This window comes from Dipteris shenzhenensis, chromosome 22 (genome assembly GCF_047967505.1).
Source record: "Dipteris shenzhenensis isolate YYH24624 ecotype China chromosome 22, Dip_SZ_1.0, whole genome shotgun sequence".
In the NCBI taxonomy this organism is placed as follows: Eukaryota; Viridiplantae; Streptophyta; class Polypodiopsida; order Gleicheniales; family Dipteridaceae; genus Dipteris; species Dipteris shenzhenensis.
Window position 1 is genome coordinate 30,559,513 of NC_141617.1, and position 144,179 is coordinate 30,703,691.

Consider the following 144,179-nt stretch of genomic DNA (forward strand, 5'->3'; position numbering starts at 1 on the left):
ATCACAACGATTGATGGAGTCTCTTGCCTCCATGGGAGTTCAAGGGTTTAGAAGGGGATTTTAAGGTTCGAAAAGGGCACGGTTGAGAGAGCTATCTAGGAGTTCTAGGGTTAAGAGAGGGTTGCATGGTTTAGGAGGAGTCCAGGGTTGAGGAGTGGAGAGCTAGTCTCCTTTGTAGATTCGAGGGGTAAGGGTTGAGGAGGAGGGACAAGGGAGGAGGGAGGAGGAGGAGGAGGAAGGAAGGAGGAGGAAGGAGGAGGGAGGAAGGAGGAGGAGGAGGGAGGAGAAGGGAGGAGGAGGGAGCAAGGAGGAGGGAGGAGGAAGGAGGAGGGAGCAAGGAGGGAGGAGGAAGGAGGAGGAGGAGGGAGGAAGGAGGAGGAGAAAGGAGGAGGGAGTACAAGGGTAGGGAGCGCAAGGGTAAGAGCATGCTAGAACAGGATAGTGTAAGATAGCATGGACACAATGGAGAGATAAATCACATGAACACAATAGTGAGCTTGAACATTGAACCCCAAAGAGTGCCAGCTTCATTCCATTGAGAGATATTTATACATGTTGGTCTCTACACAATTCATAGGTTCCTTCGTGGTGGGACCTCTTTTGTAGAAGACCTTTTGGACTAGATTCCCTCCACTTTTGGGGGGGACCTTTTGTGTCTCTACACAAAGTGGGGGGACCTTAAAAAGTGTATGCTTTTAGTCTTTCTCTCTTTAGATTGTCTTTCTTTCTCTATATCTTGACTTTGCAAGTATGATTGAATCTTTTCTAGAGAGAATTTTGGCTATCCTCATCCTTTAAGATTCATCAAACCATCTTTCAGGCTCAAGATATTACAAGTGAAGCTTTGCCACTACTCTACTCATTGTAGTTCAACCATCGAATGATGAATATGTGAATGTGAAGCTTTGGGTTGCAAAAGTGGTGGACGTGAGCATGCATGAATAGGGGAGAGCTACAACAATTATAGTCGTATAGTATGAGCCCAAGGGTAGGAAGGAGAACCAGGATAACAATACACAGTTTACTTATTGTATGAAAAAGAAATGGGTCCCAAACCAAGAAGTAGTTTCAAAGCTTTCCACAGAGACAATCATAGTGTGTTGGAAATCAAGGACAAAGAAAACAAAGAAGCACATGGGGTATGATGTAGAAGAAAAAATAAGAATACTGCATCCAATTATGTCGCACATAAATGAGTTTTTAACGATGTTCACCAAGGAGGAAGTAGGAGATAGTGCAAATGAAGAATACCCATGATAACACCATTAAAGCATTAATAAAGACTGGATATGATGGTGGTCAAACGGGAGTGAATGAAGATGGCACCCAAGCGACAAGTGATGACAAATTGGACCTTCAAATGAGCAAATGTCAAGATCATCCATTTGCACTTAAATCATTGTAAAGGAAGAATTAAATCATTGAAAAGCCCGTAACAAACTCCTTTGTACAAAGACTCATCCAAAGCAATATTTCTTGTAGTTTATATGATAATGTAAAATTGCAAGCATAGCTTTTGCTATTTTTGGAGTACAAAAGAGTAGTCCATGTCCCTTCTCTATTTCAACACATTAATTTTTTGAATATTATGAGTGTTATTGTTTTCTACATTGAACTTTGAGTGCATTTTCATGGATTAAATTAAATTAATAATTCTTAATTTTTAAGTGCTTTTTCATGGATTTAAATTAATAACTCAACAAATATTTTTAATATGAATAAGATTCCTAAAAAAAGAAATACAAAACTAGGATTTAAAAAATAGTTTTTGCAATATTAGTGCGATATTATAGAGAGATATTATGAAATTTATTATGTGGAAATGATAGTGCCAAACAGTAAACTTTTGATTTTTGAATGATATTTTCATAAAGTAAACTTTCCATTTGGGAAGGATTTTAGGTGCTGGAAAATATTGAAAAAATAATTTTATCAAAGCGGTAGGTAACCAAATAATCAATTTTTTTAATCCATAGATGTATAATGTCACAAAAATAGGTAATTTATTCCATTCAATAAAATTTATACAAGAGGTGGGATCCTCAACAATATGAGTGAGCCACCATGGGAGGAGGTCTATAATTCCATGACGTCCCAACTGGTGTAATATGAAAAAACAAAGACCAATCCTACATCAACAAAACTAAAATCAATCTCTCTCTGCTAGCTGTAGAGGACCCAATCCATCTCTCCCACTGGCCCCAAATGGTGGGAATAAGGTCTACCCAAATAGAAGCCAATACTTCACCAATAGTGGCCAAATTACCACCCAAGAAGTGTGCATATCTAAAACACCAAATCCACCATAATGTAGAGCTAGACACTACCTCCCAAGTTGAGCCTACCTATGAAGAAAGCAAGGTATCTTGCACTAAAATAGGAGTAAAATAGGAACCAAAAACATATCTTAGTGGACCATTATGCTTAGGTATGAAATGCACTACATAAACAAAGTATGATCACTTACCTTTGACTCATATAAATCAAAAGCACCATTCCCTCTTCCCCAAATAGCTACCACCCATGTTATCAGGAAGTACTATGAGGTTCAATGGCATTCCACAAGCAATGCCTGCTAGACTCCTCTGCAAGTTAGCATCTCATACATAGTGCAGACATGCTCATATGCTACATCCAAGACCCTACTAGAATACCTCCGTGAGACTGGTATGCAAAAGAAAGTTATTGAAACTTTCTTAGCTCTGATGGTCTCCCCATAATTAGACCAAAACCTTGACAAGAGTTGTCCAGTAATCTCCTATGCCTGCCAATGCCTGCTGCATAGTTGTGGGCAAGTGGTGAATGCCTCTCTATTGAATCTTATATCTGATCCTCATAGAATACTAAAAGGATGACACAAAAGGATCTTAGATAGTGGAAGTTGGCCAAGACCCCATTCCCTAGGATGCCAGTCTAGCTCAATAAGAGGTCATTGATGGAAGATCGATAGCCTCCACCTGGGCTCCTCTGCTATGTCAAATGAGAGGTGTATAATGACCACAAACTTTGTCTAGGCATGCCATAGGTTTTATCTTCTGCCAATATAAGTGTTGATCAATCAGTTGTATAGGTTTTAGTCAATATGAGGTATTTGCAAAGAAATATAAGAAAGGCACTAATTTGCCTCTCACACCCAAACATATGCCAAGGTCACTAAAGCAATTAGACCAATTCAATATAGGATGAGGATAGTGAGAGTCTATCTCCACAACTGAGGGATGGCTCTCATCACTCGAAGTCTAGAGCCATCCACTTGAGGAAAGGTCCACATCTATGCATAATATTCTCTTCTATGATCTCTTGCCCTGCCTTGATCCAGTCACCAATGCTAGTCAACCCTTAGAACTGCCAATGTGTCAATCTGGATCTTGTCTCATTGCCAAGAGTGATCCCATAATAGTATACTAGTCAGCTATGGAAAGGTGACTATTTGTCTTTCTCCTTAGAGAGGTGGGCTAATGCTAATCTACTAGAAAGATCTGATCGACACTTGGCTCCCACTACCCAAATACCCATGATGTGCACTATAAAATACCTTGGAAAAAAAAGTCTTTTATGGCTATTCCCTTAGAGTCAAGCATCTTATGAGAAGCTTGACTAGAAGTGCTTTGCTCTATAGCATTGAGGTTGAGGTTTCCTACTCCTCTCTCTATTGTGGAAAGAGTGATAGTATCCCAAGAAATAGCTCAGGTACCATCCCCACTACTCTATAAGAAATTTGTGAGGAGCCTCCTCACCTATCTAATACTGTCATCAATCCCCATTGTGACCTCACACGTAGCAGCATCTCCACCAAAAATGAAAGTTGATTAATTTATCCATATGTTGCACATGCTTTCTGAACAGGATGCAAGTAAGGATGAAGGAGGGAGAGACACACACAAAGCCTGTACATCCATTGCACACTAAAAATGTACACCAGATCTCCACACCCTGTACAACGTGATTGCTCCCCAAACACTTCCCACACTCCTCTTCACACCAATTCTTAAAACCACTCTACCCCCCTTTGGGAATGCAACCCTACACAATACATTTAATTACATATCTCGAGCTCTAGTGACCAAATCAAGGTGAGACGGGTCCCACCTGAATGCTCTTGTAACAATCTACCTCCCTCTAGAACCCATAGCAAAGGTGGGTTAACACAATCCTCACATGGTGTCACTAAAACCCGTAAAGCACCCCCAACTAGAAACAAAATAACTTTTTATATCATAGAATCCTAACTTCTAGTGGAGCAGTGCTTGCCTAAATTCTATACATTAGTAGATTGGATTAGTCCAAGAGTACTTGCAATGTTTTTGAAGGCTTTCCTTGTTTGTGCAAGACATATATGAAAAAGGGAAGTTAGTATGTTTCATCCAAGGATTGCATCCTTCCCTAGCGTCAAATGTGATGGCACATAATCCTCATACTATTGAGCGAGCTACCAAACTCGCAGAGGTATTTGAGCTCAAGTATGCTAACAAATACAAGAATGACATAGGCGGCACACACAGGTTTGCGTATGAGGCTGAGAAGAGGCAAAAAATTCTCAACTAATAGGATAGGAAATTTGCAGCAGCATCATTCCCACAATTTCCCACAATATGAGGTAGCAAAATACGATATGCCAAGCCATATAGGCACCCAGATGCAAAGCCAAGGCACAAACCAAGTCTTGCAACAAAAAATCAGAAATATAATAGCATACAAGGGCCATCATAGAAAGCAGAAAGAGGGGCAACTTATGCTCCAAGTGTGGTGGAAAATGGACTCTCGAGCATAGGAACTTGTGCAAGATACGCAACAATGGCATGGCCAAACTCAGCATGATCATTGAGCTAATGATGATGAAGAGTGTATGGATACGTTTGTGTCCCTAGATGTGTCTCACGATGATATAGAGGGATCACATGAGTCAAACGATGCTCCAGATGCTAGAGTCGCAAAGGGTGTTGATTTTCCTTTTGATCCTTGAGGTGTTAGCTTGAAATGCATGTCCATCTCAGTGGGGGTATGTGAGGCCATATGCCTAAAATCTCCTTTGTGAAGCATCATGATGCTATGTCATTCCATGCAGGGAATAATGGGGATGGAAATCCTCCCGTGGATGAGGAGGAGTTCTATTGGGATGCTCGTCTAGCACTATATACTATTTCACTTGATGCATTGATGGGTGCTATGAGTGTTGAGACAATCAAAAGAGGGGTGAGATCAATGGTAGGAGTGTTCACCTGCTTGTGGACGATGTGAGTACACATAGCTTCATCAACACAAGACTTTGCAGAAATTGGGTTGGTTGCAACACATATAAACCATGGGCTGGCAAGTGGAGATTCCCTGGAAAGCATATGCTTAGCAAACTATGTTACCCGGATATGAGGCTCTGGCTCTCTCATGATTATGATTTTGTAGGTGATCTCTTTGCATTGGACATGGGTCCAATTGATGTTGTCCTGGGCTGCGATTGGATGAAATCCCTGGGGAGTTCAACATGAACTTGAATGCCTTGACACTCTGCATTGCACACAAGGGTAGATCAATGGTGTCACATGTAGTCAATGGTATCGCATGACAGCCCAAAAAATGCAAATCATTTCAACAAGGCAATTGGCGTGAGAGCTCAAGAAGGAGAATGCCATCTATGCATTGAATGTATCAGTAGCTCATAAGGGAAGCATTCCCCAAATAGAGGATTTGGATATCTAGCATGTTTTTCTCTGAATTTGTGGATGTATTTGTTGATATGCCATCTCAGTTGCCTCCCAAGAGGGAAGTGGATCATGCCATTGTTCTGAAGCCAGGGAGTAAGCCCATAAGCAAAGCCCCTTACTATCTTTCCAAACTACAATGGGAGGAAGTGGCAGTCTTGAGAAGAACATCTCTCATAGCACTTCTCCCTTTGCCTCCCCAATTTTCCTGGTGAAAAAGGAAGATGGCTCTTACTGTATGTGCATTGATTACAAGGATCTTAACAAGGCTACTATAAAAAACAAGTTTCCAACCCTCAAGATTGACAATCATAGGATGAACTTAAGGGTGCCCAGCTCTTCATCACGAAGGAAATTAGAGTGAAAGAGGGAGATGAGCACAAGATAGCCTTCCATATAGAACAGGGCTTGTATGAGTTTAACGTGATGCCATGCGGATTGACTAATGCACCAGCCACCTTACAAGAACTCATAAATATTACAGTCACTTCTCGGTAGATCTATGCTAGTTTTCTTTGATGGCATCCTCATTTATAGCAAGAACAAATAGGAGCACATTGAACATGTCAAACAGGTGCTCGAAATTTTGAGGCTACATTAGCTTTATGCAAAACCCATCAAATGTACTTTTATGGAAGAAGAGGTTGAATGTTTGGGGCACATTGTCAACAAACATCGTAACCATGTAGATCTGCAAAGGTGAAATGTGTAAGGGAATGGCTGAGCCACAAAATCCTACCTACTCAGTTTTACTTATAGTTAGTTGTTGGAGATTAGTTTGTATAATTGTTAGTAGAAGTTCTAGTAGTGGTAAGAAGCACTAGTTAGTAGCAGCAGTAGCAGTAGTAGAAGTAGTACTAGTAGTAGTGATAGTAATAGAAGTACTAGTTAATAGTGTTGGTAGTAGTAGTAGTCCTAGTAGTTAGTAGAGATAGTAGTAGTTATTAGATAGGAATTTCAATGGCCAATGTTGTTTGCCTACCCAAGTTTTAAGAAAGACCATATCAAATTTCCTTCTCTACCAACTACATTCCTAGGAGCTAGTTTAGAAACAACTAACACTTAATTGTAGCAAGTAACTCATCGTCATAAAGAAAATACTCCCATTTGTTTTCTTTGTGGAGATTCAGTATTTTAAAACTCATTGCAAAGGGATTTTGAGGGGAATAAAATTGAGTAGAGGGGGCTCTCAAAAGGCTATGATATCACACTCTTTTGGGAGCCCCTTTTGCTCAAATATATTTGGCATTGATTTGGTCCACTTTGCTCATGGTCATTTTCATATAATTTCTTCAATGTAAGGCCAAAATAAAGGTTGTAGTAGGCTCCTAGGAGACCGTGATATCATGGCATCTTGGGAAGCTACTATGGTGCTTACAAAGAGGAATGATTTTGTCATATTAGCTTGATGACATTAGCTTGGATCCTGCTGGTGGGGATGACATCATTTCTAGGTGTGGGTATATCAATTATGCTAAGTGTGAAATCCCTTGTGCAAAATCATTATATATGCTAGAGTTAGGAGTTTAAGAAGTGATGTTTTGGCACTTAAGAGTGCATTCCAATATGAGGGACACCTCTCAAAAAAGGGTGCATTCGTAGTTTCTATCTACACTAGCAAAGGAGAGCAGACCAAGGTTACTACAAAATTAGGCAGTCTTGGTCACCCATGTGGAGGGAGGTTGATCAACAAGATTTGGCACTCAAGCCAGATTTGCTATATCTTTTTGATAGGATGTTCTATGTGTGGGAGGGAAATCATAGAACCACGGCTGAGATGTTGGTGATTAAAGAGTCATATAGAGAGACTAGAGCATGACATATTCAGGTCATGTGCACTTTAATTGTCCCATAGAGGACTTGTGAGATTGACCTTCTTGCAAAGCTTCAATGGATGAAATTGTAAGACTTTTTCACTTTTCCCATTGTTACTTATATTTTCTTTCATTTTGTTTATTCATATTAATATGAAATTCTATGTTTGTAGATTGGATGAGCATGTTGTGATCAAGCCAAGCTTTAGGGATGCTCATAAATGGTAACAACATTTGTGAGTTTGATGCTTAAGCATTCATGAGCTCCATGTCTTCCCAAGAGCGTCAAGTGATAAACAATGCAATAACTCAGGAGGTCAGGTTGGTGCCCTTTGAGTAGAGAATATTTAGTTCACCTTATATTCCAGGTGATAGCAATGTCATTAACTTTTCTTATTTGGTGGTATTTACTCATAAATTGTGCCTCTTTGCATGCTGGTAGTCTTAAATTGTATCTCTTTGTATTTGAAATTAACACAGATGTGAAGAGAGCCACTGAGGATTAAAGCCATGGCTCCCATGGAGGAGAGAATAGTTGTGGAGAAGAGGGAGATTTATCATTCATTCATTCAATCTACTAATCTCTATTTATGTTTTGCTATCATTGATTTGTGCTTATAAACAAAATAATATATTTTTTTGGTATGGCTTAAATATCTCACATATTTGATAAATGAAGGCAAGGTAGATGATCGGTGGTGGAAAGAGGCCTCCACTCTTACTACATCTATGTATGATGTGCCCATGCATTGCTGCTTATAGTGGGAGCTGAAAAATCGCCCTTGGTGGTTAGACTTTTCAAGTGAAATGTACAAGCACGAGCTTGATCTTTACATGCAATATTCTACCACCAAAAAGACCAAAGAACAAGCAAAGGGTCAGGACAGTTTAGGAAGGTCAAGATCAAGGAACAAGGAGATGAAAGACTATAAAGAAGGTTGTTTTTGTTATGTGTTGCAAGCATGCTACATGAAGTGAAATATGACAAATGAAGTATAGTCATATGGTGTTTAACCTTTCGCTCTGTTGATAGTTGTGGATGTGGAGCGAACATCATCACCACCATTTGAGATTCTCCTATTAATGTTCATGATAGAGGTGATGGTATTTTAACTACATTTATATACAACAAATTTGGATTGGATGTGATATGGACGAGGAGTTTGATAGAATAAATAATTTGTGCGTGTTTATTGGTATATATTTTTTTAAGTAGGTAAAAAGATGGTGAAAGTTATCACTCCATTTTTCTTCTATTCACCTCAATCACCAGATCATGCTTTGGGTCATGGAGGTTCTCTCATCTACCAGCTCACCACTTCAAGGTGCTAGGGTGCTCTAGAGTGCTTGTGTAAACTTATATCTATGATTTTGAGTCTGCTATGTGTCGTGAGAGGTCTAGTCCTAGAGATGGGTTGTGGAACAAGTCCTGTCATGAGATCATGCCAAGCTAGTGGTATATCTTGATATTGATATGGCCTTTGTCATCCCTAGGAATAGATGAATGAGGTTCCTTATGATTGTAGTAAAAGAGAATGGTAGAGTTACAATTGTTATTTTCTTGATCATTCTATTCCGCGTTTCTCGATTTGAACTTATTCCTCTTTGAAGTTTGTCACTTGTAGTGTTTTTCCTTCATATGCTAAAGAACATCTAGAGCAATGTGAAAGGACAAAGAAAAGTCAATAATGCTTTGAAGACTCCTGGAAGTAATCCAAGTGTACGCAGGTCCATGCGTGCAAAGTATCCAATTGACAGGCTGAGTTATGATGGGTATATAGCCCATCATTATGCTTACATGGTCAAAGTTATACAAGAACTAGAGACCACATGCTCTGACGATGCAGTTGGGTAGAAATAGTGGGATGCAGCCACATGGATGAGGAGATGGCATCACTGGATGCAAACCACACTTGGGATTTGATGCCTTTGCCTCAAGATAAGAGGGCTATTAACCTTGATGCACACAAAATATTTTAGTGAATGGAAATGAACAATAGTCATGCTATGTGATTTTATTGAATTTTCTAACACCATAAAAAAATGCACAATATCTCATTCTTATAGGCATTTCTACAATCAGTTTTGGTTGTATCCACCTATCAATGCAATCCACTTCATGTATAAAATATATTGGATAAAATCATGTCCACCCCTCAACACAATCCACTTCATCCATACAATCCCTTCAACCATAAATGTTATGATCTTGACCTCTGACCATTTTTAGTAAAAATTAATTGGAATGCACAAATCTAGTACACATGTCCTTTAACCATTTTTAGTCAAAATTAGTTGAAACTATAGGTTTACACAAAGTTCCTCACAAGCATTACACACTTGTTCGATGTTTTGACTTACTCTGCAAACAAGGAGTTTGGTTGTCCAAGATTTTGTCTACCTCGCTTTTGGGTATGTTTTGCAGCGTGGCATCCACATCGTCTGACACCCTTTTTGTGTGTGTGTGTGTGCACGCCGTACACCTGTATATGTGGTCAATCCAACACTATTATTGTCTGCCCTTCCAATTAAGCATGACTACTCAAAATTAGAAGCAAGAGCCCTTAATGTGTCATTTTGTTGCTTGAAAGTTTGAATAAATCTTTGCAACCGCTTGGCGTAGCAATCTATATATGATAGGAGAGGGATGACTTTATTGTGGATATGAACCAAGAAATAGTAGACATGCTACAAAAATTGTCATGATGCATGCATCTACTCCACTTGCATATAGAGTAAGCGCGCTACAAAGCTTTACATGAAACAAAACCTTTTTGCCACTTGAGTTATCATCACACAATGCAAAAGCGACCCTTTACAAAAGGAAATGTTGTCAAAACCTTGGAGTTTAAATAGATGAGCATTGACCTTAAGCTGAGGCCTATGCAAACAAGGTGGCACAACCATTAATTAAATCCCCATATAAAAGAAATGTAAAATAGCAAAAAATGACGTTAAAATAATATCTTCTAGTAACTCGTAAAAGGTTACAAGAGGAGATGAAAGAGAAAGTGAGTGAAGGTAAAATACATTTGGGGAAAGGAAGATGAGTGAGGTGAAAGAGGAGGGAGGCCTAAGGGGAACAAAAGTTGAAGCCCGTAGTCATCTTCAAATAACCTTTCATGCTACAAGTAATGCTAAATACTAAGTAAATCTTAAACATAATTAAGGTAGCGTGAGGCACTTTACATAGCGTCAACTTGATTCAAATATTCATGAAAAACCTTCAGTAGCAAAAAGTTAGCATGAACCCATTTATGTCTATTATGTCCTGTTCAAAGTAGTTGCAAATCGAAGCAACCAAGCTACTGCAGTAAGAGCCATGTAGGTGGACTATATTGGAAACACAAAGTTCGATTTACAATTCAAAATGTTCACATGGAGACTTTGGTTGCAAGCTATAAAAAAAGGTTTTTCTTTGTTTTGAACCCCTCCCTTGTCAAGTACTCAAGCATTCATAGGTAGCAAATTCCTTCGCGCATGTGTGAACTTCTGCGACTGACAACTCAAATTTTCCGGCTTTGCAAATGCTCATAAAACTACTTGTAGTACTCAGGTTCATCTCTCTGAGATCCTTTGTAGTTTTTGGGTAGATATTGTTCATACCTTGATGGCTACATGGACAAAAATTCAAGGGAAGTTGAGAACTACACCTAAAAAAGGACGACTTTTCTTCATGAGTGGAGAAATAACCCTTTTATGTGTGGGGCATTTTCAGCCAGCTCCTTGGATTTCCCATGCTATGCATGGTGTGTTATACCTTGAGTAATTTTGGAAAAAAAAAAAACTTGCTTGTAGCTGGGAAAGGGATTCCAAAATTTTCTTGCCCTGTGGCTTTTCAAACCCAGGTCTAACCGCAGGTCTTAAGCAGTGTTTGTGAACTGTCCTTTCTGCACAGAAATAAGTACTTGCTCCTAGCAGTTTTATGTCGTCAAGGTCGTGTGTCAACGTCAGCGCAGATTAAAATCTGCGCCGTATTTAATCTGCGCCGTCGGATCAACGCCCTCTAAAATTGAGAATCTCCAGTTTCAAAATCGGGCGTCCCTCTGAAAAAACTGTCACGTCCGCCCTTGACGACCGGGAAAGGCCAGCACGTGCTGGCCTTCCCGGGCTGGATTTTGGCTCCCGGCCGGCGGCCAGTCGCCGGGATCCGACCGGGTTTCTCCCCACAGCCCACGAGGACCGTAACAAATAGATAGTGCCTGACACATTTGGCTGTCTCCGAGTCTTTTTAGGGTTCTAGCAAGCAATGTCGCTCATCAGCAGTCATGGAGGAGCTACTCATCGGACTGCTGGCAGCAATCGGCTCCCTTTTATTCTTTGGTTCTTACGGTATACATGCCTTACTTCCCGACGACTTTAAGATGCACGTTGTTGCATCGAGTCTGTAGAAGCTCGATTGTGATGATAAAGTTCATGGAATGTCTAATATAAAAGACCCGTCGTAATGCAGCATGGTCTTTCTTGGGCTAGTTCCTGAAGCGCTGGTATTTATGCCATTCGGCCTTTGAACAGGATGCCTTTTGCACACTGTAGAATCGTGGTATGAGGAAAATGTTTTCTTCGTTTACAAAAACAGAAGTGCAATCTCTTTGCCAAAAAAAAAAAACCACTCTCTCTCTCTCTCTCTCTCTGTGCACTCGCTATTCTATCCTCTTCTTTTAGTCTTTTTCCTTCTTCTTTTACCTTCCATCATTCTTCTTATACATTGACAAGGTTTTCTTGCAAGAAAGCTGTGTTATCCTGTTCTTTTAGTCTCGTTCATTCTTCTCCTATCTTCCATCATTCCATTCCTTATTCTCTTATTCTCTTACATGGCCAAGGTTTTCTTGCAACTGAGCTTGGTCACCTTGTTTTTAGTTAAAACAAACTTTTGTTACACACGTGTGCAAATGTAAAGCCATGTAGGGAGCAATGCTTATTAATTTTTCTAGAAATTAAATTTTGTGCATGACACATCACATGTCTATTATAACTAATGCACAAATGGAGTATATAGTCCCTGCTATGCATGATGTCATAGTAGCTAGTCCCTGCTATGCATGATGGAGTTCATGGTTTTCAACCTTGTGAGTGACTATCATGAGATTGAAACTGCACTACGTTGTGTTTTTAAAGGATGAGTTTGGGAATGTTCCTGGATTCATCTAGGTATATGCTTCCGCCGTATTAGCGGACATGCAAATTTCACCTTGTGAAGTTTTCGTCCAAGTTGCAGCCTGCTGGTATTGTGATAATTCTTTCTATCTTAAATGGTGCGTTGCCCTATCAGCTAGATTTAAATTTAGATGCTGGTTGGGGAGAGACTAAAATGAAAACGTTTAGACTTCACAAGCAGTTGTAGCTTGATTGAAGAGATTTTGGACTACCTTTTGATTAGCCTTCTCCTTTAGTGCTAGCCTTCGTCATGGTTGAGTCTGCCCTTCACCTCCGGAGTGTCGACAGAAACTCAGTACGAAGACTTTGTACGAATGGATGCTCAAGTATGTGTGGGTGTGTGGATTTGTATGTGTGAGAGCATATTTTTATACTATGGTCTACACCCATTGTTGGGCGTTGATGATGTCAGTGGGGATGTCATAGTAGCTAGTCCCTGCTATGCATGATGGAGTTTATGGTTTTCAACCTTGTGAGTGACTATCATGAGATTGAAACTGCACTATGTTGTGTTTTTAAAGGATGAGTTTTGTGAAGTTTTCGTCCAAGTTGCGGCCTGCTGGTATTGTGATAATTCTTTCTATCTTAAATGGTGCGTTGCCCTATCAACTAGATTTAGATTTAGATGCTGGTTGGGGAGAGACTAAAATGAAAACGTTTAGACTTCACAAGCAGTTGTAGCTTGATTGAAGAGATTTTGGACTACCTTTTGATTAGCCTTCTCCTTTAGTGCTAGCCTTCGTCATGGCTGAGTCTGCCCTTCACCTCTGGAGTGCCGACAGAAACTCAGTACGAAGACTTTGTATAAATGGATGCTCAAGTATGTGTGGGTGTGTGGATTTGTATGTGTGAGAGCATATTTTTATACTATGGTCTACACCCACTGTTGGGCGCTGATGACGTCAGTGGGGATGTCATAGTAGCTAGTTCTTGCTATGCATGATAGAGTTTATGGTTTTCAACCTTGCGAGTGACTATCATGAGATTGAAACTGCACTATGTTGTGTTTTTAAAGGATGAGTTTGGGAATGTTCCTGGATTCATCTAGGTATATAAATGCACAGATAAGACATATATGCACCTGGAATAGTAGCAGAAATAAAGATATGAACAGAGGCAAAGGGGAGAGGAAAGGGAAGAACTGGAGGCTCGATGCTGAGGACGAGGAAAGAAATGGAACAGGTGTAGGGTACATGGAATAAGGAGGAGAAAGAAAGAAGCTGCTTAGGGGGTGAGCAGGAACACACAAGCAACAGGACAGAGCAGGAGGGCTAGCCGTCGTGAATGTTAATGGAGCTTGGTGTGGAAGCATTTGGAAATTGATGGTTGCTTGGTTTTTTCCGAATATTGATGCTAAACAAAGGGGTCGATGGAGTGCTGGTCTTAATGCTCAGAATTTGCACTCAGCACATGCAATCACGTGAGAATAACTTACTTCAATCTGAGAATCACATGCTAGCCCTGCGTGCTACGTCCTCTTGACGCGTGAGTACCTGTGAGGAGGAAGATCCTTTAGGGAACAAGGAAGGCATGCATGAATAAGTTTCACCAATGTAACCAGAGAAAACTTTAGGTGATGCAAGTGCATAATATTTGAGAACTAGAATACGTACTTTGCGTAAGGTAGATCTTTGCATTAGCCATACTTTTAAGTGAGAGTCAACATTCATTACATCGACCTAAAGGCTAAAGAATTTTGTCAGAAGAACTGCAAAATTTTTGCAAGACTAACACAAAGATACCAAGTGTACCTGTTTGGGTTACTGGGAGCATATTATTAGAATGAAACAGTCAACCTGCCTGCCAATTTTATTTTTAGGAGGTAGCCTCTTTGACATCCACCTGCATATGCACCTTTCCATGCAGGAGGGACACCTTCTCCTTGATTTTAGCCAACGCTAAATTCTTAATGCAGCCTCTATGACTTAATTCTGTATATCAGGGCGGCAAAACTGAATAAAATCCCTCAGAAGAAGGGCGAAAGGGCTGCCAAAAGAGGGGCAGAAACAGCCTGACAGAGAGCACTCATGGAAAGCTGAAAGGAGCTGAGAGAATGTTGGAAAAGATGGCTGAATACTGCAGACAACTGCTGGACACCCTGGGGAGGAACCACCGCCAAGAGCCAGGAAGAAAGAGGCTGGAAAGGGTGTTGAACTGAGGCAGAGGTTTGCAGGAAGCAGGGCGACCAGGGGCTGAGATGAACTGGACAGCAGTAGGCAGGGTGCAGGAGGCTGGAGCAAGGAGCAGAGGCCAGAAAGGAGGGCACCCAGGCAGAAGGCAGCAGAGGGCAGGCTGGAGGCAGGAGGACTAGAGGCAGAGAAGGCAATTGCAGGAGTGAGAAGGACAGCGGGAGAGGGACCCCGCGAGCTCTCCTCAGAAGATATGGCTATCACACTTTTGTCTCACGTGGTCCCGGACAGCCGCTGTTACTCCCGACTTCTACTCCTCTTTCATCACATCTGGCCCCTCAACACCATTACCTGGGAGGAGCTCGTACCTATGGTCTTGGATCAGGAAGAGTGGTTTCTGAAGCCCTCTACTGGCGGGTCCAAGGCTATGCTTGTCCGGAAGAATAAGGATAGGAACAAGGGACCCTCGTCTCCTGAGTCGAGGCCTAAAGGGGAACGGGACATACCTAAGGGTAACTGTAATCATTGTGGCACTCCTGGTCACTCTTAGAGAAACTGCTTGTGAAGGATATAGCCTTGCATTCTATTAATGTGTTCCTGCATGGATGACGAGGTAGCAGGAATTAAAAGATGGAGCTGGATCTCCAGAGAAACATGCTTCATGGTGGTGACTCAGAGATACATAGAGTCCAAGAACTCCCAGATGGCGCGAGTTGACGATAAATGTTTGATGTGGTTAAGAACCGGAGGGAGACTATTCAGAAATATAAAGGAATGTACCTGGGCCTCAATATGATTTGTGCGAGCATGGAAGACAAGATTCTTTGCAACTACCAAAGCACTCTGATTGCCTATGAAAATAGAGGTAGCAGACAGCTGTCCCATACCCAAATCAGCAAATAATCGTCTGAGCCCAACGCATTCCCCAATAGTTGGGAAAGCTGCCCTGTCACAACTGGAAGTGGCCACTGACGGTTGCTTCTTACCTAACCAGGATAGGCATGACTAGTCTGAATCACAGAAAGCATGAAGCTGATCCAATGCTTGCTCCCTGGGCTATGCATAAATCTACTCAACAAAGAAACCTCAAACTGAATATCCAGCCTCGTATTCACAAATAGATCAAACAGCACACAGCCTGCTGGTACAATGTCTGATCAAAAGCATCACCGAAGTCCTCAAGGCTAAGTTTCATTCCAGGCTCCACAGGAGTAGCAATCGGCTTGCAGTCCTGGAAAGAAAACCTCTGAAGCAATTTCTGTGTATATTTCATTGCATCAGAACAATACCATAATCCCGCTGAATGAACTCTATGCCCAAATAAAAGTTCTAAGGGCCCAAATCACTCATCTCAAAAGAGGTATGTAAATCAGCTTTAAAAGGCAGCAATATCCTGCTCTTTGGGGCCAGTGAGTAGCATGCCACCAACGTATAACACGGTTAGCAATAGCATGTGGGATGTGTTCTTGGAAAATGCAAGATTGTTCATCTTTGAGACATATTGCAAGATCCGCCAGTGTATTGACATTGGGTAAGCTCAGATACCTTTTTGTGCTCTGTCAAGCACTCTTGGATGGTTGAAGCTGTATGGAGAATGTCTTATCTGAGATAAATCTATTAGTGTCTTATTTTACTTGTGTGTGGCTGTGTGAGAGAGAGAGAGAAAGGAAGAAAAGAAAGAAAGAAAGAAAGATATATTAACGTCTGCAGGAGGCCTCACGGCCCTATGGGACAAAGTACGGAAACAAGTAACTCATGCAGACCACTGTGGGCCGGGGCAAAGGGCTCACTAAGGCCCTTGCTGAGTACTAAAATGCTATACTAGTACAAAATCATCAAATGCATCGGTACGTTAAAATCATCAAATGCATCGGTACGTTAAAATCGTTGGAGGAGCTCCCTAGCTGCTGCTGCCCGCCATTGCCATCGCCCAGCCCTTGTTCCCTAGCGCCTGGCCGCTCAGGCCCCCCTTGGCAGCCCCGCTCCCTAGTAGACTGGTCGCGCAGACCCCCCAGGCAGCCCCGCTCCCTACCTGCCTGGCCGCGCAGGCTCCCTGGCAGCCCCGCTCCCAATCAGTCTGGCCGTGCAGGCCCCCTGGCAGCCTCTCGCTCTCTAGCTGCCAGGCCGCGCAGGCCCCTTGGCAGCGCACAGGCCACAGGTAGCCTTGCACCCTGTTGCCTTGGCTGCGTAGACCTCTTGGCCCTGCGCCCTGCTGCCTCGGTCGCGCTCCATCTTCAGCCTGCTGTCCTGGCCCTCTCCCTTGTTGATTGCCCGCTCTCCCTTGCTTCAGGTTAGGCAGTTTTAGGGCCCTCTCCGGAACTGTTCGACTCGTGTTCCGGGGAGCTGAGATTCTGGGCTGTTTCCACGCATTGGCGGGGCTGTCTGCTTCAGCACTGAGCGACCTGTTTGCATCTCACGCAGGCTGAAGATCGAAGCATTCATTTTACAGGTTTCTTTGGGGTTTTACTTGTGGTTGGTTGCGAGTTCTTGGTGGGTATTTTCAGCAGAGGTAGCTCCTCCCTTCAGGACAGCGTAAGCTGAGACAATGGAGGACACTAATGCCACTCCCGTCGCCAATCCTGAGGAGATTGAAGTCACAGTTTCTTTTCCTCCCGACATTGTGCAAATGATTGAGGTAGCAGAGGAGGGTTTTCGTTCGACACACATCATTGGCTTTCTACCCGGTAGAGGCCAACAGTTATGTGACTGGGTGTACACTAGCATGGCTTCTTTGGGTGTCTCAGTTACGGTTTTCCGATTGCTTGGTAGAGGGTACTTTTCTTTTGGCCTTCAGTCTGCAGAGCAGGCTCAAAGAGTACTTATGAGCTCACCGATTCAGTTTCAGAGCGGAGTCATCCACTTGTGGCCTTGGCAGAAGTACTTCAGTTCTACTTCTCCTGGACCGCGACAGGTCTCCTTTTGGATCCTTTTCCATGGACTTCCTGATGAGGTCAGCTCTTGTCGCAGAGCTGTGGAGCATATGGCTAGTGTGGCAGGTACAGTCATCTCTTCAGGTGCTAGACTTTCCTATGCTCAGTCACTTACTGGCACAGGTGTTGCGAGGGTCAGACTCATTTCAGATTTCCCCCCTCTTTGACCTTTGCCTACTTTGATTTCGTACTCCACTTGAGATGGGGTACAGATGCAACAGAGGGTTTTGTACGAGGGTCTTCCTGATCAGTGTCTTTTTTGTCAGAAGAGAGGTCACTTTATTAGGGATTGCCCCAGTCGTCGGCATCGATCAGAGACTCTGGATACATCTCATCCTCCGAGTGACCCAAAACCTACAGATTAGCCTCCAGGGGTCTCTGAGCCTGCTCCGACTCATTGAGCAGAGCGAGAGGAGATTCCTTTGGGGGAGCCTCCAGTGAACTCAGAGGATTTGGAGGTGCCTCCAGCGGAACAGATTTCAAGGAGAGCTCGGAGGAGACGGAGACAGAGGGAGAGTCAGCAGTACGAGCAGCCTCCAGGGGTCTTTGAGCCTACTTCGACTCATTCAGCAGAGCGAGAGGAGACTTTTTTGGGGGAGCCTCCATTGAACTCAGAGGACTTGGAGATGCCTCCAGCACGGAGAGCTCGGAGGAGACGGAGACAAAGGGAGAGACAGCAGTATGAGCAGCTTAGGTACGAGCTCACAGTTGGCAGAGAGTTCAGACACATGTGCAGGAGACCCCGTAAAGGGGAGATACAGAGGACCATCTGCAGGCAGGTCTTGACACTGTGCAGGAGATGGTAGCTCAGGGAGTTGAGACACACGTGTAGGAGACCCCGGAAAGGGGAGATACGGAGGACCATCCGCAGGCAGGTCTTGACACTGTGCAGGAGATGGTAGCTCAGGGAGTTGAGACACGTGTGCAGGAGACCTCGGAAAGGGGAGATGCAGAGGACCATCTGCAGGTAGGGCCTCACTCTGTGCAGGAGACAGTAGCTCAGGATTTGATGACTCTTGACACTTCTACCTCGGAGGTTCATATATTGGTTTCTGAGACAGTTATCTAGCTGGAGGCTGCTCAGGCTGCGGACACGGTGATGGATGCCTCTTCATAGCAGTCCAGTGAGAGAGAGGTATTTCATGACACAGGTCAGAGCCAGAGCCTGTCCCAGGATCTCATGCGCCTGTATGAGGTTCCCTCGAGACCTCTCTCTCTTCCTTGTCGCACAGTACCTTCTTTTGTTGCTATGCGGAGCGTCCTCTCAGACACCCCTCCCAGTACAGCCTCGTCCTCGCAGCTTTTCACTCCTGGCTTATCTAGATCTTTTGCGAGTGCAGTCAGAGATTTCGCTCAGTACCCAGACAGGCGTGAGGGTTGGGAGATTCTAGCAGATGAGATTGAGCGAGATTTTCAATCACCCTTGCGTACAGGCACCTCGTCGCAGATTCTTCCTCTCCCTCTCACCTATTCCAGGTGTAGAGTTAGGACGGCTCAGCCTTTTTCAGCTCTTCTGACTCCTAGACCTGACCCCAGGATGGTTGACAGAGATCTGCTCGTTGAGTTTTGGTCCTTTTTGGCTCGAGGGGTCTCCACAGGCTCCCTCACTAGATTGGAACTTCTCCCGGTATTTTGTCGACGGTCAGAGGAGGTAGAGGAATACTTGGGATCTGTTACTCTATCCAGAGAGGGGCACATTCTTCGTTTCTCCGCAGGTAGCTTTCGTTCTCGGGGGAGTGAAAGCTGGTCAGCTGAGTTACTCGACAGCGAGATTGATAGATAGCTTTTGAGCATGACTCAGTTTTCATCGGTTCACCGTATTGTCGGCTCGTAGATTCATTCTTGCCCTAGGACTCTTCGTCCTGGCTTCGGTGGTAGGGCCTTTCTGTTTCTGTTCTTTGAGGTTCAGGGAGACTTCGATTTGCCCAGGAGTGCCGGTTGGTTTGACTTTCAACTCCTCAGTTCGCGACATAGTATTATTCCATTGGATGGAGCCATTTTACATGAGTTGGGGCAGATTTGGAGCTTGATCAGAGATCGACTTTGGATAGTGCAGTCAGAGAGTCATTTGTGCCGCTGCCACTGGCATCCCATCACTTCCATCCGATGTCTAGGCTGTCCATCATTTCTTGGAATGTGAGAGGACTGAACGGCTGTAGATTTATTTCAGATGCAGATGGTCGTAGATCCGGAGTTCCTAGATTGCAGTTGCTTAGGGACTCCCTTCGATTTATTTCCTCAGGGTCCCCTCCAGACATTGTACTTATCCAAGAGCATAAGCTCTCCCAGGACAGGATTGACAGATGCAGACCCTTACTCAGAGGACAGAGCCGGACTTATTGGAGCCCAGCGGATGGTACGAGGGGTGGAGTCTGCATTTCAGTTTCAGCCAGGTGGGCCCTAGAGATCACCCAAGAGGGTACACTAGTGGAGAGCAGGGCCTGCTATGTTATTCTTCAGATTGAGAGCACAGCAGTTGGTGTTCTCAATGTGTACGCTCCCACGGATCTAGCCCGCATAAGTGCATTTTGGAGACAGCTCAGAGAGTCCCTTCCTCAGGCAGACACCTGGATTGTCGGAGGAGATTTCAACATGGTTGAATTCTCTGAAGACAAGTCGGGCCAGACAGAGAGTGGACTTTCTGATAGGGAGAGAGTGGAGTGGGATAGTTTTGTTTTGCATGCTGGACTTCACGATGCAGCTCGATTGGACGACTTTCGTCACCTGGCTGATAGTCTTCAGTTCTCTTGGTCTGGGGTTTGCCATGGCTCCCTCTCTTTGGCTAGGCTTGACAGGTTTTATATTGGCCATTGGGGCCAGGCCAGAGGAGGACAGATTGGGATCCGCCCGGGTTATGTTTTATCTGACCATGCTCCAGTCCTATTACAGATTCTCCCTACCTCTCGATTGGAGAGCACAGGCTTTGTGAGAGTTCCGGACTTTGTTTTTCAGGACACAGAGTTCGTGGAACAGTTGAGAGAGGCTTGGCTGACAGAGGACACTCTTGAGGATCAGGGCTGGTTGATGTGGGTAGAAGGGGCTTTGGCTAGAGTGAGCATGGCCTGCCAGTTGAGGGCAAAAGAGGAGAAGGAAAAGCTCAGAATCAGAGATCGGAACGCTAGAGCGGAGGTATCCAGACTTCAGAGATTGATTCAGAGCTTTCCTCATTCTCTTTTCATCAGAGGGCAGCTTTCAGAGGCTCAGGAGAGACTAGAGGAGATTCAGGGCAGGAGGGCCCAGTTCAGGTTTTACTCCCAGCAGACCTTCTGGATCCAGAAGGGGGATAGATGCTCTAGAGAGTTCTTCACGCAGTGTGTCAGAGATACTCTTCGGACAGCCTTCGCAGACTTGTGGATGAGGCTGGGTATCTTCAAACGGATCCTCATTGTCTTGTTGAGATCACTTCTGATTTCTATTCCACTCTTTACACCGCCGATCTAGTCACCGAGGAGATGATCAGAGCCAGAGAGGAGATTTGGAGTCATGTCCCCCAGATGGTCTCAGACAGGATGAGTCATGTTTTGGATAGCCCGCTATCACTCATGGAGATCACAGATGCGTTACATGAGCTGCCCAGAGACAGATGCCCGAGGGAGAATGGTCGATCGCCTCTTCTTTTTAGAGCTCTCTGGGATACGATTGGGCCTCATCTACTTTCTGCCTTTTCAGAGCCTCTTGATACAGGATCTTTGGGCGAGGCTTTATGCACATGTATGATTTGTCTCATCCCGAAAGGGGGAGACAAGACAATCCTACGTAATTGGAGACCCATTACACTTTTAGGGACAGCCTATAAGATCCTAGTAAAAAGACCTTGGCCCTTCGTTTAAAGCCTATGTTGCCAGATATCATCAGAGCTACTCAGACAGGATTTGTCCAAGATAGGAGTATCTCGGACAATATCTTCAGTTTTTGGGAGGCCACTCACTGGGCGAAGGAGAGTCAGTAGGAGATTGCAGTTCTCCTTCTCGATTTTGAGAAGGCCTATGACAGGGTGGACTGGGGTTTCTTGGAGGGCACTATGAGGAGGCTAGGCTTCAGTGATAGATGGATTTTATGGGTCTCCTCACTTTACTCTCACTCTTCTAGCAGGATCGTGGTCTGTGGAGGCAGAGGACCGGCCTTTCAGCTATCCAGATCGGTACGACAGGGATGCCCGCTTGCACCTTACCTTTTCCTTTTTGTAGCGGAGGCTATGGGATACTTTATGCAGGCTACCAGTCTCTTTGGCCGGAAGAGCGCTGGTACTCAACCAGGTTCTACTAGTGACTATGTGGTACGTTGCGTCATGTTGGTGCTTGCATGCTGACTCGATCCGTCAGGTGAGGAGATTGCTCCGGAACTTCGTGTGGAGTGGTGGTGATGGTTCTGAGGACACTAGGGCCAGGGTTTCATGGGATACTATCATTTTACCCACCTCGCAGGGAGGACTTGGAGTTCTTGATCCTGAGATTCAGAGCTGAGCCCTTTTAGTCAAACTTCTTGTTAGAGGTTTGGCTCGAGGAGATCAGCCGTGGAAGCAGTTCCTACTGCATGGGATTCACCAGTGCACCCCCAGAGCAGCAGGCCAGTGGGCAGGTAGAGTCAGTTGGACCTTCCTGACGGACCATCATTCTCAGCCGTCCTCACCACTAGTAAAGAGGCTTATTCAGATATGGGATCATTTTTTACAACACCTCATCAGAGCATTTCCCTCCTCCAGAGAGGAAATTGCCGGACAGCCACTATATCATAACCCCTTGGTTCGGTATCAGGGATCTTCCCCTGGTATAGAACTTAGGACTCCTTTGGCCAGATGGCATGCTCAGGGGGTTGTGACAGTCGGAGATTGGTTTAGGGGAGGTGTGGAGATGTCAGAGGAGGTGATCAGAGATAGACACGGGCCACTTGGATAGATTGCTGCCACCAGATTACTGATCATGAGAGCTATTCCTCAGAGGTGGAGGGATATGCTTACAGATCCAGACTATGTTCATCCCATCTCTACTTGGTCAGGTTGTTTTAGTGAGTCTGGGCTATGCATTGGAGTTCGTTTAGGACCGGCACCGTTTACTTATTTTGAGACGGATTCCTCTCACAGATTGTATCCCACTCAGCCCCTGGATCGACAGGAGCTCCTTTGGCAGAGAGTCAGGGTCATTGGCTGCCTGGGTAAGGAATGGGCCACAGATCCGTCCAGGTTGACCATTGCAGAGGATCCTAGATGGAGACTTTGGATTTTTCAGGATCGACCTCTTGCGGAGCTCGACTGGGACCCAGGTGAGTGGGCGTGGCTTGCTCCGGTGGCAGGCGCTCGTCCTCTTCCTTTTTTCTAGTACTCGACGAGGGTAGGTTACAGGCTTCAACAGAGAGACTCTCATCACCTACCATCTGCCTCACAGCATTGGCACGCACAGGGACTTACTGCAGAGCTATTGGACTCACTTTTGGGGCATCAGTAGAGCCAGGAAAGTCTCCTACTTTCTTTGGCTCACTACTCATAGGGGTATACCTGTGGGTACTTGGCTTTAGCAGATGGGTAGACCCTCCTTGTGTATGCGTTGTTAGCTTGTAGAGGAATCTAGTAAGCATTGTTTATGGAGCTGCCCCAGCTCTAGAGTGGTATGGACAGGTATCTTCAGGTTGTTCTCATATGTTACATCCGAGTCCTTTCTGATGACCTGGGGTGCTGCCCTTTGGGGGAAAGGATCTGGAGCCTTTGCCCTCTACGAGTCAGAGCTAGGAGACCACGGTTTCTTCATGCAATGTCGCTAGAGACGGTGTCCCACAGATGTTAGCATCATGGAGCCGCAGGACTTACTTTTGGTACCAGTACCAGCTCAGGATTCCAGGCCTACTTCACCTGCAGGTTCAGCCTGGGAGGTGATTTCTAGCATTACCCTATGGCGGATATGGTGTTCGCGATGTTCTTTTGTCCTTGGGGCTCATTTATGCACGGAGGCTGACATTCTTGCTTCCATTTGGGCGGAGATTATCTTCACTCTCAGGAGTCAGTGGGAGTGGTGTACAGGCACCTCTTTGGCAGTTCGTGGGAGACTTTTATCCTTCATGAGGACATGGGACTGCTCATTATTTTTTCATTGGACCCCTTTTGGGATGTCGTGGCATTTTAGACCACCACCATGGCTTTTTGGCCACATTGTTGAGGCTAGGGATAGAGTACTTTCTCTCCCACCTGTTGTATGATTCGTTTTGAATGGAATATATCACTTTCTTTTATACTAGTACAAAATAGCAAAAAAAGTAGCAAAATAGCATGAGAGTGGCATGAAGATATCAAGTGCTCAGAGCTAGAATCCCAAGTGCATGAACTGGCTCCATGTATCCAGGCTCCATGATGGTTCTCTGATGAGATGCAAAGAGCTCACATATTTGCATCTGTCGGGATGTCTCCCGTGGTGGTGGAGGACGTGGTCTCCTCGATCTCTGGATTCGATGGGCTATGTAAAGGGTGATGCCTTTCCTCGGTCGATCTCCCCTAAGGAGAGCTGAAATAGGTCAGACCTCGATCGTGTGTGCTTTGGTCGCTGTCGTGCCATGTATGTGTCTCTATGCCCCTTGTTTGGCACTGCTGTGTCGGCTCCCTCCACTGATCCATATATCTCCCATGTTTGCTAGCTCCTTCTCCTCTATCCCAGAGTGCCCTGGGGCTGAGTCAAATGTATAGAAATCCGTGACCTGTCAGATAGTCTCATCATACACTTATCTTGGGGTTATCTTTTCCGGACCCAGCTTCACTATGAGACCCATGATGTTGGCACGCTTGAGCAGAGGGTATGCTTCATTGGCCAATCATAAATGAACTGTATGGATCTGTACAGGCCTTAAATGCTGGAAAAAGCAGGCCGTACAGCTCCATAAAGCTTTAAATGACGCCGAATGAGTCCGTACAGCCTCCGCAAGGCATGAAATGTTGAGAAAATGTTCGCACACCTCTGTACGATACAATAAATACAGATGCACTTTTTCATACAGCGCCGCACAGCTGCATGGAATCCATACAGGAGCTAGCCGCCACACGTGTGAAGCCGTACAAGTGGAAAACAGCTCAAGAAAGATGAAAATGCCTCGACAAAATACATATAACCTCCAATGGATGGGGTCTTCATGGGACCACACACATCACTATGAATAGGCTGCAATTTCCTAGCAGCCCAAACTGATCCATCCTTAGGAAAAGAGGACTGATGCATTTTCCCTAAAATACAGCCCTCGCAAACATGACATGAAGGGGCATGTATATAAGGCAAAGTACCATTTGATGATTATGTAACCGCGGCAAACTTTTGAAATTTAAATGCCCGAATTGGGCATGCCAAAGCTCAGCATCAGGAGTGGTGGCCACTACCTATGCATCATGAATAGCAATAGCATAAAAGTCCAGCATGTACAGCCCGTTGCATAAAGTGCTTTTAGCAGCAATCTCATACGCATGAGTGAGATCATGTGCCATGCATTTGTCATTGAGAAACTTGACCACGAGTCCCCCCTTGGCAATGGCAGAAATGGACAACAAATTCTTTTTGATCCCAGGCACCCACAAAATATCAAAATTACAAAGGCCCTACCATGGGCAGGTGTAAGCACAATTTTGCCGACTCCTTGTACTGGATAGTAGGAGTTATTGGCACACGTAACAGGACCATTACTAGTACCTGAAGAGAAGAAGTAAACACATTTCTCTGGGAAGTGATATGTTTGCTGGCACCACTGTCAAACTATCAGATATTCTTTTCTTCCACAGAGAGGCAAGTATCATGAACAGAGGATTATAACTATACCTCATAAAATATATGTCGGATCCGTTGCAAATCCTATATAATGATACTCTCTAGCGTGCTCCTCACTTTGAACTGATTATCAAGACAACTACACTAGCTCAACCCCAAATGCCATGCAATACACCCTGCAATTTTGTAACTAAAATGCAGGGCCATGTCGCTGAAGCATACAGATCTATACAGTAATACAAATATTCGGTAGGATGAAGCAATTGACCAGGTTTGCAACTCATAAGGCCCACTTCTCATCACAAGTATCCTATACATGTGTACAATTGGCTGATTCCTTTTTATCCCCCCTGATGCAGCAACATCAATTATTGCCATGGCTGCATTTTTCTTCTTCTCTTTGGCAATGCGCTTGCGACATTTGTTAATATGATGACCAAGCTTCCTATAATAATGGCATTTCCCTTTTTTCTTTGGCTGCTCACCCGAATGTTTGAAACTTGTACGACAGAAGAAAGTATTGATCTGCTGATTTGAGGCTGGAGGTGCTTCAGACCATAAAGGGCCTTCCGCAATCTGTAGAGCATATCAGGGTAACAAGGATCAACAAAGCCAGGGGATTGATCAACATATACCTCTTATGAAGGTGGTCGTTATGCTGATTTCACATCCACCTGAAAGATAGGCCACTGGGGATGAGCAGGGAGGGCACGGATGGTGCGTATAGTGCTCATCCGGGCATAGGGGCGAAGGTGTTGACGTAGTCAATGTCAAGCCTCTCGGCATAATCTTTGGCAACAAAGTGGGCCTTATGTTTTTCAATAGATCCATCTGCAGCATACTTGGTTTTGTAGACCCACTTGACAACAATGATAGGGCAATGACACGTAATTGTGGTTTCTATAGATAGCATCAAGTTACTGCTTCCATAGCCTTCTTCTAGTGAGGCTTTGCTAGGGCCTGTTGAAGGGCGGTGGGCTTGTAGTCATCAAGGATGCGAGACATCAGAGCACAATTGACTTGGAGTTGATCTGACGAGGTATCCTGAGCTCGTCTCTAGGAGCAAGGGGCTCCGTCATCAACGGGCTGCTTAAAAGGATGGTCACCTAGTCTAGCGCGGGTACCCGAACAAGGCACTCCTCAAAACCAGTAGATGAGGAACTGGGATCCTGGGTAGACATCTCTTGATTCGGGATCATATCCCGTAGATGTCATGGTTGGGTGGTGAGCAGCCTGCTCTGTTCTCACGTGGTGTGTGTTTGTTTTGCAGATCAGAGGTTTCAGGAGTGCGGGGATGTGTCAGTTGGTATTAGAGCCAACTCTTGAGGTAGGAACTTCTGATGCGAGAATTTTTGACGGATTCTTTCTCCAGGTATGCCCTAAAATTCGAAATTTGTTGCTGCAAATTTCTGCGTGGTTCCTGGGTTATCAAGGGTGGTCAGTTGGTAGGGAAAAGGTAGAAGAAAGGAGGGAGAGTTTCGAAATTCCTGAAGGGGGCTGAGAGAGAAGGATGAGGGAAGCAGGAGAGAGAGCAGAGAAGAAGGAAAGAGAGGCAAGGGGACTGACAAGGGCTGCGGGGGAGGCGGAGATGTGACGCCAAGGCTGTACGGAAATTCGGCCAGGGCAGGGAGAGGCGAGATGCGCAGGAACAGGGTGCGGCCAGCTTGCGATGAGGGTTGCTTTTTTCGAAAAAAGCACCCCCTCCAAAGCTAGGAGGGTTGGCCTATTTTGGAAGCAGGGCTTCCTAATTAGGCTGCCCTGCTCCCTATATAGATGGGGCAGGGTACCAGCCCAGCCATAGCCTTGCAAACCGCCTAGCTGCGCCATCGAGTTGCGTGGCAGCCCTGCGCCAGCCATCCGTACAGTGCCTGCGTCAGCCTGCCGTACACCTGTGCCAGCCCTGCGTCAGCCTGCCGTACACCTGCGCCAGCTTGTCGTGCACCTGTGCCAGTCGTCGTACAGCCACGTCAGCTGCTGTACGGCCTCCGTCCGCTGCTGTACGGCCTGCGTCAGCAGCCGTACGGCTTACGTCAGCAGTCGTACAGCCACGTCAGCAGTCCGTACGTTGCATCCGGTAGCGGGTTCAGCCAGATTCTGGGATTATTGCGCCTCCTTCACCAGTTCTCAGCATCTCCTTCCGTCAGCATTTCTTGGGACGGTTTTCCTCTGCTCCATTCTCCTTTTCACTTCGGTTCAGTCAGTTATTTCTCTCAGTTTATATTCAAATCAGATTTCAGTTATGTCTGATTCTGCAAATCCCGAGTTCACCATGGGAGAGCAGGATTTGGATTACACTCCTGTGGGAGAGGAGGATCAGGGTCTTTATGATGACCTGATTACGAAAAAGGCCTTCAGTGAATTTACTACTGCTCTGGATGGAAAATTCGAGCAGGTTAATGTAAATCAAACGGGGTTGACACAGCAACTCCAAGGGATTCAGGCGACTCTCACTCTTCTGGCTAGCACTGTGCAGGCACTCACGCATGTGGATGCCATGGCTTCAGTGCTAGGCCCGAATATAACTCCAGACCCTTTTCCGGGAGATCAGAAGTCTCGAACGAAGGAGGTAGTTGACACTTGGTTACACAAGTGGCAGGTACACTTTCAGTTCCACCCATACCCAGATGAGAAGAAGATCCAGCTTGCAACGGGTTTCATGTCAGGTAAAGCGTTGCTATGGTGGAAGGAACTCCAGCCTAAGCCCAATACATGGACAGATTTTGAAGGGGTCTTCAAGAAGGAGTTCTCGAAGAAGGAGGATGATTATGATATCGTTGGCAAGCTTAAAGCCCTCGATATGTCAAAGTTAAACTTGACCTTTGAAGTTTATCTTCAAAGATTTTGGGATCTGCAAACCAGGGCCACAAAGATGGATCCAGTGACCTTGTTAGGTTTCTTCGTGGATGGTTTGCCAGATTCATACAAGTTGCAAATAAAGAACAACAAATGCACAACGTTGCGGAGGCCATGAATTATGCGCGCATTTATGATGATACCATGGCCGGTGCTAAAGCAACTACAGTTTTCGACACGAGTGGAAAGAACAAACGCAAGTTCTTTCAGCCTACGACTGGTACTGGGAGGACGAAGTCTACGGACAACGCCTCCAAGAAAAACTTGACTCCAGCAAAGAATGGTAAAGCCCGTTTCCTTCGTACTTTGAGGCTCAAGAAAGGACGTTGCTTCTATTGCGAGGAGCGGGGCCACACCAAGAATGAATGTCCAAAGCGCAAGAACCAAAAGTTGGTGCTTGGACCGAAGCTTCAGGCGGGTACAGGTACCAAAGCCAAGGGAGCGAACCAAGTCTCGATGACATGTATTTCTGTAAATGTCATTACCTGCCCACTTTCTTGTAATTGCACTTTCAATACTTCGTTGTTTGGTTCCCATGATCTAAAGAGTTTATGGAGAAGTTATGGACCAACAGGTTCACATTCTCTTTGATCCGGGCAGCTCTCACAACTTTGTTAATTACAAATTTGTGCAGAAGATGGGGCTGTCCACAGTACCTAGCGACCACACCTATGAGGTGCAGCTTCCAGCTGGAAAGCAGTTTTGGGATCGCAAGGTTGAAGCGCTTCCTATCCGGATTCAAGCCTACACAGGGGCTCTTACATATTATGTTATGCATCTGGAGCATGTAGACTTGTTGATCGGAATAGAGTGGTTTAAAACCCACAATATTCAGATTGGATGGACGGAGCATACGCTTTCTTTTGTAGATAAGGACACCCAATTTTGTATTCAGTGTGATAAAATTCCCTCTTTTCAGGGGCCTATTGTATCTGCGATGCAACTTCAGAATATATTAAACACTTCTCATTATGATGTCTATCAATGTGTTTTGATTCCGCTTTCTTCATTTGTTGTTTCTGTAATTAACAAGAATGAATTAAGTGTGTTTGAACACCGTGAATTGAGAATGTTGCTAGATAGTTTTAAGGATGTATTCCCTGCTTAACTGCCGGAAGGTTTACCTCCAGAATGGGCAGTAGATCATCGCATAGACTTAGTCCCAGGGGCTCAACCTATCAGTGTACCACCTTATAGGATGAGCCAGGTAGAGGAGGATGAGTTAGCTACCCAGCTACAGGATTACCTGAATATGGGCTATATTCGCCCAAGTAAATCACCTTGGGGTGCACCTGTCCTCCTAAGAAAGAAGAAAGATTCTTCCTGGAGAATGTGTATAGATTATAAACGATTAAATAAAGTGACAATTAAGAATCGATACCCTCTTCCTTGTTCCGATGATTTGATAGACCGTTTGGTCGGAGCGAAGTATTTCACTAAGATTGATTTGCGTACGGGTTATCACCAAATCCGTATCTATGCTAAACACACAGATAGGACCGCATTTAGAACTAGGTATGGTCATTACGAGTTTCTCGTATTACCTTTTGGTTTGACCAATGCTCCTGTTACTTTTCAGCAGATGATGAATGATTTGTTCAGGGATTTTCTGGGCAAATTTGTTGTAGTGTTCTTAGATGACATCTTGGTATATAGTCGAACGCTGGAGGATCACATAGGACACCTCCGGGTTGTCTTAGTTATTCTAAGACAGCATAAGCTCTATGCCAAGATGAGTAAATGTGACTTCTTTATGAAGGAGATCATTTACTTAGGACACAAGATTTCTTCTGAAGGTATTAGCATTGATCTGGATCGTATCCAGAAGGTTTTAGAATGGCCTATCCCTCAGACTGTGAAACAACTTCGTTCTTTCCTAGGATTTACGGTATTTCTTCGGAAGTCTGTGCGTGATTATTCACATATCACTGCTCCCTTGACAAACATATTGAAAGGTCGTGGATGCAGGTCTACTCAGCCAATCCCTTGGAATGATGCAATGAACAAGGCTTTTGAAACCTTGAAGTTTTCTATTAAGGAAGCACCCGTTCTTGCATTACCCGATCCTACCCGGCCTTATGTTTTAGAGGCCGATGCGAGTGATTATGCGATTGGGGCAGCTCTATTCCAAGAGGGTAGACCTGTAGCTTTCGAAAGTAAGAAGCTAGACGACACTCAATATCGTTGGCCCACACTCGAGAAGGAACTTTATGCTGTAGTGTATGCTCTTAAGGTTTGGAGACACTACTTGTATGGTTCAAAGTTCCTTGTATATTGACTGATCATCAATCAATTAAGCATGTGTGTGATGGATCAGAATTGAGGGGAAGGAAAGCTAGATGGGCAGAATTAATGCAAGATTTTGATTTTGAAATACGTTATCGTAAGGGTTCCTTGAATAGTGTGGCGGATGCCTTAAGTCGAGTTAACTTTGTAAATGCTCTGTCATTTACGGAAATATCCTCAGACCTATTTCAATCCTTGAGAGGGCTATACGCAACTGATAGTCATTTCAGTTCTTATTGGCAGAGAGTCCAGGATGGGAGCTCCATGGTTGACCAGGACTCAGGGATTGTGCCACCTATGGTACAGGCGGCGGGAGGTCAGTGGATGATTCGGAACGGCTTGCTGTTCCGGAATGAAAAGATTTGTGTGCCAGATGTTCCGGACCTTAAATCCAAGATTCTCTGGAAGTGTCATGATGCTCCTAGTGCTGGACATCCGGGTATACATGGACTCTGTCTCTTGTGAAGCATATCTTTTATTGGCCAAAGATGCGTGCATTTATTGAGAACTATGTAGTAGGTTGCCGGGTTTGTCAGGTTACTAAGGCAGAACGCCTTAGAAGCGCGGGCTTATTACAGCCATTATAGATTCCAGGTAATAAATGGGAAAGTATTTCCATGTATTTTATTACAGGTTTGCCTCGAACGCGCAAGGGCCATGATTCCATATGGGTCATAGTCGACCGGTTGACAAAAATGGCTAGATTCTTACCTACTAGAACAACTATATCAGCTGTTTAGTTGGCTCACGAGTTTGTGGACCACTTGTTTAAGCTGTATGGTTTGCCATCTGACATAGTCAGTGACAGGGACTCAAAGTTTACAAGTACCTTTTGGACACTTGTATTTGAGAAGTTAGAAACTACTCTAAGTATGAGTTCCTCGGATCATGCACAATCCGATGGCAGTACTGAGAAGGTCAACCAGTTGGTTGAAGACATGCTTCGGGCATATGTATCTAAGAGACAGTCTTCATGGGAAGATTATCTACCTATGATTGAATTCGCTTACAACAGTGCAAAGCATTCTAGTACTGGTTACAGTCCTTTTATGCTTATGTACGGGTTTCAACCTAAGTCACCAGTTATGGTTGGGTTAAAAGGGATTCAAAATGATGCTGCTAAGAACTTCTTGCTAGACATGCAAGAAATGTTGCAATTTGCCAAGGAGTCTATTAGGAGTGCCCAAGATCGGGACATATTTTATGCTAATAGACATCGTTCACCTAGAGAGTTCTCTGAAGGAACGATGGTATATTTACGAATTTCTAAGGAATCCAAGAGCCTAAGTATTGGTTTGGTTCCGAAATTATCCCCCAGATACTGTGGCCCATTCAAGGTCATTAAAAGAATTGGACCACTTGCATATCGACTAGAATTGCCTCCTGATGTTAAAGTCCATCCAGTCTTTCATGTCAGTAGACTGAAAGCAGTTTTGGGTGCAGAAGATTAACTTGTTTCTCCTCACGAGATAATAGAAGTTACAGATTTAACTTTTATTCCACACGAACCTGAGTGTATTCTTGAATTTCGTGACAGACAGATTCGAAATTGAACTATCACGGAATACAAGATCAAGTGGAAGGATCGTGTTGAGTAGGATGCCACATGGGAGACATTACAAAACCTCCAGAGAACATTTTCGGGTTTTTTAGCGAACTCAGGAGTGAGTTCTTAGAGGAGGGGGAGTATGTCATGTGCACGGATTGGTATCTGACGTGTACTAGGTACACAGGACTAGCTCAGGTTAGCCTGGGGAGGCTTAGAGCTAGGCAGGCTTGATTCTCGGGTTGAGTGGCAAGGGTACGAACTATTTATAGGTCTTCGCTATTTTTGGTGCTGGGGCCCAAGTCTATAAAAGGGGCCCAGGGGGTTCAGTTCTCAGTGTGCAGTTGGGAGCAAGTTTCGTTCCCAGGTGCCAGGTCTGTTCTTGGATTGAGTCGCGGACGCGCGCCTGCATCTTAGCGTAGCCCAAGGCCCAGTGGCAGATCCAGGGCTTCACAGCGCCACTTGGTGGTATGGGACACCAGGCTGGTTTGGATCTGATTGGGAGTTCGTGCCAGTAGCTCAGCTCGTGGCTCGGAGGGGACATCTCCTGATTCGGGATCATATCCCGTAGATGTCATGGTTGGGTGGTGAGCACCTTGCTCTGTTCTCACGTGGTGTGTGTTTGTTTTGCAGATCAGAGGTTTCAGGAGTGCGGGGATGTGTTGAGGCCTTGCATTTTATTAATGTGTTCCCGCATAGATGACAAGGTAGCGGGATCGGAAAGACGGAGCTGGATCTTTAAAGAAACACGCTTCATGGGGGTTACTCGGGGATACAAACCGTCTGAGGTAGAGAGTCTTGCTGCCTACATTGACTTTCTTGCTGATCTGCTCTATTTCCCTCATCGGCAGCCCTTCTTCTTCTCTTCTCTTGCTGCCTCAAGGAGTTCTCTTTGCGGATCAGCCCTTCTACCTTCTTCGGCAGCCCTCTTCCTCGCTGCCCACATCAGTTTTCTTCTGTTTTGTCCACTTCATCTTTGTCGGCAGCCCTCTTTTCCCTCTCTTGCTGCTCCAGGAAGACCTTTTCTGCAGTTCAGCTTTTCCTTTCTTCATGGGCAGCTCTTTTATCCTCTCGTTCTCCCCCCCCCACCTATTACGCTCTAGCCGAGGTAGCATGACCTCGGAAGAATCAGTCGACATTTCCCTTAAAGGATCTATATCTGTAATATATGTGTTTGCGCTTCATATAAATGATCGGGAGGGATTTAATGTCAAGGTCCTAAGTGAGGGCTGATAGCACCAGACTAGGTAGATCTAAGGCCAAGGGCCTAGTGCAAAGATTGTGCCTAGGGGCAAAGGATTTAATGCATCCCAAGAGAGGGGTGAAATGTTGCTTTAGGAAGGCCCTATATGGATGACATGTGGCATCTAGATCTATCTAGGGAATTGGGGCTTGCTGAGGCTAGAGAGAGAAGAGAAAGAAATTATTCACGTGGAATTTTGAACGAAGATCTGTGTCTGCTTGTTAGCCTCAGCGAGATATGGCTGGGAGGATATACATGGTGCTACTCCCGTGGTACGAAGTAGAGAACTAGATCAGAGTGTCTAATGATTGGTATCAGAGCCGAGGCTACGAAGAGGATGGAAGGATAGAGTGGGATGGTTGAAGGATCTGAGCGCCAATCGACGGGCTGATCATGCGATGTTGCGACTTGATGACATTGTCGGAGGCTCTTAATCGTGGTTGGAGCTTGGGGTTGTTGTAAGGCGCTGACGGACACGCAGGCGTCTAAGTTGGGGCGCACGCTGACAAGGATCGGCGTGGGCGTATGATGCATGTGCATTTTTCAACGGTCACGGGATCTGGCTGTCTTCTCCGTTGACGCCAGGAGTTCGTGAGCAAGGAAACCATGTGGCCCGAATAGCCCGAATAATCCGACAGCCAGAGAGTAAGAGTGCCTGATCATTGCAGTGCGCTAGTCGTCCAACGGTGGCCTACGCAAAAGGGTCGTAGAACGTAGGAGCGGGACATACACAGGCGTCTGTGCTGTTGCTGCTTCGACGAATTACAGATATATCAATTGGACGAACGACATGCTCCAGTCAGAGCCATGCATGGTCACGTAAATAATTCGTAGACAGCAGGTTGGAGCGCAGCTGTGATAGAAGTAAAAGAAAGATCTTATTATTCGCGAGCAGGCAGTACGTGGAGGCTGCAGGATTCGAATTGCATGGAACCAAAAGGGGGTGTGGCTGTTCGTGGATGACCAGGGAGCTCTCTTCGACCTCCATTAGTTTCATGTTGTTTTTTTTCTCCTTGATTTAGTCGGGTGATGCTCTATTTTCGTAGACAGGATCTTGTGAATGATCAGCCTGTATGAGGCTTTAATGCTGTAGCAGGGATAGATTATGCCTGTGCATATGCCTGTGTGCTTCAGTCAGAGTCAGTTTGCAGGAATTTCCCTAGTATAGGGAAAAGCGCCATCTGAGATATATGCCTATGTTAAATGCCTGATCAGTGTGAATGTGGGATTGCAGGAATTCCCTAGTATAGGGAATTGTGTTAGACTGTTAGTACACTGGATTGTGTCAGCTGGTAAATACAACTTGCTAGTGGTGTTTTAAAAAAAAAAAAAAAACCCCAAATCAAAACAGAACAAAACAAACCAAAACACCCATTGAACAGAATGGAAGCAGAAGAAGGAGCTTCCAGGAGGGACCCTGGGGAATCAGGAGTCCGGCCGACCCAGCAGGTGTCGCGCCCAGTAGCTCACACTTTATCTGGCAGGATTGCATTGTTGGAAGATGCCTTGCAACAGTTGTTAGCGCAGCAATTACAGACCAATGCAGGGCAGTCCGAACTTAGGAGAGTGATACATAGTATGTCTGCCAGACCTTCTCGAGAGGAGAAGGGAAAGGCTCCAATGGAACCGGAGTCTAGTGTCCATACGGTCGAGCCTAGGAAGGCTAAAGTGCCAAATATTGCCGATTACAGACCGGAAAAGTATTCTGGTTGGATGAACGACCATAGCTCCGATGTCATTGAGACCTGGTTACACAAATGGGACGAGGCGTTCGCCATTTGTGAAATTAGAAATGACATCAAGAAGATCCGCGAGGCCACCCACATGTTTAGTGAGGCAGCGGATCGGTGGTGGATTAAACAACAAAAAGATGGTATAGCATCCACTACCTGGGAGGGGTTCAAAAGAGAGTTCAGGAAACACTTCTTACCTCCTGACGAAGCATCCCGAGCTTGGGATCAATATAGGAACCTTCGTCAGAGAAATTTATCAGTGGCAGAATACACTGATAAGTTTCGAGAGAGTGTAATGAAGGTTGACGAACCCCTGCCTCAATCAATCCAAGTGAAAGATTTCATATTTGGATTGAATGATCGAATAAAAATGGAAGTTCGGGCTAAGTATGCGAACACATTAGATGATGCAATAGCTATAGCCCTGAACTATGGGGATGCCAAGGGCAGCAAGCCAAGTGGGTTTGCACAGGTCGGAACCCAGTATGGGTATCCGAAGAAATCTGGGTTTAAGAAGAAGTGGGCTAGTAGAGGGAGTGGTTCGCAGCCGAGTGGTTAAGCCAAGCAGGCGAGATCAGCTGAAACTCCTAAACCAAGTACCACCATTGGAGTGAAAAGGAAAGTAACCCCAATGGCAGCCCGGGCTTGGTCTAAGTCTCCCTTAAACCCAGTACAAAGGGAAAAAGCGAGGAGAGAAGGCCTATGTTTTGGTTGCCTTCAGCCTCATCAGTGGAAGGATTGTCCACGTAACAAAGATCGTCGGATGGCTGAGATGGTGATCTCAGAGTGCGACGTGGAGATGCAGGGAAGTCCCAGAGCGGAAGAGATGCAGATTCAGCTAGCGGGATCTTCTCAGAGGTTAGTACCTTGTTTGTTATGTGTGTGTGTTGCTAAGCTAGTGACGAGTGCACCTGATAACATCCTATCTAAGCCCGCAGCAACGGGATATACAGCCTTTAATGATACGGAGTTAATTAGAATGAAAGGGCAAGTCGCCAATCATGATGTCATTGTGTTGTTTGACTCGGCGTCAACTCACAATGTGATTAACTCCAAGCTCGTGAAGAGGCTGAAATTAAAGACAAGCCCATCTGACTATGCGTATACAGTCAGAATGGCAGATGGAAGTTCAACTGAAGTATGGGACCAAAGGGTTACCCAGTTGGAGCTTCAGATTCAGGACTATGCTGAGAAGCTTGATTTTGAAATGACCAAGCTTGCTCATGCAGATATAGCCCTGGGGATGGCGTGGCATTCTAAGAAGAATCCAGCCATTGATTAGAAAAAGCACGTATATCAATTCAAGATGAATGATGTGCTTTATGTCTTGCGAGGTGAGAAAGATATACCTCAGGGACCGTTGGTTTCCGTGATGGAAATCCGAAAAGCTCAAGTAGAGTTTTTATTCCTTTGCCCAGCATCGGTAGAGCCGGTTGATGATTCTTCGGCTAGCACTGATGTTACGCAAAGTGGTGAGATGGCCAAGCTGGCTAATCTTATAACAGAGGAGTTCTCTGAATGTTTTAGGGATGAACTACCTTATGGGTTATCTCCAGAGCGGAAAGTTCAACATAAGATTGAACTGATCCCGGGGGCAGAACCTGTAAATAGGCCGCCCTATAGAATGAGTTTTACCGAAGAGGCGGAGGTGCGTAGACAACTGGAAGAATACCTCAAGTTGGGGCAGATTCAACCAAGTTTCTCACCTTTTGCTTTGCCAGTGATATTAAAGAAGAAAAAGGATGATACGTTTCGCCTCTGTATAGATTACAGAGCATTGAATAATATCACTGTTAAGCACAGGTATCCGATGGCTCGGATTGATGATTTGTTAGATGCATTACATGGAGCCGTGATTTTCAGTAAGATTGATCTTAAGTGTGGCTACCATCAAATCCGGATTAGAGCCGAGGATGTGCATAAAACCGCTTTCAGAAGCAGGTTTGGTCATTATGAGTTTTTGGTAATGCCCTTCGAACTTACAAATGCTCCAGCGACCTTCGTCATGCTTATGAACGATTTACTACGTCCGTATATCGGAAAGTTCGTAGTACATTTTATTGACGAGATCCTGATATTCAGTAAGAGTATTACTGAGCATCGTCAACACTTAAGAGTAGTGTTCAGTACTTTGAGGAAAGCCAGTCTTTATGTAAATAAAAAGAAAACTATACTGTGTATGGTTAGGCTTGAATATTTAGGATTCATAATTACTCCACAGGGGGTAGAAATGGATCCGAAGAAAGTGGCTGCGATACTAACTTGGCCAATCCCTCAGAGTCTGACCGCGTTGCGATCATTCTTGGGATTTGTCCAGTTTTATAGAAGGCATATCAAAGGATATTCCGGAATAGTATCGCCATTGACTGATCTGACCTTAGATAAAGTACCTTTTATTTGGGGACATAATCAGCAAGAAAGTTTTAACACCATAAAACAAGCTGTGGTCACAGGACCGGTGTTAAAAATAGTTGATCCCCAGAAACCGTTGTTCCTGGAAACCGATGCAAGTGGCATTGCGGTGGGAGCAGTCCTCCTTTAAGAGGGAAGGCCAGTAGCCTTTGAAAGCAAGAAGCTTTCTTCCTCTCAAAGGAATTGGCCAACTCATGAATTGGAGTTGTATGCTGTTATCCATGCTTTGAAAACATGGAGGCATTACTTGTATGGTTCAGAGTTTTATGTAGATGTGGATCATGATACTCTGAAACATTTTTGTAAACAGCCTGACTTGAGGGGCCGCCAAGCTAGGTGGGCAGAGCTCATGCAAGAGTTTAATCTAATGATTCGGTACCGAAGAGGAAAAGATAACAAGGTTGCTGATGCGTTGTCTCGCATTATGCACAACCTGAGTTTCACGGTATTAGAGAGTGCTCAAATGACCGAGATAAGAGAAACTCAAAAAGTGGACGAGTTTGTCCAGAGCTTATGGCCTAAAGCTCATGTGTTAAAACCCGGGGAAAGTGAAAAGGATGACCTGGCATCCAGAAAAGGCCAAACTTATGCAAGATATACCATAAGGGATGGTATGCTAGTTAGAAATGGCAAGGTTGTAGTACCTAGTCAGAATGATCTCAGGCAGAGAGTCATTCGACAGTGCCATGATAGCCCGTGTGCGGGACATCTAGGGATCGAGAAGACATATGATCTCGTGAAACGAGATTTCTTTTGGCCAAAGATGAAAAAGCATATTCATGAATATGTGACACGGTGTTTCTCGTGTCAGGCAGAGAGTCATTCGACAGTGCCATGATAGCCCGTGTGTGGGACATCCAGGGGTCGAGAAGACATATGATCTCGTGAAACGAGATTTCTTTTGGCCAAAGATGAAAAAGCATATTCATGAATATGTGACACGGTGTTTCTCGTGTCAGGTAAGTAAGGCCGAGCGGGTGAAGCCACCCGGACTTTTACAGCCCTTGGAAATACCACTAAGTAAGTGGGAGAGCATTTCCATGGACTTTATTGTAGGGCTGCCTACGACACAAGGGGGGTATGATTCTATCCTTGTGGTGGTTGATCGTCTAACCAAGATGGCTCACTTCATTCTGACTAGAGAGTCTGTTAGTGCCCCGCAAGTAGCGGATTTGTTCATTAGACATATATTTCGTCTGCATGGATTGCCGAGATCCATAGTGTTAGACAGAGATGTCAGATTTACCGGTCATTTTTGGACAGCGGTATTTGAGACACTAAGGACTGAGTTGGGAATGAGTAGTGGGGATCATCCTGAGATGGATGGTCAGACGGAGAGAGTCAACCAAACTTTAGAGGATATGCTGAGAGCATATGTGTCATTGAGGCAACATATGTGGGACAAGTGGTTGCCATTGTTGGAGTTTGCCTACAATGATAGAAAACATTCCTCTACCGGGTTCAGTCCGTTTGAGCTGAACTATGGTTATAGACCAGCCAATCCAACTATAGTTAGAGTACCTCAGAAAGTGCCTAGTGCCGCGAACTTTGTAGTTCAGATGCGGGAGATGCTAGCACTTGCGAGAGCTAATATCCGCCAGGCTATGGATAGAGCCAAGGTGTATGCGGATGAAAACCGATCTATAAGAGTATTTAAGGAAGGAGAAAAAGTTTTTCTCAGAGTTCCTTCGCACTCGAAGTCGTTGACTTCAGGAGAGTGTGCTAAGTTATCACCTTGATACTGTGGGCTGTGGTTAATTCTAAAGAGAATAGGCAGTGTAGCCTATAAATTAGAATTGCCACAGGGGTGTAAGGTGCACCCGGTTTTTCATGTTTCGCGCTTAAAGAAATTTTTACATACAGGTGACTCACTAATTGAAGGTGTGGTTTTGTTTCAGGAGATAGAGGATATTGCAAGACGCAAACCAACAAGAATCCTGGACCGAGGAACAATGCAAATACGAAATCGGAAGATACCCGCGGTGTTGGTTGCATGGCATGGTCAGCCTCTATCGGAAGCTACCTGGGAATCCGTATATCAGTTGCGGAGAATGTTCCCAGATTTTATCATTGAGGATGCTGATGTCTGAAGAGGGAAGGAATGTTACGCTCTAGCCGAGGTAGCATGACCTCGGAAGAATCAGTTGACATTTCCCTTAAAGGATCTATATCTGTAATATATGTGTTTGCGCTTCATATAAATGATCGGGAGGGATTTAATGTCAAGGTCCTAGGTGAGGGCTGATAGCACCAGACTAGGTAGATCTAAGGCCAAGGGCCTAGTGCAAAGATTGTGCCTAGGGGCAAAGGATTTAATGCATCCCAAGAGAGGGGTGAAATGTTGCTTTAGGAAGGCCCTATATGGATGACATGTGGCATCTAGATCTATCTAGGGAATTGGGGCTTGCTGAGGCTAGAGAGAGAAGAGAAAGAAATTATTCACGTGGAATTTTGAACGAAGATCTGTGTCTGCTTGTTAGCCTCAGCGAGATATGGCTGGGAGGATATACATGGTGCTACTCCCATGATACGAAGTAGAGAACTAGATCAGAGTGTCTAATACCACCCCTCCCCGTCTCACTTCTTCTTGTCTTCTCTCGATGGCAGCAGAAAAGAGGGTTACGCCTCCTTTCGGGTCCTCTAGCCTTCTTCTTGAGGACACAGATAAGCATGTATGCATTCCGACCCTTCCCACGTTTCCGGAAGCCAGATAGTTGGATGGAACCAATTATGCACTGTGTAAATTGCAGATGGTTGCAGTACTAGAGTCATATGATCTTGCTGAGTTCGTCACCATTGGGAAACCCCGCCCCAACCCTGAGATTGAGGAACGTGAAACCCTCCTGTGGGACAAGCTGAATGCTCGATGTGGTTAAGAACCCGAGGGAGATAATTCAGAAATATGTACCCACAGCTCACGCCATCTGGGAATTCTTGGACTCTAACCCTTGCTCACAGGATCAAACAGTACCTGGGTGCTCTGATACCATGTAAAGAAATGGTGCGAAGCGGAAGCAAGAGCACGAAGTGAAAGAGGAAAAGAAAGAAGAAAGATACGCCAGATAGGGCCTGAACTGAACTGCTGTATATCAGCCCTCAATCTTGGGCAGCAAAACTGACTACAATTCCTCAGAAGGAGGGAGTAAGGGCTGCCAAAAGAGGGGCAGCCAGAGAGCACTCACAGAGAGCTGAAAGGAGCTGAGAGAGTGCTGGAAAAGATGGCTGAATACTGCAGACAACTGCTGGACACTTCTGGGAAGGAAGCACTGCCAGGAGCCAGGAAGAAAGGGGCTGAAAAGGGTGCTTAACTGAGATAGAGGTATGCAGGAAGTAGGGCGACGAGGGGCTGAGCTATGCCTGTGCCTATAGACAACATGCCTTATGGTGAACTCCAACAAATCGGTCTTGTAGAAGTGGCGATGCCTATGAAAATTCAACAAAATCAATTCTTCTCCAGAAACGTCACGCTGGTTGACACTAGCATGTAACAGGCTGGTATCTGCTCACAAATTCTGATGTCAAACACTCTCAACAAGCTGAGAACAGCAGTAATTGAAGCTTCTGATGGCATGGTGGAAAGGAGCACACTGGGTCCTTCGCTTGAGCAAGATGTCGACTAGCTGGAATGCTTGGAAGGATGGCGATGCGTAGGAGCTGAATCAAAGGCATGAGCCAGAAGCTATGATACCACTTGTTGGAGACACAACAGTTGAGAACACAGGATGCAGGATGGAGAGAAACACAAGAAGCAGGAGCAATCATGAAAGGTGTGTAATAGAATGGGTGATAGTGACTAACAGTCATATCACAGACATTGGATAGGTTTGTGCTTGCTAAGCACACCCTGTAGGTCACATGCTAAAGTGCCTGCTAAGCACAAAATGGCACGGGGGAAAAAACCTGCAGTAGTTGGAGTAGGAATTGCCCCAGCCCTACAACTACTATGTCACCCTACAGTCCCAGCATATATATGCTACTAAACACTAAAGCGCTTTCCTGGTTCAAAACAAGAGGGCCCTATCCTTGTATGATCAAGGCCAACTTGTTCTCCAACTCTCTGCATGTCACATAGCTAGAAGACTCAAAAAATAGCTGCACTGGATAGCTGAATATAAACTACTGTAAGAGGAAAAATTCTGCCTAGTTGCTGCAAAATAAAGCTGAGTATTAACTCATCATAGAAGATAAAAGAAACAAACCTAGCTTGAGCTGGGTGCAAACTAAATAGATACAAAGGATTAACTCATCATAGAAGGTAAAAGAAAGAAATCTAGCTTGAGCTGGCTGCAAACTGAATAGATACAAAGGGAGTTTCTATGTGCAAAAGGGCTCCCATATCTCCTCACTAACCTTATGTTGGAGGCAGCTGAGATCAAGCTATTGTGTTGGAGTCGACATGTATTGGTGCGAAATGTTATTTATTTGCATGTGTCTCGTTTGGGGACTGTCTAGTCTGTGGCCAAGGGTGCTTAGTCTCAACCACTCGCTTGGCAATGTTGACAAATGATCCCTTGTGATGCTGAGTGTACTTTACACATGAGGAATGGCTGGATAGGCAACAATGCATGATATGTGACTCTGTAAATGCTCTAATGCAGTTCTTGAAGATGGGTAGTTAAACATCTCTAAATTCCCTTCTACTATCATGCTCATGGTCCCTGAAAAAAGCTATCATGGTATCATTAGTGCAGAGACTGGGCTAACTTAGCAGTGATTGTCCGTCAATGAGCAAGTGTCAGAGAAAGATCTTCTCCTAGTCAATCTCAATCCTTTGACTCGTTGAATAGTTTCAACTTTACAGCTTCCTGAAGCTAGGCTCTCTTTGCAAGATGCTGGTAGGATGTATCAATAATAAAAAATGCAACAACTATTAGAAGTCAATGCTTCACTCTATGTACCCAAAACACCCAAGAGAACTCAACTGTAACGGTCCATTATCCATAGTATGAGGAGAAGCTAATAAGTCTACCTAAGGCTTTCATGTGTTTGTACTGGACATGCAGCCTCAAGTTGTAGAGTTGACTCGAAAGATGGCCAAGTGGGACACACATATGCAGGTCAGCCCTGCAGAATTGTCAGAAATTGACTAGCCAACCACCAACCAGGTGCGATAGGACACATAGTAGCTAGAAGTCTGGCCAGCTAGGGCTATAGGAGGCGGCTTATTCCAATAGAAATAGGGAATTCATCCCTCCCCAGCTCTTATGTCATCCACAGGAGCTTTGAAGAGTATGGGGCGTTGAGTACATGGGCAGGACAGTTTTATTTTACTAGTTGGACACCAGCACTGGCTGGTCAGCTAGCTTGGGCACGCTGGGCAAAGGGCAAGTCAGATAGTCCCAGTCCTACCTAGAAGGCCAGACTAGGTACGAAGCAGTCTTACTCCTAGGAAAGTGGACTATGCAGTCTTACTCCTAGGAAAGTGGACTATCTTTGCACTTATGATCTTCAACTGTATTTGGTGCTGATGACATGGCTTCTGTAATGGCAAGGCAGGCAGTTTTTATGCTGTTGATGAATGCTTTATTCAGGTGTTGCAAGCAAATATAAAATTATGTATTAGAGGAACAATTATTTTTTGTGTGTCAACCTATTACCTTGCATTTTCTAAAACCATGATACCTTATGTTTGATTCTTTTTTAAAAGGAAGACAGAAGAATGAGTGAAATGGTAGTGCGATAAATCCTAAGTTAATCTCAGTGCCTGAAATAATGTAGAGGATGTGTACTAACTCCTTGAAGCGATCTCTTGTTCATGGTGTAGCTGTACCAATGAAGACCCCAGCAGTCCTTGTTTTTAACATTGATCCAGTCATCTATCAATCATACAAATCTTTTGTGTGCTTTGCAACATCATGGCTTGTCTTAATTTATACGGTATATATTCCAATATCTTTGTTTCTTGGATGTTACTAAAGAGTCTCGCAAGCAGAAATTATGAGTTATTGTATCAACTGTCGTTCCTGCTTTGACAAAGGTTATCTTGGAATTGATACTGATGTGATCTTAATGCTCGCCTTTGCAGCCTTTGAAATTCACTTGGTGGGGATTGCTTGGTGCACTGATATGGGTAATAAATGGGTCAGCATCAGTTCTTGCAGTGCGAATGGTTGGCATTGGCCTGGCCCAGTCACTTTGGAGCAGTTTAAGCAGTATGTTAATGATTTTCCCTATATTTGTCAGGAGTTTCATGAATCAGGATGATGGGCTAAATGATGAGGAGGAGAGGAACACCATCCCACTAAATGTCTGTAGCACTTTCTTGCTGTGAAAATGAATAATTAAAGTGTGGCAACAGGAGATAGAGATGATTGGAACCTAGCTTGTTCAATATCTCAAAAGGCATACTTATCCTATAAGAATTCTGGTCAGACACCAAAAGAGGGTTGCTGAGTATTGTCTTCGAATTAGTAAAGTGAAGCAAGAACGAAAGGTTCAACATGTCTGTATGTATAGGAGGAAGAGATATAAATGAGAAAGTAGAAAAGAAATGTGAGCTTTTCTTGGATCGGATGCTTGACGAAGTTTTGTAGCTGAAAAGCTGGTGGTAAATATCAAATTGTGCGTGGATTATGCCATTTTGCAGGATAAGTTAAGGCAACTGAGGATCGGGTGTTACTTTTCTCAAGCTGTTAAGGATTAAGCTGGTTGTGTGTATTGTAGTAAGTCAGGAAGATAGGCAATAAAGTGCCTACTTACACAAATTTCCTGTCATGGTTTAATGTGCAGTCATCGTTTCCTACATTTGGGGAAGGTATGTGTTCAAAGAAGCTGCCCAGAATGATGCTTTATCACTTGTAGCTGTGTTCATAATGGTGACAGGCATGCTTGGAATTGGAGCAGCCATTGGTAAAGGGAAAGCAGCAATATCACTTGACTTAAATAAAGCTACAGTAGGAGATCAGGAAAGTGGTTTCCAAGCTGAATCTTCCAAGGAGGTTCTCTCTTCTTTGTTGGTCAAAAACTTACCTGACACAAGCAAGAGTAGAAAAGAAGATGCAAGGAGAGTGGATGAGAATAGAAGTGCCTTTTTAAAGGGCATCGGCTTAGCTGTGCTTGTTGGTATTCTCAATGGGAGCTTTCTCATTCCTTTGGAATATGCTCATAAGGTAATTTGATGCGTGCAACTTTTAAAAAGTAAATGTTCCTTGTGTGTTGAAGTTTTGTACATGTGTATATCTAAACAATATAAGGAAAGTGAACAGCCAGAGCAGAGGAAGGCTGCAGTTAGAGAAGAGGATTGGGAAAGGAAGGAAGGAGAGGAAGGAAACTGGAGGAGACAGGAGGGGGGGGGAGAGAGAGAGAGAGAGAGAGAGAGAGAGAGAGAGAGTCTATTAACGTCCATGGGAGACCAGAGGTCTTTGGGATGACAAGAAAACCTCAAGTATATCTGCTTAGGGAGGGCACATGGCAGCTCCCAAGCAGTGCAAAAGGCATCTCCATTTATTTAAAGTACCTATATTATAGCTTGGAAAAAAAACATGTTGGCCATACGTCAATTTAAGACTAAGAGTTTTTTTATTTGGATTTGAACTCTCTGATGATTGCTATCCCTTCACGGTATACTGCCCATTTTCCATCTTGCCTACCAGCCTTGACCTTGGCTAGTTCCGTTGCCGAGCTCTTGTAAGTTCCTCAACAATCCATACCTTGGTCCCTTTCAGCTTGTAAGATTGGTGGAGAAGCTTGATTCGTAGAACTTGTGAATTCAATATACTGACAGCATGTCACCAAGCTGTAACTAATCCAAAGTCAAAGCATAAGTTGACCATTTATTGATCATAATTAATGAGTTCTTCATTTATTTAATTATGTTCAAAGAGTTACTTTCATTTGGTCAAAGTCTTGACTTCGGTCAAAGATAGTTAACCTCGGTTAAGTAAGCCTAACAACCTTGATTAGGGAGACTCGGCTTCGGCCAAGATGGTTAACCACGGTTAGCCAAAGAGCCAAGGCGCTGACTCCGGTCAGTAAGTGTTGACTTTGGTCAGTAAGTTTTGGCAAATTACGACCAAGAGGGTTGACCTTGGTCGACCAAGAATTGTGTTCTATGTTTTGCTCACATGTTTGCTTGGTGGGGATGCCCACAGTGACTAGGATTATTTCATGGATTATTATTTGCATGCAAAGCGTTGACCATTAATGGGTGCCATGGTTGTGCGCTTTAGTTAATGGTTGCAGGTACTAAGAAGGATTGAAGAACCAAGCAATATGGAGCTAGGTGAGTGCTTCGGAGATCACTCGTGTGACCAAGTGCTTTGAAGACTCTAGAGTTGCCCCTAGTGCCATGTATTTAGGAAAGTAGATTAGAATTTGATACTTCGCATGTTGCCAAATGAATGAGCCTTGAGGTCTTCGTAAAACTATTTATGTTTTGAAACACAGCTCTATGCTGAACTCCTTGTACTCAAAATTTCTCAAGTAATAAAATCCTTCGGGGAGTCCAACCTGACATGTTGTCCTGGGCCCTAATGTTTTGCAAAAAGAGGAAGAGGAAGAGAGAGAGAGAGAGAGCTGTTTGATATGGTTTCAATTTGTATCAGAGCCGAGGCTCAAAAACTTATTGAAGTTTTTGACGATTCAAAGTGTTGGAATAAAGAGGAGCATGCGAGTGTTTATGCACACGGCGGCAAATTTGGCTAAACATATTGCATAAGCTATACGGGGAACATCTTTGGCGTAGCATGATCAAGTATTTCATTTTCGAGACCAGAAAGTTGGCGTGAGTGAATGGAGTACAGAAAGGCCTAACTAGCTATCGCTTAAACTAACGCAATTGTGGGTTGTGGATGGTCGTGGTAGCCTACCGGAAGTGCAACTCCTCTTTTAGGCAAGAGCCCAAGCAGCGTCGTGTCTTGCTGGGTAATTACGTGACGGAATTCCCAAAGGAAGCTAAGGAGATATTTTACGAGCCATCGTGAACGGCAAAGGAAGGGGTCCTGTGAATGCCAAAGGACGGACGAACTATGGAAATCAGGAAGGCAATCCTGTGCTGATGACCCCAAAGAGACGTTCTTACACGGGCACTGAATGGTTGGCAAGCACGGGGGTGTCAGCTGGTGAATGGCGATGGAAGAGGTTCCGTGATGCGAATGTTGAATTCCCTCCAGCAATGATGTTCCGTGCACCTGTGATGCTGTGTGCGACCATAGCAACTCCATAAATGATGGCGTTGATGTGGCACTCATCCAAGCAGCAGAGAATGCCGTGACGTTGATTGCATAAAAGATAGAGCACTATACTGCCTTTATAACTACTGCAACCTCTTCCATATACTCACCCCTACTCCAAACAGAAGGCACCACAATCTCTCTCAACCCAAATCCACCAACCCTCATCACCACACCCAGTAGACATCTTCAAACAGTTCACCAACACACTACAGGAAGAGAAGAACCATATACAAAAGACAAACTTTATTCCAGTTCATATTCATTACATAAAACTCTTCAGGCATATCATCTTATGCAGGCCACTCCACATCAGCTCACTCTTCATCTATTACAAACAACACCAGTGACCACATGCCATCATTCATCCATTTCTAAGTCTACATTCACGACAAGATACATGATCTGTATGCTCTCTAAATTCTGATTTTTAGACCAGCCTTGCAAATTGTCAGACCAGCCCTCTTTGAATCCTGTCTTCTCCACTCGAAGTTCTTCCAGACTGAGGCAAATGCTGCTAATTTGCTGCAGCCACTTAATCAGCTCAGAAAACACACTTTTCCTTCCTGTTTTAGCTCTGATTCACCTCAAAATCATTTCCCCAGGGCAGTAGCAATCACAACTATCAAAACAGTCCTGAATTTCCTGATTTCCAGCAAGCATCCACCTTGAAAAGTCTCCTATTGGCACCCTCTTCTCAAAAATCAGCAACAGCCCACTTCTACTGGCAAAATCCAGTCAAAAACCAACCGAACATGCATTTTCCTACACCCAGGTAGTGAATTTCAGCCAATTCTTCCTCCTGGCAAAAACGTTTTTGCTTGTAGCTCTCAGTATTAGCAAAAAATAGCACCTTGAAGCTCTTCTTCAAGTCACCTACCTCCAGACAGCAATTCCAGTCCACTGGAATGCTTTTCTCCAGGTCGCCCTCCTCCCAGACACAGGAAACACCTATTCCAGAAATCGCCCTGCTTCTCTGCACCCTGTAGCATAATTTTTTGGCACTTCTTCACCATGAAATTGAAGCCCTCACTTGGGAACTAGCTGCCCACCACTCTCCTTCAGAGAAAACAGCAGCCCTCTTCCAAAATTCACCTTTCTTGCGACAGAATTGATCTCCCAGCATGCCCTGCAGCACCAGCTCCAGCAAGTCACCTGCAGTCTTCACAGCTCCTCCAGGACCAACCAAGTGACCTCCAGAATGGCTCTCTCTCTGGCTCCCCAGAATCCCTCCGCGAGTTCCTTCCCTTTTGGTTCTCCCTTGCGCGGTTCCCCAACGCTGCAGCCTCCTCTGAGTGCCCACAATCCCTTCACGAACTCACAGTTCTGCTCCCCCAGCTAGCCAAGGAGCTCCTCTTCCAGCTTCTCTTCATTGCTGTCATCCCGTGTGCCTGCCAGCAGCTCGTGATCGGTTTCCTTCATCTTCCTGCAAGCCCACACTCCGTATGTATTCGTGATCCCTTCCTATCTTGTGCTGTCACTATGCGCCTCTCTTGTCGATGATAAGCTTCGGAATAATGCCCTCTTCTTTCGCGATCCTTCTCTCCTCTGCCACTCCCACCTAGCTTCTCTATTGCCCCGGGTTGCGCCCACTGTCTCCCAGCTCTTCTGCAACTTCCTCCAGTAGCCGTGTACTCTCTTGGGATCTGCACTCTCCAAAAACCTCCCCTCTGCTTCTTTTTTTGAGCTCATAAACGGTTCAGCCACTCCATCAACGGCGCAACTCTCTGAGCTCACCTCTCTCCCCCTTTTGGAATTTTCAGGTCACCTTTGCCTTTTACCACTCTCCAAGGATTCCCACAATTTCATACACCAAGGCACTTAAGCACATATTCATTGACTATGTGCACACAAATGCATGTCACATGCATTCATCTAATTGCCCACCGACCATTCACATATGATGAACACAATGCCGACCCCATGGATTTACAAGACAACCACGACAAAAAAATGCTCATGCCCTCATACAAAAAGAACTCGGGACAACCATGAAAGGTGTATGTCATCCCACAACAAAACCCCGTCATACTCTGGATACCATGCTCTGGATTAGCCTGGTGCTCTCACACCTTGGGCTCATCATTTCCCTTGCACATACACTTCCATCAAAGCCTAAAGCTTGATTGCCACATATATCCACACATCCATGACACCCACACTGCGTCAATGAGTGCTCCCATGACTTTACCACAATACGGAACATCACTCATGTACACATGTACAAGTTGAGTTTGGGGTTTTCAAAAATCTTCACACACCTTTAGCAACCCCACTCTTCTGCTGTGACATTCATGTCCAGCAGCTGTACAAACAAAGACTATTTATCCTCCTGGATCAAATAGAAATCTCGGTGCATACACCTTCCAATTCTTGAAGCATTTTCCTCTGTCAAATAACCATTGATACATCCTGTCATGATCTTCCATTTTCAGCAACGCCCTGGGTTCTTTATATATGGCATCATCAATATATACTTTTGCATTTCCTCCTCCATACCAGCTCACATAATCTTGTGATGGAAACAACCATTCCTCACCTCTACTTCTCTCTGACAGATCTGAATTCCACTCATAATCATATACTGAATTAACAAACATATGATCATCAACTTCCATCTCATGGTCATCCAATTTGCAACCTACATCATTGGTTTCCAACTCTTTCTCTAGACAAACTGCCAAACTAAGACTATAGCCAGACCACTTATCCATATGTTGAGCATCAACACGAGGTGTATCCACCATAAACTCATTTCCCTTCAGCCCATCTACATCAAACACAGCAACTTCATGCATTGTAGACTCATCATTGCCACTTCCCTGTCGTTTCTCCAGCTTCAAGACCATTGGTGATCCTTCAAGATTCTCCACATCTTGCAAAGGCATCTCTACCAAGTCTAGGCTTCCTAAACTGCCAGGCAAAGCATCTTGGTCCCCTTGACCAACAACAATAACCTCACATGCATTCTCACTACTGACAACTGACTCATTCTCTTGGGCATGACAAGAAACACACACCTTATGATTAGCAACCACACATGCGAAATCTATCACGTCATCATCCAAAATAGCATCTAACTCATCATCAGTCACACCATCACTCCCTTCCTGCACAACTGATATGCAAGTATTTGTTATCTTCTCCAAGGAAGCCAATTCCAACAGATCATCCAATGCATTTTCAAGAATACAGTTCAGCTCATCATCCAAATTCTCACAAGCTGCAATATCCAACTCATCACCCGGATCATCAATATGTACTTCATCCATAGTATCTTCATTAGTAACATTTTGATCATCACATTCTACCTTGACTGGCTGAAGTACAGGCACATGCAAGTCATTACTCATTTCTAAATCAAAGAGATCATCCAATTCATATCCATACTCAAACACATCAGGTTCCTTAGCATTAACATCACTTTGACAATCTACATCATCATCAATAATCTTCTTAAACAACATATCTGGATTTCTCTGCCAAGAGTCAGTAGTACAATCAACATGCTCATAATCAGTTTCAGCCTGTTTAACAGTATGACCAGCAGCCTCTTTCACATTAAAATCATGACAAACAGACATATAGGAACCCTTACCCTCATCCCTGATAACATGCAAGGAAAAATTAGTAAACTGTTCACATGGTAGATAGCACACTGGAGTCTTCATCACTTCCCTAATCATAGGCTGAACCATAACTGGCTGCACATCATCAATACTTCGATCCTCCTCCTCCTCATCTTCTGAAAACTCTTTAGGGCTGATTCCAAAAACCTTACCCTTCTCCATTTCCAACAGGTTAATCTGTCCCATATCCTGCTCTGCAAATGTGACCTTATGGACTTCATGAACATTGGGCTGAATTGCATTCTTCATCTGCATACTAGGGTCAATCACCCTATCATTCATTCCTGTAGACAACTGATACATACCACCATTAGCTTTGGCTGGTTTCTCACATGCGGACTGATATGACCCCACTCACCACAATTCCAGCATTGCACATTACTCGGATACCCTCTCCCTCTTCCAATATCTGCTGAATTTCCTTCAGAACTAGATGATGCATCCGTCTTCCTTCCCATAACACCTCTGCCTCTTCCTCTTCCTGCAGACTCTATCCAATTCAAGCTTAAAGACTTCATGATCTCCACTGCTTCATGAATATCTTTCTTCAATGAATGCTCCTGTTTAGGAATTGCTATAGCTTCTTTCTTAGGATGTACATTCACCATCTCTGGAACATTCACATACTTATTCAGTTCTTCCTGTATTCCCAACTGCCTCAGACGCTTCACCTTCCACTCCTCACGAGTAACTCTGACAGCCTCCTCAAAGCTATCTAGATTCTTCAGCTCCACCTTTAGACGGAGGGTAGGCTCCAGATCAGCCACAAACCGGTCTCTCTTTATCATCTGTGGGGGTACTTTAGGAATCAAAGTCTCACACCATAGACTCCACAGTCTACCAAACTCTATCAGATACTGATCCACATCCTGACTATCCTTTTGCTGAATTTTGCACAACTCCTTCCATACTTCATTCGGACTCCTCACACGGATAAACTGTGCCAAGAAAGCAGCTCTGACCACACCATACTCAAGGTCATGCTGTTGAGCATTTCTGAAGGTGGTCACAAACATCTGTAACGATGCTTTTGCATCACCCTGTAAACAAAAGGTCAAGATCTGAGAAAGGATCTCTGGAGTTGCTCTATCCTTCATCAGGGCTGTAAACTCCATCTTTTCCAGAAAGTTAGACACACTTTCATGCGGTAACCCCTAGAACTCTAGAAAGTCCTGTGCCATCTCTTTCAGCTCTTCAACACTACAACTAACTGCACAGCTTCACACTTGTAAACTGAAGTGCACAGTCCTCCGTGGAGGCACCAAAAAGATGATTGCATAAAAGATAGAGCACTATACTGCCTTTATAACTACTGCAACCTCTTCCATATACTCACCCCTACTCCAAACTGAAGGCACCACAATCTCTCTCAACCCAAATCCACCAACCCTCATCACCACACGCAGTAGACATCTTCAAACAGTTCACCAACACACTACAAGAAGAGAAGAACCATATACAAAAGACAAAGTTTTTTCCAGTTCATATTCATTACATAAAACCAACCAATAGTTTTCTTCAAGCATATCATCTTATGCAGGCCACTCCACATCAGCTCACTCTTCATCTATTACAAACAACACCAGTGACCACATGCCATCATTCATCCATTTCTAAGTCTACATTCACGACAAGATACATGATCTGTATGCTCTCTAAATTCTGATTTTTAGACCAGCCTTGCAAATTGTCAGACCAGCCCTCTTTTCCTCCCGTCTTCTCCACTCGAAGTTCTTCCAGACTGAGGCAAATGCTGCTGATTTGCTGCAGCCACTTAATCAGCTCAGAAAACACACTTTTCCTTCCTGTTTTAGCTCTGATTCACCTCAAAATCATTTCCCCAGGGCAGTAGCAATCACAACTATCAAAACAGTCCTGAATTTCCTGATTTCCAGCAAGCATCCACCTTGAAAAGTCTCCTATTGGCACCCTCTTCTCAAAAATCAGCAACAGCCCACTTCTACCGGCAAAATCCAGTCAAAAACCAACCGAACATGCATTTTCCTACACCCAGGTAGTGAATTTAAGCCAATTCTTCCTCTTGGCAAAAACGTTTTTGCTTGTAGCTCTCAGTATTAGCAAAAAAATAGCACCTTGAAGCTCTTCTTCAAGTCACCTACCTCTAGACAGCAATCCACTGAAATGCTTTTCTCCAGGTCGCCCTCCTCCCAGACACAGGAAACACCTATTCCAGAAATCGCCCTGCTTCTCTGCACCCTGTAGCATCATATTCTGGCACTTCTTCACAATGAAATTGAAGCCCTCACTTGGGAACTAGATGCCCACCACTCTCCTTCAGAGAAAACAGCAGCCCTCTTCCAAAATTCACCTTTCTCGCGACAGAATTGATCTCCCAGCATGCCCTGCAGCACCAGCTCCAGCAAGTCACCTGCAGTCTTCACAGCTCCTCCAGGACCAACCAAGCGACCTCCAGAATGGCTCTCTCTCTGGCTCCCGAGAATCCCTCCGCGAGTTCCTCCCCTTATGGTTCTCCCTTGCGCGGTTCCCCAATGCTGCAGCCTCCTCTGAGTGCCCACGATCCCTTCACGAACTCACAGTTCTGCTCCCCCAGCTAGCCAAGGAGCTCCTCTTCCAGCTTCTCTTCATTGCTGTCATCTCGTGTGCCTGCCAGCAGCTCGTGATGGGTTTCCTTCATCTTCCTGCAAGCCCACGCTGCCTATGCATTCGTGATCCCTTCCTGTCTTGTGCTGTCACTATGCGCCTCTCTTGTCGACGATAAGCTTCGGAATAATGCCCTCTTCTTTCCCGATCCTTCTCTCCTCTACCAATCCCACCTAGCTTCTCTACTGCCCCCGGTTGCGCCCACTGTCTCCCAGCTCTTCTACAACTTCCTCCAGTAGCCGTGTACTCTCTTGGGATCTGCACTCTCCAAAAACCTCCCCTCTGCTTCTTTTTTTGAGCTCATAAACGGTTCAGCCACTCCATCAACCATGCAACTCTCTGAGCCCACCTCTCTCCCCCTTTTGGAATTTTCAGATCACCATGCCTCCTTCTGCAACTCCTTCCTCCTCCACGTTTGGTAGAGATCCCCCAGCTCTTGTAGTAGCGTCGCCTCCCTGTTCCGGAGTTTCCAGACCATTGCCACCCTCCTGCGAGCTCATCCCCGCTTCTGGTTCTCCTCCCTCGTATCACTGTAGCTTCTCCCTTCTTCTAGAGCTCACGAAGCTCTCTGGTGTCTTCTCTCTCCCTCCAATCTTGCCACCTCACCATCCAGAACCTCCTCGCCTTGTCCTCACGTAGCCACATTTGCATGCCTTTTTGATAAGTGCCAGGTCACCTTTGCCTTTTACCACTCTCCAAGGATTCCCACAATTTCATACACCAAGGCACTTAAGCACATATTCATTGACTATGTGCACACAAATGCATGTCACATGCATTCATCTAATTGCCCACCGACCATTCACATATGATGAACACAACGACCCCATGGATTTACAAGACAACCACGACAAAAAAATGCTCATGCCCTCATACAAAAAGAACTCGGGACAACCATGAAAGGTGTATGTCATCCCACAACAAAACCCCGTCATACTCTGGATACCATGCTCTGGATTAGCCTGGTGCTCTCACACCTTGGGCTCATCATTTCCCTTGCACATACACTTCCATCAAAGCCTAAAGCTTGATTGCCACATATATCCACACATCCATGACACCCACACTGCGTCAATGAGTGCTCCCATGACTTTACCACATGCCACATATATCCACACATCCATGACACCCACACTGCGTCAATGAGTGCTCCCATGACTTTACCACAATACGGAACATCACTCATGTACACATGTACAAGTTGAGTTTGGGGTTTTAAAAAATCTTCACACAACGTGACACATGACAGAGAGGGGGTCTTGACAGGTGGTGATAGTGACACGTGGCAGGTTTGCAGGTGCTACATGGCAGTTACCTTGGTTCAGTTAACTCTGGCTAGTTGACTTGGGTTAAGGGTGTGGTTACTCTTAGCTAGTCTGGTCAGCCTAATCAGATCATAGCTAACTAGTCTGGTCAGCGTAACCAGATCAGACTGGTTCAGCTAACTAGATCCCAGTCTGGTTCAGTTACTTCAGAGTCCAGTTACTCTGGTTAGAGGTTAGTCATAGACTAACCAGGCCAGAGCCAGCTAGTCTGGTTAGTGTAACCAGCCAGTTACTCATCCAGTTTTTGTCAAAAAAAAAAGAAGAAAAAAGAAAAAGAAAAAGAAGACAGTTGCAGAGACAGTTTTTGCCATCAGTTTCCACCTATCTGTCAGTCTTTTCCTGTCAGAAAATCAGCAAAAAATCAGAGACTTGCGAAAAAGAAAGAAATGCATGCCTTTGCACAGAAAAAGGGGAAAATAGATGCATTCCGAGTGCTTTCTGCAGCAGCCAAGAAAGGGGCAATACAGTAAGTGAATGCTCAAGCAACTCTGGGATTCTATGCATTGTATTGACAGCCCGTCATTGGCGCAAGTGTGAATGCAATACACCTCTTGTGGAGGTACTTTCTCCTTGAAAACAAAGGTTGAGTGCATCAGTTGCATAGATGGCAGAGTCTGATCAAGTACGGCAGGTAGAGGGTATGCAGACAAATAAAGAGAATGCCTACAGAGAACTGATTACTCAGTTAGCAGAGGCAAGAAGCGACCCTTTTCGCAAGATGGTACAACCTCTCTTTGAGGAAGAGCCAGAGAAGCCTCCCTCTAGAGCAAATCAAGAAGTGATGGGCAAAAGGAGATCCTTGAGTCCTACTCCTCTTTCCATAGATGATGTATTGGGAAAGAGTAAGAAGTCTCGCCATAAGGACAACAAAAAGAGGAAAAGAGAAGGTTCTCTTTCCAAGAAGAAAAAGGCTAAGCATCATCATAGTTCATCTAGTTCGTCTTCTTCTCCTAGCTCTACCTCTTTATCCTCGACATCATCTTCTTCTTCTGGATCCTCAAAGCTAAAGCATAAGAAGAAGAAGAAGAAGAAGAAGAAGAAGTCTGGCAAGAAACCAGAGACTAAAGAGTTCAAAGATGTGGGAAGTCAGTGAGATTTGCCACATACAATGGCTAGTATGGTCAAGCCGAGAGGGCAATGCAATTCACAAGGCAATTTGATGCTGCCTTTAGTCTGGAAAATTTCAGCGAGTCTTCGAAACTTCGTATGGTTGGTTTGCATTTGACTAATGTAGCTAGTGCATGGTGGATAGCCCAAACTGCTAACTATATAGCTCCCAAGAAATGGAAGTGCTTCAAGAAAGTCTTTTATAAATAGTTCATTCCCAAGCAGTTTCGGGATCATGTCCTCCTTAGTTGGGAAAGTATGCATCAAGATACAGTTGAGTCTTATAATCAGAAATTTTGGGACTCATATTTACAAGTTTCACCTTTCAAGAAAGTCTCAAACAAGACTCAACTCAGGAAGTATCGGGTAGGACTCACTCCAAAGATACAGGCCCAAGTGAACACTAAGGATATCAAAGATATTTCAGATCTTATGCATGCAGCCAATGTGGCTAGTCTTCTGTATATGCAGGATCCTAATACTGTGCTTTCACTATAGGCAGGAATACCGGGGGATAAAAAGCCAGTGACCCCCAAGTCTGAGACAAGAGAGTTTCCCAAGGCTTAGAATAGGGGATTTCAGCCTCGGAAGCCGGGGAAACCAAGTACAAAAGCCCTATAAAGGAAGATCATAGTTTACCCCTGAACAGAGTGAAACTTTCAGAAGAGAGGGTAAATGCTTCAGATGCGGCAAAGAGAGGCACGTAGCTGCCCAATGCTCAGAAAAGCTTTCGACTCCAAAGGGAAAAGAGGTAGAGAAGCCACGGGGACCGCACCAACCAATGGCGGGAGGAATTCCTGATGTACTAAGTCATGTTTCAAACCCAGAGGAACGAGAATTGCTGCTATCATGGGGCAAGATCAGAGACCAGCAAGTGCTGATTTTATTTGATCCCGGGGCTACAAATAACTTTATATCAGAGGATTTAGCCGTGAGGTTGGGAATAAAGACGGAGGAGTTGGGCAGGGCTCTGGATGGTGACCAGATGTTCTGTGGGAACCCTGTGCTAGTGACTCCCTTGATAGGGAAGCTCCGTCTTCATGTACAAAGTTATGGGATTAGGAACACTTCTTCTTCTCTCCATTGATACATCACGATGTGGTTTTGGGTATGCCTTGGTTCCATCGCAAGGTAGTGAATTGAGAGAGTGTTGGGTTTGTACATAGGGGCAAAGTACAACGTGTGGTTGCTAGGACTAGAGGGGAAACTATTCCCATTGTATCAAATAGTTCTGTTGGAAAAGAAATAAAGTCTGTAGTTTTAGCTTATGTGGTTTTTGTAAAAGAGAGAGATGTTGAAATGCATGCTGAAATAAGTGGGCAGATCAAAATAAATTTCAGCTTCTTGAAAATTTTAAAGATTGCTTTTCTGATGCTTTGCCAAGGGAGTTACCCCCTGAGAGACTTGAAGATCATGGCATAGAACTCATTCCTGGCAGTGAGCCACCTAATAGGTCCCCATACAGAGTTAGTGCAACTCAGCGAGAAGAATTTATGGCCTAGGTGCAGGACTTGTTGTCCAAGGGGCTGATTCAGCCCAGTTCTTCTCCTTTTTGCTCCCTTGTACTGCTAGTACAAAAGAAAGATGGTTCATTCCGTATGTGCGTCGATTATCACGCTCTAAATAAAATGACCATCAAGAACAGAGTCCCTATTCTACGCATTGATGATGCGCTGGATCAGTTAAATGGGGCTTCAGTTTTCAGCAGGATAGATTTAAAGAGTGGTTATCACCAAGTGAGGATATAGCCTCAGGATGTACATAAGACAACATTCCGCACTACTTTTGGGTTGTATGAATATTTGGTGATGCCTTTTGGATTGTCCCAGCTACTTTCAATAGAGTGATGGATCGTATCTTCCGACCCTACAGACAGTTCATGGGTACCTTCTTTGATGACATTATTGTTTTTTCTAAGTCTAAAAAAGAGCACAAGGAACATCTTGCTATAGTTTTCCAAGAGCTGCGAAATAACCAGCTCTATGAGAAGAGTGATTTTTTCCTAGGAGAGATCCATTACTTGGGGCATATGATATCCAAAGATGGGATATGGATGGATCCGGTAAAGATCCAAGCCATGCAGGAATGGCTAGAGTTGAAGACTATATATGAAGTCCGTAGCTTCCTAGGCCTGTGTTCTTACTACAGAAGATTTATCAGGCATTTTGCGGACATAGCCGCTCCACTTAACGACCTCACTAAGAAAAATGCAGCTTTCAGTATGGGAATTCCACAAAAGAAAGCATTCACCACACTCAAAGAGAAGCTGACCACAGAGCCAATCTTGATAGTTCCAGATTTGTATCAGCCATTTGATGTGGATTGTGATGCTTGTGGGGAGTGTGTTGGGGTTGCAGTGCATGAGAGATTTGGACATCTATGGGAAAGAGTTGCTAGCTGTAATTCATGCCATCCATACATGGAAGCATTATCTTTTGGGTGCAGATTTTACAGTTAAAACAGATCACCAAAGTTTGAGATACTTTTTGACTCAGAAAAAACTCTCCGAGAAGCACATGAAATGGGCAAACATGCTGTCAGATGCTTTGTCTCGAAGATTCTAGGTGAACAATGTGACTATTGCTTATCATCGGGATCTGGAAGACACAAGGGAGCAATATGCTAATGATGCAGATTTTAGTGAGATTTTACAGCAAGTGCAAGAGGGGTAGTCTACCAGTCACTATTCCCTGAAAGATGGGTATCTAATGAAAGATGACTGCCTGTGCATCACCCAGGAGATGAGGAAAAAGATTTTGGAGGAATGCCATGCACCTCCCTATGCTGGGTATAGAGGAATTACAGCAACAACTCACGCGCTGGAGAGGTATTTCTTTTGGCCAGGGATGCGGAAAGATATACATCAGTTTGTCACAGAATGCCTTACCTGTCATCAGAAAGTGAAATATGATAGACGGGAGGCACCTGGCCTACTTATGCCTCTTCCCGTGCCTCAGGCACCATGGGAAAGTATTGCAATGGACTTCATTTTTGAGTTGCCAAGATCAAAGTCAGGGAATGGTGGGATTTGGACTATCATTTGATAGATGCAGCAAGCAAGCTCATTTCATCCCAGTTTGCAAAACCATAAAGGTAGATCATATGGCTAAGTTTTTCATGGCACAGATCTTTAAACACCATGGTATGCCTAAGTCCATTGTGAGTGATCGAAATCCCAGAATGACCAGTCTATTCTGGAGAGCTTTATTCGATAATATGGGGACGAATCTGAATTTTTCTTCTTCCTTCCATCCCCAAATAGATGATCAAACTGAAGTAGCAAATTCCACAGCATTGGATATGCTGAAACGCTACGTGGGTGACCAAGGTTCATACTGGGAAAAGTACCTACCATTGGTGGAGTTTGCTTACAATATTACAGTTCACAGCTCCACAGGGAAAGCCCCCTTTGAGGTCATCTATAGGAAGGTGATTCTTCCACCTATCCTGAGGACCAAAAATGAAATATTTGCAGTAGATGAGTTTGTTAAAGACCTCCAGACAGCTTTCAGCCAAGTTCGAACAGCGATTGAAAGGTCTCAAGAAAACCATAAAAGAGCCGCAGATAAGCATAGGAGACATTTAGATCTCAAGGAAGGGGATTGAGTGCTTTTGAAGTTCGAAAGGCTAGGCTCCACATGCTAAAGGACAAACAAAAGGTGTATGAAAGTTATCTCCCAAATACTATGGCCCTTTTAGGGTTACATAAGAAAATAATGAGGTTGCATACAGGTTAGCACTACCAGAGCATTGGAGGATTCACAATGCCTTTCATGTGAGTCTTCTAAAGAAACTTCAGGGGCTAGAGCCTACAGAGCTAGTAGAAGTGGATGAGCTGGAAGAGGTCCTTCAGCTAGAACAGATTGTGTGCCATATTGTACGCAAAGGTCCTCAGGGAAAGGAATTTTACGGATACCTTGTAAAGTTCAAGAATTATTCGGCATTGGATGCCAAGTGTATGGATGAAGACATGTTGTTTGATTATCCATAGCTTTTGGATGTTTACAAGCAAGGTCTTCAGTTGAGGTCAACTGAATAGAAGCCGAGGGGATGTCACGAAGCTATAAATATTCCAAAGTTAAAGCATAAGTTGACCATTTATTGATCATAATTAATGAGTTCTTCATTTATTTAATTATGTTCAAAGAGTTACTTTCATTTGGTCGAAGTCTTGACTTCGGTCAAAGATAGTTAACCTCGGTTAGGGAGACTCAGCTTTGGCGAAGATGGGTAACCACGGTTAGCCAAAGAACCAAGGCACTGACTCTGGTCAGTGAGTGTTGACTTTGGTAAACGAGACTTGGCTTACGCCAAGAGGGTTAACTTTGTTAACCAAGGTGCGCCAACGTCGGTTGGAGAGACTTGGCCATAATTAAGGCACTTTGATTGATGGTCAAGCCCCTTAATTACGACCAAGAGGGTTGACCTCGGTCGACCAAGAATTGTGTTATATGTTTTGTTCACATGTTTGCTTGGTGGGGACACCCACGGTGACTAGGATTAGTCTACATATTATTATTTGCATGCAAAGCGCTGACCAATAATGGGTGCCATGGTTGTGCGCTTTAGTTAATGGTTGCAGGTACTAAGAAGGATTGAAGAACAAGCAATATGAAGCTAGGTGAGCGCTTCAAGATCACTCGTGTGACCAAGTGTTTCAAAGACTCTGGAGTTTCCCCTAGTGGCATGTAGTTAGGAAAGTAGATTAGAATCTGACACTTGGCATGTTGCCAAATGCATGAGCCTTGAGCTCTTTGTAAAACTATTCACATATTGAATTTCGTGACACAGGTCTACGTTGATAGGAAGTAAATCCGTTCGTGTGGATCAAGCTTACTTTGAAATCAGTGATAAGTCAGAGCATAGGGGGAAGGTGTCGATGCCATGCTGGCGTAGGATGGCTTCTTGGTGGCTGGAGTCAATGGGAAAAGCTTCGTTTTCGGGAACTCCATATTGAAAACGACCTGCGCAATCAGTGATCCCTTTATTGGAGCTAGCACCTTAGACTGAGCCAGAGGCTCAGCTCAGCCTGAGGCTGGGTTAGCTGACGAAAACCCCCTTGTACGGCGAGCTATACAGCAGGAGGTACGGCTAGCAAGTGGCAGTGGAGGGGCTAGTAGGCGGAGGGGGCTGGCGGATGGAGAGGCTAGCATGCGGCAGCTAGCAGGTAGGCAGCGACGGAGAGCTAGCAGGTGGGGAGGCTGAGTGGCGGGGAGGCTAAGCGGCGGAGCGAGGGAGGCTGAGAGAGAGAGAGAGAGAGAGAGAGAGAGCTGTTTGATATGGTTTCACAGCATGACCTTTAGACTCTGATATATTAATTGCTTTGGCCTCCTCATCATCGTCCTTGTCCACTATCCAATCCATGTTTGGCATGGTTGCCTTAATCTATGCTAAAGTATCATTGAAAGAATCTTCCTCCTTGTACCATCCTTTAGGTAACCCCTCTATTCTGATCTTCAAGGCATTGTCACATCTAGCTTCATGTTGTTTGATCTCGTCTTGAATATCAGCTTTGTTTTCCTTTGCATCAAACTCCACCATCATTTCCTTCTTTGCGGTCTGTACTTCAGTGCGTACTAAATTCTTGACTGTAGAGATGAGCTAAAAGGTAGGATGGGAAGCTTTGCAAGATTTGACAGCCTCATCGATTACTGCCTGTTTGCCAGGTCCTTCGAGAATCTGGATTCTCGCTAGTGTATCCGCTAGTTGCATCTTTAACTCTCTCACCTTTTGCTACAGGTAGAAAATTTGCTCCTGATGTCCAGTGACAGGTTGGAGACCCCGTCTTGCGTAGGTGTGCGCATATGGAGAAGGTGTCATGGCTGCAATTGTGGAGTATCACAATCTACTAGCTGAGGCCGTTGGAGTTGAGTGTTTTGGAGAGAGGCTCGACCATTTCTTGCTTGCCATTCTACTGCTACCCCATGGTTGAAGCTAACCCCCCTGGCTGGGCTAGGGGTTCAGCCCAACTGGGATTGGAGAACAAGAAGGGAGGCTGACGAGTTATAGGTTAAAATATGAAAGGAAACGAGAAGGGCTGAGCGATGGACTGTTATGGGAGAGAGAGTCAGAGATGGAGTGTTATTGGATTGTCTCGGGAGAGAGGTCTCGAGCTGAGCAGGAGCTTACAAGCCTGTGGGTTACGAGGAAGATGAGGAGCTTACGAGACTATTATGAGAGGATTACGAGAGAGAGAGAGAGAGAGAGAGAGAGAGAGAGAGAGAGAGAGAGCAGTAGGGTGCAGGGAGGTAGGAGAGCAGGAAGCAGAGGTAGTAGATTAGGTTGTCAAATCAAAACGTACCACAAGGTGTGACAGGGGTTGACTTTTATAGTCCCCCATTATCCCAATCTTCCCACCAATTTCCCTCTCTTTTTCCTTCTATTTCCCACCTATTTTAGCCCTTTCCCCCCCTTAATTACAACCATCGCTCCTCAAGAATGAATTGCGTCCTCAAAATTGCAGGTGATGGTTAGGCACCAAGGCCCCCTGCTATAGCAAGAGAACATACTCCATGGAACATGCATGCCCCTAGGGTCAAAAGGAAATGTGATATATTCCTTTCCTTGGATGTTGTGGCACCTCCGGGGTCATGTGGGTGGTAATCCATTCTGGCATGCTCTTCATCACAAGGCTATATAATCACATGAGTTCCGGATGTGCCCAAGCTGGTTGTTCTGTACACCTTATTGTGCTTTGCTGTCCATATTTGTCCACCCGGAAAGCGTTGAGTGTTTTGCCATACACCCCACATGGTAGCTTCAATGAGTTGTCTTGGCATTGCATCTCTAGTTAGGTTATCCTTAACAAAATGTAAAGAACTGAAAATCATCTTCATTACAGCTGCTGTAGTTGGGATCCAATAGCTCCATAAGTTTCTTAATCCGTCAACACTCCATGGGCTCACATATAAGACAGCATAGGATCCAATACTGGGGTGCCAACGTACATTGAAATATGGTGCATCCGATGACACCTGCAAATGCCAGATCCTATTTGTCCTTCATTTGCTTTGGCTGAAAAGCTGAAGATGTCCATGTTACTACTAAGAAGATAACATAAACATGCACAATCCCCAAAAGCAATTAGCCATGTGCATCCCAAGGTGCATGGGCTAATCCATAGCTCTGAGTGTGCATGCCACATGGATTGCAGCTGAAAACCATTGGGCCAATCATCTCTAACATGATTTTCAAATGCCACTAACCAATATCCAAGCAAGCACTCTGTAAAGTACGGAGGTGAGGCATGAACTTGCACATGCTGATATTCAAGGTAAGCTGCGATCAAAGTTGTAGCAACATTGACATTCACTAGCTGCATGCCTCTGGCCCTTTTCTCATGGTGGATGGGCTGACTTAGTGACACACACATAAGGCTGTGTAATGCATTATCCCTTGAAAATGATTGCATCAAAATATCCTGTTGCATACTTGCTTAGCATTAACAAAAGATTTGCCAGCGCATAGAGTTGTGTAGCCGGAGCTTTAGGCACCCATATGTAGTCGTCTCCATCATAGAAACCTTGAGCCTCTAGCAACCTCTTGGGTATCCACCTAGGGTGGTAGATGCATATAAAGTCTTCCGTTCCTCCCTGCATCAGTCTCTCCAGGATGCACATTCTCTTGGAGACCTTTAAAGCCATGGCCCAGCTTGAAGTGTTTTATCATTGTTTCTACTTTTTAGTGCTAGTTGCTCCACTTTGGGGCAGCTATAAATGTGTATTGAAAGTTTTCCCCTTTGGCTTCACTTGTTTTGCACATGTTTAGTTTTCGTATTTCTTGATGTGGGTTTTCACCTGTTCTGAGGTTTCCCACTAGTACAAAAAATGGTGTGCGTGAGCATACATCGATACAAAGTTCTACACCCACTGCTGGGCCTGATGACATTAGTGGGGATGTCATAGTAGCCAGTCTCTACTATGCATGATGGAGTTGATGGTTTATTGTCTTGTGGATGACTACCACAATGTTATAAACTGCACTTTCTTATATGGTGAATTTGGGCACGTTCCCGGATTCGTCTAGATATTTGTTATTGCCAGACTTTTGTGATAAGGTTACAAAGGTTGCTTTAGGTGCAGCTTTTTTTAAATCAGTTTTTTCAGAGCAAAATGCACAACCCTTAGTCTTTTAGTTTTGGCAAACTTGCTTATGAACTCTCTGTGCAAGAATAGGATATTCTGGAATTGTTCTTCAGTTCAACTGTCGTATTTTTTTTCTTCTTTTTCAATCACTCCACAAAAGTAAGTTCTCAATTTTGGAATGATATTCTTGCAACGTAAACTGTGTGTTCAGGACGTTGTTGGGGTAGAGTACCTGGTCTCATTTGGAGTGGGCTCAATGATCATGACCCTCATTGTATTGGGATTGCATTGCTTGCTGCAAATATTTCTTGGACATCATTGTCCGTCTTTTCAATTCAAGGTGGCTGCAGGCCCAGCTTTACTTACTGGTCTCTTTTGGAGTGCAGGGAACTTTTTAAGGTATGGACCTTACCTAACTTTTGAGTCACACATGCCAATACAATGGTTTTAAGCTACATTTAGAGACATAGATGAATGGCCGTTGGAGTTGAGTGTTTTGGTGAGGGCGTGATTTGTAAAATTTTGACAATTGTACCATCGTCTCTTGCTGATAGGAAACTAGACAAAGGGAGCGTTGACCTGTTGTCTATGTAACAAATTGTTACGTTCTTAGATTATGCATCAGAACATTAAATTGCAAAATTAGTGAGGGGAGAGGGTGGAGAGCATTTCAAGAGCGTAGAGGGAGGAGAAAGCTGAAGAAGTACAGGATAATGCTGCAAAGCATGACAGGGATGTAAATAAGACAGGCTTGTGATTTTTCTGAGAGATAGCAGGCATGCTTTTATGATTCGCTTGGATTACTGCATCATTTGTATCAATCTTAACTTTTGATTTACATATATGTCAATACAATGGCTTTAAGTTACATTTAGGAGACAAGGATGAATGGGAAAGGGTGAAGAAAGAGCGCCAAGTGTCTATACATCCATATATTTTTCCCTACGTATGGCAGCAATGTGGGAATATGCATTTCTCTAAACATAGCAGGGAAGCAAAGACCCAAGGCAACCAAATATTTGATGTGATGTCCTCTTTCTGATCATAATGTGAGAAGGTAAGGGAAGAGGTTGTGATTTGTACAACTTTGAGAATTCCACCATCATCTCTTGCTAATAGGAAAACTAACCTTGACCTATTGTCTATGCAAGAAATTGTTATGCTCAGATTATGCATCAGAACATGATACACCCTTAACCAATCCATGAAGATCTTTTGTAAGAAGAGGCAAATTTGCAGTTCTTTTGATATGTATAATGGTTGCATGTGATTTGTGAAAAGAAGAAATGTCTCACCTTGCTGTTAGTCATCTCAAATCCCATTCCTGAAACGATCTAAAGTCTTAGTGCTTGGGGTGGAGAAGCCAAGCTTGTCAGTTCTACAGACTATTCGGGAGCTTGTGCAACTTTCTTTGTACACTTCACCCAAATTGCTACATATTGTTGCTGGCAATCTGCATATAGGCTCTACCGACTGCATCATCATGAGCTAACATGTATATACATACCATTGTGTATGTTGAGATGGGGAGTATCTTTTATGTTGATGGAATCATTGCTGGCAAAAGTACAGTCAGATGGCCTTACGTTCTATGTCTTAAACTGCTAGGATCCAAAAACAGATCAGAGTGTTGTAATTCATGGCCTCAACACCTTGAACAGATGCTCTTGACAAACTGGAAGCATCTAATTTCCCAACCTGGAATGTGCGAATTGAAGCTTTATTGGATGAGTATAACTTCCTTGACTTGTGCATGGTGATGATCTGAACTAAACAAAGCAAAAAATCATGATGGCTACAATGAGTGGCCTACAACTCACGCCTCATGCTGCTAGTATCCAAAAGCAGATCAGAGTGCTGTAGTTCATGGCTTCAACACCTACAAAAGATGCTCTCAGCAATGACAAACTGAAAGGATCTAATTTCCAACCTGAAAGGTAGGTGCATATTGAAGCTTTGTTGGATGAACATGAATCGCTTGACTTGTACATGGAAATGAATCTAAGAAACAAATCATGATGGCTACAACTAATTGTGTACAACACTCCTTTTTCAAGATAGGAGAAGCCCTCGTGCTGCTGCTCCTCGCTCCCGCCTGTTAAAACACTCCCCCATCTTGGCCGTCTACCTCCCTCACTGCCTCAGCCCGCCTCCCTCCACTTCGCCGCCCGCCTCCTTTGTGGCCTGCCGCACCTTCCCCTTGCCTGCGCGCCCCCTTTCTCTGCCTTTCCTCTCCGTCCTTCCTTCCTGGTCTGCGCACTTTTTGTTGCTGGAGGTACCTCTGGCTGTGTGCAGCCCTGTTTGGTGCTGCTGGCTGATCACCAGCCACTTCTCCCTCCCTTTCTCCACCCTCCCCCTCCCTTTCCGCCTTCTCTCCTGGCTGTCCTGCACAAACTGCATCTCTCTCCCCTCATTGCTGCATCCTTGAGATATTTTGTAGTTGAAGGCTGAGATCCCTTTCGCACGCAGGCAAGCCCTCTTGACTCTTCCTTCTGATGCACATAACTGGAGCTTTTATCTCGAATGGCGGCGTCAAAGGGACCAGAGGCCCTCGGGACTCTCCCCCTCCAAAAGCCTTTCAAGTCATCCTTTTAGAGCAGCAGCTTACCTCCGTGAATGAGAGAGCCGCAGATTACTCCCGCACCGCTGTGTATGGGAGAATAGTGGGCTACTCTCCCTCCCGGGCAGAGCTTCGAGACTGGTTACAAGCTAGTTTTATTTAAGAAGACTGCCACATCATGGAGACAGCACTGATGGGCCGTGGTATCTTCTTGCTGAAGCTATCCACTTCCGAAGCGGTGAGTAACTTGGTGGCTCACTCCCCCATCTTGGTTTGGGATAAGATGGTCACTTTTATCCCCTTGTACAGGGGCTTCAGCGCAAATGATTTCGACACCAGGCACCGTATTCCACGGTTCCCAATCACTTTTCTTTTTCCTGCATTAGCGGCTGAGCTACGTTACTGCATCTTCGGGGGCCTCTTTGGCACAGTCCTTTCAGATTCCTTTGGGACCAGTAAAACCAAGTACCACCGTTGGGGTGAAAAGGAAAATAACTCCAATGGCAGCCCGGGCTTGGTCAAAGTCCTCGTTGACCCCTGAACAAAAAGAGAAAGCTAGAAAAGAAGGATTGTGCTTCGGCTGCCTTCAGCGACATCAGTGGAGGATTGTCCACTGAATAAAGACCGTCGCACGGCTAATATGATAATATCTGAATGCGACGTAGAAATGCAGGAGAGTCCCAATGCGGAACATATACAGATGCAACTGGCGGGACCTTCTCAGAGGTTAGTACCTTGTTTGTTATGTGTATCTGTTGCTAAGTTAGTGACGAGTGCACCTGATAACATCCTATCTAAGCCCGCAGCAACGAGGTATACGGCCTTTAATGATACGGAGTTAATTAAAATGAAAGGGCAAGTGGCCAGTCATGATGTCATTGTGTTGTTTGACTCGGCGTCAACTCACAATGTGATTAACTCCAAGCTCGTGAAGAGGCTGAAATTAAAGACAAGTCCATCTGACTATGCGTATACAGTCAGGATGGCAGATGGAAGTTCAACTGAAGTATGGGACCAAAGGATTACCCAGTTGGAGCTTCGGATTCAGGACTATGCTGAGAAGCTTGATTTTGAAATGACCAAGCTTGCTCATGCAGATATAGCCCTGGGTATGACGTGGCATTCTAGGAAGAATCCAGCCATTGATTGAAAAAAGCACGTATATCAATTCAAGATGAATGATGTGCTTTATGTCTTGCGAGGTGAAAAAGATATACCTCAGGGACTGTTGGTTTCCGTGATGGAAATCAGAAAGGCTCAAGTAGAGTTTTTATTCCTTTGCACGGCATCGGTAGAGCCGGTGGATGATTCTTCGGCTAGCACTGATGTTACGCAAAGCGGTGAGATGGCTAAGCTGGCTAATCTTATAACAGAGGAGTTCTCTGAATGTTTTAGGGATGAACTACCTTATGGGTTACTTCCAGAGCGGAAAGTTCAACATAAGATTGAACTGATCCCGGGGGCAGAACCTGTAAATAGACCTCCCTATAGAATGAGTTTTGCTGAGGAGGCGGAGGTGCGTAGACAACTGGAAGAATACCTCAAGTTGGGGCAGATTCAACCAAGTTTCTCACCTTTTGCTTCGCGAGTGATATTAAAGAAGAAAAAGGATGATACGTTTCGCCTCTGTATAGATTACAGAGCATTGAATAATGTCACTGTTAAGCACAGGTATCCGATGGCTCGGATTGATGATTTGCTAGATGCATTACATGGAGCTGTGATTTTCAACAAGATAGATCTTAAGTGCGGCTACCATCAAATCCGGATTAGAGCTGAGGATGTGCATAAAACCGCTTTCAGAAGCAGGTTTGGTCATTATGAGTTTTTGGTAATGCCCTTTGGACTTACCAATGCTCCAGCGACCTTCGTCATGCTTATGAACGATTTACTACGTCCGTATATCGGAAAGTTCGTAGTACATTTTATTGACGACATCTTGATATTCAGTAAAAGTGTTACTGAGCATCGTGAACACTTTAAAAACCGATGCAAGTGGCATTGCGGTAGGAGCAGTTCTCCTTCAAGAGGGAAGGCCAATAGCCTTTGAGAGCAAGAAGCTTTCTCCCTCTCAAAGGAATTGGCCAACTCATGAATTGGAGTTGTATGCTGTTATCCATGCTTTGAAAACATGGAGGCATTATTTATATGGTTCAGAGTTTTATGTGGATGTAGATCATGATACTCTGAAACATTTTTGTAAACAACCTGACTTGAGGGGCCGCCAAGCTAGGTGGGCAGAGATCATGCAGGAGTTTAATCTAACGATTCGGTACCGAAGAGGAAAAGACAATAAGGTGGCTGATGCGTTGTCTCGCATTATGCACAACCTGAGTTTCACGGTATTAGAGAGTGCTCTAATGACCGAGATAAGAGAAACTCAAAAAGTGGACGAGTTTGTCCACAGCTTATGGCCTAAGGCTCATGTGTTAAAACCCGGGGAAAGTGAAAAGGATGACCTGGCATCCAGAAAAGGCCAAACTTATGCAAGATATACCATAAGGGATGGTATGCTAGTTAGAAATGGCAAGGTTGTAGTACCTGGTCAGAATGATCTCAGGCAGAGAGTCATTCGACAGTGCCATGATAGCCCGTGTGCGGGACATCCAGGAGTCAAGAAGACATATGATCTCGTGAAGCGAGATTTCTTTTGGCCAAAGATAAAAAAGCATATTCATGAATATGTGACACGGTGTTTCTCGTGTCAGGTAAGTAAGGCCGAGCAGGTGAAGCCACCCGGACTTTTACAGCCCTTGGAAATACCACTAAGTAAGTGGGAGAGCATTTCCATGGACTTTATTGTAGGGCTACCTGCAACACAAGGAGGATATAATTCTATCCTTGTGGTGGTTGATCGTCTAACCAAGATGGCTCACTTCATTCCGACTAGAGAGTCTGTTAGTGCCCCGCAAGTGGCGGATTTGTTCATTAGATATATATTTCGTCTGCATGGATTGCCTAGATCCATAGTGTCAGACAGAGATGTCAAATTTACCGGTCATTTTTGGACAGCGGTATTTGAGACACTGAGGACTGAGTTGGGAATGAGTAGTGGGGATCATCCTCAGACGGATGGTCAGACGGAGAGAGTCAACCAGAGTTTAGAAAATATGCTGAGGGCATATGTGTCATTGAGGCAACATACATGGGACAAGTGGTTGCCATTGTTGGAGTTTGCCTACAATGATAGGAAACATTCCTCTACCGGGTTCAGTCCGTTTGAGCTGAACTATGGTTATAGACCAGCCAATCCGACTATAGTTGGAGTACCTCAGAAAGTGCCTAGTGCCGCGAACTTTGTAGTTCAGATGCGGGAGATGCTAGTACTTGCGAGAGCTAATATCCGCCAGGCTATGGATAGAGCCAAGGTGTATGCGGATGAAAATCGGTCTATAAGAGTATTTAAGGAAGGAGAAAAAGTTTTTCTCAGAGTTCCTTCGCACTCGAAGTGGTTGACTTCAGGAGAGTGTGCTAAGTTATCACGTCGATACTGTGGGCCGTGGTTAATTCTAAAGAGAATAGGCAGTGTAGCCTATAAATTGGAATTGCCACAGGGGTGTAAGGTGCACCCGGTTTTTCATGTTTCGCGCTTAAAGAAATTTTTGCATACAGGTGACTCACTAATTGAAGGTGTGGTTTTGTTTCAGGAGATAGAGGATATTGCAAGGCGCAAGCCAACAAGAATCCTGGACCGAGGAACAATGCAAATACGAAATCGGAAGATACCCACGGTGTTGGTTGCATGGCATGGTCAGCCTCTATCGGAAGCTACCTGGGAATCCGTATACCAGTTACGGAGAGCGTTCCCAGATTTCATCATCGAGGACCCTGATGCTTGAAGAGGGAAGGAATGTTATGCTGTAGCCGAGATAGCATGACCTGGGATAGATCGGTGGGCATTTTCTTTTAGATGACCAACTTTTGTAATAGTTAATGTGCGTAATTGAAATGGTCAAGAGAAGTAACTGCCAAGGTCCTAGGTGAGGGTGGAATGGCATTGACTAGGTAGTTCTGAGTGCTAAGGCCTAGGTGCACCTAAATGTGCAATAATGCCAAGGGGAAATGGTTTTTAATGTGCCCCAAGAGAGGGGTAAAAAGGTGCATCAAGTGGAGAGGCTAAAATGATGACATTTGGCAAGGAGAACTATCTAGGGAAATGAGGGTCTCATGGATAAGCATGAAAATAACGAAGGAATGAATGGAATCTGACGTTTTGTGATCCATGAGAATAGGCTGGGTGGAACAAAAGAAAAGCCATCGCCCGTGATTGATATAACGTAGGAAAAGAGCGTTCAGGCAAGAGATAAAGTCGTTGACAGCAGGCTAGAGATAAAGTCGTTGACATCATGTCAGGAGGAGGCAGAGTGGATGCAAGTTGTTTCTAGAAAAAAGAATAAGAACAAAAAGGAAAAAGAGGAAAAATATGAAACTACAAGAAAGGGTAAGGGTAAGGAGCACATTTAGGAGAAGGACACAATCATGGTCGATGTTGGGCAGGCTGGACCCCCCCCGATGAGCAGCCCTTAGCCTCATAGGCCATAGTGGCAGCCATCCGGCCCCTTTGTGGTGCACCTCGTCCCCCCTAGCCCACAGCCATAGCGGTTCAAAACCCCCATACAGCGGAGCAGTCCTCACTGTCCCAGCCAACCGCTACCGTGGTCCAGAGTACCCCTATTGTGGAGTAGTCTTCGTTGGCCATGCCCCCACCGTAGCTCGCGAGGTCCCCCCCACTGGTTCTTGCTCAGAGAGTTTGTGCTCATCAACGACGCGTTCCAAGATAGGAAGTAGATGCTTCCCTAGGAACTTTCTATTGAGTTCTACAAGGCAAGCCCGTGGAACTACTTGCATATCGCAAGGGAGAGGGCTCCTTTCCAAAATGGGTTCCATTGTTCTGGAGCTTGTGGTCCTAGGAAACTTGTGCTACATCAGGCGTTACAGTCAGCGTTAGTATGTTTGATGTGCTTCTACTTTAGGAGCACAAGCTTTTCGCTCCTCAGACGGCACGGGTCAGGCACTACAAGAGATCGTGAGACAACCAGGTGTGGGAAGGTTCTTTCAGGCAAATCCCACACCTATTGGGAACCTTCTATCGGTGCATATGACCAAAACGGAGCTGTGTGCACTTCCGTTGGCTAGCCCTTGCTCTCGAGTGTTCCTTGGTACTAGGCTGAGCTCTTTGGATAGGACTAGATCTAAAGGGCACCGGGGTAGGGACCCTCAACATTTGTGCACCTACAAATATGAGGGTGTGAGCCTCCTTATGGAGTTCGATTGTAGATACCCTTCCAACAATGGATTCTTGGATTGTAGGGGGGGACTTTAACAATCTAGAGATGTATGAGGACCAACAAGGCCTCTTTGAGGGCATAGCCTCAGGAGAGCAGGAAGCTTGGGAGTCTTTCGTTTTTGCCATAGGTAGTAGGGACAGTTGGAGGGAGGCGGCCTTTCGGAGGTGGTCCAGCAGTATTGACTTTTTGTGGGGCTTTTGTCGAGAGGGTTGGAGGCTCCTGGAGCGTTTATATCGCTTATACGTTGGACCCTTCAGTGTAGTGCTTGGCTCCACGGTGGTGCGGCAATCTTGACTCAATCTACGCGAGAGAGGAGGTGAGAGCATTTATCTTAGAGATGTGGTCTTTGGAGCAGGCAGAGGAAGAAAACGTTACTCAGCATGTGGCTCTTCTTTTAGAGGAGATTGTTTAGACGTATGCAGCACTAGAAAGGAGATTTGGGAGGGAGAGGGTCTCACATAGAGATCTTGCCTCTATCCAACGGCTCTAGCAGCCGTCATCAGGTTCGGAGGCACTACGGTGTAGGAGGTTCATGCATGAACCACTCTTGAGGAGATAAAGTCGGAGTTTGCTTTCCACGCTTCCACTTCCTTCTGGATGAGGAAGGGAGAACGCATGGGCAAGGAGTTCTTTAGGACGCATGGCTGTAGGTTTGCAGGAGAGTAGGTTCGGTGCCTTTGCACACGAGATGAGAGCCTCAGGATGTCGTGACCAAAGGAGGTGATGGATATAGCGACATCATACTACAGAGATCTCTTTTAGGCTGATTTTCTCTCCCCACGTGCAAGACGGTGTAGAGAGGAGGTGTGGAGTCATGTTCCTATGACTGTCATAGCCCATTTGATAGAGAAATTGCTAGAGCCCCTCATTGAGCAGAAGCTTTATGATGCCTTTGCTGAGTAGGGTGGGTAGAAATGCTCGAGAGAGGACGGCCTACCCCGAGCCTTCTTCCTCACTTTTTGGAACCAGATGCACGATCCCCTTCTGTCTATGTTTCAACACATTTTCAGCACAAGCAGGATACTTGACAGCCGTTCAGTAGGGCTTATTTGTCTCCTTCCCGAAGGGGGGGATAGGGAGATTAGGTAGTGGCACCCTATTACCTTACTCCCTATGGCGTACAAGGACTTGGCTAAGAGGATCATCACTTATGTGGGACCTCTTCTTCCTGATCTCATCCGTGATACACAAATTGGCTTCGTCTAGGATAGGAGCATCCTGGATAACATTTTCACCCTCTTGGAGGCTACGGAGCGAGCCTAGCAGAGTGGGCAGCACATAGGAGTTCTCCTTCTCGACTTTGAGAAGGCATACAATAGCGTGGACTGGTCCTTTTTGGAGGGCATGTTGTGCTGGGTGGGCTTCCTCGATCCTTGGATTACAGGAGTCTCAGCTTTGTACCATTCAGCCTCTAGCAGGGTCATTATCGAGGGCTAGATGGGCAAAGGTTCTCTTTGGAGTGGTTTGTTGCCAGGGCTTTCCCCTTGCCCTTTCTCTTTTCCTCTTTTCCGTTGAGGCCGTCGCCCACTTTGCTTTGCATTAGTAAAAGAGAAGTATGGGGATGCCCCCAAGGGACTAGGATTAGTCCAAGAACCATGAATGCATGCATTTCGCTAACCTTTAATGGGTTAAAGTGTTGGAATTTGCTTGTGCCATGTGCATGCAAAAAAGACCCAAGAGTGGGGAGAAAAGCGTAAAAAGCAGGTCCTACAAGGCTCAAAACATAAAGACAAGGGGGCATCTCATTAAAAGGAAGGCCCACAAGATTAAAAGGCGCCTAAAAGCTCCAGAGCACCAAATTTAGAAGGAAAAAGACTAAAAGCTTGGCTTTTTGTAAAAGTAGCTTTTAGAAAGCAGGCCCTAGCTTTTTGCTAGGCTTAGTCGATAAAAGAAAGGCCCCTGGCCTCCTAGATTCATTCAAGATTGTACTCAAACTTATGCTCTTTCATGAGCCAGGTGTACAAAGTATTATTCTATTGCAATAAAGACCTCTGGGGGGTCCAGCCCTTATTTATGGGCCCTAGTGTTGCACGTGCTGCATCTCCTTCTCTCCCTCTGTTCTATCACGAAGAATCTTTGAGATAAGTGCTGCAATTATGATTTTCAGATTTCAGTTTGTGTTCTCCAGTTTCTATCACAAAGTTCTTGTGAAGTATTGCATGGAAGTAGCAACCTATGTTCTTTCTCTCCCTCTTCAGCTCGTTTTGTTTCCCTGAAGAAATCTGCTGCTGCTACTCCTCAAATGAAGATATTACATGCTGTTTTTCCCTGAAATCTATCTTGGTGATTCGAAGATCCAGGCTGCATTTCTACCAGCAGTGATTCGTTTTTAGGGTTTCTGGTCCGGTTTCACCACACTACCTTGGACGGCAAGTGAGGAATCATCTTTTCCAAATCCTGAAACTTTGCCAAAATGTTGGAATGTATGTAAATTTTGAGTCTTAGTGGAATCTTCATGGTTCACCTTGTTCTCCATATTTTTGTAAAACTTAAAGCAGACAAAGACTCAAAGACTTAGAACAAGAACTGAAACCCTAGGATGACCTAAAAATTAAAGTGCTCTAAATTAAATTAGGAGGGAGTGTAAGCTAGGATCTGATAAACAGTAGCGAACGAGACAAGTTTGACAGACACATGATTGGGTGTGAATAAGACTCACCCCCCACGTGTCTTGTGAGATGGGCAGTCCACAATTATATGACAAACCTTGGATAAAGCGTGAACAAATGACCCTAAAGTAGATAGACATTTTTAGGACAGTACTTGACCAATACTTTTGAAGTATTGAATTACACAAGGCTTGAACACAAAACTCAAATGAACAGCCCTGAATAGGCTGAAAAGCAATTCAGTTTTGGGAGAACTAGTGTGAGATAACTACTAGAGAATGCCATCTAGAAGATCATACCGAAATTCTCTAGTAGAAGATTCAGAATTCCTGATTTTCTCTGGCTGAATATCACCAATAGTAGTAAACAGCTCTAGCACATGATTCCATGGAAGATGAGGCTACAATAAGAAAGATTTGGTTGAGGCAAATTGATGTGCCCTTGCAAGTGTCTGCCGTTATGTGATGTCATGGCAGGGTACATGAGCACTGCATAAAAGAACGAAGAGCATGCTTTAAGGAGGTTGCGTGAAACACAACTTGTGCATAGAAGTGATCGGTGTAGGGCCCTACCAATGAATGTGAATTATAATTTTGGTAAAATCTGCCAGCAAAAGTTGTGGTCACATGGTTCAGGTGTGTCGTTAAAAGACATGTTACCTGGGGAGACATCACAAATGGATAAATGGGTCTTTGCCTCGCTGGCAAGGACCAGGGCTTCGTGTGGTGCCTGATATTACAAAGCCCATCTTGCCAAACAAATGTATAAGGGAACAAGAACCATGATAAGCCTTGTGTGATAGAAATTCAGAGTTTGGTTGCTTGTTTTAGGTGTAATTTTGAGGTAACCCTCTAAAGGGGAGGGTGAAGTTTAAAGAAGCAAGTCTATATACTTTACTTCTATGTAAAACCTAGGAAAGGTAAGGCAGGCACAAGGATTACTTCTTTTGCATGAAAGCCATATACGGCAAGTATACTGGCTTGCTACACAAGCAAGGGTTTGTCTGCACTAAATCAAGAAGAACCAAACTTGGAAAGTGGCTGCCCACAAATCAAGGAAAATAAAATTAGAAGGTGGATGCCTATAAAAGGAGGCCCTCCAGCTTCTCCCACAAGCCGCCTCCTCAAGCAACTGTCACTTGATATGTTCAAAATTTTAAGCCAATTGTGTGCCTCTTGAAACCAGCCCTTGTCTTGTGTAGCTTCTTCACCTTGACTGGGATCCTTCGGCTGTCCATTTTTTCCAGTTAAGTAAGAGATCAGTAGACAAAGAGCTTCTCCTTCTAGTGGGATCATTCTTGTTTCAGCCAAGAGTATGGGGTAAGGGTTTTGTACCTTTGCCCCTAATTCTTCTATCAAAAACCTCTTTTGGATCTTTTCAATTTTCTTCCACATTTCCTTGGACAAGCTGGTCTCCCATACTTGGCATCCATATAAAATTTCTGGCTGTACCAGAGTATGAAACAAAAAGTTTGTCATGCTCCAGTAACATATGTGTGCTTTTCTACATTTGTTTGTAGTCTGTACAGCTTTAAGCCCCCCAAGGATTCTTTTTTCGACATATGTGCTCCATGGTAGGCCAAGACGGCCTATTAGACCAAGAACGGAATACATGGAATGCAGGGGGACTGGAGGTGTCTAATATACCCCCACCAAAATGTACAAATAATATAAATAAGATGGATAATATTGAAATGCCGTAAACTGGAGCATCAATGCTGTGAATGCTGAAATGTCAATAAGGCTGTTAGTGGCAAGGATTTGATGACTTCGGTATCCCTGAAAGGTCTCTGAAATCTGCAACTGTCGCCCTGTGGTCTACTATGCATGATGTTGATGGTTTATTGTATTGTGTAGGACTACCACAAGGTTATAAACTGCACTTTCTTATGTAGTGAATTTGGGCATGTTCCTGGATTCATGTAGGTATATATTTTGATATGGATAATGGCAGCCTTTAGTATAAAAGGCAAGATTTTTACAATTCTCAGGGTAGGCAGGGAGTTGTTGAGGGTGATTGTGTCACTTTTCAGTGTTCAGAACAAAGCAAGTATCTTTGAATTGGTTGACCCTCGTGCACAGTCATGGCGTATGAATAACATGGCTGACCGCCAAGACTGCCTGAGCCTCAGAGCAGAATACAGCAGACATAGTAGCGAGTCATGATCGCCATGAACTCACATAAAGCAAGGTATGCTTTCCCACGAGAATTGGTAGAGCCTCATAAAATGGAATTTTGGGTCTCTGACGTGTGTCGATTACTCATGCTAGCAGATATACATTGCTGAGGATGTTGCAAGCCTATTCCTGGCACCTCAGGTAGACATTTGCTATTAAAAGGTTTCTAGAAAATACAAGATCTCTCCTACCGACATGTCAAACCGGCAGCATGCAGTTGTTGTAAAATAGTTTTAGAGTTCGTTGATCTATGTCATGCCATAAAGTGTGCCCTGGACAATAATTTCTGCAATGAAATATAGCTGACACGCCAGAGATTTCAGTCAAGTTTTCATAGACTACCTACCAAATGATGTTCCATTCTTCCTCTTGCATCCCATGTTAGAAACATGGTGAAGAGAGAGAGAGAGAGAGAGAGAGAGAGAGTTAGGGTGTGAGGAAATAATGCTCAAATGAAGACATAATGAAAGGCTCTCATTCATTCATCAAGTGTGACAAGACAAGTGAAGTACAAGCCTTATGTAGGCTACTCACACACACTCTAGCACCTAGTGCATATGGGATAAGTCCCATGATGACACATGGCACTCACACAAGACTCACACACATAAACTAGTACTAGATCACCTAGTACTACACACTAGCACACTCTTTGACTATGATATCTCCAACACCCCCCTTCAGAGCAAAGAGGTGTGAGACCCAACATGCAAGAGTAGACCGATCCCCCCTCCATCGCAATACTGCAAAGAGCAAGTCCAACTAACCAACACCTCCCGTGTGATAGTGACTTCTCAGTCAGCTTGTGACTGGCAAGGGCAAACCATCACTCGTCATTTCCCCTTACTCCGAACTGGGTGGTCAATACCATCAACCAAAGTAAAGCACAATACAATCATTTTTGAGGGACAACCTAGGGCAGAGGACCTCTTATTGACTCTTCAAACATTCATTTTAGAGGGACTACTCAAGGCAAAGAACCTTTAACTCAAACATAGAAATATTTTCATTCATTTTATGCATAGCAAGGGCAGAGAACCCATGATCCCAAGTAGCTACCGCACAAGAGTGTGCACATCCTGATGCGAAGAGGTATGTCGGTGAAGAACTAGGCGAGGATGCCTTCGAATGATGTGTCGATGAAGGCCATAGGAGCAGCTACCAAGGGACATCATGGCATGACTCTCAATGTGCCGTTCGGAGAGTCACTGAATACGACGAAGATCTTGAAATTTGAGCAATTATGCCTAAAGGAGGCAAAATGCCCAAATGAATGTACTAGAGAGTAATGAAGTTACATGAATTTTGAGAAATCCCCAAATGTCTACATGCAGGAGATTTCAATACAGCTCAGGGGATGCAAAAAACAGAAATGCCCTAAAATTTGTAAATTAGGGTTTAGCAGAAAATTAGGGTTTGGAAAATTTTGGGGCTTTTCAAATTTTCTTGCAGGAGAGTGTTCTTGCAACACTTAGGAGCCCTCAAATCGTAAAAGCCCTAAGAATTTTGGAAGATCTGAGTAGATATTGCAAAAATTGACTTGTAGGGTTTCGGGGCAGTTAGAGGTCCGAAATCAACAAAACGGTAGCTGTAGATGCTCCAAGTGCGAAGGTAGGTCTGGAAATCTGTAAGGCTGCTCAGCAAGGCACTCCGAATTGCTGCAGCAGATCACCAAGCTGAAAGTAGTCTGGTATTTGTATGCTGGAGCGCTGGAAATAGCTTGGAAGTGACTCTGTCAAAGGCGGATATGCAGCAGCAGCTCAGAAACCCTGATTTCGGCGATGGAGAGCTCCAAACCGTCCTTGGGGAACCACACGTACAGGCGCCTCTTTCAGGAAGTGCCGACTAGCTAGCTTACAGGGCGCCAAAGCTGCCTAGAGCAACTCCAGGACAGCTCCTAGACAGTCCGGGTAGAGGCGGCAGGCTATGGAGGGAAAAACAGAAGCAAATGGCTGAAAAAGGAGGCGGAATAGAGGCAGCTGAGCAGGCAGGAAAAGGCGAGGCAGAGGCGGCTTATGAAGAGGCTCTAAACAGCTGCAAATAGCATGGAATGGAGGCGAAACAGGGTGGAAAACAGGCAGGAAGATATGATATCAGAGGCGGCTGCAACAGGAGAGACAATGGAGAGCTGTAGTGCAGAAACCCTAGGCGGCAGCAGGTTGTAGAAGAGGCTGAAGCAGATTTAGGGTTTCGAATTAGGGTTAAGTCTAGGATGACGTGGCAGCTATGGCTATGGCAGGGCTAACTTGGCTCTGATACCATGTTAGAAACATGGTGTGGAGAGAGAGAGAGAGAGAGAGAGAGAGAGAGAGAGAGAGAGAGAGTTAGGGTGTGAGGAAATAATGCTCAAATGAAGACATAATGAAAGGTTCACATCAAGTGTGACAAGGCAAGTGAAGTACAAGCCTTATGTAGGCTACTCACACACACTCTAGCACCTAGTGCATATGGGATAAGTCCCATGATGACAAGTGGCACTCACACAAGACTCACACACATAAACTAGTACTAGATCACCTAGTACTACACACTAGCACACTCTTTGACTATGATATCTCCAACATCCCATGCAGTTCCTTGTATCTTTCTTCTGATCTGCCAATTTTATGGTGTTTACATTTTCTCTATACTGTCATTGGTGATCTCTCTCCCAAGAAAGTTGCTGACTTTCATGGAGTTTTTCAAAATCTCTGCCTGTACTTTGACATGTTTAACACACAGTTGGATGTGCTTAAGAAAACAAAGTTTTCAAACATTGTTAAACTCTTAACGTAGTTTTCTATCCGCTTTCTTGTGCCATCCAAGTGGACAAAAAGATGCTGGGTAAGTATAAAATATGGAAATATTACTTGCATAAATAAACTTTCAGTTAGAAGATTGATGTATAATGTGGGTGTAATTGATGCATTTTGGAACCATGATTCAAACTTGAGTAGATTCAAAACCAATGTTATATTTGTGATGTAGAGACTGATTTTGGGATATGGTTGCAGCATATATGCAACCCTGTACTTGGGGATAACAGTAGGTTGGCCTCTGGTCCAATGCCAACTCGTGGTTAGTGCCTTGTGGGCCGTCATCTACTATAAGGAGGTGACCTCTGGCATTGGAGCTGCCCTTCTAGTCGGATCATCCCTTGTTGTAGTTGCTGGTGCTGTTATGCTTTCTGTTTTTGGGCCTGTAAGCTAATTGTTTGTCCAGCACTGCCTATGTATATGCATTGATAATATCCATGGTCTAACAATTTTTGGTCGTCAGTTTTCTTCAATGAAAAATGTTCATGAAATCGCGGTTTGATCATGACCTCTCAAAACCTATCCATCTTTTGGATTTCATGCAAGAAGCCCTTTTCCTACAGTTTTCTCCTAGTTAAGGCTCATTTCTCTTTGTATGTTCTTACTTTCTGATTTTGACGCGATTCAACAGGTAAATTATGTTAAGAGTCACTTGAGGCAAAAATCTACAAACAAAAAAAGCACCATACAGATTTAACTTTCTGGTGTCTGATTTAATAGGTAAGTGTCATTTTAGTCATTGATTCTTTACATTTTTGCCTTGAATGACTCCTAACTCAAAACACCTCTTACACTTTTGTCGAGACATGCCTACACAAGGGTGCTAACCCAGAGAGACTGATCTATAGCGTCTAAAAAGATCTCCAATGAGCTTCAGCCTGTTGTTCAAAGGACCTTCCTGTAGTGGAGGTTGTGGATCATGCGGGCTATCTCCATAGTGTGAGGGGGGGTTCCCTCCACACCCACACATAGAGAATTCATTTCTTTGAATAGAACGGGTGTAACTGGCGTGCAACTAACAGCGGGGTGATCAGCGGTGTGTACAATACTAGCTGCTACGGAAGTAATAGAGCCAAACAGTTAATCAGAAGCATTGAACTGCCACCATGCTGACCAATGGAAGAAAGAAATTCAGGAGGGCTTGAAAGGCTGAAGCACAGGAACAAACGGTCACCTGGACTATTCTACCACTTCCACCTACAAGACAGTTAATTCGAAATGGGTGTTCGAGGGCAGATGCAAGCCAGATGGTTCTGTGGGCTGGTTTAATATCTAAATAATGGCAAAAACTTATCACCAAAGAGGTCTTTTCCCCACTAGGTTGGGTATGTATCCTGCTATCTGCTGCAGCTTCTTACGCTTGGATTTGCACTGGACAGATGTCATCACAGCTTTTCTCATCTGTAAGTCGTGGAATGGGACAGTCTGAAGGGTATGTAGTTACTTATCCTGACAGGCTAGTCTGGATGGTACCCCCCTACCCAACGACCACCAGAGGCAGCATCGATACTGAGAACACAGTAGCACCCTTCATTTCCCAAGCCAGCTCTAGATGAGGCTCATGTAGGACTCGAGGGGGCAACACTTAAAACCCTACCCACGTTACAGGAGGGGGAGATTTAGTCAGACCGCCACCTGTCAATGCTATCATACATAGAACCCAAACACCCCCAGTAGTGCCTGTGGTGATTGCTAACCAAGCACACGGTATTGCCACCACCGTACACCCACTGGTGGGACCAAGAGCTCCACTACGACCACCCCGAATCCTAACACGAGACCTAGGACCATACCATCTTGGCCTTTGACCCAGGACCCAAGTCCAATGCCCCCAAATGTTTGACCAAGGGCAGAGCAGGTGCCACCCATACGGTATGGTCATCTGACTGGCCTACATGGACCCAAGGGAATATTACATGCCTCCGCCAGGTTACTACCCTTTCTATCCATCCTGCCCCCCCATTCACGGAGTGGATGAGCTCACAAGAGATCTAGCATCTTGAGAAGACGAGCGGGAGACTTAGTGTGGGGAGCGGTCATTGCACCAACCATTCACAGGGCTCCACAATATAGCCAAGTGGGTGCAGGACCAGGTGATCCGATTCAACATGTAGAACAGTTTGAGCAAGTCTGCAGCACCTTTGGGGATATTGATGATCTCACCAAAGTGGGTGCATTCAGACTGACATTGGACTCCCAAGTCAAGCCGATGGTTTAGGTTGTTAAGCCCTACAGAACCGATCACCTTTGCTATCCTCAGAAAGACATTCATCCTAGGGTTTGCCCTTGCCCCAAAGAAACACAAGTGGAAATCACCCAGCTCTATAATGTCAGCTAGAACAAGGGCGAAAGCATGTGGGACTATATGGCCAAGATTAAGCATCTTAACTCCCATTGTGAACCTCACAAGAGGTTGAGCGACACTCAGTTGTTGCCTCCTCCTAGGGATTAGGAATAAACGCTTACATGACAGCCTGATCCCCAGTGACCCTACGTCATTTGAGATGTGTTGTAAGCTGCAATCCACTTGAGTGATAATATGAAGGAGGATGGCACATTGGAAATGGCTTCCACAGTTGCTTCCTTCCAAACCACCCCCTCCGAGTGTCCATATCATATTGAGGAGCCTAGAGGGATAGGACCACCCATTACCGAGATTACCAAGGATGAACTGGCAACATTCATCGTGCATCACATACAACAAGGGCTCCATGCAGTGTTAGCAACAAAGACTGAACCTTGTGTAACGCTTACCTTTACCCTAGAAGAGAGCAAGTATGGTGCAAAGTACGTCGGCAGAAGCACACAACATCTAAATGCACACATCTCAGGTCGAGACACTCTGTATACTACAACCATTGCTGACGGTATCGGAACCATAATACAACCCAATGTTGACCCTACCATAACCCCGCAATCCAAGCACACAGGCCAAGCTGTGCGTCAATCCCACCTACGAGAGGATATCGGGCCTCGGATCCACCCTTACCACCCCAATCTTGCCTCCACAACCGCTAGCACCACGGTTGACGCTAGACAATCAAGTCATTATAGAGGAACTGCAATAGTGGGACGACAACCGCTTCGAGGTGGGAGGTGATTCAGACGACGGTTGTGCCGAGTCACTTTACTGCATCATGCAAGTCCCATTCTTCTAGAATGCAGCCATTCAAACCAGCATTTGAGACATTAACAGCTTGTCCAAGAGGCCACCTCTTCAATGTTGTACCTGTTATGGCCCTCACAAACAATCGGAATGTCCTTATAGAAGTCAGCCACCCCCTATACAATGTTATCACTGTCAAGAAAATCACAAGACGGCTGATTGTCCCAACAAACATTTACCACCCGCTCCATCGGCCCTACCTCAAGCAGCAAGTTGTAACAAATGTGGCGTGGAACACCTATACAAGGATTGCCCCCAGCAGAGACCAGCAACTCCCGTACCCCCAATATTGACGAGCCTCAACCGGCTAGGAATCCAAAGAGGCCATGTCTCTAGAGTTCCCTTGAACGTGCAACAACTCCCGTGCCCCCAATATTGACAAGCCTCAACCTGCTAGGAATCCAAAGAGGCCATGTTTCCACAGTTCCCTTGAACGTGCTAACGCGCTTGTAGGCCAAGACCTTGCAGGAATGTAGGAAGCCCACGTCTAAGGCTAGCACTTTGCAAGCCATTAAAGGAACCAAGTAGGGGAAGAGCAAGAACAACGCAACTGCGATCGGCAAAGGCAAAGACAAGGTCACGAATCCAACGAGGAGACTGCGAATGTGTCTTCATGCACAACAAGCAATAAGTCTTCGGGAGGAGGGCCAGTCATCGACCAAACACACGAGCTCATAGATGTGGGATTTATCTATGAAATCGAGCATACGAATTGGGTATCCCCCATCGTGATTGCCAAGAAGAACAGCAAGATAAGGGTCTGTGTCGACCTCAAGAAGGTCAATATGTAGTTGCACGAAGCGTCAATGCAGTCACACGAAGGGATCATTACCCTTTGCCATTCATTGAGCGCGTGCTCGAGAGAGTAGTGGGCAAGGAAGCTTATAGCTTCCTTGACGGTTTTTTAGGCTACAACTAGGTTCGGATAGACTCCCCTGATCAACACAAGATGGCATTTGACACAAAGTGGGGAGTATTTGCGTACAAGGTATGCCCCAGCCACTTTCCAGAGGTTGATGAGCATAGCATTCTAGGTTGATGAGCATAGCATTCAAGGAGTATCTGAGGAACTTTCTGGAAGTCTTTTTGGATGACTTATGTGTGAATTCTAGTTGGAAGGAGCACCTAAAATGCTTGAGGAAGGTATTGGAGGAATGTCGCCTATACCGCATCTCCCTTAACCCCCTAAATTGCTAGTTTTGGATCAAACATGGAGTGACACTTCGGCATGTTGTGTCTAAGAATGAGATCTCCAAAGGCGAAAGCAAAATCAAGGTAATGGTTGAATTGCCACCCCCTACTAATGCCAAAGGTGTCCAAAGATTCATGGGACATGCGAGCTTCTATTGAAGATTGATATTCGAGTGTGCTGGCATGACACAACCCCTGTGCTAACAAATTAACTCTTAAAAAAATGGGAGCTTGATTTTATTAGACCATAAGCCCAACACCCAAATATACCCACTACATATTGCAGTGACAAACCACTGCACCAAATGGGTTGAGGTAAGGGCCCCTAGGAAGGCATATGCGCTCGCTCCATCGCTAAGTTCCTTACAAGCAAGTGTTTTCACGCTTTGGATGCCCTCTGGAGATTGTAGTCGATCATGGTCCTCACTTCTTTAATCAAGTGATAGCTGTACTACTAGGTCGAGTATCTTGTCATTTATCGCAAGTCTACACCATACTACCACGAGCCAATGGTCAGGCCAACAGGACGAACAAGATCCTATGCATGATCCTCACACTAATAGTAGAGGGCGACCGGAGTGATTGGGACATAAGCTTGTAGCAGCTTTGTGGGCATACCGAATGGCCTACAAAGTCTCCATCAATAGTAACCCGTTCATCCTAGCCTATGGTATAGAGGCTGTCATGTCGATGAAGTTCCTAGTACCAAGCCTTCGTATTGCCGTCAGCAAAAGATTGCCAAGTAATGTGCTCATGCGGAGGCTGGTTTCCTTGGAGAAATTAGATAAGGCTAGGCTCAGCTCAGTTCATGGGATTATGGTTGAAAAACTATGGTGCAGGTAATGGTTTGACAACAATTTGAAATCAAAGGACCTCACCGAAGGAGACTAATCCCTCCTATTCAGTGTGCGTAATACGCATTGCAAGCTCAAGTATCGAGGACTCAGTCTCTATCGAGTACCTTGCAAGGGTAGGACCTAGCAATACTTGGTGTAAGTACTTACAAAACATTTTGAAGGAGACTATGTTGTGATTAGCTCCTGTGTCGACAAGCGTGCAATTTTCGCCCATGTATATGTAGTTCTACCATGACTTTCGCATCGTCGTGCACTTCAGCAAGAGTGGCCATATTAATCGTGTTGTGTGCCTTCTGTTACTCAGCTTTTGCCATGCAAGCCTTGGCTTTGCGTACGGCATGTTCCTTCACGGGTTTTTGCTACCATTAATGTAGCCTGTCATCTCGACACCATCAAGGGTCTCAATGCAGATTGTGCCTTGGGGCATTGTAGGTAGAATAATAGAACAAGTGATCTTGGAAGGACGCAGGTCATGTTTATCTCCTACGATCTAGCTTTGTTCTCCTCTCCTAAGGGACATAAGCTATACAAAGAAATACCTTCAGATGAGAAATATTTGGTTTTCTGCCTGTATACTTTTCCTCGGGCATCATGCCATGGACAGCCAGTGGGAGGTCTGTTCATAATACACACATCAGTTGCGACTACTACAGCGCCAAAATAGTCGGGCATCCTCTTCTCATTTAACATTGCATGTGCCACTTCAACAATATGCATGTTCTTTCTTTTTGCAAACCCATTCTACCAAGGGGTAGACATGCATGAGTACTTTCTTTGAATTCCATTTACTTTCAAATAATCACTGAATTCATCTGAGAAATACTCTCTCTCCTTCAGACCTTAGCTCTTTAATGTACATGTCCTTATCTTTTTCAACCATAGCCTTAAAGGCTTTGAAGGGGGTGAAGAATCTACTTTTGTGCTTTATGAAATAGACCCACACCTCCCTAGTGTGATCATCAATAAAGCTCACCTAATAGTGGCATCCACCAATAGGCACAGCCTTGGTTGTCCACACTTGTGAGTAGATCACCTCCAAGGCTCTTTTGCTCACTTCAGCATTTTTGTGGAAATGCATGCTTGGCCTGCTTCACATACCTTATGCATTCCATCAACTTTGAATTTAGGCAAGCCTACAATAATTTTCTACGTTTGCATAGTTTTTAGCTTCTGTATATTCATGTGCCCAATGTGCTTGTACCATATTTCAATGCTTGCAATAGCACCTCTTCCATGCACAAACATAGCAGCTTCTACCTCAGGCATATCAACATCCAAGGTAAACATTCTTTCATTCCTGTTGCCTTTTGCAACCAAGCGGCATTGATTTTTCATATCCTCAACAAGACAACCATCAGGGTTAAATCTAACTTGCAAACCCTCGTCAACCATCTAGCCAATAGAAACCAGATTCTTGGTGATATTCGAAACATGAAGTATATCTGTCATGTACTTTGTTTTGCCATCTTGCATCGCTAATGGCACCTCACCAACCTGCGTAATTGCATGTGTAGTATCATCACATGTGTCAACATAACCTGGCTTGTTTAAATTTTTGACATCACAAATCACTCATAATGAGTGGTCATGTGGTTAGAGGCACTTGAATCCACATACCAAACATTGCTACAATCTACATCATCTCTTGTCATGGAGTTAGGCATATGTTGCATCACAAAGAGTGTCTCATTTCTGTCAAAACCTTGCTTACTTGAGGACGCATAGTTGCTTTGCTGCAACTTACCATTTTTTGTGTCATTCTACTTTTTATAGCAGGTCTTCTCCTTGTGTCCAGGTTTTCCACAATAATAGTATTCTATGCTACTATCTCCTTGCTAGTTTCTTTGCATTGAACCACATCCTCTTTGGCTCCCCTTGCCACTAGAGTAATCACGTCCTCCGCCATAGGATTGGTTTTCATGTTGTTGTTGATTGTATTGATTTCTTGAACGGCCACCAAAACGGCCTCTTCATCTAACTCTACCTCTACTTGTCTTTGAGTAAAAGGTAGGTTCATGAGAACTCCCTGTGGTTCTTGAAAATCTAAGAAATGTTTCACAGACCCCAATGGATGTCTAGAACTGTGCATAATCCTTGCCTAGACCATTCAAACTCACAGACACCAAGTCATCATCAACAGGTGCTGAGCTAAGACAATCTACAAAGCCTTTCACTTTCATGGAATAGTCATTTAAACTCAAATTTCTTCTCTGCACATTATGTAACTCTTGTTTGAGTTGCATCTTCTGTGCGCTGGTATTGGTGCTATACAAATTTACCAAATTATCCCATGCATCCTTAGGCGTCTCTTGTATGTGCACAATCATAGAGTCTGAAACACTGACAGACAACCAATACATGACTTTCCTGGCCTTTTCATGCCATTCCATAAAGGCCTTCAACTTTGCAGCAGTAGGTGCAACGGGCAAGACTGGTTCTTGGTCATCACCATTGATGTGTTCCCAAACTCCTTTTCCCATAAGGAAGTTTGTCATCCTGAACCTCCATGCTTGGAAGTTATTCTTGTCTAGCTTCTCATTGACAATAGTAGATAGAGTTTGATACATTTTGTTGATAAAAAAACATAACACCTGAAATACAACACACGCCTCACAAGGGTAAACAAGACATCTTGCAACAACAAACAAAGATGCCTCACAAGGGCAGTAGCAAGCAACCACGAGTCACTTCAAGTGACAAAATGCATAAACACAACAACCCAAACATGAGGAGAAAAGGGAGCTCATTTTGGGGCCATTTAGGGTTTAGAAAAATAGGCTCTTGACCAATCAGTAGAGGGCCAACGTAACGTTGGAAAAATACCAAAAATCACGTTAAAAGATGAAAGAAGTCATATTCAAAATCTCTTTTATTAGGTCTAACATACGTGATCTTCAAACATGTTTTTCTTTGCAAAATTTGATGATTTTGACATCATCGGTGCATCTGGAGCGGGCCAAAACCCCCCTATAGCCAACTGGCCAAATCACATTCTATTGCAAATATTTCGTTTTCGAGCATTTTCGTCCTTTTTTTAGCCTTCAGGCGTCGGTTTTCGATGTCTCCGAGGTGAATCTTGGGGTTTTGGCTCGCTCTGGATGCACCGTCGATGTCAGAATCATCAAATTCTGCACAAAAAATAGAGGATATTATATTCACATTCAATGTGAAGCTTGGGTACTAGAGTGGCTTTTTGCAATAAGTATCCGTATTTTATGACTTGGATCCTGCTACTAGTTTTGCGCGTGGATCTCAGTTTGCAACCTATTATTCGCGCATGGATCTTAGTTCTGCAAGAGGTTATGAGTTTGGTGCGGTGCTCTCATTGGTTCCTTGGGACACTTTTGCGCATGGATCTTGATCTAAGAGTCAGTTCACACACTATCTAAAATGTGACTCTGGTGCGACTCTCAAGCTGGAGACTTGTAATTTTGTGAACTAAATTCATGAGTCATTTAAGGATCTGTGTTAGCGAACTGGACCCTCTGACCATCTCCAGGGAGCCTTCTGTGACGTGCATAATGCTGCAAACTTGTAGGTGGCAACAGTTCATTGGATGGACAAAGCCAGCAATCACGTACAAGAGCATTGAAGGCCTTGCTCAGAGCCACATGGAAGAAACTAATTGGTTAGAGGAGCAATGGTGCACCAATGCTCAAATTTGCATCCTCCAAAATGGAGGTGCCAATCTGAGCATAAGTGGCACATTAAATCTTCCCGTGTGCACTGAGCCTAAATCTGCACATGGAACTCAATCATACTTCTACACGTGGATCTTCGAGATCTACGCATGGAACTATGACTTCCACGCATGGATCTCCGACGGTGCCCTTGAAAAATTATGACAAAGTTTGATATTTCTTGCCTAGCTTTTTGCAGTCCCTCGAGTGTTCAACACTCTTCTTGTTTTGTGACAAACGTGTTCAACTTGTACCTGTTGGTCTACAAAAAGTGAGGGAACCTTTTGGGTCTCTGCACAAAGTGGAGGGACTTTTGGGGTCTCTACACAAAGTGGAGGGACCTCCGAAAGTGTAGGCTTTTAGTATTTCTCTCTAGATTTAGTATTTCTCTCTCTAGATCTTGATTTGCAAGTATGATTGGATCTTTTCTAAAGAGGATTTTGGCTATCCTCATCCTTTAAGATTTATCATACTATCCCTCAAAAAAAAAAAAAGATTTATCATACTATCTTTCAGGCTTAAGATATTACAAGCGGAGCTTTGCAGGTACTCTACACACACAATGCTCTCATAGTTGTTGTCCTAGATTGCACTTCTGGCCCTTGTTGCCATAGGGTTAGCAACTCCCCTGGACCGATTTGATTAGCCGTCCTTGGGTTATGGGTTTGCAGACGATGTTGTGATGCGGTTGCCTTTACCCAATGAGTATGGTAAAGATGGCAGCGGTGATAGATGGAGCGAGCTTCTTGTTGATCTTTTCCTAGTAATCCACGAACACCGTAGATTGCTTGCTTAGTTTTTAAGAAGCCAGTGTCAACCATTTCTTCAAACAAACACACATAACACCCTTGAAGAGATATGACCCTTTCAAAGAGGTGACTTGTTGTTTGAGCATCTATCTGTTGATTTGGATTGAAGCTGAGGTTGGGTAAATGGTCGTCAATGGTGAGGGACCCCTCTAGGATGACTGCTAAGGCTTCACTGTATCTTGCACTTTCCTTGAGAGTTTTGTCATAATTGCTTTGCATAATTAATGGATGTTTGTCCAAGGCTCTGAGGAGTGTTTCTTGGCTTGTCCATTTGATTTTAGAGTTTCTATTGATTAACGGCCAATTGCGAGGAGCATCTGCATTATCTGGATCATGATGATTGGCATCCCACCGGTAGCAACGGGGCACCACATCAAATGTGGGATGTGTGTGAAAGGAAGATGGAGCCTGCATGTATTCAAGGAGGTACTTTTCATTGAGCAGCTTTGGTCTACGCCAAGCAGGCTGTGGCTCCAATTTCATGCTGTTGTTTGGAGTGATTTGTGCTTGGCGGATATTCATTGAAATTCCGGAGAGGTCCCATCCTCCTCTTGATTGCATGTTTGGGTATAGCCTCCAAAAATCACCAATGGGATTACCAGGCATGGGAATCCTATCTGTATCTTGTTGCAACTCTCTTGTGGGTGTTTGAATTGGATTATCCAATTCTTGCAGCTCATTGATGAAATCATTAATGGTGTCTTCCATTAAAAACTGAAGGGAGATTGGAGGAACATCTGGCCTTGGGGGAGAGGAAGAGGTTATAGGGGAAAAGCTTGAGGTCGAAGCAAGTAGTGAATTTGAGAAGGTAGAACTAGGGATGTTGGTAGAAAGTGGAGGGAGAGCAGGATAAATTGATTTAGTAACTTGATAATCCTCAAGGGATGGATTGTCAAGTGTTGGAAAAAAGTTAGGTGTAACTGGATGATAGGAGTTAGATTCTTGGATTAGGCGACAGTGTTGAGAGGCATGGCAAGGAATATGAATTAGCGTGGATTTCTGGAAAGGTATGGAGGATAATGTTGGAGTTAGGTAGGAATGTGAGTAGATCAGAATAGAGAGTGGCAAGATAGGGGAGATTAGATTGAAGGTAGATCACATATTCCTCTAGTAGATCCTTGTCGCTTCCGGTAGGCATTGACAGCTTTAATTTTGGATTCTTCTAGGAGTTGTATCCCATGGAAGTTGTTGGTGATTGTTGCAATAAAAGTAGGAGTCGGGCTACTACCCAAAGAGGGGGGCTTTCCATCAAGCATTCATATAGTAGTATTGCATCAGCCTTTAACTGTATGAGATTTGCATGCACTGAGAGACAGAACACATTCCTCTCGTCTTCATTCATATGCTGGCATAGATCTCGAAGAGGCTTTGTCCTTATTGGTCTGGTCCAATCAAGACCAGATACTGCATGTAACATTTTGATTTGCAAGTGTTTTCAGAGTATGCGTATTCTTCCTTCAAGGTGATCCTCTTGCTGGAGGACTGCAATAAGCTCTTGGTATAATGTAGTGATGCCTTGTAGCAAAAGATCTTGTGCTGAACCCTCCACATCGTCATCGGTTTGACCCAGTAGTTGAATTCCCAACTTGGAAATTATTGCTTTTTGATTTTGCCACTCCATGCACTTATCTTTATACTTACCCAATGTGGAGGTGTATGCAAGCTTTAGACTATTGAATTGTTGAGCTGCTTTTGGATGCCTTGGAAATTGATCATTAAGCACGTAGAGTTGGAATATCTATTGTTTTTTAGCGTCCAGTTCTACTTTGGTGTGCACAAGTATCTCTCTTGATGCCATACATTCCTTCTCTAGTGCTTGAATTTGACATTCACCCTCTTTGAGGTTGTTCTGCAACTCATTGTTTGTGTCTAATGTAGCATGGACATGATCCTCTTTAAGTAGTAATCTTTCATTTAAGTGCACCATTTCCTTCTTGATATCATCACAAGTGGCTTGCATATGGGAAAGGGATAACTCGCCCTTTCCTTTTAGTTCAAGGCATCAGATAACTATAGGTGTTTTTCTTGGAGAGAAACCGTGGCTTGTAGGGCATCCTTTCTACTTTCTGCTAGAGCATTTTGTGTAAGGAGCTATTGCTGCATTTGTTCTGCCATGCTTTCCTTGAGCTTCATAATTTCAGTCTCGGCACTTTGCAACTTGGATTGGAATGATGGGAGCATCTGTCTTTCCATTTCTCTTTCCTGCTCATCTGACGCCATGGTAGCAAATAATTGAGACCATTGTTGTAACTGTTGGCTGTGATGTTGTATGATCTGGAATGTGCTATGGCCTTGCTTGTATTGGACATACAGTCGACTCCCATGTGCCCATGTGGAATGTTGATCCATTTCTTGAACAACAGTCTGTTGTATGGTGCTACTAGAGACATTTGGGGGTTGTGACTCTAGAGTCGTGGAGTCGTCAACATTGGTGACTTGTGATTCCTGGAGAGGCATGCTATTTGGCTCTCTTGCAAAGTCATTATGTGGAATGGTATCCTCTTGGATTTCCACACTCGAGTCCTTCTGTTGCAGAAGCAAGACTGAATTGAGTTGTAGTATTCTTTGCCAAAGTTCCACATTGTCATTCTCTGGAGTCTGTTCGGATTGTTGCTCCATGCTATCCGCATTGAGAGTAGGTGGAGGGTCTAATTCCCATTTTGGCGATAATATCAACGTTTCAAAGTCCTCTATATCTTGTGTTGAGAGGGGTGTAAGGGGTGTAGAGTCATCCTCTTGCTCTATTGCAAACCCAATTATTATAGCCAATAGACAAGCAATGTAGCTTTTTCCATTATGGGTAGTGGATACATAATTGGTTAGCAACAAGGATATATATTGAGCCCAATCTTGTAGTTTTGCTCTACCAAGGAGTGTAAGAGTTTTTACTGACATATAGTTTTTTCTCACTCTTGAATGATTGAAAGTGTCAGCCAAAAACTTAGCTGCCTCTTTGCATATGGGGTCCAGAATCATATCATGGCATATTCCCCCGCTTTGTGACTTTGTGTTAAGTGGGAATAAATCTTGAATTTCAGAGAATCTTGCATCCAAATGTTTCTTTGGATATTCTTCTTGTGCCTTTGGAAATGAGAAAGACTCGTGCATAGTGGATCTACTAAGGTAGATCTGTAAGGGCTTTTCTTTATATGTTACTGTGCTATATTTATCTTTTTGCAACTCTCATAGGACAGCTAGGACTCAGTCATCACCTCTAAGCCCTAGGTTGAAATCGATTGAAACTACCTATATGTACGAAGGCGTACATATGCTAGTGAGTGCTCGTGATACAATCTAGTCCTAACTATGGAAGACTTGGGGCCCCTAAATCTTCAATATTGTCAGGGATGGCTTGCATGTTGATGTAGTAGTGCTTCAGTCGGCTCCCGTTTATTATTGTTGTGAATTGGACTCCATCGAATATTTCTAGCAGCACAGCTCCGATGGGATTCATTTTTTTGACTACATAGAATTTTATTGGTGGATTCGGCTTGTCCATTCCCTTGGGGGTAGTAAGGTGTGCTCTTTCTATAGATCACCATAAAGCCAGACAATAGTTCTTGGATGACCTCATTGACAAAATGTGTGTCTCTATCTGACAAAATTTCAATGGGACATCCAAATCGGGTGATCGCATTCTCGTACAAGAACCTTGATGTGCTTTTGGCATCTGCCGTTCTGATGGCTTTCGCTTCAGTCCACTTAGTAAAGTAATCAGTGGCCACTATGATATAGGGTGCATGTGTTCCTTTTGCTACTGGATGGATGGGACCCACAAAATCAATCCCCCTTTTTCAAAGGGTTTTTGTGCAACAACTATTTTTAGGGGATTGAAGTCTTTGTGTTGTGGTTTAGAAGTTTGTTGGGATACATCATAGCTTTTGACATATTCATAGGCATCTGACCAAAGTGTTGGCCACCAGTATCCTACAAGGACTTTTCTTACTGTTGCTTTCCCTTGGAAATGTCCACTTGCAATGCCTTCGTGTGCTTCAGTGAGGATTGGCATGATCTCATGTGGCATCACACATCTCCTTAAAACCTGGTCCTTGCCCATCTTGTATAGTTATCCTGCAATGAGTTGATAGGGTACAGCTTTTGGAATTAGTTTCCTAGCATCCACTGCTTTCATTCTAGGAGGTGGTCTTCTTGCCATTAAGTACCCAATGATTGCACACCAATCAGGCACAACGTCTATTTGAAATAATGCGGCATCTAGTAGGTCATCTTCTATTCCTTCCGGCTCTTCTCCTATCCTCAATCGTGATATGTGATCAGCAATGAAATATTGAGCTCCTTTTCTCACCACGATTTTGAAATTGAATTCTTATAGCAGTAGAAGCCATCGAGTGATCCGGCGTGTGATACATGGCTGATTCACAAGATATAATAAGGCTTGATGATCTATGTAGAAGATAAAGTCAGTAGCTAATAGATAGTGTCGAAATTTCTTCACGCTGTAGATCATTGCCAAGGCTTCTCTTTCTGTTGTGATGTAATTCACCTCCGCATCATTTAGCTATCTGCTTGCAAAGTATACTGGGTAGTCTTTGTTGTGTTTGCCAGGTTGACATAACACACTCCCTACTGCATAATTGGAACCATCAATATGTACATGAAAGTCTCTGTCCCAATTTAGTGCCATTAGAATAGGGGCTGTGATCAATCTCCACTTGAGGGTTTCGAATGCTTGTTCGCATTCATCTGTCCAGATAAAGTTGATTAGGAGCTTGTATAGGGGCCTTGCAATCATGGCATACCTCAGTATGAATCTTCTATAGTATCTGGCATGTCCCATGAAGACTTGAATTCCCTTGGCATCTAGTGGGGGGGGAAGTTCCATGATGATCTTTATTTTGTCCATGTTAGTTGCAATCCCATGTCGAGAGACTATGTGTCCCAAGACTACTCTGTGTGTGACCAAGAATTTGCATTTTAGAGGATTCAAAGAGATTCCATACTCCCTGCATTTTTTAAGGACCTCTTCAAGGCATTTTAAGTGATCCTTTTTTCCTGAGTGTACGCACAAGTCGTCGAGGAAGACTTGTAGGAACTTGTTGAGAAATTCCTTGAAGGCGGTGTACATTACCCTTTGAAAAGTAGATGGGGCATTGCATAAGCCAAATGGCATGACTCTGTATGCAAAAATGCCCCATTCTGTGGCAAACACTATCTTTGCCTAATCTTGAGGTGCATTTTATACTTGGTTGTACCTGCTGAACCCATCCAAGAAGCTATACACTTCAAATCCCGCTACCCTTTCTAAAACTGTTTCAGTCAATGGTAGGGGATAATGATCTCTAATTGTTGCTGCATTGACGTTCTTGAGATTCACACATATTCTGAGCTTCTTGTTTTTCTTAGGAACAATCACAATTGGTGACACCCAATCGGTATGCTCGACCTCATAAATGAAACTAGCCTCCAGTAATTTTTCTAGTTCTTCATAGACATGGGTGCCATACTTGGAATTTGTTCTGTGAGGTCCACATACCTTTGGTTTGGATCCTTCCCTTATTGGTATGGTATGTAGTGCAACTTCTGGGGAAATTCCTTTTATTTCTTTGTAGGACCAAGCCATGCAATCTCTATATTCCAGTAGCAATGCCTTCAATTCGTTTTCTTCTTCTAGAGTGAGCTGTTCACCGATGTACATAGGCTTTTCTTCTTCACCGTCCAAGGCAAGATTTAGTTTCCTTGTCTTGGCTAGTCCTTCATAAACTGGGGTATCCTCAATATTCTATGTTTCTTTGAGCTTTGATTCCCTGACTGGCCTAGGCATTGCTATTGTTGCTTCTCCTCTAGTGTAGTTTTTGAAGTAATCGGGAACTTCCCTTAGGCCTTCATGGCACTTTGAGGTGCTTGCTTGGCTGCTAGCCCCACTGGAAGATATTTGGTCCAATTTACATGTGTTCCCTTGTTGTTCTTTTTTGTTACTATTCATCAATTCACTCTTCATTCTCACATTGGGTTTGAACTTTCGAAGCTTTTTACTTTGTGAGAGTAGTGATGGATTTTCAATAGGAGTCACACTCCCAAGGAGTGGTTCTTTGGCCATACAAACACCTTCAAGCCCTTTAGGATCCCATTTGAAATTTGGGCACTCATGTGCTTTTGTGGGTTTAGTTAAGTACAATTCTACCACTTTGGTCTGCATTCTTTCAAATTCGTTGAAGTGCTCTATCTTGGCCTTTTGGTGCTGTACACCCTCGTCCTTTTTCCTGGACCGGTTGCTATTGGATAGTGATGGAGGGTCAACCGATCTTGGGGTATTCAATGGCCATGAGTGCTTGTAGGATTGCCAAGCCATTGTCAAATACTTGGCCTTCCAAGGTTGCATTATCAACTTCTGTTTCCAGATCCCAATCTATGTTGGCACCGTAGCCTTCTATTATGGACTCTTCAGGGTCACTGTCCCATTCGACGCTTGTCATGAAGACTAGCCTTTCCACTACTTCTGATTCATCATCCCAGATTGGTGCTTCTAGTTGTATCATTTGGGCATCCACATTTGGCAACATTAGATGTGTTGTTTTACAATTACCTATTGTAGCCAACGTCTATATCCAATTATTGATGTCACTTTGTGTATCCCCTTCTATGGGCTTTAGTGCATTGGTAGGTACAGGGGATGCATGACTGGTGGCTATAGTGGAAGAAGTGTCTTCAACATTTCTAGGAATAGTGGGTCTGATTTCCCCTATTCCCAGATTTATCTTGATAGCGGTTTCTCTATTTTGAATAGTGATCCTATCGGTGCCGGAGTACCGATGCTTCCCGAAGCAATGGTCTTCCTAACAATATCCGATTATTTCAGTGCCCTTGGGAAGATCCAAGAGAGTAAACTGGAGCGTGAATCTTACTCCAGCAATTTTTGTTGACACATTGTCAACGATACCCAATGGCTTTATTTTCGTGTGGTCAGCTAGACAGATTTAAAATGCGGCCTTCTGCATTCGAGGTAGGCCCCATTCTTCATATAGCTCTCTTTCCAGAATGTTTACTCCGGCTACGCCATCCACTATTGTCGAGTATTAACCATAGCCTTTATGCTCCAACGGGATGGCTACATTTTTATATCATCCCTAGCACCGAATTTTACTGAACCTTTCCCTCTTCTTCAAGTGGGGGGAAGTATTGTGAAGATTCGATCCATCCCTTGAAGCTCTCCCACATTGTAGGGCAATTTCTTAGTAAAGTCCCAATCGGCATTGTGACGGGGCAGCCTATCAAGCTTGCTAGTGCAGTGCCATCCAATTGGGGATGTTTTGCATGTTGCTTGATTACTCGTTAGAAGTTATTGGGATCAATCATTGTGTCAATGCTGGGTGCTGATGGTGCTCTGGCCTCTGCTGCTGCCATCCTGTCTGCCTCAAATTTTTCTTGCTCTTGTTGTACCCATTGCTTCAAGGCTTGGTAGCGTGCCTTTTCATTTTTAGCATTGGGGTATGCTTCCTTAGCACCTTGGGTGGCACTCTCCGTGGATGTGCTAGGCATGGTCTCACTGTGTTATGGGATTGGTATGGCTTGTTTTGCCAGAGGGCTTTTTGCTTTTTGAGCGGAAAGGAGTTTTTTCCGTGCCGCTTCTTTCTGTTGTCTTGTTATGATCAAGACTGGCTGTGATGCCACACTGTGATTTTTCACACTTATCATCCCCAGGGGTACATCAGGTTTTACTTTCGTGGTTGGTTGAGGCTTTGTTCTTAGTGGGCAATCCATGCAAGCATGCCCAACTCCGCATTCCCTGCACACAGGTTGGAATGTAATGGGGTTACCCTTGTGTGGGCATTCTGCTATGTGGTGGTTTTCTCCACAACCAAAACATTTGATGGGTGTTCGATATGTGGTGGGCCTTACTTGATTAGCATACACCGGGATTAGTCCTTCGGCACCATCCATGTAGTACATAGGGTATTCTGTTTCATATTCATAGTGAGGTTCTAGCTCTTCACGTTGGAGTTGTTACACCAGAACTACTGGAGCAAGATTGGGAGCCCATGGATATTGTGGAGGATTGGGATTCCTCATTAGTTGAGGCACTTGTGTTCTCACCGGCAATGGGTTGAGATGTGGCACTTGTGCATTAGGAGCCAATGCTGGTTGTTTGTACACTGGGATTAATGGTGGTTGGTATTGTTGGGGTCGGGGTTGTGCTACCCTCATATTGTAGAAACAAGTATTTACATCATGCCCTACAACATTGCAAATGGGACACCATAACTGTGGGGGTTGAGCCACTTCTAGTGGGTTTAGTTTGTTCCTTAAGATTGGGCATTCATTGGCTGTATGGTTGGCCATACAGTGTGGGCACCAAACATTTTCTCTCCGTGGGTACTGTGGTGGCTGAGAGACATGCAGCTTTTGCTCGATGGCGTGCATCATTTCATCTTTTACTCCTAGGGCCATGGCTTCCACTCTGTCCTCGGTGGTGCGATCTTTGTGTGAAGTGCTTCCCTTCTTTGAAGATCTCTTGTCACGTTGACTTGATTTATAGCGATCACTGTCGTTGTCAAAATCGGTCATGTCGTCCTCAATGTCAATTGCAGCTTCATGAGCGTCGCTGAAATGTGCATATCTACTGACTTTTTTCATGTCCTTGCGAATGGATTTCTTTAGGCCAGAGATGAACCATGCTATGAGGTACTTGTCATCCGGACGGGGATCACATTTTGCTATTAATTTTTTCATTCTTCCCAGGTATGTTTTGACCTTTTCTTTCTTGCGCATATCTATATTGCCGAGCTATAATGCGGGGTCATCTTGTAGCCTTTCTGTTTGGAATCTTCTTCTGAACTGGTCAAATAGCAGTTCCCATGTGGCTCTCTCCTCTACGAGAATATCGAGGTACCATTCCGAAGCCTCATCGGTTAGGGCCATCGGGAACCAAGCAGCTTTGTTTCATTTGACTGGTTGCCTCTAGCACAACATGCTGCATCGATTGGAGGTCACGATGGAATCTTATTAGTGAAATTGTGCGAAAAAGGGGCCCACACGGGGGTGCAAATTCACGAGTATTATGGATGCCTAAATGGTGTGGGATTGGCTGGAAAAAGTTTATGTAGCTCAATGGTTCCGTGTGTGAATTTGTGGTTCAATCTGGATCCAATTCGGGTCCCAAATGGGTAAAATATGGACCCTCAAAGTTAGGGGATTTTAGGGAGCGTTTTATCTTTAGGTCCAAGTGTGAATGGTCCTAGACCTTTGACCTAACTAGGGTTATGAGCTAATTGCTAGTTAGTTGAGATGCAGTTACTATAACTGGTCCTTAGCCTAACCTAGTTATCTAACTATATCAGTTAGGGTGATTGTAGTTAGCCCAACTAACTAAAGTTAGTTACTACACAGTTAACTTAATCTAACCCTGTGATCAATGAACCTAACCTATGGGCAACTAACCTAACCGATGGTCGATGAACCTAACCTAAGTTCGACTAATCTAACTACAGTTAATTTTTAGGGTTAATTTAATCCCTTTTTTTGGGGGGAGGGGGGGGGGTGTCGGAGATGGGGGGCGGGGGGGGGGGCGGGGGAGAGGGAGTTTGGAGGGCCTTAAGGCCCAGGTGGCTCTACGCTGGCCTGGCAAGCGTCGGGCAGGCACCGCCGTCGCACAGGCGAACGTCACCGCCACAGGCTGGCGTCATCATCGGCGCTGCTACTACATCTGGATGGCATGTGGGCAGCCAAGCCTTAGGCCAAGCCAAGGCCCTTAGGGGTCTTGTAGATAGAGAGAGGACGGAGAGAGAGAGAGAGAGAGAAGAGGGGGGGAAAAGAGAGAGAGAGAGAGAGAGAGAGAGAGAGGGGGGGGGGGGGGTTTGGGTCTCTACACAAAGTGGAGGGACCTCCGAAAGTGTAGACTTTTAGTCCCTCATCCTTTAAGATTTATCATACTATCTTTCAGGCTCAAGATATTACAAGCGGAGCTTTGCCGCTACTCTACACACACAATGCTCTCATAGTTGTCCTAGACTGCACTTCTGGCCCTTGTTGCCACAGGGTTAACACCGGACGTGGTTACGCATCCTCCACTTGTGCATTCATGGATCCGGGTCCCAATTTATTGATGCTGCGAAGGTTCTTGTGGTTTTGCCCAAGCATGGACAGGTTCTTATGGGTCTTTGAGGAGAAATTGTGTGACCTTCACATCGCGTCCTCGTGGCATCACGGTGAAGGAGATGTCATCATTGACCACCAGACTCGTTCCACTCGGTTGGTTCTTGTGGCTATAGCCCATTCAAGATGGGTTCTTGTGTGTCAGCTGGTGGAGTGACTTTGCCCTTCATTTTTGGCTAGGAGTAAATCATTGCACCAAAGATACGAAGGGGTCACATATGGGAACCATGGGTGTAGGGAATGAAAAGTTGGTCTCAGCTTTACAAGTAGGTTTTTGTGTGTCTACTGGTGCATCAATCCCAAGCATAAGGTAGCTCTATCCCTTAACCTTTTCATGGCTTTTGTCTAGGTGGGTTCTTGTGTCTCCACTTGTATACGGATCTTGTTGCCAACGCAACGTTGGAAAAATACCAAAAATCATGTAAAAAGATAAAAGAAGTCATATTCAAAATCTCTCTTTTATTAGGTCACCATATGTGATCTTCAAAGATGTTTTTCTGTGTAGAATTTGATGATTCTGACATCATCAGTGGGTCTCGAGCGGGGCCAAAATCACCCTACGACCAAATGGCCAAATCACATTCTATTGCAAGTCTTCCGTTTTTGGGCATTTTTGCCCTTTTTCAAGCCTCTGGGCATCGGTTTTCGATGTCTCCGGGGTGGATTTGGGGGTTTTGGCTGCTCCAGACACACCGACGATCTCAAAATCATCAAATTCTGCATAGAAAATAGAGGATATTATATTCGCATTCAATGTGTAGCCTAGGTACTATATTGGCTTTTTTGCACTAAGTATCAATATTTTATGGCATTTTTCATATTTTGGGTGTAACAAAAATAGGTAAATAGCGAATTTCTTAGAGGGACCCAAAATGAGTTTCCTTCTTTCCTAATGATTGGTTTGCATTTTGCACAGTCTTTGTACTGAGGGCACATAGCAATCTTTCTGTTGCAACTTTCTACACAAGCAACAATCAGGCATACATAGTAACAAATGGCCAGTTCTCTTAGAGTGCCCGATGAAATGTCATGATTCCCAAACGAACCCCAAAATGGCCCCAAAAGGTAATGCTCCTTTACTTCACAACGAAGGGTGCCTCAATCTCGAACATCGCACCTTACACCTACAACGAGTGTGAACCTGCACTAATATGCTCCCTAAATTCCAAAGGAAAGAAGATGTTGATCATCTTACTAGGGTTTCATGACCTTCGCTTGCCTTTGCTTGCTTCTTGAGCTCCTCACCACGAACTCAACTCTAATACCATGTAAAGATTGCAAGAGAGGGAGAGAGAGAGAGAGAGAGAGAGAGAGAGAGAGAGGAGACTTGCTTACAGCTTTCTTCCCAACACAAAAAAGGGAAAGACGCAAGATGGAGGCTGAAGTCTATTCTTGTGGTACTTGACACTCCTTCATTAAATGTGGTACTTGACATTTATAGTAGGTAATAGATTGATTAGTTACTCCCATAAAAGGACATTCATTAGCCCAACGAGGGCCTTAGCAAACATAACATTGTAAGGGAGACACATTTTGTCATATTATTCATGTTCTTGGCTCTTGGTGGAACTAGAGGTTCTTGACTGACTAGTATGGGTTGATCATTTTGCTTGATATAAAAATTGGGTAGTTGGGCTTGTTCAATTCCTCATCCACAATTTGGTAATCATTCTTGTTGGGATCTTGCATCAGTTGATTCATTGGAGTGATATGTGGTGGTCGTTCTTGAGGTCCTAGGACCGAGGGTGGTAATGGGACATCTTGCATCTTATACATGCTTCATGGTCGATGGATTGTACCTATTTTGTTTCTTAGCACCTAATTTGGAGCATTAGGTAGTGCTAGTAAGGTCAATTGTGGCCTTGGTTGATAGGTGATGGCTGGGTTGAATTGGGATATCTGCATTGTGTTGTGTTATGATTGCCCCACCTTGCACAATAAGCACAATAATAGACTAGTCATGCCCTGAGATGGTTACACTCATTGGTTGCGTGATTACCATTAGGGGAGATATGGAATCAAAAAGTGCCTCATAAGAATTGGGTTAGTGAGTTAGTTAAGCATGTTTAAGGGGTTGATATTGGGGCCCAATGTCTTTTCAAATGGAGCCCCCCCTCAATAACTACTCCCCCTTCTCCTTGTCTTATTATGGAAAGATTCAACCTTGACCCACCATGCCACATAAGCCTAGCCAATGGTTTGGATAACCCTAAAATTTGACTTTATTTAAAATTTGCCCCTGCCCCCCGCCCCTTAAACTCTCTGATGAGCCATCATTATTCACTTTTTCCCATCCTAAATTCACCTCTCCTCTCCTCAATCTCCTCCCTTGTTTCCCATCCATTCCTTCCATTCAAATTTTTACCCCTCAAGCTTACATCCCATCCATTTTTTTCACTTAAGGTTCTCCTCCACAAGCTCCTCTACCTCCATTCCCTCCATAAGCTTCTCTTTCTCACTCCAATTCGATTCCCCCCAACCCCCAAGCTTTGTCTCTCGTTTACCTAACATATTCTCTCCAAGATATGCTTTCTCTTTCACATCAGCTCCCCATCTCCTTTAGAAGATATAACCAACAAATGTCAAAAGCATAACATTGATGTACATTTGTGACTTGATGGAAACACAAGTTGGAGAGTTAAAGGCTAGGGTTTCCTCTTTGAAGAAAGAAAAAGAAATATTAAATGAAAAATACAAAAATAGTGAAGATGAAAATAATTTATTGACTAGAAAAGCTTGCAAAATACATTAAGTATATCAAATTCAGTGCTCTAGCGTACAAGCTAAGGAGAAGAAGCTTGACTCCTTTCGAAATCCTTTCTTTTTCTGAACGAGCACAAAAGCGAAGTATGTGAGCAATGCACTACTCTTTACAACGTATCGTCCTTTTATAATTTAATGACATTGTAATTTTGTAGTTTTGGTCACATATGTTATCACTTTTTTGTAGGTATGTCATCTCACATGTGGTTTGGAAAAACATTAACAGAGTTTGTGCTCTTAAAGCTTGTGTGAAGAAAGAAGACATATTGGCTATTCTATGAGATCCAAAGAAAGAAAGCTAAGATTACTAGTACTTAATCATTTATTAAAGGATGTCCTTCACTTTGATGTGCAATACATGCATTTGAGCCTTGATCCAATGCATCTTTTTCCTAGACCTATCTTACTTTATGTTGACTTGATGCAACCACTCCTAACCCATGTTCCAGGGCCTAGACCTGCCAGCCGCAAGCTATTGCCATCTATTGTGCCAACCTCCAACCTTCTGTGCATCTATTTGCTTCACTCTAGAGCTCTAAATAGCACTAAACCTACTCCAAAGACATGCCTCTGCTTTCTTGTATCTAACGAAAACAACAATATTTATGCCATGATATGCACTTTTTAGTATAGCAAATAGTACTAGATTTCTATTGTTATTTATTTTTTTGTGCATTTAAAAAAAATCTTATTTATTAATAACATAGCTATGAGAGGGGGAGTTGGATGGTCAAGGTTCAAGTAGCAAAGGTGTAGTGAAAGATATCCAACACAATCTAGAAGAGATGTGTGGGAGTGTCTCTATAATATATGCATGGATGAGTGTCCTACCTCTCCTTGATTAATTTGTTTCTCTAGGCAAGAAGAACAATTTTAAAGAGGCTATATTTGTGAGCATTATGCTCACTTTCAATTCTAGTAACACTTTTGTAGTTTTGAGTGAGTAAGAATCTTGCTTTGTGCTCTTCTTGCCTTTTCTTGTAGTACCCATTCCTTAGCTAATGAAAACATGGTTGGATTTTAGAGTGGTTGAGGTTGAGGGAGAGAGAGAGAGAGAGAGAGAGAGAGAGAGAGAGAGAGAGAAGGGGGAGGAGGGAGGGAGGGAGGGAGGGAGAGAGAGAGAGAGAGAGAGAGAGAGAGAGAGAGAGAGAGAGAGAGAAGGGGGAGGGGAGGAGGACGAAGAGAGAGTGAGAGAGAGAGAGAGAGAGAGAGAGAGAGAGAGAGAGAGGGAGAGGGAGAGAGGGAGAGGGGGAGAGAGAGAGAGAGAGAGAGAGAGAGGGAGAGAGAGAGGGTGTGGGGGACATTTTAGGCACTAGATAGAGATGGGGACATGCATAGGGATAAAGAGAATAGTTGTTAATGTCATATTAGTGTTATAAGTGTATAGAAAAAGGTAAGGAATCATTTCCTTGAGTCATTTCTAGTGTAGGTTGTTTGTTCATACTTTGAAAGTTTAGAAATCTTTTCGAAAAAATACCAAATCCTTGTTTTTTCTTTGATAGATTTTCGATCACCATCTCCCCCATCATTCCCCCTAATCACAGTAAAAAAGGGTCAATGGAGTGGCCAAACATGCCAAAATTTGGTCAGAGCTCAAAATTATCATTAAGTTGTATGTGGGGAACTCCGTAGTTCTACGTAATGAACTTGTCAATTCTAACGCGAGGAACTCCAAATGCTACCTACCAACTCCTTTTAACACAACTATGGTTCCATCCCTCTTCACCCAAGTGCCCCTACCCCTTATCACACATCACTATTTACAAAGCATCCAGGGAAAGGCCATCATTGGAATCATTAAGTACAAATGAGTTAGGGTACTAAACAAAGCTATAAGGGGCAACTATTATCTCAACGGTGTAGAGTACGGTCAATATCAATGCTAGGAAATTAGTAGTCAAAGGCCGAAGTCTAGCTCTAGGCGACGAAGAACTTGGATATCTAAGCGAGTAACTTGAACCATTCCCTACTCTGCCATCTGACAAATGTTAAAGGTATGTTGTCTTCTATTATTGCTGTGCTTTCTGCATTCTACTTGTCAAGAACACAATCAAAGGCCATTTGTGAAAGATTGGAGTCGCCATTGGGTCTCAACACAAAGTAATCATATAAAATCAAAAATAGGAAGAAGTGACCCATCAGCTCCATAATTGTGATCAAGGGAATACAAGGAGGATTGTGGTAGAGCCAAACAATGCAAAAAACTAGCTCCAGGCAAAGATCTAGATGTATGCACAAAACTATAAAGTTCTATACACAAAAGTTCAAAGATCTATGTGAGGAACATGCGAGTAACATGTGAGGAACGTGCAAGTTCTACACGGTAATTCTTCAGCTCTACGTGGGGATCTCATGCCTCATCCTAGAAAAGCAGCAGCTTGAGAAGTTATGACTATCAAAACTTTGCCAAAATTTTCCACGAATTCCCACACCTAGAAAAAACTATAAACCACAACTTGCTACCATCAATTAATACCAAACATGCTGCAAAACCACTAAAACCCATTCCAAACCATCAAAGATACCCTTGCCTCCAGCATCTCCATCGTTCCTATTGTTGACTACCCTGAACCTTTCATTGCCGCTTCCTCCACAACCACTACCACTTCCCATCACACACCCTTGGGCCTTTGCTAGCATGAGCTTGAACATTTCCACCACCTAAGGGACTACCTCTAGAATCTCCCATGTTGACATTAAACACTATGATAGACTCCTCAAGGCTGGTTAGCTACATATAGAGTACCTCACCAACATGCAATTTGACTCCTCCCTTGGCCAAGAATTAATTAAACAACTACAAAGGCATGCCATCCATAACTACTTTGGTATTCCCCCAACATTGACTTTTACATCACTCACCACATGACATTATGTTCTGCGGACCTCAAGGACCTTGATGTGTTGCCATACTTTGAGCCTATAGGCCTTCCTGCGATTGCAAACCTACTTTCTACCATCCATGACCTGGCAACAAGTGAACCTCCCTAGGATTGCAACTGCACGAATTTCATTCTAATGTACACCTTGCTAACACATACAACAATAAATAGGACGAGCTCAAGACTTGGGTGAAACTACTTCAAATGTAGAAGGATGAAATGGGCTAAGCCCTCACAGAGGCAAATCAAGCAAGGGAATCTCACAAGGCCAAACTCAAAGCTAAAATCCAAAAGGTGATGACATACTATAATACTTTGATTCCATGGAAGAGCACATGGTACGATAGATGAAGGGTGCTAGAAGAGGAATGTAGGGGTTCTTTGACGAGAGCTCACAAAGAATGAAGTGGAGGTTTAGTATGAACTCAAAGATCAACTCATTGCCCACAAAAATAAAGTTGAAAGGTACTAGACACAAGCGATACTAACCCTTGGCCACTTCCATTCCAAAGACCAAAATATTTTGCACCAATGTGAATCATTGAAGGTGGCATGGCAAGTTCCTTTCCTCAAAGAACCCATGGACGAGGCGCTTGAGTGCCAAGCTCGGCTATGTCCTTGGAGCTTGAATTCTCACACTTACATAGCACACATTCACACTCCACTCATATTGACTTCACCTTTCCCTCTTACCACCTAACATGCACACATTAGCACCACTAACCCTAAGCATTTTTCCATTTCCAAAAATAAAGCCAACCCTTACTTGTACCATGGTCTAGGTTTTTGCACTAATAACCCTTGAGTGACCTACTAACCTATGTAAACTAGATCTTCATCCCCTCTGACTCAATTTTCAAGGATGGTGCAAAGTTTTGTTTAAATCTTCCTGGTGTGGTGACAATTCTGACCTTTTGAAACTAAAAAAGCTTGATGACCTCATGGCCTACCCCCTTCAACCAGATTCCATAACTAAAGGCTTAGGCTAGAAGAATATGGTTGGCCGTGACATCGTTAAAAGCACCTTACTATTCCTTTTTCATAGAAATCCATCCGTTACCACCACGCCAACATTATTAATCTATTCAATAAAGAAAAGAAAGATCCTTAGGGCATGAATGAAACCATCATCATCAATTTCGAGACCACCAATGTTTCTTATCTTGAGGGTCCAACCAATGAGGAATGGGACAATGAAACGTAAATTTTTTTCTAGGATTATGCATTTGATAGCTCCACCAGCCTCGGTGGATTCCAAACCCGTGATCCCACCACTAACCCCCCACCCCTCTACCCCTCCCCATCTAGTCCACCTTCAAACCTCCACCTCCCCCCACTACTAGTCCACCCCCTCCCCCCCCCACATCTCCCCAATCTCCACCTCCTAGGTCTTTCCCCCCATCTTTAGGCACACATTGCATGCACCTACAGATGCATCCCCTCATGCATCCACTTCCACTATCATAACCACCACCACCAAAATAGCCTTGCCACCTCCTTAACCAAGACCTACAAAATCTCCCTAACCCTGCAACCCTCAGTAACCTCCTCGACCAAATTAATATCCTTTTCTCCCCATCCATCAACCCCATCGGCGGTCCCCCACCCACAATCAAACTCTTTGCCCCACCCCCATGAATTCCCATTTCTTGTTAGATTATGAAGACAAGGAGCAACAACAACCTAACCTCTTCAATTTTTCTTATGAAGACTAGAGCATAGCCATAATCATGCATTGAATGCAATTTGGCCTCCAAGTCTTTGAAGACCTCAAATCTCTGTTGTCCGATCCATCTCAAAAGATACAAATGCCCCTTGATATTCACATCTAGATGCATAACAAGGTTTGTAGTTGCCTTGATAAATGGGAGCAAAATCAACCATGGCACACACAAGGAGAGGAGCTCAACCAATGTCCCTAACCTCAATAGAGATACCATAGCAATCCAACCAACCCAGTGGTAGCTATCTTATGGATGCAAGATTGTTGGAAGACCTTCTACGCACGACCAATGTCAATATGGGTTGATCCTTCCTACATGCCTATCCCTTGCAGCTGGCCATGGATGCACTTTAAGGAATAAAAAGCTCATGATCTTGATGTACTTGTCCCAATGATTGCATCCACTTTTGGCATGAGCACGAGGACTTATAGATATGTCCATAGTGCAGGGCTTGTAGGTATAGGTAGGACTTGCAGGGTAAGACTATTCCAATGAAAGTATTGAGGCACCTCGGGGGGTTCACCTCCCAAAATTTTAGAGTATCATGTGCATTCAAAAGGAGGGGTATTTTAACTCCCCTTCCCTTTTGGGAAAAATTTAATAGGATTATAATAAAAGGAGGGGTTTTTTAATTCAAGTTTAGAAAAAAATCCGTTAGTTCATAAGTAAAGAGGGGTGATTTTATTGGGGGGAAAATTTTAGTTGAGGGATTTTTTAAAATACCCCTTGAATGCATGTGATACATAGGGTTTCTTAGTAGTGCACCCCTCGAGTGCAGCACCTTCCAATTCTTGACAGGATACAACACATGTTTTGATCTAAATCCATTGTAGAATTGATGACTTGGCATGTGAGGAATCGATCCATAGATGGGATTTTGAGAGTTCCAATAAATTGTGCTGCATGGAAACACATAGACAATTTTTGGTGTGAGTTTGCAGATGAGCCATGGAATTTCATGCATTTGGGTTACACTCACATGTTGGTCCACATGGCAAGTGGTGTTAGTGAATTATAATATCCCCCTGTGGATGACAATAAAGAAGGGACACCTCATGCTTTCCCTCCTTATCCCTGGGAAGTATAAGGTCAAGAACATGGATATTTACATGGCTCCATTCATAGAGGATCTTTGCATCTTATGGCATTGTATTCATGTATTTGACATATCCAAAGCATGTCACATAGTCAGGAGGTCACAATCAGGGGATTGTTGATGTGGACCATGCATGTTTTTTTGGGATGTGGAGAGTGTTCATGTTAGTCTTTTTAGATGTCATTAGTTTGCATCTTACGGTGTTTGGAATAAATATTTGAGAGGCAAATGGGTTTTTTGTGTTGCATGCAAGGCTGCATACGACTGGATATCATGTTTGTCCTATTTGTGGTGATCGATGTAGGCACAGTACTCATAACATTTGAAGGAGGTTGCATATGAGAGTCATACTCATTACCTTCCAGATAACCATCTTGCATGTGATGGGATTGTTGGGTCTAGACCACCTGCATTGACAACAAGTGATTGGCGATAATCTTGGCATAGCTCTTTTGAAGAGAACCCCCCAAAGGTGATGAACAGAATGTCAATTTTCCATGTGCTCCTGTATTGGGATCGATTGATGATCAACCATCTTTTGGAACCTATACACATTTTAAATAATGTTGCATGTGTAATATGAGAGAACTAGATTGATCAAAAGGGATATAAGGGCTATATCCAAAGATCTAAGGGATGAGGGGGCAATGTGCTTCCCAAGGCACCATGGGTTTTGACCAAAAGGGAGCAAGCAATAATAAAGAGAGATCACATCGTTTCACACACCAACAAGACACATGGACTGTTTGAAGGGGTCTTTCACAAGGGGTAACAAACTTAGTGGCCTAAAGTCACATGATTGGCATAAGTCCTGATAGGTATGCATGTGCATGTATTATTTATGTACTTAAACGGCTGTGTCAAAATTTGCACAGTATGCAAATTATATTGAGCTGACTCAAACCTCATACTTTGGATATATTGTACATGCAATTCATTCTTCCAATTATTGTGAAAGGTTGTTTGAATGAGGTCAGAAGAGTCATCTACAAAGTTAGTGATAATGTCAGGTACGAGCAAGATTATTGACTTGATGGGATATGTTTTATAATGTATGGAGGCCTCTTCATATGTTCTTATGTGATGCCCTTAGATGTGTCAATGCTCATCATGGGTTGCTTTTAAGCAAGGTGGATCTCTTTAAAGGAGATTTCAATATCAAGCATTGAAAAGGCTAGGGTGGATTCCATTGAGGTAGTGTGCTTGCTCAAGAAGCTCTTTCCCTCAAGCATCATGACAATCCAGGTACATTTGCTTGTACACATAGTGGATGAGGTTGCCATTGCAAGAATGGTTTAGAACCATTAGATGTTTTTCCTTGAAAGATTTATGGAAACCTTGAAAGGGTTCATGAGGCAAAAAGCAAGGCATGAGACAAGCATGGCAGAGGGATGGCTGGGGTGCATGAGGCATTGGTATATATCATAGAGTTCCATTGAGATATCCTCAACCATTATGCATGGAACAATCATAGCATACCCTTCCCATGTAACTGACCATTCAAAATCAATCAAACATTTCAATACAACCCTTGTAATGAGTCAATTACATTTGGCAAACCCTTCTTTTGATCTCACAATTGTGCACACCTATAAAGTAGCAATGCACTATGCTTCTAAATTGGCATATCAATTGCCATGGATGCACGAAACAATCACAGCTAACCCTTCCCACTCCATTGTGATATGCCACTCCTTTGGGCACACGATAAGGAGGATGATTGGATTACACATGAGGTGGTTGAAGGAAAGGGGCTTGTACACAAGATAAATGAGGAATTGAGGGAGGAGATAAACAAATTTTGTATCATCAATAGTGATGACATGCAGAAGTGGATTACTAAATATGAAGAGGCTAGAAGACAAAGAATGGTTGCAAGAGTTGTCTTTCGAAGGAGCCACACAACACAACCATATCCAGAAGATCTTGCTCTTCTCCCTAAGGACATGGATCGCTATTGGCTACAAGACTGTCTTCATGAAGCCCAAAGAAATGGGGAGAAAAGAAGTGATTGCAAGTGGGAGATGGCATTACTAGGATGTGATCTACATGTAAGCTGCTTTGCAATGGATTCATACATCACTGACAAAAATCTATTAAGGCTACAAACATCTTAAAGGTGACATACAAGCAAACCCCTTTTCCAAGGTAATGCAATCTCATGGTTTGTTGGAGGTGGCTCTTGGTACACCTTATAGTGAAGTAGCACTAGTTCTTGTGCGAAACTAGGATGAACCCAATGAGACTCCACCTTTTGGCTCGAGTTTGGAATTGCATGGTCAAACATAGATAGCCATTTCTCTTTGATTGAATGATTTGGACCAAAAATATTGCATGGATTCTTGCCAATCATGCCAAGCCCATACTTGTCATGGAACTCTTCCATGTGATGGCAGAATGTCCTTTGAAGGGGAGGCTCCACCTGCATTTTCTTCATCTAAAAGTCTTGTAAGAAGCTCTTTCCCATAAGATTCTTTGGACTTTGCTATTGAGCTGAGAAAAAAGCAGGGCATTTCCAAATCAAATGAAATGATTTATCAACATGTATGTGGAAGTCTCTGATCCTGCAGTCATCGCTTCAATTCACTTTTTCTTGCTGCTGATCATTTACTATGGGATATTCCCAAAAGAGCTCCAACCGTGGAAGAACAGTAGTTAAATCTCTACCACAAGTTAGTCTTTGATCCAAATGAGCAAGTCATTCACATGTACCTCTGAGTATAAAACTTTCATACTCATCACATGCGCAATTTTGAGGACGTGCATGACAGTCATTTTTGGTAGCCCCATTTTCCATTTTGCCAAATCTCTCAATGATTGCTGGACGGACATTCCCTCATCCAAGCAACACAAACTTCTGGCCTACTCTAAACATCTTGAGCTAGGGATGGATCAACTCTAGGAAGGGGGACAGGTTAACCGCTTGGGTTAATATTGTCACATTTTGTGCCTTTCCACAAATTCTTGTAAATATGTGCAATGCGCTCATGAATGTTGTTAGAAGATACCATGGAGTTGTAGTGGTCCAAGAGTAATATAATACTAGGAATAAGATAGTAGAAAGGTAGGAAGAGGAGTGACAGCATAGGGTTGTCCCTCCCTTGAAAAGGTGACTTGTATAAAAGGTTAAAAGTCAAACTTTGGTCTTCAGTTGTAAAATTGCAAGTTTGAAAAATACAAGCTCAATCTCTTCTTTCAAGAGTGTTGTTTATGTTCTTCTTGCTCTAAACTTTGTGAATGCCTCTCATCCCCCTTCCCCTTTCTTGCTTCTTGCTCCCCACTCCCTCTCCCTCTTCCATCTCCCCTCTCCCTTCCCCCTTTTTCTCTTGTGGATTCACATTGCCACAACTCTGGAAGCCATTTGTGTGACACTCATGGCCTGTATGTGCTTGGAATACTCCCACAAGGAGTAGCATGGAGTAGAAGGCTCCATTGGCATTCCTTTAAGGTCCCCACAACACACGAGTCGTCACTGTCAGCGACTACACAGCACTCTTGCAAGGCAAAAAGAGCAATGGATGGAGTCGGAGGCCATATTGGAGTTCTCCAATTATCTCCTTCGCTAATATTTCTTAATCTCATATGGTGTTTTCATTCTTGGTCTCCTGTAGTGTCTCTTTCCAAGACTTCCACCACCTGCACCTCCACCTTTACCTGTACCTCCATGGCAACCGCACTCACATAACACTTTCCAAAAATTTCAATGCATATTTAACTGAATTTTACCATGATTGGACAAAAACCTTCATGCCTTTGCACCCCCCATGGAAACTTTACCATGAATTTTTTTTAATTTTCCCGAGACTTGTGTATCTTTGCAAAGCTTCACATTTCCTCCATGTAGTCCCATGCTTGACATAAGAGCTTCAACCCTTGCAATACATGATGTAGCTCTCTCTTCAGGTTCATGGTCCATGCACACACCACGTGCACATAAAGTAATGTATCAATGAGATGCATGTGGGCATGCAACACATAAAAATCTACTCTTTCTAGTGGAATGTTTAAAATTATATCCCATTTCACATGAATTTGGTCTTTGTCTAGCATAGCTTCTTGATCGTAACTCATCACTCCATTGGTCCACTCCTACTATATTTATTTTTTAGGGTCATTATCTACCATATCTTATCTAAATTTCTTTTGGTAATGATGGATTTTTTAAACCTTGACCTTGAAATTCATTAGAAAAATTATAGCAACCAAATGACCTTCTCTAACTAATGCCAACAACATTACATGTCCAAACCACTTTCGATGGGTCTACCATGTTTCCTAAATGAGGTAACATCTTGCAATATTAAATGTTGCATTGAGGATACCTAAGAATGGAAATGAATTGTCTCTTCTTGATTACACTCTTTACTGCATAAAGTTTTCCAGATGCATCTCATCCAACAACCTCATTTATAAATTCCTACAAAAAGCATGATGGTGAATTCAAAAAATAAAATAGGAATTTGTGAGGATTGCATGTCATGCTTCACGATTATAATATACTTAAAAGATACATAATGTGTAGCTTGCACCTTACGCTTCCTTGATCCAACACCAATTTCCAAACACTCCATTAGTTGCATAGCCTTGTTCCTATGCTTGTGATCAAGATGGGTTCTTACTTAATGTAGCAAATTGTTGCTTGAAGGACGATGTTTCTTGCAACAAATTTTCCTTGCCATTAATTAATCTTGTAATGACCCCTTCTATCCTTTCTTTAGCATTAGCATATTTTTGGACCTCAACTTTAGAATTCACAAGTTGTGTGTCAAGATTACAACACACTATTTGTTCTTGTGTTATCTTTTTAGGGATATTGTGAACACTATCTTTAATCTTTATAAATTCTTATTGCATTAAAAGCAAGTGAAGTTTTGCAACTTGGGCTTTTGCATCATTATGAGAATGCGATTGCAATAACCAAATAATCCTTGAAGAGCATCCCCTATGTATTGAATCAAACTTGTCACATTTTCAAACATGGGAGGTGCACCTATCAAAGGATCCATTGGATGCAGTCCACCAATACTCCATAGGTCGACATGCCTTGCTTCTTGCCCCCAAATTTAGTTTGATGTTTCTTTGTCAGCATTCTTTTACCATTGCATTGATGAATTATAGTATACTCAAGTGCATAAGGTGCTTCTTGGGAACGTATTGAAATGGGTCCACAAGAAGATTTGGAAAATAGATTTGAAGATGGGTAGTCCAAGTAAAAAAGAGTTGGGATTAGGATACGGCAAAATAAGATCCCTAGAAGCAATAAAGTTTTGGATTAAAACACAAGGAAATGGTGAGAAGAAGAAAGGATTTAGGGCTTGGAAAGTGATTTGATACATAGGAAGGGTTTATGTGAAGATTTGGAAGGGTTTCAAACCATTTTTGGCACTTACCAAACATTTTAAACTTTTGGGGGGAGTGGTATCCATGAGATAGTTTTGGTGAAGGGGGGGTACATAAGGGGAGCTTTTTGAAGATAGTGGATGAGGGAGGTGCACGTTTTGGGGGATAGTTGGGACTACCAAAGCATAATTTTTAGGGGGTGATGGGACCCTCTATAGGTCTTATTAGTTCTTAATCCAATCCTTATGAGTGCCTTTTTTAGTCAACGTCCCCCCTAATGTGTGGACAATGAGGTGAATGGGCAATCCTACCACATGGCCAAATGATATGGCATTATCAACGTGGCCTTAATGATAAAGCACTATGAGGTGTCAAAGATAACATGGTTTTGTAATGACATGGATGGCAAATGGAAAAAATGATAATGTATCACTTGGAACCCTATTTACCATGTGGCCTCTATCGAGAAATAGAGGTTCTATGCTACTAAGAAAAATGAAGAAGATAGGGAGGTCTAGTGGACGAATAGGTCCTCACCACCATCATTAAGGGTGATGAAGCTGAAGCCATGAGAATTAGGCATGGTGGAAGGCAAGTCTAAGAACTAAGAGAAAGACAAAACTTCTATGATCTTTCTTCTTCTTCCAAGGCTTAATTAAATCAAAGAAGTAAAGAGAAGAGGAGGTATGCCAATTTTATGTAGTTACTATGTCTTTTTTGTGTGGCACTACTTAGCATTGCAATGGAGGTAGTTTGCTTTTGTTCTATATCTTGCTTGCTATCTCTATGTCGAGTTTGTGGTTGTATTTGACTTGTTATGTTGGTGTCTTTTGTATTTAGAGCTAAGATCATTTTTAAATTGATTACACATTGTAGTTGTATGAAGGGTTGTTGTTGCTTTTGTTTGCTAAAATATGCATTGTTTGTTGCATCATCTAGTGCTTCTATGTCACATGTGTGTTGATGAGCATTGTGCTACCTCTTATTTTGCATTGAGCTCTGCTTTAAATCGTTGCTTGCTAGTAGTTACAGGCACTATTATCTTTGTTCATGGGGTATATGCATGCTTTTGCTTGTATACTAAGTAGGTGTTGCCTTGCTAAGTCGATTGTCATTATTCAACTATCACTATGATTGAATAGCTATGTGTTAATTGTGATTTGTACCACTTGAGTTATGTCAATTGACTGGCTTTTCTTATCATTTGAGTAGATTGTGATCTCGAACCTGATTCTCGATTGGACTTTGTCGTAGCAGAGCTCCACTTGTACCATTGCCTATTCTTTAGTTAGCTACTATGTGTGTCATTTATGCTTCGACTAAGTCTTATACTATAGACTTTAGTTACGTTGAGTTGTTTGGTCTTTAACATAAGTGTCCTATAGCTGTTGTGTAGGAGTTGTAGTTGCATCTTTGTGTCATTCTATATTGTATATGTGTTCTTGCCACTTTTTCTTATTTGTAGACATTCTAGCTTGGAGTCATTGCTTTTATGTTATTTGATATTGTGTCACTTGAGTTGAGGTTGAGCCATTGTTGTAGATGTTCATGGTAGTTACTTGTGTAGTACTAGTAGATTTTATTAAGCTTGTCTACTACTTTATATTTACTGAAGATGTTTCTTTTATCCTTGAGAAGGGACATCACCAAAGCTAAGAGCTCGTGATTTGAGGGAGAGAAGATGAAGGAGGCTAAAACACCTTTAAATGAGGTTCACTCTTTGTAAAGACCTTTGAATATGTGACAAGCATTGACAAGTTGTGACAATCTTTACTATATAAAAATGCTTTTCAAATAACCTTTGAATGAGATTCACTCTTTGAATTAATAATATAGTAGAGAAAGAATGACAAGCATTCAAAGATGGTAAAACAAGGTGAATGGTATTTAATCATTCATAAGGAGTGCCCAATTTCAAAAAGGCAAAAAAGAGTACAGTGGAAATGGTGTGTAGGAGGACTGTGGGAGATAATGAAGTTAAAGAGGAGAGAGAGAGAGAGAGACACACAGAGAGAGAGAGAGAGAGAGAGAGAGAGAGAGAGAGGTGGAGGATTTGAAGGGAAAGAAATAACAAGTGGGGAGTTGGACAATGATAAAATTTTGGACTTCCACATAACTAAAATTCCTAATTTTTTTTCTTAAAGGATGGGCCTTCACTTAGGCCTAGCCAGGGGAGGCCAAAAAATTTATTTTAAGTAAGAATGGGCCTTCACTAACTCTTCATTGAAAGCTTAGATGCAAACGATCTCTTAGACTTGAGAAAAATTGAGGGCATTTGCAAAAGCAGTAACAAATGCAAGAGAGGAGCTCCATAGGTTTGCAAAATGTCATATGTTGTGCTCTTGTTGTGGAGGCAATATTTTGCAAACCTCTAGAGCTCCTCTCCTGCATTTGTTGTTGCTTTTACAAATGCCCTCAATTTTGCTCGTAATAGCATCTATTGCTCCTCACATTAATTAATTAATTTCTCCCTCTCCCCCCTTAGCAAATTAACCTATCCCCTAATCGCATTAGCCATCGAATTAATATATTCCTCTTCTTCCCTCCTCCGCTTCCTCCTCCTCCTCCCGCTTCCTCTTTCCCTCCTCCGCTCCCTCCTTCCCTCCTCCGCTCCCTCCTCTTGCTTCATGTCACTCCCTCCTCCCTTGCCTCTCCTTCTCCCTCCCTCCCCTCTCCCCTCTCCCTCCCTTCCCCTCTCTCTCCCTTCTCCTATTTCAGTCTGGAGAACCTTTTCACAAGCCCTCCTTCTCCTTTACCCTCCTCCCTCTCCCTCTACCTCCCCCTCTCTACCTCGCCACCCCCCCCCCTTCCCCCTTATACTTGTTGAGGGCAGTTAATAAGCTTCTAGGTTCTGGCCCATCAACACTTATCTAGAGACTGACTTCATTCGCCGGTGCGCCATATCTTTATTTTTCTTCATTCGCCAGTACGCCATACGTTAATTTTTCCAAATGACGCACCCCCCTCCCCCTTGGACTAATTAATTAATAGGCGATTCATTGAAGGGGCACCCTATTTTGCTAAGTATGGCATTGTCAGTTTTTGCCTAATTAGTCGGACGGGGGGTGTGTCAGTTGGAAAAATTAACGTATGGCACGTTGACGAATGAAGGAAACAAAATTAAGGTATGGCATAGAGGTGACAAATGAAGGAAGTCTCTAGATAAGCGTCGATGGGCCCAAATCTAGAAGCTTCTTAACTGCCCTCAGCAAGTATAAGGGGGAGATAGAGGGAGAGGGAGGAGGGTAGAGGAGGAGGGCTTGTGAAAAGGCTCTCCAAACTGAAATAGGAGAAGGGGGAGAGAGGGGAAGGGAGGGAGAGGGGAGGGAGGGAGAAGGAGAGGTGAGGGAAGGAGGAAGGAGGAAACCGAGAGGGAAGGAGGAATAGGTTAATTCGATTATTAATGCGATTAGGAGATATGTTAATTCGCTAAGGGGGGAGGGGGAGAGAGATTAATTAGCAGGAGATGCTTAGAGTAAAATTGAGGGCATTTGCAAAAGCAACAGCAAATGCATCATAGGTTTGCACCTCCACAACAAAAGCACATATCATGCCTCAGCTCATGCAGAAAATTAGGTGGGAGTTGTCATCTCTTCAGCGACTACTTTGCACTGCCACTTCAGTTGAGAAGTTCGTCTATTGGCACAGGTAATTAACCCTCCATTGAAAGCTTAGACGCAAACGACGTCTTGGAGTCTAATTATCTGGCAAAGCATCTTTGCAATCCACTAATGGAAGGAAGAGATGTAGGGGAAAACCAAAGCCAAATTGGCTCGAGGATCACTCTGTTTAAGTTTTAAAACTCCAAATCTGCTAAGTAAACCTTAAATTTGAATTCGTAGAGGTAAATAAGTTTGGAAATTTGATAAGCCTAGCCTGATCGCCTTTGCCATTTGCAAGCTTGACGATATGGGAAAACTGGAACAGCCTACAAAGGATGTAGCACTGTTGGGGGCTCAATGTGCTTCTGGGAATTCTGATTCTCAAAAGTTTAAGGGGCGTGAAAACTATGTGAGATGAGATAGATTAGTCTGTGAAGACGATGTTTCTTGAGAGAATCGATCAAACCGACAGTGCTGATACCAAGAGGCTTGTGTACAAGCTACACATCGATAGCACGCCCCCCTTGCCCTCTCCCACTCTTTCGCATGACTTGCCTTTTGAAAGCTCTATACAAGTCGTCTGTTATCGTGGCTTTGGAGGTCACTAATTTCACTTGTACCTTGCAGCGCTGAGATTTTTCAGAGAGAGCATAGATTCAGTTTAAACTCATTCACGCCCGGATCTTTGCTTACTTCCCACTGAACGCCCACGCAGACTTCCTGATCTCGATTAATGAGATTATATATGCAAAATTTCGGCTCTTTGTCATGCAGCCGACCTTAGCTCAGTTGGTAGAGCGGAGGACTGTAGTATTGGCACGAAATCCTTAGGTCGCTGGTTCGAATCCGGCAGGTCGGAGAACATGTTTGATTTTTCTTGCTTGGCACTTATAATTTTTGGTAGTTGTTGCATTGTAATTAATTGTTTATATATGTTTTACCTTTCACCCATCGGCTCTTAATAGTTATACTTAATTTACATCACATTTTAATTCTTCATATATTTTTCCCCTATTGCTTTAGAGGAGACTTGGATGCCTTTCTCTATTATTAGCACTCGTCCTTAGTGGAAGTGTATAGGTTGCTTAGGTGTAAAGAGTGTGAAAGGTTATGTCAAGCTAAATTAAACCAAAGCTATAAGTAAGTAACATCTCTATGTATCCCTCTCGTCCCCTTGTACCTATATGCTACAACTTGCCTCTTCATGGCCTTTTGATCAAATTCTCAACCCCTATGGCTTTGTTGAATCACCCATGAGCCATTAGTAAAAGGTTGCTCCCCCATGGGTTTGCCATCACCAAATTCAAAACTCGATGAGCATCCAACTCAAAGACCCAAAGAGTTTTAGAGTCCTATATCCATTTATGGGGCGCTCATAAGACTCCCTGGCATCTTCAGGTCATTAAAGGGATTTGGCACCCTTTGATTGATGTATCCTACTATCCATTATTTTGCATGGGGCATCAACAATTGTAAATCGTTGTATTTTATCATACAAGAGCTTGCATGTCTATTGGTTGCTACCAGGTGCTCATTTTGTGTGAACAGGGAACTTCCTTGAGGAAATTGATGGAGTTGCAAATAGAATGTCTATTAGTTGCTACCAGGTACTGAAGAGGGAACTTCCTTGAGGAAATTAGAGGTGTAGAGTGTTGTTTCAAGGGTATTGAGACGGCTTGGAGGTTCCCCCTTTCAGCAGCAAGGTAGGCCAACTCTGATGATTTATGGTACCTGTCGAAAGCCTGCTTCAAAAGCCTAAAATCTCCTACCTTCAAAAACCCATGTCTTATTCATTTTACATCCGAACTAAGCCCAATATTTAAAATTCAGTACTATTTTCACTAATTGGTTTAATAAATCAAAGGCCATCATTGTAAATCCATTTTTGCATTCCTAGTACATATTTTCCAAACAATAATTTCTATAACAATTTTTATTATAATGCCAACTTATATTAAAGGGGGCCAAAAGGCTCACCCGACAACTCACATGCCTGCACACCTGTTGCATCTTCTTACACCACTTCTTCAAAATTGTTGGCTTAGCTGTAATGCCCCCCAATTTGTTTTTAAAAACCTTCATCAGGTGCCAAAATTCAGCTACTGTATTCCCCTTATTATCCATTACCCAGTCTATGGTCTCTCTTGATTGCTTCCTCTATTCCCCTCTTTATCCATTACCCTATCTATGGTCCCTTTTGATTGCCTCTTGTATTCCCCTCTTTATCCATTACCCTACCTATGGTCTCTGTTGATTGCTTCCTCTATTCCCCTCTTTATCCATTACCCTATCTATGGTCTCTCTTGATTGCTTCTTGTATTCCCCTCTTTATCCATTACCCTGTCTATGGTCTCTCTTGATTGCTTCCTTTTCATAGCTTGAAAAAGGCCTAGGAGGGACAATCCGGCCAACTTTGAATCCTGTCTTTTTTAGCCTTCTCCAACTCCTAGGCATTAAGAACCTCTTCTAGCTTCAGAGAGACTATCACAAGAATCCGGTCCTTCAGGCACTCCTTAAGGCCTAATGGATGCCAACTCTATGCCACTCAAGATCAACGTGTTCTCTTCTTTTCAAATTAAACTGCCTTGACCACTCTTTGCAGCAGCAACCCCTAGGCCCTAATGGCAATATCCCATTGAAGCCATGTTGCATCCATCAAATCCCAAAGCCCCTTGTTCTTCGGGAATCCAATTTAAAAGGCATCCTCTCTCAAAATATAAAATCTATCTCATGTCCTTTCCAACTATTAGACCAAGAGAAACAACTCAATTCTCTCTACACAATTGACCAAGTCCCATTCTAAACAGAGCTCTTACTCTCCATCCTAGCCCTCAACCCTAAGGCGCTAACTCAATATGTAATATGTTACTACCCTTGTCCAAAATCTAGGGTATGGGGGACAAGGTTCATATATAATATGCATGGATTTTCTTTTAAATTTTCAAATATGCAAGGGAAAAATATGAAAATTTCATGTCCCCCTTCCCACAAAATATAAGATATATACCTTGAAAATTATGCAAGATTTTAATCTTTGTACATATTTCTCATAGTATGTGAGGCCCAAGGGGAGGGTCTTTTGGATGAGGGGGGGTAAAACAAAAAATACACTAAAATATAAAAAACTATGTCCTTTCAAATTAATGTAACTTTTTCATGTGTTACCCAAATTTCAAGGTGTAAAGACATATTTGAAGCTCTTTTAGTATAGAACACAACCATGTTAATTTGAATAATTTCTACTCATGGCATATTGTTAAATTCATCTCATACTCAAGATTTTGATAGGTTTTCTTACTAAAGGGAGTTGGTGCCCCAGGCCCTCAACTCACCTCTATTGATATGCAACCTATTCTTCACTTTCTTAGATCAAATTCCAATCACGCCCCAACATCCCCTAGAGCCTTCCATTTTCTCACCCAACAAATGTGAGCACTCACTCCACTCCCTAGAGCTATTAGAAGCATAGACTCTCACTACATTAAATGAAAACCTATACAAAGGGTGTCTAAAGCATTCAAAAGCTCCCCATGAAATCTTCACCAACACTATCATGCTTTCCCTCCCTCTGCACAGATAATTCACCCAAATCTGATATCAAAGTTTCCTATCTCACATTCTTATCTTGTGAAATCAAATATGTTTCATAGGTAGGCAATTCAATTTCTCTAAGTTAGATACTCGTGTTCCAATCTTCTATGACATGTTTCACTAAATTCTCTAAACATACTTGCATTCGTTTAAGCATTCTGTCTGTACAATTTCAACTGCTTTTACGATATGTTTCATGGCTAGACGATTTAAATTCTCTAAGTCATATATATGTGTTTCAATTACAGTATTCCTATAGTATATACTTGTACTCCTATCTATATCATATATTGTGACTTTTTACAAGTTACTCTTATTTCAGTAATGTTTTTTCAAAGCAATCGAATACTTGTATATTAAGATATACATTAAAAAATAACATAATGATTCATTTTCACATTCTTACCTTGTGAAACCATACTTGAACATTATTATTTTTTAAACTTTTACTTTGCTAGTTAATCATACACTTTCATCTGCTTTTACAATATGTTTCATGGCTAGACAATTTAAATTCTTTAAGTCAGATACAAGTGTTTCAATTTTAGTATTCCTATATTATATACTTGTACTCCTATCTATATCATACATTGTGAATTAATACAAGTTACTCTTGTTTAAGTAATGTTTTTTCAAAAACTTGAATATTTATATAATAAGATATAGATTTAAAAAATAATATAACGATTCATTTTCACATTCTTACCTTATGAAATCAAATATGTTTCAAAGGTGTTCAATCGTTTTCTGCAAAGGCGGAGCAAAATGCAATGTCGGGGAACCAAAAGGGCACTACTACGAAGCAGGGAATCATTCTTGCAATGTTGCGAACCAAAGTGATCTTTGTGTACACTCACCACCCCGCGATATAGCTCACGTGCTTGGAGGCCAAGGCTTTGTAGACGTCCTCCCAGTATCGCGTTGGTTCGTAGCATCTGCCTCCATCGAAAGCTATCCGCGGCATGAAATCATTGAGCATGTGGGAGTCCTGGTAGAGTGTAATCATGTTGCCCTTTTCTTGCCTAAACAAGGTTTATTGAACGCCAGGAAAATCATGTGCCAAACCGACCCTGCACGACCAGACGCCTGATCCTAGACGAAGGGAGTTCGGAATACCATGACTTTCTCCAAAACCCGGAGAAATTCTTCCTGTCCACTATTTCTAATCAGCTGCGAGCCCCACCACCACGGCGGTTATATATACGCTCTCGTCGCATTCACCAGACATAGAATATCTAGGGCATAGGGTTCAAACAAACTGGACTTCTCACATGAGGGCAGTAGAGGGGTCTCTAAAGTTTCGACAGAGCATGAGAGCAATCGAGAGGATTATCAATCATAGGAACAAATCCCCGAAGCTGAAGCCAACAATCGCGATAGAAGCCAACGAGCTCAATGATATCGAAACATAAACACAACGACAATAGTTTTTGCAAAAGCAGGAAGGAAAATCGTACCAACAAAGATCGTTCTGTATGTTCACACAAAACATAAACGATCGAAGCTACAAGACTGAGAGGTTCGAGTCGCATATCAAAGAGAAAGCAAACAATCAAAATCACCTGATGCAAGAAAAGGTCAACTTAGAGAAGGAACTTGTAATAATATCGCAGAGGTAGAAGCTCGAGTAATCAAGGAGATATCAACAGAAGAAACTTGAAAAATCAGATGCAGGAACGACGAGATGCAGGAATCGATGAGACTCCTCCAGGAATGCGAGGATGCAGAATGAAAATACAGATAAGAAAGAAGAATCACGAAAACACTCCATCCAGGAAACTTTACTTGGAACAAGCGCTTTAGACGGTTTTCACCACTTTAGACGGGAAAACCGTCTGGTTGCTATAGCCTGCTGCCCCTAGCGGGGCAGTGCTAACAAAATAATTACTCCCTATTCAAATAACAAGTTTACTATTAAGAACTAGTTTACCTATTAACAGGAAGCATGTTGCACATGAAGCGGCGGTTTTTTTTGCATGTTGAATCAGCTTACAAAATTACGTAATTATAGCCCAAAAAATTTGCACAACAAGCAGACATGTGGCATGCAAAATCGATGACACATGGCGTGGTTTGCCCGGGACATGTGGCATGGCCACCAATTGATGACACGTGGAGAGCAAGAGGGTATGAATAGTTGCTTATACAAGCCGTACACTGACAAGAGAGATCTTGATCTCAGTCATGATTGAGATCACCGGGAAGTAAATACGAAGAAGATGAAGCTCTGGGGTAGACTTATGAATTTGTGAGGTTTGTTTTTGAATGTAAGATTAGCGCTCTTGCAGTAAGAAAATGGAGTTGATGACTTCTTCTTGATTCAAAATGGAAGAGTTCATACACTCTTCCTCTTACCAAATTCAATTTCTGAGCTTATGCGCAATGATCTCGTTTGCCTTCACGCTTTCATCTCTTTCCGTTCCACTTGCTCAGTTTATTAAGTCCTTATGGGCTCACAGCTTAGGCTGCCCCTTAGTCGTTCCTTTGTTGCAGGCACAGCCCCAAAAACTGTCCAAGGTAGGTCGTCTCAGCTGAACGAGCTTAAAGCGTTGCATGCCCGTACGGTGGAACGCTTAAGTGGGCTGTCACTGTTGAAGAAGAAGAAGTTATTGCAGATGTATGTGAAGCGTGGGAGCATGGTCGAGGCTCGCCATTTGTTCGACTACATGCCGAAGCATGATGTTGTGTCGTGGAACATTATGATCCAGGGTTATGCTATGCAGGAAGAGGGTGCGCTGGCTTTGGAGTTGTATGCAGGGATGCATCATGAATACATCCAACCGAGTGGTCGGACCTTTATTGGTGCGATGAAGGCTTGCTGTAGCTTAGGAACACTGCAAGAGGGGAAGCAAGGCGGCAGGAAAATCGCAGAAACAGGATGCTTGGAGAAAGGTAGAGCCATCCACTTTCAAATAGTAAAGAGTGGCTTTGAATCGGATGTCTTTGTGGCAACCACTTTAGTGGATTTGTACATGAAATGTGGAAGCACAGAGGATTCACGGTCTGTCTTTGACCTATTATCACAGCGTAATGTGGTTTCGTGGAATGCCATGATCATGGGGTATAGCAATCAAGAAGAGGGTGCGTTGGCTTTGGATTTGTATTCGCAGATGCAACTGGAAGGGGTATTACCAAATCATCGAACGTTTGTAGGGGCACTGAAGGCTTGCAGTAGCGTGGCCGTGGTTGATGGGGACATTGTCAAAAGAGGATGCTCAGAGAAGGGTAGAGCTATCCACCATCAGGCAGTTGAGAGTGGCGTTGACGGAGATGTGTTTGTGGGAGCCACCTTGGTGGATATGTATGTAAGGTGTGGGAACATGAAGGATGCACAGAGCGTCTTTGACAAACTACATTGTTGTGATGTGGTTACATGGACAACGATGATCTTGGGGTATAGCAAGCATGAAGAGGGTGCACTGGCTTTGGATTTGTATGCTCAGATGCGGCAAGAATGTGTTCAACCAAATGGTCGAACATTTGTTGGTGCATTGAAGGCTTGCAGTAGCCTGGCAACACTGAAAGAGGGGAAGCTACTTGATGGAATTTTTTTACAAATAGGATGCCTGGTGACAGTTAGAGCCATCCACTCCGAAGCAGTAAGGAGTGGCTTTGTATCAGATATGTTCATGGGAACCACATTGGTAGATGTATATGCAAAATGCGGGAGCATGGAGGATGCACTATGTGTCTTTAAAGAATTGCATCATTGTGATTCAGCTTCCTGGAATGCCATGATATTTGGGTATAGCAAGCAGGAAGAGGGTGCCTTAGCTTTGGATTTCTATGCACGCATGCAGCAGGAAGGTGTTACTCCTGACCATCGGACCTTCTTGGGTGTACTGAAGGCTTGCAGTGGTCCAGAAGCACTGGAAGAAGGGGAACATGTTGATGGGGATTTTCTGACATTATCATGCCTGGAGAGGTGTAGAGAAATCCATTGCCATGTGGTAAAGAGTGGATGTGAGTCAGATGCCATCATCGGAAAGACATTGGTGGATCTGTATACAAAAGGGGGGAGCGTGAAGGATGCACACCGTGTGTTTGGAGAATTGCCTCATCATGATTTGGCAACGTGGACTAGCATGATCTTTGGGTATAGCAAGCAGGATGAGGGTGCTGTGGCTTTGGAATTGTATGTACAGATGCAACAGGAAGGTGTCAGACCAGATCAGCATACATTTGTTGGTGTATTGAAGGCTTGCATTTGTCTGGCAGCAGTTGAGAAAGCAAGGCAAGTGGATGGGAAATTTGTAAAAACAGAATGCTTGGAGAAAGGTAGAACCATCCACTCCCAATTTGTGGAGAGTGGCTTTGAGTTGGGTGTAATCATAGGAACCACCTTGGTTGATATGTACGTGAAATGTGGGAGCATGAAGGATGCACGGTGTGTCTTTGACAAGTTACCACATTCTGATGTGGTTATGTGGACAACCATGATCTTGGGGTATTCTGAGCAAGATGAAAGTCAGGAGGCTTTTAGACTCTATGTGCTAATGCAAGAACAAGGTCTGTCACCAGATAGCATGGCCTTCGTTGCCATCCTGAAAGCATGTGGTAACACTGCAGCCTTGGAAATTGGAAAAGAACTCCATTCTCAAATTAGCAGGACTGGGCTTGAGACCATTTTAATAGTAATACACAGTTTAGTTGATATGTATGCTAAATGTGGGAGCATGGTTGATGCTCAGCAGTTATTTAATTCATTGCCTACCAGGGATCTTGTAACATGGAACTCATTGATTGCAGGATATGCCCACCAGGGAGAGAGTAAAATTGTGTTTCGCTTGTGTGGTAGGATGAGACTTGAAGGCATACAGCCAGACAAGATCACATTTATAAGTCTTCTTACGGTATGCAGCCATGTGGGACTGGTGGACAATGGTCAGAAGTACTTTCTGGATATGAGCAAACAGCATGGCATTACCCCAAGTATTGAGCACTATTCTTGCATGGTTGATCTCCTAGGCCGTGCTGGCCAGGTGCAGGAGGCAGTGGTAATTTTAGAGAACATGCCTTTTCAACCTAATGCTGTTTTATGGTTGACCTTGTTGGCTGCTTGCCGAAAGTGGAAGAACGTTGAGCTTGGAAGACATGCCTTCGTAAATGCAATGACATTAGATGAGAAACTTCCTGCAGCATATGTTTTGATGTCAAACATATATGCAGATGCTCCGATGGTGGAGGACTATTAAAACATCCAGTTAATAAGGGAACAACTGCTCAAGCATGGAAGAAGCCGGGCTACAAATGGTGTATACATTTTATGGGGGGTGGGAGACGTCCCTAAAGCAATGAGGCCCTTGCAAATCTTCTTTCAAATGAAGAAGAAAGGCTATGTGGCCAATTCGGGCCGCATATTACAGGAAATATGACATCCCCAAAAGAAACACAGTGTGCAAGCGAGGTGAGAGGCTGGCTATTGCTTGAGCTTAGTTAACAGTTCCAAGAGGATGTCCATACATGTCATGAAGAAGTTGCAAATTTGTGGTGATTGTCAAAAGATGATTGCCACTCATATCAAAGATATTACAGAAAAATGCTACGTGCACATCTGCAGGTCACTTTCATAAATAAGAGGACCTCTTTGTGTGGTCTATTGGTGACATACTGCTCCATGGCAGTGTCCTTTCCCTCTGGTGTCTGGCAAGGGGTCCACTGTGCTGAAGAGAGATTGCACTGGGCCATGATAAATTATTATATGGACAAAATTTGCAGAGGGTTCAGCATGTTGGTAGAGTGCTTCTGGAGCTCCCGCTGAAAGCAAAGTCTTCCTCCAGGCTTGGAGTTGGTGTCCTTAGATGATCTGGGAAGAGTTGTTGCGGCATCAGAAACTTTCAGGAACTCAAGATGTGATGCAGTTACTAGTAGCAAATTTACTCCTACCAGCCTATGGTATGTAAATATGATTGGCATTCTTTGTCCATGGTTTTCCTTATTAAGGCCGTCAAGCTCCTCCCTCAGCTCACAGGTCGCTGATGCTGCTCCTCTTCACTCATCCTGTCACTGCTTGCTGCCTTTGGCCTCTGCTCCAGCTGGCATTAGCCCCTCAGCCCCTCAGCCCAGGGTATAACTCTTTTCTAGCGCCACCATTTTTACTTCCTACCTTAGCCCTTCCTCCTTTCTATAAAACACAGCAGTAACAGGTCCAAAGTTGTCGAGTCCTCTTTCTTTCCACGCACTCTGGGCTGGCTGCCCCCTTAGGTCCAGCTCAGGGATTGAAACTCAGCAAGGGAGCCAGCAGGACAAACCGGAATGCAACATGAGTGTCATGGATAAAGATTTGGACAAAGTGGAAACTATAATGCCAATAACTAAAATGCTTTAGCGAAGCAAATTATATTCTCTCTCTCTCTCTCTCTCTCTCTCTCTCTCTCTCTCTATCGCCTACCTTGTTCGGAATATGCATTGACCAACTGGAGGAACTCATCAATGAATTTGCAGTAGAGAAAGGGTTGCAAGGACCACAATTGGGGCTTTGGACAGTGCTATTGTTGTTATACGCAAATGATGTCGTTCTTTTTGCATACGATCCGGAATCTATGCACAAACTTTTACAAGTGCTTAAGACTTTTTGTAGGGAAAGCGGGCTGCAAGTAAATGTCGGAAAAACAAAGATGATGGCAGTCTGTACCAATCAGCCAGAACATCCCCCTGAGATCACCTTTGATGGATAGATCATTGAGTATGTCAGCACCTTCAAGTACTTAGGGATTGATATCCCGGCAGATCACAGATGGTAGCAATGTATACATCGGCAGATCACAGATGGTGGCAATGTATACATAGAAGGATGGACACTGGTTGGGGGAAGTACTACCAGCTTGAGAATGATTGCAGGCACACCGACACTAGGAATTCGAAATGTATTGTTTGATGCATATGTAGTGCAGACAGTATTATATGGAGTGGAAGTATGGGGAGGCAGCATTTCAGCCTCTACATGGAATGATATTGAGAAAATGCAAAAAGCATTCTTAAGGAGACACCTTGGTGTCAAACCCACTACTCCATACTCAATACTTATGTTGGAAACGGGAAGGAGACCGATTGAATTTCATGCATTGATCAGAGTTATGCAATACCTAATAGAGGTGCAGCAAATGCAACCTGATAGGCTGCCTCATAAAGCATGGAATGCCAACACAAAGCTTCAAAAGAACCACAAAAGTAAGGTCATGTGCACAGGATGGGCAACCGACATAAGAAAATGGTTCAGCAGATGGAAAGTGGAAGCATATTTGACCGTGCCGCCTGAAAAGGTCAACATGCAAGAGTTTCAACTGTCTTTACTGAGCACTTTGCGGAATCACTGGTTGACAAGTGAAAAGAGGGTAAAGTTGGAATACTACCAAGACAACATAAATCCCACATGTTGGTCTACATACCTGTCCATAGAGACTCATGCTCAGTCTTATATTAGCACACCTATCTCCCTTTTATATCGCAGAAACATCGCCAGGTTCCGTTCCAGATCTCATACATTTGCCATTGAGTAGGGAGCTTGGATACACCAGTCCAGGCATGCTAGAGTCTGTACCCTTTGTGACATACAGATAGTTGAGACGGAGGCACGTGTAGCTCTACAGTGCCCCCGATATGCACATATCAAGGGGACTACCAACAGATACTGGGGGACTCCGCTCAGTTGACATCAGTTCTCTTCACTGCCTCTCCGGTAGCATTGGGATTTTTTGTCACTCGTCTTTTTACCTGTCGTCAGGAACTCATAGACTCTTGACCCCTCTTCTTGAGGAGACTCTTTTTACATTGTATCGAGACGGGTCCCATGGGTCATTTTTTGGCCCCCCGAGAACACTAATAAATTCTACTTCTACTTCTCTCTCTCTCTATATATATATATATATTGAAGGACATACCCAAACTCAATTTCTGAAAACACAAAACACAGTGCAATTTAAATCTCATGATAGTTAATGATGAGACTGTAAGTCATAAACTCCATCATGCATAGCTGGGACTAGTCACTATGACATCCCCACACAGCGCCCAATAGTATAAACATATGTTATCACACATAGATATTCATGCACTCACACATACTTGAGCATCGATTTATACAAAGGTCTTTGTACTGAGTTTTTGTTAGTATTCCATATGTAAATGGTAGATCCAACCATGACAAAGGCTAGCACTTAAGGAGAAGGTTAATAAAAAAGTAGTCCACATTCTCTTCGTTCAAGCTACAACATAGTCTTTCCCAACCAAGCAAAAATGCTTAGCCAATCTAGTTGATAGCGCAGCAAATAGGGACCCCCAAAATGAATTTGAGGCCCTATTAATTAATTAGTTGTGTTTGGGGGAGCCACGATACTCAATTAAGCTAAGGCAGTAGGGGGATGGGTCGATTAACGTAAGGCAATAGGGGGGGGAGAGATTTGTAGCTTCTTCGAGAAGCCTCCTCCATCGAGAAGGTTCTACCCCGAGTATATAAAGAGGGGGGGTGGATGTAGCCATGAAGGGGGGCCGTGAAAGCCTCCCAAAGATAAGCAAGAAGGCAGGGGAATGGGAGAGGAGGGAGGCAGCAAGGAGAAGATGACCTACTAGATGCCGCATTATTTCAAATAGACGTTGTGCCTGATTGGTGTGCAATCATTGGGTACTTAATGGTAGGAAGACCACCTCGTGAAATGAAAGCAATGGACGCTAGGAAACTAATTCTAAAAGCTGTACCCTATCAACTCATTGTAGGACAACTATACAAGATGGGCAAGGACCAGGTTTTAAGGAGATGTGTGATGCCACATGAGATCATGCCAATCCTCATTGAAGCACACGAAGGCATTGCAAGTGGACATTTTGAAGGGAAAGCAACAGTAAGAAAATTCCTTCTCGCAGGATACTGGTGGCCAACACTTTGGTCAGATGCCTATGAATATGTCAAAAGCTATGATGTATCCCAACAAACTTCTAAACCACAACACAAAGAGCGAAGGAAGGGGGAGGGGAGAGAGGGGAAGGTTGAGTGGAGGGAGATTGGCAACGATGGAGAGGGGTAGGGGAGGGGGAGCGCAATGGAGAGTAGGGAGAGTGCGATGGAGAAGGAGAGGCTAAGGGTGGAGAAGGGGCGAGGGAGGGCGTAGGGGGGAGAAGGAGAGGTGAAGGGGAGAGCGAGAGGGAGAGGAAGGGTGAAAGGGGGAGAAGACGCAGGGCGAAGGGGGAGGAGGCGAGGGACAGAGAGGCGATGAGGGCAGAGAAGAGAGGCTAATTACGATTCTTCGTGAATTAATTAACGCAGATTCTTAGGTTAATTGCAAGTTGGGGAGGGGGCGGGCGCAGGAGAAATTAATTAATAGAAAAGGGAGCATAAGCAAATAGTATAAAAAATAGGTACCCCTAACATTGAAAAAATCATATTAATTAATGAGTTGGGGGAGAGCGGAGTGGTATATGATGGCAAAATATTTAAGCATAAACGAGGGAGGGGGGGCAATAATTAGTCTCATGTGGGGGAGGGAGATAGCTTAAATTAAATAAAAGGGAGGGGGGGCATTAAAGAGGGAGGAACATGTGAGATTGGGGAGGGGGGGGACCACTTTTGAAAGGCATTAAAGAGGAAAGGGCATCCCAAAGGGGGAGGGGGATGAGGGAGGATTTATAATACTATTATAAGGAAAGAGGGATATAATATTACTTAATGGCCTAGTGGTAGGGCTCATGCTTGAGGAAAAGAAGGTTTTGGGTTCAAATCTTGGTTTTAGATTCTTGAACGTTTGGAGAAGCCCCCCTTGGACATAGTCTATGTAAAAAATAAATCAAGCCATGGAGAGACACAGGTTAATTATTGCATGAATAAATTAAGACATAGAAAAACATAGGTTAATTAAAGTATAAATAAATCAAACCATAGATAAACATAGCTTAATTAAGCCTCCATGCACCAAAACTAATTAATTAATTGAATTTGGTAGGAGAGGTGAATTAAGATAGAAAGAGGACAAATTAAATTTGGTAGGAGAGGTGAATTAAGATAAAAAGAATTTGTCCTCTCAACATACATATATGTGTGTGTGTGTGTGTGTGTGTGTGTGTGTGTGTGTGTGTATGTATGTATAGGTATAGGTATAGGTATATATTTCCATTTACACACACACACATACATGTAACACATATTTATTTATTATGAATATAAAGAATTAAAAAGAAAACAAGAAAATGTTTTGCTTGTGTGGCCATGTGCTTGTGGGAACTTTTTTCCTTTTGTTTTTTTTAATTCAAATACATACATACATATGCATGTGTGTGTGGAGTAGTAGCTATCTCACTTTGAGGACAGCTACAAATGTACATTCTTTTTAATGAAAGGCTCTTTTACCCCCAAAAAACAAGGTGAATTTCATGTAGTGGGCCTACCCAAGAGTGGTTGCTGAAGCTTGTACATCGTGCTGTGGAAGATATCGTTGTACAATGAGCAAGTGGTCCGACCAGTAGATCAACCTTGTTGTCACCTTTGTTTCAGGCGGTCTTGTGTTGGTCCAGATATGATCGATTGTTGATCCGTAGATTGTTGTCAATGTGTTGACGAGTTGCCGCGTGTTGTGATGGACCATGAAGTCGTGTAGTCTATCAATGCTCAACAAGCAATGACAAAAGCCGATATTGAAGTCGCCCAAGGCATACGTTGGGAGTCGAGGGTGGAACAAGCTCTAGCAAATTTTGCATGTCTTGAAGCAATGTGGTTGTTTTAGAGGATGGGGAGTTGAACAAATTGATTTTGTAAGCTCACCATGATCATGTCGTCGGAACATGGTTGCTGACACCCTACATTATAAGTTTGCTGATGGTAGAGAAGTTGGACATCTCGCTTGCAATACATTGCAATCCCCACTCCCTCATGCATGTGAATGGGTGGTAGTGTCAATAGGTCACTCGTAGTGGCTGGGTTGGCGCTTGTTTCTTGCAGGAATAATATGGTCGCACCGAGCATGCTCTCCAAACTATGGACGGCCTATGCAAGACGAGCCAGTGAACATGTGTTTAGGTAACACTTTCTTCATCGTTGCCTACGACGCTTCCTTGTTCGAATGGCCACCATCAAGAAGACTGCAATCTCGAGATTTCTTCTCGTACCATCGGGTCAACTTTGATATGCTTATGCTCCAATCTTGTCAAGAGGAAGAGGTTGGAAGGGTCACATACACACGGGAGAGTAGTGTAGACCAACCCATGTGCGTGTACGTTGGAAGGATCAAATGTAAACACATCCATAGTCAACCCTTGCATGCACGGTCCTAGCAGCTGTGCAGGTTGTACGGGGAATTGCTTGCGCGAGATTGTGTTCAAGTGGTTCTTTCCAATCTAGAACTCATGAACGACCTAAATATCGGAGTCCAATTGTTGGTTATGTCTGTTTTGTAGAGGTGTTTGTTTTTCGAACATGTCACCATCCCAATATAGTGGTTTTCGAACTTGACGCAAACCATGTACAATTTAGATTCCACGTGGCTGCCCATGAAGATCGCATCTGCTCCGTTGACTATCCCATTAGCTACATTCCAGTTTCCCAAGCAGATCTCTTCGATCATACCTGGTTTTAGACGTAGCTCACTGTGTAACCCGCCCGTCATCCTGGAGTACGTAGGGGTTTTAATGGACCTACTGCATGATCTGTATCTTATGTGTTTTGCTTTCAAAATGTGCGCAAGCGTTTGCAACTTGCTGAAGACATATTTATTGTGGGTGTCTTTAGAAGTGTTTGTGTAGAAGAGGTGAGGGTGTTGTGCTTGTGCAACGGTTCTCTAAGGCACAGATTTTTGAGGAATCGAAGGTCCTCGTCAGACTGTGCCCCGCTCTGATTTTGTTAAGGATGGCAAGCAAAGCCGTATCATTTTGTCGCATTGGTGTACGCAACTCATAGTAGAGCAGCTCGATTACCAATATGATCCAAGCATAGCTAAACCGGTACATCATTCATCAAGGAACACCCACGAGTTCTTTGTGGGGCTTGCCGAGCACGGGTATCCACAAAGCAAGATGTGACCCCACCGAACAGCTAGTCGTGGTTGTGTTTTATCTCTCGCAGTTGCGAGTCCACCACAATAAAGGTGTTCAGTCCAGTGAGGGAGATCTTATCCATCACTAGCAATTGCACCTCCTTGTAACTTTTAGACAAAAATATGTAGTTTCTCTACGGACAGCGTCGTGTAGGCTGATGAGAACAAGGACAAGTGGAGCTTCGAGTGCAAAGTCATACCACTAACTGCATGTGCTACTCTTCTTGTGTAAGTGAGCAACATCACCCTAGGCAACTCAATGTCTAAAGTCTCCATGTGCGTGTAAAAGCATAGCAACGCTTGCACTAAAAGCAAAAGCGTGAAGAATTTCCCTATGCCTGCCTCTACGGAGAGAAAGAGAGAAAGAGATGAAATGGTGTCTCAGGCGCTGTAATTTTCTTGAGCATGATGTCATCCAAGATCATGCGTTGCTCGAAATTCATCTTCCTAACTAGCCCATAGTATTCAACGTTTGGCATGATTGGATAGCGGTGTTGTTATTGATCCTGTGCTGCCTTTTTTTAATGGCGCATATTCATTTCCATAGCCAAGTCAAAGCATTCCTCTTGTGTAGTAGCAGAAGCAGAGTCGCAACTGTACGTCGTGGCAGAAGTGGATAAAGACTTAGCAAGCAAAGCTGGGCAAGCGGAGTTCCTATCAAATAGAGCACGATTTTCTTCAATCTCATATATGTGCAGGTGGTACATGTCATGCCATGTGGGGAGGTCATCAGAGAGGAAGTGCTCCTTGTCTTTGAACGGTAGGTACAGCAAGTAGAGCTCCCTAAAATGGTTTATGGGATCTTTCGCTTTGTTGTATTTATTGAAGCTAATAATTTGTCCTCGTCTCCTTGCACGCCTCTATTTGTTGGGTATTGTGTTTTCACTGGCGAAGCCCACCAAGCAAACGTGCTCGTATGACAAGATTCATTCCATGATTATGTCATCAAAAAATATCAGTGTTGGTCGGGTCTAGCATCTCAAGTTGAGATCCTCTCTTCAGCAACAGTGTGTGCTCTTCTATTGGTGGGCTCATGTTGACATAATAGAAACACATGCTCGTGCTTATCAAGGGTAACGACAAATAAAGTTAAGTGTCTTGTTGTGTACTTATGTGCTGTATGTTAAGAATCGTGTTCCTGACATTGCACAAGTGCTCGTTTTCATAGGGAAGTCATTAGTTAGGCTTGCAGCAAGAGATTGCCTCACAGCCTCAATCGTCTCTTTGTCTATTTTAGTCATGTATGACTTGTAGTAAGATGTTGCCACATGGGATTTCAAGACAAATTTAATTTCTGTGTTAGCATCCCAGAGCTCTCGCATGAGCTGTGACCCTACATGCCCTTTCTGCTACACATGTAGTAGCCCCAAGAGTATCATGTGCATTCCTTCTCTAAAAGGTCGAGTGTGCTCCGTGATGGTTCAAACTTCGACGTAAAGCTACTTGGTACTCATGGAGAGGAGACATTGGGATTGTGTGTTGCATTTATGGGACTCACAACTACATGGAACCTATTAATGGACCATTGCTCCTCCAGGCATTTCACAATTAACAGGCTCCGGGTTTGTCACAGCATTTGCATAGACCTACACTAATCATAACCAAGCCTTTGAGCATATAGCTCAAGGATCCATTCCATTGTGCATACTCCACTATACTATGCAAGATTGTACATACATTGGGGCAAGAATAAAACCTCTTGCGGCACACTGGCATTCAGTCTTCATTCTACCATCACTCTCTGTTCATAGGTAGAAAAGTTTGTATATATTGCAGCAATGAAATAAAGGTTTTCACATGTGATCTTGGTTCCCTTGCCATTGCATTGATTGTTGATGTTATTTGAGCATATGATATTTTCTCGATATTTTACATATCACATTCAAACTAAAAAGGCCACTATGCTCGAGCAGAGTTTGACAACATTGGCACAACAACTTCTACTACCACCATTAATACATGGTTAAGAGCAATCAGTGATAGCGTTCGCACAACTCCTGCTGGAATATGACCTCCGCAACGTGCATTTCCACATAGCCACACCATGATCACATGTTCACCTCATTCTAAAACACGAGCATAGCCATTGCAAATAGACATACATATTGACCTCAGCACACACAACGTGATGGGATGAACCATTCATAGAAAACAATCCAAATGCAATCAATGTTCTTTATTGCATCAAGACACTAATGAAGACACGTACATATACCTTGTTGGCGAATGCTTTGTAAGAAACATCTCCACATCGACTCTCGAAAGCGCAACGCCTTGACACATCCTCAGAACAAAAAGCGAGAGTAGTGGTGCCACAAGCTTAAATAAGCATGATATCGCAAGTCTCCTCAGGACCTTGTCCACTTCAAGGGCGCTAGTCCATGATTGCTTGGCACATTTCTTGATGATGTTGCAAACATCATTCATTCACTATATTAGTCCATGATGGTGTCTCAATAGTACAAATAATCAATCTAAGCGTGAATAATGGGCAAGGGAATCACACAATACTATTGAATGATTAGACCCACCCTGCAGTAATTGCTCCACAAGGACCGCTTCAAGCAAGAAGGGGTTACATCAGCTGGGACAAGGAAGATGAAATTCAACTCACGAAGCTTGTGCATGCATTCCCTGACTCATTTGTGAACAAGCTTGCATTGCTATACAACAACCAAGCTCTTTCCACGTAGGGGAAAAAGTGCCATTTCCCCTGCTAGGAGATTTCCCATCTGACACCAATGGCTTTGGGGATTCCCAAGCGCCACCCCATTTTGTGATCAGATTTCACACATGATGGACAAGTGGATGGGGCCACAGGGACTGAACCTTTGGCACTCCCATTATGCGGAGGTGAATTTTCAGCTAAGCTTCACGCGAGAGGAGTCGATGTGTGGTTTGGTGGTAGGAGTTATCAAATTTGTCACTGGAGGCAAAGGTGGATCATGCATACTACTGGCCCCTCCAAAAGTGTGCGGAGCTGTTTGCATAGACATAGACTATTCGCCCTCCAAACCCCCGACAAAGTCACATAAAGCAGTCTTTTTGGAACAGGCACCCACCCACAGGAGAGCCTTGTTTTCTACACCCCTATCCTCATGAGCTAGACCATAGTGAGTTGGAACATGCATGGGATCCATGATCATGCTTGTAGCCAACCGCATTACTTGATACTTTGGCAGGAGTTGCAAAGGGTAGTGATAGGGCAGTCAATGGACATCCTTTTGATTCAAAAGCACACGTTTTCAACATCAGACATCAAATGGTGACACCACCTTCTCTAAAGGAGAGGTTTGGAGGAGTGTTCCCCTGCAATAGGACGAAGCGGAGGGGTCTCCATCTCCGTCTCACTAACTTTGGCTCCAAAGGTCTACGATTAGGGCGAGCTTATCCCAGGCAGTTTGGATGGGAGTTGGGATGGGAGAGTCCAAGATTGGGATCCTCAACATGTATGCCCCAATCTGCAGACAGCACCTGGCCTTTTGGAGGTAGCTATCAAAGTGTCTTTCGATGTAGACTCTTGAATTGTTGGAGGGGACTTCAATAACCTAGAGTTTGGGGAAGACAAGCAGGGTGGCACCTCCTTCTCTGAGATGCCAGTAGTAGCAGAGCATAGCACCTGGAAGCAATTCATCTTCATGATCAATTGTAGAGACCCATGGTGAGAGCTAGATATTAGCAGGATACCTAGCAGCCTCCTCTTCTCTTTCGAACAGAGGAGACATGATGGACTACTTGAGAGACTAGACGTTTTTTATGTTGGGGACTGGGCACTGCATAGAGGCAGCTCTACCGAGATTCTAGCATGTACCATGATGTCAGACCACTCTCCAGTAGTACTTCACTTAGATCAGCCCGTCAAGGTCTCCCCTAGAAGGGGGTCCACATTCTAGAGGACCTCTTGAAGGACGAGGAGATCCAGTAGGTCTCATGGCAGGGATTTGGGAGCAATCAGAGACGACACCGTGCAAGGGTTGGGCTGCATGGGTAGCCTAGGCGTTCTAGAGGAGTAGTGAGGAGTTGCAAGCTCATGCCCTAAGGTGGAGGAGGACTCTTCAGGAGCGCAAGTGGGCTTTGAGGAGAGACCTCGCCTCCATAGAGTAGATCAGGGAACAGGACCAAGGTTCTTAGTGGCTTAGAGACGACATGTTCGAGAGCACTCGCCTTGAGCTTCAGGACACAAAGATTCGATGGGTTGAGTTCTCGTATCACTCTTCTTGGGCCGGATGGGTACAGTAGGGGGACAGGATGACGAAGCAATTTTTTCATATTACTGGGCCCAATCGGTAGGCACACAACTATAGCATCTTCGAGATCCACAAGGCATCATGCACACTGACCTGCAAGAGATTTTAGACCTGACCACAGGTTTTTATAGCCAACTCTTTCAAACAGAGAGGTTGACTCCAACTGGTCTTATGGCCCGAGAGGTAGTTTGGGATCACGTTCTGATAGTAGTCTCACAGGATTTATGCACAGCAAACTGGAGGAGCCTTTCACAAATGAGGAGCTTTGGGAAGCCCTCAAGCCTCTCCCGACCCAGAAGTGTCCCAGCGAGGATGGCTTGACTCCAGACTTCTTTCGAAACTTCGAGGAGACTATCTCCACCCCTTTCTGATAAGCTTGCTAGAAGATATTTGACACAGGCTCCTTCCCTCAATCCTTGAGCAAGGGGTGGATTTGTTTGATTGCAAAGGGAGAGATAGGTCAGACATCCGGCAATGAAGACTGATCACTATGCTTGATACTAAATACAAGATCCTCACCAAGGTCTCGAGCTTGCAGTTATAGCCTCATCTTACTAACATCATCCACGACATGCAAACCGAGTTCGTCCACGAACGCAGCATCTTGGACAACATCTTCTCGTTATGGGGGGAAGTGGATTGGTCTAGGGAGGAGTCACAACCACTGGTCGTCCTTCTCTTGGATTGAGAAGGCCTATGACAAGGTGGAGTGGTCTTTCCTAGAGGGTACTATGCGGAGATTGGGTTTCTCAAATAGATGGGTCAGAGGAGTTTCTATGCCTTATGTGGGAGCTCTAGTCAGATGCTCATCGGAGGACACACTGGTGAGGCCTTTCCTCTCTCTCACTCGGTCTTCCAAGGCTTCACACTCGCTCCCTTCCTCTTGTTCGTGGCAGAGGCTTTGGGCTATTGCTTGAGATCACAAATGGTGGGCCTCACAGGGTTGAGGCTCCCAATCAGACAAGAGGAGGAGCTACTTGACTCAGAGTTTGCAGATGGCACAGTCTCATTCATGCTCCGCCCAGATGCATAGAGGAGTTTAAGCATCAGCCCCTTATGTGGCACCCAGAGATCAGAGATCAAGATGGGCATATGCTCGAATAGCAAACTCACATTGGTTGGGCACATTGGGACAGTCGTCCGATTGGGTCTTTTGGTAGATGGAGTAGACTACCCATGGAGGCAGAGGCAAGGCTTGATGTTGTAGTGCATCTGTGAGGGGCAGGGTAGTGGAAGAGAGAGATTGACCTAGCAATTCCTGAGTCCTAGTGGGAGGGACTTCGAGTATGGAGGGACATTAGATGGTTGGGGCAGTTTTCTTGGACTGGTATCCCCTTGAGGATGATGATGCAACAAGGCAGCACGCACCCCAACTTCTTCTGTGTAGGACTTGGAGGCCTACTTCAGCCATTCACTAAGAGAGACCCTGAGATGGATGGGAGTCTTGATGGGATTCATTGGCAGATGATCAGAGTGGTGGGACGTTAGGGGAAGGAGTGGCACATTGACCCTCCCAGTATCTCAGAGCAGGATGCCCCCAGATGGCACGTTTGGTTGTGAGAGGGTAGACCCTTGAGGGAGGTCCAGTGGGATCCAAGAGAGTGGTCCTCACCTTCCAGGGGCTACCTAGCCAAGCAGTGGATGAGGTGCCCTTCTTTTCCTACAACACACGGATCGGTAAGAGGCTTCAAATGGACTCTTCATGGTGGACCCCCTCGAGGGAGAGGCATTGGGTGACCCAAAGAGTGCCCCGGGATGTTCATTCCAGGTTTTAGACACGGTTATGGTTGAGTTTGTAGTCGAGGAAGATATCCTACTTCTTATGGCTGGCCACCAACGGAGTCTTGCCCATCAGACCGTGGTTGGAGCAGATGCGAGTGGCGGGGAAGTGCCATTAATGCCCTAATGGTTTCTGGAGACTATCCCGCACTACCTGTGGAGCTGTCATAGTGCAGCGAGGATATGGATGGGAGCCCTCAGGATCATGACCCATATATAGAGTCTTTAGACGGACTACACCTGGGGGATGGTGGCATGTTTAACGGAGGGAGGACACACATTCCAAATTGATGAGATCTCCCCAGCCTACCGGATACAGGGTCAGAGCATTCAAAGGATAGTGCTCCATGAGGCAATCCCTCCTAACATCCTAGCTCCTCCGTCTCCTCCGGAGGATAGCGTTTGGGAGGTGGTAGCCAGTATCATTGCATGGAACATTTGGGTGGCTCATTGCAGTCTTGTAATGGTGAGCACCCAGTGCCACTCTCATCTACCCCCTGGTCACCATCTGGCAGGCTATCATCTACACACTACGCTCCACTTGAGAGCATGGGACTACAGGCTCTAGGGTGACTATTGAGAGGCGTGCTCGATTCTGCAAGGCTTGGCCTGTAGGAGTTTTCCACATCTTCACTCCACGAGGGATTTGCTGGTTGTATAGTTCCCCTACGTGGCTGTTAGCCCTAGTACCAAAGATCCCCTAGGCAGTGAGTTGGTTTTCTCTGGAACACGTCGGTCTTTTCTTTCATCCTTTTCCTATTTTTTCCATACTCAACACCTTCGGGGCTGCTATTTTATATGAAGTCTTTCAAGTGGTCAAGGAGCAATTGGTTGTGGTAAGGCTACCCTTTACACAAATACAAGAATTAAATATGAAGGCCAGTATTGGTTACATGGTATTGTTGTGAATGTTTTTGTGAACACTGAAAGAGCGCAAAATGTATTACCATGATTTGTATCTGAGAACACAACAGTCCTAGTGGCGATCAAGTGAAGGCTTCAATACATGCACAACTACATGAGTGGCCTCGTCTATCCAACAAAAATAATGTGTGCAATGCAAGAACTACTCTGCACACCACTCTACAAATAGAACACTATCTAGCTAAGCCCACATTGGGCGGAACATATTTCAGGGTTGCGGCTTGCTACAAGCACCATTGAAGGGGAGTAACCACCCCCAGACAATGACATTCAAACATATACTCTGGTACATGGCATATACACAAGCCAGCAGCTTGTGGACTTCCAGGATAGGTCGATCATCGTTGCTTTGTCTGAAGGCTTCCTACCACTTAGCATATTCAAGAACAAATATTGCGAGGAGATGGAATTTCCAACACTATTTTATGGTTTTTCGCATGCGTACAACATCCTGACCTATACCAGCTACTAGGAGATTATGAAGTGAGAATTAACAAACCAGAATAGGCATTTTGTGATCTATATAGACAATCTATTCTTCAAAATAATTAAGATTCTAGTTCACTAATTGTTGTCGTTGACATGGGTTTATATGTGCAAGGCGCAACTAAGGAGGCGCAACTAAGGGGAAGATCATTATAAGCAAAAGAAGATCTTGTCGACACAAACATTGAGAGGCTCCTCCAATCTAAGATTGTCTTTCACAACTTTACATGCTTGTGCACATCTACAGACTGTAAACAACATCTAAAAAAGAACCTCTTCGCCATGCTGAGGTGGATTGGGTCTCCCACTTTCTTTGTCATGTTTTTTGCTACTGCAGAATGACTTTGGCATCACTTGCTCAATTGCTTGGCCTCATTATAGCAGGGAGAGGATGTCTCCTGCCAAGATCACACTCAAAATGACCTCCAAAATTTAATCCGGTCAAGATCCCGTGACAATTGCTCAATACTAAGTGCATAGGTTACAGGCCCTCAAGTCTTTATTGAAGAAAAACCACTCCATACTGGGTCCCCTCATGGACTACTTCTTCATAGCAGAGTTCCAAAATAGGGGAATCCAACACAACCATTGGCTGCTATGGTGTGAAGGCACGTCGGTTTTTGGGTCTATTGTAAATGATGACATCATGGCCTACAATGACTGATACATCACAACAGATCTCTCTCTCCTTAACCTTTAAAAAAAGAAAATACAAACCCACAAGCACAGGAAGACATGCAAAAGACAAGGCAAAGCTTGTAGGTTTGGCTTCCCACGCGTCCCCATGATCAGAACCCAGATCTTGTATCCATTGCCAGGTGATGTGGACTTGAGGATTACCAAAGCAAACCTCAAGATCATTTCAAAGTTCTTGGTGGAGCAAGTTACAATGACACTTAATTCTGATACATTCTTCTAACAAATCGAAATATCACAAGAGAACTACATCATTGCATTATGCAACGACATCTCTCGACCAATAGTTTCCTTGAGAAGATACCCAAAGGAATTATACACTAACAACACATTGAAACTCCACCAAGGGGCCATTGAGGACAATGAATTGAAGAAATCCATGTACGTGTGCACAACACAATGAAAATATCAAACATGCATACTATTTCTTTGTGCATACGATTACATAAAAAACCATAACATGGTTGAGCACCACCTTTTGGTCGTATCCTAGATCTGACACTTGTATGAAGGCATCCTTGAGGGTAGCACAAAGTCTTCCTTTTGGAATAGTAGCAAGAATGGTGAAATCAAATACGACCAACGTATGTCGAGCGCGCATGTAGGAGGTCTACCATGCACATAACGATCCCCAAATCATTGAAATCTTGCACTATGTGTGTGAGTGTTTGTCTTTGATAATTGACAAATGATAGCTACAATAACAAAATAAGTGTTGTGAGCTCTAGCAACAAGTATATTCATATATGGCAAATTTCTATAACCCCCCTTTCTTTAAAATATTACCCCCCCCTCTTTTTTTACAATTTTAATTGATTTAAACCCCCTTTCCTTACATCTTTCAATGATTTCAAAAACCCCCTTCTTTTAATTTTCTCCTCTTGTGAAGATCTAACACACCCCTCTCTTTTTCATGTCCTTTTCTCATTGGTGTTTAATTCTAAATTGCTTTCTTCCTTATCCTTTCTTTAAGTTTCTTTCTTTAAATTTTCTTGAATTTTCTTTTAAAATCCTTTTATCAACTTTCTTCCTTGTTTCTTAAAGCTTATTTTCTCCTTCTGCTTCTAACACTTACCCCATCATAGTAGTAATCTAAAGCCCAAATCTCACTTATAGCTTCTCTATGCTACTCAACACTCATAAGGTTTAATCAAGCTCAAATAGTTTTTACCACTTTGTTTACATGTGTGTGTGTGTGTGTGTGTGTGTGTGTGTGTGTGTGTCTGTGTCTGTGTGTATGTGTGTTAGTTATAGCAAGAAAAGTCCCTAGAATACTCTCGAATTATTTGTGCCTATCCTAAATACTAAGTGTGAAAGCATGCAATGCTAATTGGGGGGGGGGGAGAGAGAGAGAGAGAGAGAGAGAGAGAGATTATGGATATTTCTCAGAAGATATCACATCAGAATTATGCTAACTTCATCCAAATTATGCTAACATCACATCAGAATTATGCTAACTATGAGCTTCATTCTTTAGATATTACAAATAGTTGCAATCAATTTATCAAAGCCAGTAGGGCTATTACCGATGGTAATATGGCCACTTCCAATAGTAATATTTCTTATATCTCACTCGTTTCCTACATGTAAAATGTTTGCAAGAGTTGCAAGTTCTTTTCATCTGGCAAGATTGTAGTCCATAGCTCTTGTACTCAGTGTGATGGGGTAAGGTGGATGACAATTGAGTTGCGAGAATCTAAGAGAGGGAGAGGGTAAGAGTCAATGTTCATTGCACTCGAGGAAGTGGTTGTCTGCTCCAATATCTTGCATGTTGGAGTAAGGTTTTACCATGACTTCAAGCCAACAAATACAATTGTAAACAAGCAGAGGTTCCTAGGACTTCTTTCTCTTAAAACATTAAATTGATTTCTCTTGTTGGATCTAATGAAACTCATTTGATTGGATTGCTATGAAATTAATATTTCAAGTGAACTCTAGTAATGATTTTTCATAGCATAGGAGATATTAGGATTTATGTCGATCCATCATTGGTCTTATCACTTAATTTCTAATAATGTGACATTGCCAATCTTTTATTCATGCTTACCCGTTAGGTTGCTATGGTTTGGAGCCAAGATTATGGTTGGACCATTAGTTGCATCATTATACCAACCATAATAAACTAATCTAAGTGAGAAGTTTTGGCTATCTAGTGAAGGGTATCAATGGACCACCTTGTAATGAAAACCTTGCCATGTAGCAATGACTTGTAAAGGCAACCATTGCCTGCTTTTGGTGTCCATTACACTTCGAGAGTTCAGAAAACCCTTCATTCTTGAATTTTAGATTATTTCGTTGGATTTGTTACTCACTGTCTCTACTTCAACGTTTTTCTACCAGTGTGTTGGAACTCAAATTTGAAGCAACCATTCGCAGATCTGTCAGGTTTGATGGATTAAAGAGGTCCTAAAACTTCTGTGTTGACAAACAGATCGGTTTGCTAAAACATTTTTTCAATTCATGTGTTGGACCTGGTGATTGGGACAGCAATTTATGAAATCATCTATTCCATTGCATTCTAAAGGCCTAAAAACCCCTATTTGTCAGCTCTTGTGTGATTCTGTGGAGATTTGGAGAAGTTATGTCCCTATGAGACATCAAATCATTTGTTTCTCTATCAAAATTCCATTCAAAGATTCAAACCTTTGAATTTTTAACACGTGGCACTTTTAATTGAACCTTAGGCTTCTAAGGTTTCATTTACAAGTTAATTGCAAGCTTTGACTTGGGTTTACTTCACATCCAAAGTGATTTTTTGAAGTATTCTTCGATCTGCAAAAAACTTAGTCATGTCATTGACGCCGTGTATGCAAAGATTGCAGTGGTTTTGAGGCATCTCAAATTTTATTTTCAGGAGTGGTCATTGCCATGGGGTCATGAGTTTTGGGACATACCTTATGCATATCACTCTAGTTGCAGTTTGAGCCATGTACACTCATTTGTGGTTTGCATTGGGTTCTAGTGGATGCTTTACATGCCATTTGGATGCATTGCGATCCTTGTTGGATGCATTGATAGGCCCAGATTACCTTTTGCGATGCTTTATTGATGGATGTTTAGCACACAGATGCTATTTTATACTGAGGGACACCTTTGACACATTGCAATTAATGCACTGATAGTGCTATGCTCTCTTGGATGACACATTATTGATGCTTATGGCCACAGATGGTGTTGAAGCTTGAGGCATTTGGCTCTTATTAGCATTGGGTTTACCATTGTTTTGCAATTACTGGTTAACATTTTCTTTTGGGCTAGATTTGCTTATATGGATGCACAATATATACACATGATTCAATTGCATTTTTTAATGCTTTGATCCTTTGAGGTTTGGTGATACTACCTTCCATTGTGGCATACATATTCGGGTGCACCCAGTATTTGGTGTGATTTCTCTCTTGCAAGCACTAGCATTTGGGAATTTGCTTTATTTGCATCATGGCATCCTCTTCTATGTCTAAAAAGGAGTTTTTTTAGCATTAAAAGGTTTGACGGAACAAACTTTCCCCTATGGAAAGAATAGATAAGGGATGTGCTTATTCAAAAGAAGCAGATTAAACCCTTGGAAGGGATTGCACCTATGTCTGAGGATGATTGGAATGAGTTCGATGCATTAGCAAAGTTTATTGTTAGACTTCATCTTGTAGAGTCAATTATTTCATAGTAGTTAATGAGCAAACTACGAAAGATTTGTGAAGAAATTATGTGCCACTTATGAGAAGAAAATTGCCCCTAATAAAGTTTACCTCATGAAGAGGTTGTATGAGCTATAGATGAGCGAAGGGGTCTCCATTGCTTCTTACTTGAATGAATTCAATATTATTTTTGGCTAGCTTCAGGCTCAAAAGCTAAATTTTGATGTGGAGACTAAGGTAATATTCCTCTTATGTTCATTGCCATCCTCATGGATACATTTCGTACAGCTGCTATTGGTAACTCTGCACCTAGTGGAGTGCTAAAGTTTGATGATGTTGTGGGTAGCTTGTTGGCCGAGGAGATTAGGCAAAAGTCCATGGATGGCAACAAGTAGGACGCAACCTTAAATGTGCAAACGGATAGATAACAATTAGGGGGAAGTCCCAAGAAAGAGGGAAGTCTCGCAACAAATCTAGGGCATGGAACATTGAGTGTTAACCATTGTGGCAAGAAGTGCCATATGAAAAAGGATTGCTACAAGCTGAAAAGATAGAAAAATAATAAGAAAAAGAATGCAAATTGGGGTGCAAATAAGCAGGAACAGAGCCATGAGAGGACACGGAAATAGTAAAGATCAAGGAGATAAATGCAGGCACTAATGATAGTGACAATGACATTCTGTTCAAGTCTA

At 43.7% G+C, this 144,179-nt stretch overlaps 2 protein-coding genes and 1 non-coding gene across 4 annotated transcripts; all 3 read left to right on the top strand.

Moving 5' to 3' along the window:
- Positions 1-11,623: 11,623 nt before the first annotated feature.
- Positions 11,624-79,417, top strand: LOC147887988 (uncharacterized). Of its 2 annotated transcripts, none has more exons than XM_087393771.1 (6): positions 11,624-11,842; positions 43,294-43,406; positions 43,555-43,681; positions 44,259-44,638; positions 63,678-63,865; positions 79,094-79,417. In XM_087393771.1, the coding sequence occupies exons 1-6, from the start codon at positions 11,779-11,781 to the stop codon at positions 79,287-79,289; spliced, it is 1,068 nt and encodes a 355-aa protein (XP_087249897.1). In that variant the 5' UTR covers positions 11,624-11,778; the 3' UTR covers positions 79,290-79,417. The 2 variants fall into 2 exon arrangements, with proteins under 2 accessions (XP_087249897.1, XP_087249898.1); XM_087393772.1 differs by lacking the exon at positions 79,094-79,417 and adding an exon at positions 72,949-73,078.
- A 37,472-nt stretch (positions 79,418-116,889) lies between these two features.
- On the top strand, positions 116,890-116,974 carry TRNAY-GUA (transfer RNA tyrosine (anticodon GUA)). The gene is given in 2 exon segments: positions 116,890-116,926; positions 116,939-116,974. It is a non-coding gene; the product is annotated as a tRNA-Tyr (tRNA).
- Positions 116,975-122,153: 5,179 nt separating this feature from the next.
- On the top strand, positions 122,154-124,901 carry LOC147887990 (pentatricopeptide repeat-containing protein At2g33680-like). Its single transcript, XM_087393269.1, has one exon. It carries the CDS (start codon positions 122,154-122,156, stop codon positions 124,899-124,901), a length of 2,748 nt encoding a protein of 915 aa, XP_087249395.1.
- Positions 124,902-144,179: the final 19,278 nt, after the last annotated feature.

Excerpts from the sequence above, each read along its gene's own strand:
- LOC147887990 (XM_087393269.1), top strand. The coding sequence starts at position 122,154 with ATGGGCTCACAGCTTAGGCTGCCCCTTAGTCGTTCCTTTGTTGCAGGC.
- LOC147887988 (XM_087393771.1), top strand. The coding sequence starts at position 11,779 with ATGGAGGAGCTACTCATCGGACTGCTGGCAGCAATCGGCTCCCTTTTA. Across the intron at positions 43,407-43,554 it reads GGCTTGTCTTAATTTATACG|CCTTTGAAATTCACTTGGTG; the intron begins GTATATATTCCA and ends TCGCCTTTGCAG. Across the intron at positions 44,639-63,677 it reads CTTTGGAATATGCTCATAAG|GACGTTGTTGGGGTAGAGTA; the intron begins GTAATTTGATGC and ends CTGTGTGTTCAG.